General features: G+C 35.8%; 3 protein-coding genes across 4 annotated transcripts in view; 1 reads left to right on the top strand and 2 right to left on the bottom strand.

Annotated features, from left to right (window-relative positions):
• Nucleotides 1-44,938, bottom strand: part of Madm (MLF1-adaptor molecule) — a 57,503-nt gene extending 12,565 nt beyond the window's left edge. The window contains exons 1-11 of one of the 2 annotated variants that reach the window (XM_089233662.1): nt 44,455-44,938; nt 41,512-41,634; nt 37,036-37,227; nt 31,748-31,788; nt 29,085-29,179; nt 26,702-26,794; nt 25,821-25,876; nt 25,532-25,633; nt 15,590-15,722; nt 14,873-15,023; nt 11,072-11,258 (exon numbers count right to left, since the gene is read on the bottom strand). In XM_089233662.1, coding sequence (XP_089089788.1) covers nt 11,072-11,258; nt 14,873-15,023; nt 15,590-15,722; nt 25,532-25,633; nt 25,821-25,876; nt 26,702-26,794; nt 29,085-29,179; nt 31,748-31,788; nt 37,036-37,227; nt 41,512-41,634; nt 44,455-44,592 — 1,311 coding nt within the window. In that variant the 5' untranslated portion in view covers nt 44,593-44,938. The remainder of the gene's footprint in view (nt 1-11,071; nt 11,259-14,872; nt 15,024-15,589; nt 15,723-25,531; nt 25,634-25,820; nt 25,877-26,701; nt 26,795-29,084; nt 29,180-31,747; nt 31,789-37,035; nt 37,228-41,511; nt 41,635-44,454) is intronic. The other variant, XM_089233663.1, reaches the window with a different exon arrangement.
• A 23,293-nt stretch (nt 44,939-68,231) lies between these two features.
• Nucleotides 68,232-115,860, top strand: LOC149085563 (uncharacterized). The gene is made up of 9 exons (XM_089233660.1): nt 68,232-73,700; nt 84,637-84,842; nt 86,521-86,694; nt 89,809-89,900; nt 98,295-98,357; nt 101,018-101,159; nt 101,281-101,469; nt 105,940-106,080; nt 115,465-115,860. The coding sequence occupies exons 1-9, from the start codon at nt 68,837-68,839 to the stop codon at nt 115,612-115,614; spliced, it is 6,021 nt and encodes a 2,006-aa protein (XP_089089786.1). The 5' UTR covers nt 68,232-68,836; the 3' UTR covers nt 115,615-115,860.
• Nucleotides 115,861-115,876: 16 nt separating this feature from the next.
• LOC149085562 (F-actin-capping protein subunit alpha-like) lies at nt 115,877-138,097 on the bottom strand. Its single transcript, XM_089233661.1, has 9 exons — nt 137,937-138,097; nt 135,483-135,546; nt 133,097-133,148; nt 127,993-128,056; nt 127,555-127,841; nt 126,542-126,626; nt 126,158-126,229; nt 120,643-120,705; nt 115,877-118,012 (listed from the first exon to the last, which is right to left on the bottom strand). The coding sequence occupies exons 1-9, from the start codon at nt 137,976-137,978 to the stop codon at nt 117,869-117,871; spliced, it is 873 nt and encodes a 290-aa protein (XP_089089787.1). The 5' UTR covers nt 137,979-138,097; the 3' UTR covers nt 115,877-117,868.
• Between the last annotated feature and the right edge of the window lie 6,082 nt (nt 138,098-144,179).

Genomic DNA, 144,179 nt, shown 5'->3' with positions numbered 1-144,179 from the left:
GCAAAATTATTGCATAAGCTTTTAAAACATTCTAATCATCATAATTACTAAAAACTGAGTACGAGTTAAAATCATTATTTTTAAAATCGTAATAACTCCAACAAGAATTCTCAACACTATGTCTAATGCAAGGTATACTGGAAAAAGAGCAGATCAAAGCTGGCCAATGTTTATCTATAGACCTGAGTGGTAAATCATCTTTCATAACCTCAATTGAAAAAAAATGACTGGAAAATAGTACAAGATCAAGTACTCTGTAAAGTGATTAACAAGAAAATTACATTGCTTTAAATCAAACCAATGCAAAAAGATTGGAAACAGATCTAGAGTTAGAATCGTTAAGATTAGAGAATCAATTTCAGAGAGATTAAAGTCACCCACCACAAGATGATGATTATCACGGGTATCAGAAGCTACTAAGAGTACTTCTACTTTGGATTTAATTCTTACTGAATCCAAGGATCTTTTCGAACATGTTTTGGATGGAGACAACTTTTCTTCCAGTGACCATGGAGTGGTAAGCTTTGTTTGTAGCTTCTTTGCGGGTAAACCTAATAACAAAAGAATGATTCCCTGTATACAAATAACCAAATTAGAACTTTTGAGGGAAGGGGAGTTAGAGGTAACTTTCAAAGACCGGCTGGAATCAGTGGGTGCGGTAAGTAAATGGGAAGAATTTGGGACAAAACTATCTGATATTTTGCATGACCTCATTCCCTTTGTTTGTAAAAAGCATTTTTGTTCATACCACCACCTCTGGTTCACGGATAATGTGCATAATTTTTATACTGAAACGAAAAGGACATTCAGAGAATACAAAAGTGGAAGTAACGGGTGACCTATCATCATTTGCTGAAAAAAGAAGAGTGTTGAAGAAAGTGATAAGGGATAGTAAAAAAAGAAGCTGAATCTAGGTTGGCAGATAACTTTGACACTGACGAAAATCCCTTTTCAGATATGTTAATAAAGGATGTAAGGGGACAGTTGGCCCCCTCTGGATAGAAGGGTCTAGGGTAGAGAGCAATGTAAGCATGTGTAGAGCATTCACTGACTTTTTGCATCAGTTTTTATTGGCGAAGGTGATATTCAAAGTACCGCTATACCATGGGGTGATAAAGTTCTCAACGATATTCAAGTGGAAAATGTGGAAGTAATAAAACTTCTTAAAACATATGTTCTAACAAAACATCAGGACCAGATGTTGTTTATCCTTGAGTCCTTAGAGAAATGTGATAATGAATTGTTGGTCCCAGTTTGCACAGATTTGCAGGAGTAGTGTTGCTGAGGGTATCGTCCCATGGGAAACTTAATGTGGTTCCGAAATTCAAAAAGGGTGGTAGAAAAACTACGTCCAATTATCATCCAGTGAGTTTGATTAGCTCCCTTTTGAAACTTTCGGAAATTATTATGAAAAGGCATCTGGTTAAGTGGATGGACAAGAATAATGTATTGATAGAAAACCTGCATAGGTTCAGGAAGGGAAAGTTACTGGATTTTAACCAATCTTCTTTCTTTCTGAGATCATGTGACTAAGGCCCTCCTCACACGGGGAAACTAAAGTTCGGCAACTGATAAGAGAAACAGTTTCCTGAAGACCAGCACATATATCGCTCTAGACGCCCTCACACGAGGAATTTTGCATATTGGCGATGAAACATCAAACGCAACTCAGTTACTTGGCGACTGATATGCTAATCGCCGCCAACTTTTGTTGAAGAAACTAGAAACTGCCTTTAGCATTCCTTCATATTTTCGTCATGAGAGTTTGGACCCAAATTGAAAAGCAATCCAGATATATATATATATATATTATCAGTTGAAAGGATATAATGAAATTTCTACAGAATTTCAGTTCACAGGTAAATACACGATTTCTTTATTTAAATTGATATTATTTTGAAATTATTATGAAATCAGGGGCGTCGGAATTGTTTCGGAACTGTGGGTGCTCGTCTCTTTAGCATTATATCGGAAAGTTTAATTTCTTAATCAATTCTGGGGTGCTCGGATCCATGCCACAAATTACCGTGGGTGCTTGAGCTTGCACCCCTGGCTTTTACGCCACTGAATGAAATGGTAAACCAGGACTGTCATTTCAACTTTTTTCGGGGGTGGGGGCACAAAGAACATATACTCACTGTATGTACATATATATACTATTTCTAGTGTATTTTTGAAAGCCGGGGGGGGGGGGGGTAATAGCCCCCTATTCCCCCCCCCCCAGATGACGAGTCTGTGGTAAACACATGGGCCCACCCGGGCACTCCCCGGGGGCGATTTAAAAATGAGATGGAGTGCCACGAAAATTAGATCTGGTTAAAAATTTCAGGAATAACCAAATGAATTTGCCAAGTAGGGTCCCAGAAAAAAAATACATGGCTGGAGGGGGGGGGGCATGATACTCTTAAGATGGCTCTGGATAAGAACCTCCAGAAAATTTCAAAATACTGCCTACTTTTACATGTGCATGAACAAGCACGTGTTCCATAGGGATGGTTCCTGATTTTCCCCCTTGCTTGGAATGTCTGTAATCTAGGTCACCTACACTCACATCTGTGTGTGGGAGTATTCGAGGAAAATCATTCCCTGAAACATAAACAACAATTCACGTGTTGTTTGTCTGTAGTTTTGCCTATAGTTTATTTTTTGCCTCTCGGAACCAGCTTTTGTCGTTTCAATCTCATGAAACTATTTAAAATTCTGCGTGACAATATTTTAACTAATAAACAATAAAAATATATTAAATCCAACATATATAGGCACTGAAAGGCACATTTATAGAGGAAAACCAGACATTTTATTGCGAATTTTTTTTTCCAAATGAAACATGAAATTATACTAAAAAATTATCTAATTTTTACCATTTTATTGTCTTTTCAAAATGATATCAACTTAAATAATGAAATTTTGTATTTACCTGCGAGCTGAAATTTTATAGCAATTTCACGTATGATAGAAATTATTTTTCTTATTTCTTTGTTTTGATTTTTCCTACGATAATAGTACCGGAAGATAAGAAGGAAAACTATAGACTGTGCTGTTTTTACTCAGTTCCCCAGGTTTTGAAATTTTTTTTTAGTAGCACCGTGTGAGGGAGAACGGACAACTCGACTCGTTGAAGCAAGCTCGATTTTAGTTCCCCTGTGTGAGGAGGGCCTAAGTCTTTGGAAAAGGCAAAACCATCAATGTTGTGTATCTTGATTTCCAGAAAGCATCCAAACGGGTCCAACATGGTAAATTCTAAAGCATTTACATAGGATCGCCATTGGAAGAAACTTGTTGAATTGGATAGAATTGTGATTGCAAGATGAATCACAGCGTGTTATGATCAGTAGGGAATTTTTTGACTGGACAGGTGTCACAAGTGGAGTTCCCTGAAGGGAGTGTGTCCTTGGTTCCATACTTTTTTCACTTTCTATTGATAAACTTTATCAGGGTATCAATGGGATTGTTAGCAAATTTGCAGATGATATGAAGCTAAGTGAGGGGGGGGGGAGTAGTCTGGAATCCAAGCGATAGGGAGCTGCTCCAGATCAACTTGAATATGATCACAGCATGGGCAAATGAATGGAGCATGAATTTTAGGATTAATAGTGCATTGGGCGCATATTTAAGATGTAATGTCGGATCACTGATTTGGAAACAATTCTCACTGATGAGCGGCTCAGGTTTTCTGAATATTGTTCAGCAGTTGGCCAAAAAAGCATACAGAATGCTCAGTTTCATTCTTAAAAAGTGTCTTCGCATTCTCCTAAACTGATCCTTCCACTTTTCAGGTGCTTAGTTTGTCCTGAAATAGAGTATACCATAAGGTTTTGGAGACCATACCTTCAGAGGGACATAGACTTGGTTTAGGGGTGCAGAGAAGAGCCATGTGCGCTCTTGTTGGTACACAAGGCTTGAGATATGAAGAGAGACTAGATTTTTTTAAATGTTTACATTGGAAGAATGCAGCATCACTCAAGGCATCATTTTTAAAATTTTCAGAGGAATGGATAGGATTGGACCATGAGTTATTGATACACAACCAATAAAGGGACACCAGCATCGATTATTAAAGGAGAACTCTAGGTTTGGGTGCTACAGGGAATGTCTCTATAACAGGGTTGTGAATATATACAGAATAGATTACCACCGGGAGTCGTGAATTCTATCACAATTGACATTTTTAAAAAAAAATACAATATCAGAGTGTCTACCAAATACCAAAAGCAAAATTTGGTGACCTTTTCTCATTCGCAAGGCTCCCATTCTAAAAATTATAAAAATTAGGATGGGAGGGGGTACCCCCTTAGACAACAATCATGGCATAATTAAAAAAAATCCCTATAATTATTTTTTTTTGAAAAATTTTAAAATTCGGTTTTTTTTTTTCATAGCACACTATTTCAGTATCCTGTAAGATTGGCTTAAGCAAAATGACAGAATTGTCATGGTTACAAAATTTTTCTTTTGGCCAAAATAGTCTTAGTAACCACAGATAATTCTTTTCAGCTCTCCTCACAATATACAGGGTGATTATAAAAAAACTATCCCGACATATGGGCCCCTAACTATCATACCATTCACAGAAACTGAATGAAATTTTGGCATAAGGTATTTTGATGTATGCGCTCAAGAATGATATGGAAAACAACAGTGTCACTCTAACAGTTACAGTTACAGTGAGAAAATTTCGAAAATATCAAATGGCAACACCAAGTTTTTTGTATTGGAATGTGATCTCCATTGTGAAAAACCCTAAATAGCGTTCGAACTGCAACTGTAGCATGAAAATCATCGGCGGTAGATAGGCTAAAAGTGAGGACAACCAATAAGGACAGAGAAGCAGCATAAAATAAAGCATTTTATTGTGTTTCACAAATTTTCCACATGACCTTGTGGAGGACTAATCAGGCTGGGATCTCAGCCGAAGAAATGGTGTGACGAATGAAACGAACATTAATGCTCTGGTGCACGGCAAAGTCCTTTTTACTTTTTCCTTGCCTAGCTCCGGGGATTTTCGTGTTACAGGTGCCATTCCAACGCTATTTAGTGTTTTTCAGTATGGAGATCACACTCCAATACAAAAAACTTGGTGTTGCCATTTGATATTTTCGAAATTTTCTCACTGTAACCGTAACTGTTAGAGTGACACTGTTGTTTTCCATATCATTCTTGAGAGCATACATCAAAATACCTTATGCCAAAATTTCATTCAGTTTCTGTGAATGGTATGATAGTTAGGGGCCCATATGTCGGGATAGTTTTTTTATAATCACCCTGTATATATTACATTCTTTTTTTTTTTGGAGTCTTCCACAGTCCAGCCTGTCAACTCTCTTCGACAATACACATGGCAAATTATGAAGATATGTAAGTTTTTTAAGAATGACGCTCTTTCAATACCACTTCCAAAAACAAAATGTGTAAATTACAAGGTCTGATATAAATAATTCAAGGTGGACTAGATGGTTTTACTGCATTGTCCATACCTTTAAAAAAAAGAATTAGTTTAAATTTTAGTGGTCAATACCAGTGTAATCGTTTTTGACAAATGAAGCATTTTCATTTCTAGCTCTTTACTTGAGCATTGCAAATATTGTTTGTGCCTCTGCATGCCCTAAAAATACAGAAGAAAATTGAATGCTATTAGGTATCATCAAAGTTACAAAACCTAGAATAGGTCTATGTACCCAACTGCTTTGTAATGCAAACTGTTGTTTCACCTATACACAAAATGTGCACCCTAATTTTAAACAATGGCAGAAGTTTTTATTGACTACTCTATTTGTAAAACCCTCAAACTAAGCAAATGAAAGATTACTAAACCACCAAATGGTCCACATACATCCTACCCACAAATAACCTTAAAAAATATAGAATTTCTGCTTTGGCAAAATCATTAATTGCAATCTACTACATTAGTATTATTTGGCATTATGTCCATGATTCCCTTCTCAATTAAAATCAATTATATGAATTTCGTTGACAGGATTTTGTTAAAAAAGTAAGACAAGTGGGAGCCCTGCATTCAACAAAATAAGCCATGCTGGACTGTTTTCTTACATCAATTGTTCCCAAACTATGAGTAGTGACCACCTAGGGGGGTTTGGGTTAATAAAATAAAGGGTCTTAATGAGAGAAGAATCATAAGTAAATTAACAAAAAACCACCTGAATTTTGTTAAAAATTTTTAAAAACTTTTAAATTTAAAGTTGATTTAAATACAATGCAACATAGAAATTGGATCCATTTTGGAGCAGCAAAATTCAGGATTTGGAGCAGCAAAATATGGGATTCGGAGCAGATATTTATAAATTGGAGCAGTGAAATTAACAAGAATATTTTCGTTAACCCTCAACCCTTTTCAAAATAAAACTGCACTGTCTTTTGTTATCAAACATCTTTTCGTCAGCTTGATTTTTGTTTTTGGTGTTTTAGGCTTTTGACACCTTGTTTGAAAGAACGGCTGTCATAAAATTTTTTGCACCAGTCTATTTAAGATGATTTTTGCTTACTGAGAGCACTATTTGCTGCCTTGAACAGCAGCACTTCAAATGAGCTAAAAAATTTGTATAAGTTTTAAATTTTTTTATACTTGGAAAGAAATTGTTGCAAAATGGGAGAGAATTTCGGAAGAATCAACTCGATGTTTGGCGATTCAGCACTCATTATCTAGCGAGATTGGCGATCCGATACTCGATATTTGGCGAGATTGACGATTTAACGCTCGTTATTTGGCGATATTGACGATTTACCGCTCGTTATTTGGCGATATTGACGATTTACCGCTCGTTATTCGGCAACATTGACGATTTAACGCTCGTTATTCGGCAAAGTTTCTAAACTAACATTCATAATTCGGCGAACATGTGCTTTTTACTCCCGGAATGAAAATTTTTTTCACGAAACATCGGGATTTAACACAATGACAATCGACTACAGTAATTTCTGCTGCTTCCAGTGACGACTTTTTTTTTAAACGGAAACACTCGAATTTGCACTTTAAAGCTGAAAGGCATTGCAAACCATCTTCAGTTCCACGATCACGGACAATATCGACGTTTCGCGATGGAAAGCCCGATCAGGGGCGATAGTTTAAGTATAATGGAATAAAACACACTCTTCTCGTAAAGAAACGTTTCGTGGCTAGCAGGAACAAAAATTTTTTGGCGTCCTTTCCGAAATTCCGGGCATACTGAAGCAAAATTCGCTATTTGGCGCAGAAAAATGCAAAAATACGCTATTGGAGCAGGATGGCGCAAGATATTAGTTTTGGCGCAGTGCGGCGCAATTGGCGCAGAGTTCCCACCCCTGTGTTAAAAAAGTAAGACAAGTGGGAGCCCTGCATTCAACAAAATAAGCCATGCTGGACTGTTTTCTTACATCAATTGTTCCCAAACTATGAGTAGTGACCACCTAGGGGGGTTTGGGTTAATAAAATAAAGGGTCTTAATGAGAGAAGAATCATAAGTAAATTAACAAAAAACCACCCAAATTTTGTTAAACATTTTTAAAAACTTTTAAATTTAAAGTTGATTTAAATACAATGCAACATAGAAATTGGACCCTAAGGGCTCAAGCCACATAAGCCTCCCCCCAGCAAAAGCATAAACGGATACAGGTTGTTTCCCTAACAAGGTGGGGGAAGGGCTAATGTCCACCTTTTGCTCTTCTGCCTACACCAATATTATTTTTTAATCGGGGGCGATCATCTTTATTGCCTCCTGTATCCCCACTCATGGCTTCAATGAACTTTGCAAAATCACCTAAGCCCTCAGGTTATGAATATTCAATGCAATCCATTCCTGCATACACCCTTGCAAGTCGTATATATGGACGTCTGGCAACCATAGACCCCCCCACCCCTAATCAATGTTTTTGTCGTATCAGAGTTTCTTTGCCACTTACGACAAAACTTTCAAAATCAAGCTCTGTGGGCGCACCCACGCTCGTTGAAAAAGCGTCCTGCGAATGAAAACTACTGAACACACTATTGATCGATATTAAGCTGCATGCACAGCAGCAGCATTGAACTGCAATACATAGCAATAGTGGGCTCAAAACAGAGCAAAAGACAAGAACGACATAAAATGGAGCAAGGTGTGATAGATTGAGCAGTTTGTTTAGTCGGTTTAACGATCGACGCGGCTGTTAAAATCGGCAGTTTGTTGTCGAAATCGACGTGCATCGCCAGACAGGGATGTGTATCAGAAGAAAACGCAGTCTTAATAGAATGTGCACGAATGAGCCCATTTCTTTACTGATTGCATTAACGCACACAGGCAAAACGTATTGGCGCAGGTAAAATAAAAAAAAAAAATAGAAGAAACGTTTCTTATATACGAGAGCTGAAACCATTGTTTAAGGGTACAAACACCGTCCAGCAAATTTTCGGAGGGAAGCACAGTAGAGGGCTGATCTCCAGCCCGGGGACTCTAAATGAGATAATTCTCGTTTTTGTTTCTGCACACTATAAATTCATTATATGGGGCCTGTGAAAAATTTGGCTTGAACCCGCCAAAGATCTCAGCTTAGAGGGCCCCACTGCAAGATTTGGGGCCACTAGACCAGTGTTTCTCAACCTTTGGAATCCTGCAGCATGGTTGATTTCTTTTTTTTGATTGGAAGGCTTGGGCATACACAAGATTAATGGGGAATAAATGGGTAAAACTGAAGCAATAAACCACTCGTGGCCCAGTTTGGCGGATGCCAGGGGCCGGCGGTTGAGGAACACTACACCAGGCCAACCAAGGGCCCTTTTGAGGGATGGATTTCACATATTACTTTTCCTATTCACATTTTTCGATGTCCAATATTAGATGCTCGCTATTTGCTCTATCGTCATGCTCAGGTGTCTGTCTAGATCAGACATCTTCAATCCGTTGCTAGCGAGCACCATGGTGCTCCCAGAAGCACCCAGTGTTCGATGCTTGTGTCTGATTTGGTGCTCACGAGCACTTGATCAGAGTTTCATTTAAACACCTTGTGCAAAATGTATTCAATTATTAAAATCACCCGTATTTCAAGCAATCGTATGTCAAACATGACGTAAGTGTACTCTTCTTTTGATGATGGGTACAGGCATTGCTCGCAACTGGAAAAAAGGTTAATGACCTCTGGTCTAGATCGCAAGCTTGTTACAGTATTCCAATGGTTCTCTTTTGTCAGCTGCCTCCATTGCGTAATTCATGGTTCATCGCAGGGACATCATTTCAACTTTTTCTGGGGGGGGGGGGGCAAAGAACATGTTCTTAATGTATTTATAATTATATATATATATAAATGGTGTGTGTATATATATATATATATATATATACACACCATTTTTAGTGTATTTTCAAAAGCTGGGGGGGGGGGCAACGGCCCCTCTGATCCCCACTGTATTTTCATGCTATATATTTACTACAGAGGCACCCCCCCCACCCTGAGTGGGGGGAGATCATGTCCTTTCTATGGAAAACCAATATTTGTTGGTTCCTACTGCCGTGGTCTATTATCCCCCCCCCCCCCAGGAATTATCACATGATCCTAAGAACACTGCTTTAGGGGGAATATTACAGATGTTAAAAGATCCAGACAAGCAAAGAAAGAAAAGTTCTTTTTTGTTCATTCAGTCTAAATAGCTTTTTTGCCCCACCCATATAATGTCTGTCTCCAATGTAGGGTGGCTACATATTGGCATTGTTCTTTTCTGTTGCTACTTACCCATCCATCCCTCTGGGGCAAAAAAAGAATGAATAGAACCTGAGAGAGAAGAAAGATATATTGAATGCCACAGCTTCTCGAAAGTCTAGATTTTAGGGAAACAAAATCGAAAAAAAAAAAAAAAAATCTCTGGAGAATCAAAAAAATCTGTGACCTTTACTCAAATTTTGTGACTTTTTTGGGACTTCAGTGATCTTTTTCTAATTCTATGACTTTTCCGGGACTTCTTGACTTTCCAGTGTTGGTAGACACCCCGAATATTTATGAGATGAATTGAGAAGCTATCCATGCTCTTGAATAAAATAACTATAATTTTTTATGGTCAGTGTATTTTATTTTATCATAATCATTAGTTTTTATTAGTTTTATTTTAGAGCATATTAGTTTTTCATGATGATTGATGTTATTTTGGGTTGCTGCATTTTAGTCATATTTGACATCCAATTTTTATGGGCATTTTTTTTCAGCCATCTTGTTGGCATTTTGCCTGTTGTGGCATTTATATTTAGTTGTTGTCATAGGTTCTTATGTTAAAAATTTGTAGTTTCACAATCTAGTGGCAAACTATTGAATCTGAGACTTGGTTAATTTTTTTTCTTTCAACAGTTTAGCACTTCTAGATTACATTTCTGGACTTAAGTCAGACTTTTTGAAATTTACAAGACTTTTACTTGACTTACACCACTCTGACTATAACCCTATGAAGTTTCACGCACTACACTGCATTACTTCAAAAATGTTCAAAATTTTCAAAATTGCTCTCGTCATTTTTTCTTTCATCTTACATACAAACAGTAGGATATCAGACTTATATATAGCTTTGTGTATTTTATTATTTTTGTACCAGACCTTTTAGAAAAAATCTTTTCTCATGTACATATGTGCATAATCATTTGAGAAAACCAGGTTATAGTATCCATTCTCAAGTACTAATACTTCAACAAAAACAGCTGAACAGCAAATCAGAGAATGACTTGATAAATGAGAAAATCGCAAACAGATTCTCAACTTCATTTAAGCCTAATATTTGACTTGATTAGACATGCTATAATTGTGTCTGCTGAACAACTCGTAAAATGTCAGGCGAGTCCTGATGGTGACTCAAGATCAGTGAGATCATATGAACAATTTTAATCATCCATTTCTTTCGAAATGGCACCCATTGTGAGCCAAAAATAAGTCAGGAATTTAAATTTTTATTTCCCTAAGATATTTTTTTTTGGTTGGCAATAAAATGTAGGTTTTAATAAGTAAGTATGTAGGAACTATAACTCTTTCCAAATATCTGAGACAGATCAAGTCAACATTTTCTTATATAACAACATAAGCTCAAAGAATAAAGTAACAACCAAAAGAGCTAACTCAGCCTCTAGACACACACCATCAAATTCTCACTTTCTTCAAGAGGCTTTATATTACACATAATGTTGATTATTCTCCTCGTTTCTGATTCTGGTAAATCAGGAGTTCCAGACTTGACTGATTCAGGCAATTCAGGTGAAGAAGCTCTGGGACGTACAATCGGAGTATGAGTAGTAGCAAAAGCTGTCAACGGATATATTCCATTTCTAAAAGTAAATCAAAGCTATTAAATATATATCACAGATAAAAGGTTAACTATTCAAAAATTTTTGAATAAAAATATTTCTGGGAATAAAATCATATCTTGAAATTCTCAAGTTAAAGTACTAAACAAATGAATATTGAACTATTTGAAATAGGCATACACAACCTCTGGTCCACCAAGGGACTCCATATGACTTGCGCACGGTGTCCCTGAAGAAAAGCATCAATACACCCAACATGTGATAGGTATAAAAAAATACAGGAGCTTATGACTCACACTGAAAATGTTATGCACGATTTAAAATAATAAATTTTGAACTAGGTAAAATCTTTTTGGGGAACCAAACAATTTCTTTCTGTTCCAGTTAGAAATATTTGAGAAAAAGTTTTACCATCATTTTTACAATGTGTGACAAGGCTGAGATTGATAGGCTTTATCCATCACTTAAATACATTTTTTTATATATCGAGAGTTTAAATCAAATTAATCCATAGAAGAGACAATCTCCTTCAAAAAGCAACCTTTCAACCCCTAATGGATAGCTTTTGATAATGCTGTTTGACAAACACTATGATCGCCTTAATAAGGTGTTTCTGCCTTTGTGTTCAATGCTCAAAAGGTAAATTTTAGAAAAGAGGAAAGCCAAGGAAAAAAAAATGTCACAACGGAAAAAAATGTTAGTTTGTAATGTGTTATTAATTTTAAATGTTAGTAAATGGGCTGAAAACTATAAGGGTATTGACACTCAAAAATCTGTCTCATTGATTGATCTGATCAGATTGAGTGTTGGGAGTAATAAACATGTGCCAGGCAAGCCTGTCGCTGAAAATGAGGGAAAGAATGGCATAAACCAATGGAAAAGTTCATTATGCTGTTCTTTCCACCTTTTTTTCAGTGATTTCTTGCAATCCAAATATCTCATCAAATATTGCACTTAAAAACTTGGACATATTTTTTGTTGGCATTGGAAGAGACAGGGCAACAATTATCTGACTGAGTTTTTTAAAATAGGGTGAGCAAATAAAAAGTTAATATTTTAATAACTATACGCACCTTGCAATATGAATGGCATATATACCTTAAATCTACATGTTAATTGGATACTTTTTCTAATATGGAATGTAATAATGGAATTATACCACCAGCAGGGGTGCAAGCGCTCCTCATCTATTTCGGAGCAGCAAATTTCATTTTTGGAGCAGAAATTTTGAAAATGGAGCAGAACTAAAAACAAACTATATCTGCAATATAAGGAGTAATTTTTCTGTGAAATGCCAAAAGTTTTGCCAAAAATGGTTGAAACAAATAATTCTAATGCCAAATTAAAATCCATTTAATTTTTTTCTTAATTATCTTATCTGTCACTATTAAAACATGCTTTACTGGAATGATGAATAAAAATTATTAGACTCTTTTCAAATTAAGCAACACGCATACTAAAAACCTAGGCAGCTAGAATTTCTGCTGCTTGAACCCCAAAATCTTATTCATCCTGATATAGCAAAAAGTGCATGCAGAATATAATAAGGGTTTCCGTGAAAAAAAAAAAAATTTGCTTCTCACAGAATTTAAAGGAATTATTAAATTTAAAAGCAAAATGCAAAAAACTAGAAAAATATAAATACCTTATTTGCTTAAACAATTTCTCATGCTAATAGATTAGCGAGTGAATAGAATCACGAGTTGCTTTCAGAAAGAGTTCAGCATCTGAATGACAATATTTTTTCAAATTTTTCATGCCCCTGAACATAAGATTTTGTGTCTTATTCCATTAAAGCATTGGATGGACAGATTTTTCAATGTTGGAACAGACTTTTATTTATTTGTTAACAATGAACTCTCTTTCACTGTCTGCGTTACGATGAGCTAAAGATAAAAAAACCTTCACCAAAACTGGCAAAATTTTGGGCTGCTTTCAAGGTTACAAAGTTTGAATATGTCTGCCCAATATCTATCCTCTGAACTGATTTCACTTCTTGTAATTCCTTGCATTGTAGTGCAACCTATTCATCACACATAATTGATAGTTCTGTTGGTGATACAATGCTAAGCAACATCCCAGCAATAAGTGAGGGAGCAATGTACCATCCCAGCAATATGTGAGGGAGCAATGTACCATCCCAGCAATGTACGAGAGGGAGTGCGAAAAACAAGAAAGGATGCAAATGTTTCATTCTCTCCAACAACATGTTTTGGAAAGGTAGGACATTAATATATAATAGGTATCTCACAGAAGTTATGTAAAATGAGCACATGCTCCTAGTACAAACTCCTTCCTTTGACTATTGTGAAGAGCATGCCCCTCCCCCACCAATGCAGTGGCGGACCGTGGGGCCATATTGGGTGCCGCTCTAGGAAAGGTGCCAAATAGAGTTGAAAGGGTGAAAAAAAAATATGTTGACCAAAAAAAACGGCATCAGTAGTGCCAAAAATAGATTCTGCATGGGTAGAAATTTTTTTCCTCGAGCCGCCCCTGTGTGTGTGTGCGTGTGTTCACCAAATCCGGATTTTTGCAATGTGAAATTGTCTCGATCGGCAACCGCAGACGATAACCACACGACCGCATAATGGCTAGATGACAAAACTATGAATATTTTAGCTGGAGTTTTTTTTACAGATCCCATTTTTTCTTAACGATCTTCAAATAATTTTGGTAATTTAAATGAGTAAACCAATCCCTTTTTCGATGTATGCCATCTTCGAACGCAGGTTAGCAGCCGCGAAATTACCATTATTTTCAGTATATAACCAGCAGGAGAAAAAACGGTCTCCGAAATCGGAAAATTCAGCATATTCATTCAGGGACTTTGATAGCCCGCCAGTTAACCAATAACAGTATAGGACTTTATACTTCAAGGTAGTAGAACTACTTTCCAAGGTCACGAGATAACGCTATTGTGGTAGATGGTGGGACGTGAAAAAAAAAGTTTCTCCCTCTCCGTATCTTTTTTCCGTGTCTCAGAAAGAACGCGTCCTGTGAACAAAATTTTCATGCTTCTTTTTCCTAAATTCCGGGTATTTGACGCACTCCAGTGCATTAGCGGTTCCTCCGCGAACCACAAACAAGAATTGGCACAAATGCGCAGGGATTCGGCGCACCATGTAGCAAGAGAACTGTTTCGGCGCAGTTTGGCACAGCTCTTGCACCCCTGCACCAGGATCAACAGTTTGTCAGTGATTTGTGGCCAAAGGAGTATATTCATGACAGACATGACCCTGTATATTCATGACAGTCTTGCACGTTAGTTTATTAAAATTTTATTAATATGTTTCAGCAATAAGTATTATTTTAAAAAAATTCATGAATATCTATGTATAATTTTCAAAATTTAGGATTGTTAGGTGGCAGCATTTAAGAAAATTTAATGTAGAACATCTTCCATTACACTATAACACAGCCACTACATGCATTCATTAGCTAATATTACAGAGAAAGAGTTAATTTAGTTTCATATCTGATGATGAAGTATGAGTATGAACCAGAAATCAACATTATTATAATTTTGATTCACTCCTATAATGCTTGAAGTTATGAAAAACTTCATACTCTTCAAGATGTGTCTTGATTTTCAATAAAAAATTAAAAAAAAAAAACAAAAAACAACAGTTATTTACCTAACATCATCTAAAAATTTTTCCAATTCTAATTTAGGAGCATCAGTCCTAGATATAGTAACTGGATTTTTTGAGGTTGTATATGCCAAGACATCACTTTGATTATATCTAGAACGTAAAGCTTCATCTGTGAGTTGTTCGGGTTGATAAGCTAAAAATTACAAAAAAATTACACGTTGGTCACTTTAATTTAACAAAATCATAATTTGATGATTAAACAGGCTTACAATTTTCATGTAATTCAAAACTTTGAATCTGAAATTCTAATGCCAATTTTTCATATGTTAATTTTTTCTGTAGGTACTAAATGCAGTTTAAAGAGAAAAACTTTAGATTTTCTGTGCCAAACTCTGAGATGCATAAAGTTATGAAAACTGATTGAGTAGAAATAACTTGAAAGTTAACTTTAATTAGTATGGATATAACAAAGAAAATTCCACAGATTTTCTTGTAAAAAAATTCAGGCCATCAATCTTTGCATGTGGTATAATAATGATTCTCCTACAAAAAAAATGTAAATGAAAAATTGGAATAAAATCTAACTACATAAATGATAGATGCTATATTAGATTGTTTTTTGAATTTTTAAATTCATCTGGAAATTATCAGGAAAATACGCATAAGTTATTATTTCAGCCCTGGTTCATGTGTGTGTGTAATTTGTGCAACTACAATAATTTTAACAGCTGTTACCCAAAACATTAGCTCAACACTTACAAGCAGTTTTGATAATTCCATGAGCAGAAAGAAGTTTCAAGGAGTGAACTTCAAATATCACAGGATGGAATAATAGCTCTTGTGCTGTAGGTCTTTCTGCAGGATTCTTCTTCAAACAACTCATAATGAAATCCTAGAAAAAAATTTCATAACTCAACAAGAAAGTAAAACAAACAAGGTCATTGTGCAATGGCCACATATCATAGTTTTCTGGTTATTAAAATGTGATAGAAAGTTTTACCTTTTGAGGTTTCATTCACTCAAGTGGTAAATATTTTCAAGACGAGAGGCAGGCTTTCACAGCTGGAGTTTATAATAAAGTTCATACCTTTTGGGCTGTTATGCCGTGTTTCAGGCTTCTTTGAAGCAGACATTTCAGCCACTATTACGGTGGACATTTTCAGTGCAGTTTTCAACAAGCGAGGAGACGAAACTACCTCCTAGGATGACCGTTATCCCCTGACGCTTCGCTGGAGACATGGAAGGACCAACCTAATTGTTGTGGAATTGATCAAGTAACGTGCTGATGTTGATGGGACATGATGGTTTCTAATTGGGTGGATGGGGATCTGAGTCTTCAAATTTGAATGGGGGAGGGGGTCGGAATTCAGAAGAGTTGATTTCGTGACTGCCCTGATCTTGGTATTTTGGATTGTTGGGTGCCATTTATCTTGCTCAAGTGAAATCCTTGATTCACCTTCTTCCTGATGAAATTATCTTTGTGCTTAACAATCTCAATAGCTTCATGGTTCAATCGGGGGTAGAAATTTGTTTCTGAAGATAGGATATCTGTGTCTTGGAAGTGGATGTCATGACCCTTAAGGAAGGCATGTTCAGTGGCAGCAGATTTTTCTGTTTGCGACAGTGGCATTTATGCTCAGTGAGGCGAGTTTTTATTGAGTGCAAAGTGATGCCAATATAGACAGATCTACATGAACGGGGGGGGGGGGGGATCCTATAAACTCCCACCAATGAGAAATAGTCGCGAGGGTATTTAGCCAATCAAAGAAGGGTACCTATTGTTTGAGTGGGTTTGTAGATTGTGGATATGTTGTGTTTCCGAAGTACAGAACAAATTCGATCAGTGACATTTTTCACATACAGGAGGTAAGCTGTGCTTGTCTGGAATATCCTGAATTTTTCGTTGGGTCTTCTGAGGTGGATAGCTCTATTAATCTTATGAGGTGTACATCTATTTGATTGCAAGGCTTGGTTTAAATGATCTAGTTTTTCGTTGAGGTTAGTTGGCTCGCAGATTTGTTTAGAACAGTGGACAAGTATTTTAGCAAGCATTAATATAATAATATAATACCCTATATAAATATTCATAGCATCACATATGGAATATCAACAGATAAATTAATAGACTGACATTTATCCAGTAAATACTAAATGTCCACAATGTGCCACACACAATAGAAATTTATTTCATATTGAGTAGCTAAGAAACTTTCGATTCAATTACTGTAATTTCCAGTAAAGAAGCTACAGGGAATAAGCCACATCTACAAAAATGAATGCAAAAAAAAGTTTTTGTGGAAATACCATGACTTTTTTTACATGTCAAAGCCTTGTGTAAGACGCACATAATTTCCATCAAAGAATTAAAAAAAAACTGAATAAAACTATTTCATAGTTTTCACTTGCGTTTTTTGTGGTTTCTTTAATAACTTTTTTTACAATTAATGTGAGAAATGACGTCACCTTCTGGAATTGAGCTGGCAAGTGTGTGCGTGGGGTGCGTGCGCCCAGAGAGTGGATGAGGAGAATGAGTGACGACACGGTGGATGAAAGACAGTATAAGAATAATGCCTGTAACTCTATATAAATATCAGTTATGATTAAATCTGACAAATTTGGGGATTTTCAAGACGACGACGGTTTCTTTTGAGTGATGATGGCATTTCAAGACGACGAGTTCAATTCTTTCCGATGAAGATGGTTCCCATTCAAAGACTTAGGAATTTTAATAGTTTTTGGTGCGAGCATGGCTCCGAGGACTACAAAAACTGACTGGCTCTAATTGTTGAGCAATGGAGTGAAACAGATCAGTTGCTTGTAGCAAATTTCCTTTGCCTTGACTGATGTAAGATGGGATCATCTGCAAGAAATTATTTTATCAGCTCTAATGGACTTGAATCAGAAACTTCAGGAATCTGACGATGAAGATGACACGAAGAAAAACCAGACAGCCAATGATGTATGACGACTTGGACTAGCGAACCAACCTCAGCATTACAACAGATATCAGAGACAGTGCTTCCGGTAAATGACGGCAACGAGTCAATAGTTCCAAGACCTGGTTCTGCTAATTCCCAGTGCTTCATGATGAACTTTACCATAAATCTAAAAGATGTCGAGAACTCTATACAGCCGTTTGATGGCACAAGCACCTATCCAGTCAAGAAAGTTGTCGAGGAGCTGGAAAACATGGCTCAGATTTTTAGGTGACGGAGTTGCATTTGTTTGTGTTTGTAGGAATGACTCAAAGGTCTCGCAAAGTTGTTCATCCAAGGTTTGAGCAAGATATCAGCTCATGGGCGATCTTGAAAGATGTGCTCCTGGCTGAATTTGGTTCAAAATTGAGCAGTGCTCAAATATACAAGATGTTGTCTGAAAGGAAACTGAAAAACACAAGACAGCTCGTGAATATTTCTTGCATATGAAAGAAATAATTCTAGCAGAGGCAATATCGAGTATGTCCTGCATGACATTATAGAGGACAAACACAAAATCTTGCTATACGGTGCGAGGTCTGTGAGAGAGTTCAAGGCGAAGTTGGTGGTGTATGATGACTTGAAAACTAGCAATAGTCGAGGGCACCGCTATCCAATACCTTTGACCGAGTGTCAACGTGACGGCGGAAACAAGCCAAGACTTTCTTACAAACAGATTTCAAGACCAGATGTGGTTCAAAAAGCTAGAATCAGATGTCAGAACTGTGGAGAAAGAAATCATCTCTCAAAAGACTAGAAATAAGTCGTGTGGAGTTAAATGCTTCCGGTGTAATAAGTTCAGCCACAAATATATTGATTGCATGCAAAAAGATGTGAATAAAACAGTCAGTGTCCCAGGTAAATGTAAAAGTAGTAATTGTCAAAAAATCGTGCAGATCATGGACAAAAAGAGTAGATGCATTACTTGATACAGGAAGTGACGTAACCATAATCAAACTTTTCAATTTGAATTAGGATCACCCAGTATGTTTTGATGATGTAACATTGATGAGTATAGATGGAGAAAATGTCTCTCCCTTAGGTTTTTTTACGCTGACATATTCATCAATAGACATGCTGTTTCCACGAAAGTGTATGTCCTAAAGAACCTCTGCAATCACATGGGCATGTAATGTTAATCCAATATTATATGTAAAATCAACATCTCCTTCACTGAGAGAGGTATAAAAGTTTGTGGTTTACTCGATGACTTCAGTAAACTATGCTCAAATTGTGTGTTTACAAGACGACCAGCCAATGCGAGTGAATAAGGGAAAAAATGCTCGGTTAACAGACGGCAATAAGACTGAAGCAGAATCGTCAACAAATTTGGTTCTACTGACAGCTGCCTGAGTGAAAATGAAGTTGACGTGGAACATATCATAAACAAGTACGTTAAAGAAAAATTAGAGGAGAAAAGGAAACATATTGAGCTGAAGGACAAGAGTGTCATTGAACACCTGAAACAAGAACTATACGAGATGACAAAAGGACACCAAATGTTGAAACTGGATGAAAAAGAGAAGGATCTGAAAGCTGCATTTGAATGAGAGAAAGAGGCTTTTCTGACAGAGCAGAAGAATCTCCTGCAAAAGGAGAAAGAGAAAGAGATGAAGGCATTGAAAGATTCGTTACACCAAGCCATTGACAGAACTGTATCACAGTGCATGAATGAAATGCAAATGAGAGTTGAAACACTCGAGCGAAGCTTTGATGCCTCGGGATGCGGGAAGAAAGGAACATCGGAGGGCATCTAAGAAACAGATTAATGAAGTGATAGACAAAAACAGGAAGACGTTCAATTCAAGATGGACGATTGCAGAAAAATGTTGTGTTGCTGATTGGATCGTGATCAAGGGATCTCGGTTTGAGGACTTGAAGACGCAGTCAGAGTTTCGAAAGCTCGACAGACTGATGAAAGTCAAGGTGAAAGATGCATACAACAAGATCAGTGATTATGACGTACCACAGAGAATCGTCAGCTGTGATGAGTGCATGATAAAGTGGGTGTTTTGGAAAAACAGATCTTCTGGGACAGAAGATTTGCAAGATGACGATTGTTAGAGAGATGGCGCCACTTTCCAGAATCGAGTTGGTGAGTATATGTGGGCACGCATGCGCAGAGTGGACAAGGAGAATGAGTGACGATGCAGTGGACAAAAGATGGTATAAGGATATATAATGTCTAACTCTCTCTTTATGTAAATATTATACTTATGATTAAATCTCACATGAATGACCAAAAAAAATAAGTAAACATTAAACGTTTTCCTGGAGTGAAAATTTATAAAATTCATTGGAATCTTTGAAGTTAGAATACTAAAAAACGTTATCAGACAGGCTGCGACTTTGGATCTACCATAAGAGCTAAAGATTTACTTTGAAAGTTATATTAGCCATGACTTTATTACAGAAAATTGCTGTAATTTTTTTGTTTCACAAATGAACTTTACTAGATATTTCCATGTGATGATACAATCTTGTATATAATTTCATTTTCAATCGAACTCTCTGTTGTGAATGTGAAAATGTTGATGATTGAAATTTTCATGTAATAATATTGATTTATATCTTAAGCCGATTAAAATAACAATATTTTTCTATGAATCCAAAAGAGAAAAAGAAATTCGTGAAAATGATAACTTCTATACTGATGGGGGAAACAGATTTCCTGGATTTCATAAACTTCTAAACACTCAGTGAAGCCATTGTGGTTAACCAACAATAGACCTATTCATGTCGTCAACTTACTGTTGTGGTGGGAGGATCTCTAATCACAGAAAATCCGGCTCCCTGCTGTTGAAAAGTGGGGGAAAGCATCATCTTTACTCACCGGTAAGGGGTCATTCTAATATTACGTCAGCATCGGGGGGGGGGGGGGGGGGTTTCGGATTTGCTGACTTTTGATGACAAGGGGGGAGGGGGGTTTGAAGGTTGCTTACGTCATCAACCACCCCCTTTTTGAAGATATGAAATATTCTAAGCTGCTGACGAAATTTTGCTGACAGGGGAGGGGGGTCAGTGTTTTGATGACTTTTGCTGACAAGGGGGGGGGGAAGGAAGAGGTCAAAAATGGCTGAAAATCTGCTTACATAATACTTGAATGGTCCCTAAATACAATCTATGTCTTTTCTATTGGTTTTAAGGGCCATTCAGTCAAAGCCTAAAACTGTTTGGACTTCTCATTACATTAATTCTCTAATAACATTAAACTGAAGATTTTCTTGTCGATGTTGGAATATGAGGTTTTATTTCATAGTGTACTCAAGACATAACTACTACCAACATCATATAAAGGGGAAAAAAATTAGAACCGAAATTAAAAAAACCTGATAAGGGCTCTTGCACATTCCTTCCCTGGCACTCGGTGTCGTCAATTGACTCCGTTCTCCATTCGACTATATTTTTGTTTATAGTTCACACTTTGAGAGATACCATCAGTGATAGAGAAAGAGAAAAAATTATCCAATCCAATAAACACCACACATAGAGCGCACTCATCCTTCTCTCTCCCACACATAGAATCTTCCAACCCGAAATTTCTCTCTCTGCATGTGGCAATTGTTGATACATACACATTGGCTATTGAACAGCTATATTATTTGAAACAGATGGCTGTACTCTCCGTATTCCCAAAAGCATGATGTCAGAAGCATGGCCCCCCTCATCTTATAACAGGACCCCTAGGCCAGGATCTTTGGTGGGCCCCCTAAGCCAGACTTTTCACGGGCCCCTTCTATAGTGAATTTATAGCATGAAAAAACAAAAAATCACAATTGTCTTTCAACCAAGGGCTGGAGTCCTTCCAGCCCCATTCTTGTGGGGGCCATGGTCGGAAGTGTTTTAGACCCAATTGGTGCTTAGCTTGAGTTTTGTGCAGGAGTAGGATATGATTATTATAATAAAATTAATTAATGCTAACAATTCTGGGGTGCTCTAATCCATGCCACACAATACAGTAGGTGCTCACACCCACGGCATCCTCGCTTTGACACAGGGCTGTCTTAAGACAATCATGGGGCCCCCCCAGGTCAAGTGATTGTTCTGAGGCCCGATCAAGTGAATTCTCTCTCAAAAATTTCAACCAGATCTAATTTTCATGAGGGCCCGGGCAGGCTCATGCCTTAAAACAGCACTGCTTTGATGCCATTGGCCAAAATCACGTACAATTCCACCAAAGTTCAATGAATGGATACTTTTAACACATGTAGCTATAATATGTAAGTACAAACTTTGAAATGCCTCCTATTATATATGATAAAATAACATGTTTAAATCAAAATAATATTTCATTTGTGGAAAAATAGGTGAATAAACAAGCTCATATTTTTAAGTTAAACTATCATTCCCATTTTAGGGGTTTTACAGAAAAAAATCTTCCACATGCAATTTAGTAACATGTTATGGAACATATAATTTTAGACTTGAGGCCAGTCCACTGGAAGCTACAAGGAGCAAAAACAAGTCCTGTATATACACGCAACACTACTATACAGCCATTAACAAATAAATGGAATTGAAAAAAAAAGACAAAATACAGATCAAATCATAACAGCAATTTTGGCAATGTAACTTTTGAAGATGAAGAGCCAAATGTGGACACAGTTGCTATGGATTATTCATGATGGCAACTGATATTTTTTCCTAATTTATTGGTTTTAAATAGTATGTTTTCTGTATTTTCTCCAAAATCATAAATCACACTGAAAACTTCTCTGTATATATGCTTCTCAACAACCCGAGATATGCAGGAACTATATTCTGTGGAGCAAGAATACATTCTCTACCCTTCCCTTCACTGCAAAGTTAACCACGAACAGACTATAGTGTCTTTGTGGATGAACGGACACTTTCTGCCTGAGGTCGTATATTTAAATATACATGGTGGGAAAAAACCCTCATCATACCAATTGCTTTACTCAATTTTTTAGTATTTAAGAAAGTATATCTTTCAGTGTTATTTCAGTACAAAATATGGCTATATAAGTAAAATACTTTTTTTAAGAAAGAGTTGATTCCTTGTTATGTCATTTTTTTAGAGCTGCTGAAATTTTACATGTTCAGAAATTCTTAAAATTGCACCAAATTTAAGGAATTGAAAATAAAACTTAAGGAAACTACTATTCAATTTTGATAAGCAAGATTATAGCAAGCTTATCTATTTATAGATAACAGAATATTTCGCTGTATTTTTCAAAATATATAAAGAAAACTGCATATTTCACTCTTAATTAGCCATTTTAGCTAATGAAAAAACTCACTCTAATTAATTGAAATGTTGTGCTGATGTATTGCTTCAATTAGAAATATGCTAACTGTACAAGTTTACATTTGTTTCTGTAAAAAAAAATTCTCAATACGTTTTTAGGGGGGGGGGGCGGACAATAGAGGATTAAGAACTTTGAAAAAGTGAAGCTTATTGATAATATTTATGTAGTAATTTGCATAACTATTGCATCGCTTTTCATTTTATAGCAATATATTTCATACATCAAAATGGGCTAATTTTAAATCAGAGAAACAAAATCACTCTCTACTGTCCATAAAAAAATGAAAGAACGGGTACTAAATGGAGATGAAAATAAAGTTTGGAAAAAAAATTCATATGCCTTTGTATGGAATCAACCAATGCCTCCCTCCCTGTAGTCCAAGCGAGTACTCTACCATGAAGCTACAGAAGAACTAACATTTTCCCACCCTTAGAACATATACGAATGCTGAATGGGACCGTGCATGGGTAGCCTCCAAACTCGGCTGATTACTCTTAGCGACAATATCCCCAGATGATGACATATAAAGAAAATACCTGTTAATATATAATTATTTTTACTTTCACATTTACACTTGTACCTTCACTTAAATAGTTCACACAAAATAATGATGTAGCTTCCATTAACCATTCTGATGTTACTGTGTGTCAATATTATTGTATTATCACTCAGATTATAATTCAAGTGATAATTAATACATATTTATACTAGATTTTTGATGCATTGTCATTTCACAGTAATAGTTTTGCAAGTGTCATATATTTATTAATGAACTCTGACGAGTGGGATTTGAGCACTTCATCCTTATTTGTCTCATCTACATCCCTAAAACTAACAGATTTTATTTTAATTATGTCATATTTTCAATATTCAAGCTCCTTTTCAGGATTGAAATAACTCCAATCTAAATTTCACAGGTTGAGAATTTTTTATATCAACTTTTCAAAATAATGATATAGTCAAACAATGTTTGTTCCAGACTCTGCCACGAAGCTGAGCCGGAAGAGATCTCAGTAATGTGATAAGTCTGGTGGTAGAGTTCCAACGTTCATTCGTTCAGCCAAACAATGTAAAGTGAAAGATACCTGTATTGCAATTTTTTTTATTGGACTAAACACAACACATAAAACATACAATCAAACTCAGAAAAACACAAAACAATAAACTCTACAAAAAGTAACATTACAATGATACAGATACCCTGTGACCTCAAGGGACCGATAGTCCTTCCAGTGGGTCAATATACGTTAAATTAGAGAGTTAACTGAATTATGCAACAGTCTTGTTACAGTACTAATTGGTTATTATTTTATAATGTCATATAGATATTTTTAATCTGAACAAAGAAAATATACATATATATGTATATAATTAGATCCAAACATATAAAATCGGTTAGTTGACGAACACAGAATTCACGTACAGTATGTATTCACTTGTATTTTTAAATTGAATACAGGAATGGTTATATTATTGATGTTTTTAGAATGAATTATTTTAATTTTGTTGTTTTATGATCCATTATTGTTGTAGTATGGATTCTAAACTATTGTTTATTGAGAATATAAATATATTGTGATTGGATATTATGTTATTATTTGCGTGATTAGTTGCATGGTATTGGTTCATTATTTTCGGGGCAGTATATCCATAACTCCTTTGGAATAGTGTTTTATTTGTTTTTGGCACTTGATATAAGTTGTTCAATCTAGATGAGGTTCTATTTTGTTTAGTTTCTAACCATTTATTGTTTAAGAATGTAAATTTTATTAATCTATAAATATAGTTTTGTCTCATAGTTAGTTTGTGACATTCTGTTATATAACTGTTTTTTGTAATGTTTGTTATTTGGGATCTTATTCTATTATATATATTATCCAGTTTTTGTATATTTGTTTGATAAGCTCCTCCCCAATCAGTGATTCCATATGTTACTATTGAGTATATTCCAAGAATAAAATAAATCTTTTAGAAAGTTATTGTCGATTGTGTTTTTTAATCTATATGAAATGGCGGCATATGTTCTTAGTTTCTTTATCATTTTTTCACATTTAAAGTTTCATTTTAGATCTTGTATTATTATTCCTAGGTAGTTGTATTCATGAACTCTATCAATTTCATTGTGAAATATTTTGACATGGGCAGTGATCATGGATTTTGATTTTTACGTTAGTTAAATTATTTCAATTTCATCATTTTTTATCGTTGCACAGAAAAAGATTTTTTTTACAATAATAAATATAATGATATAATTCATAGAGTTTGAACCTACATGAAACGGAATGTCAAGAGACTGAAATAATAAATTTCAGAGCGGTTTCTGTTTTATAAAAATCCACATCAAACTACTATATCTTGTTTCAGTTTAAGACAGGTAATATCAAAATCTGAAAGAATTTTTATTGCTTAAATTACATCTACCTTCACATACATTTTATCAAAATGGTAATACTTACTTTCTGCAGTGGATTATCGAGTGATTCAAGAGTCTTATTTACAACTTCTTCTGTGATCTGATTACCACTTTCACCATTACCAGGTATTTCTAAAGCAGCCATCTGTGAAAGTCAAACACTGTCGTCAGCCAAAATTAATGAAAAAACATAATTCATAATAAAAAAGAAGCAGCTTTGTAAACATATTGATTTCAGAAAAGATTGAGATTCAAAACATGTAAAAAGTCAGGAGAGTAAGCCTAGTTATCTGTATAAGAATGGTTAGAAGAAGAAAAAAAATTAAACATACCTCTAAAGCACACATACCAAAAGCATATATGTCCACTGCAGGTGTTACCAAAGAAACTAAATAAAAATAGAGAGAAATGAAGATAAAAGCAAATAAAATCAATACGCATAGTTTTTGAATATCATAAAAATGAAATTTTCTTCAATACAAATCATCTTTAATCTTTTTTCCTTTAATACAAATTTTAAATTTCCAATAAAGCTTCACAAAATTTTGCATGTATGTTAAACAGGGCAGAACTTAAACAATAGGCTACTTTAAGGAAAGTCATTATTCGTATTTCATATGCACAATCTAGGCCCATCACCTTAAACGGCTATAAATGGACTAAATCAATAGGATTTGTGCCATAGCGATTGAAAGAAGCAAGCAATCCAGAATTCCAGGTATTATAGAATAAAGGGATGAATTTTACCATTGCTGCATAAAACAGAAAGTACCCCATTTACATGTGCTGGTTACTCCTACATTTTTGATGTTAGCCAGTATGTGTATTCAAGTTGCAAAAAAAAAAAAAACCTATAAAATGTATTAATAATACTTTTATTACTTTTTTATGATTACTATGATTTTCAAAAATAAATTTTTACAATTTCACTGGTCCATATCTATGTTCCCTCCTAGTTGCATAAATCGACTAAATAGACTCAATCCTTATATATATATGCAAATCATCAATCATATAAGGCAACTGGTCTGTTACAATTAGAAATCCTTTAACATGGAAAAAATTAACCGTAAAAAACTTTGGGGATAAATAAATTAAAAATTGGAGTCTAAAGTCATTATTAACATTAAAACTAGATTTTATTTTAGTGCTTTAATTGATATCCACATTCGTGTGAAAGTTGGTTAATAGAATTAATATCAAAATATCTTACACGTTTTGCTTCCATACTCAGGTGCTATGAAATGTACATTGATAATATCATCTCTGCATGTCTTAACATGATGGTGAATTGCATCAGGTGCCACTATAAAAAGACATTTGTGGAATATAAGAAAAAACCCTGAAAAGTGCACTGGGACCAGAAAGTAATATACTCTTAAAAAAAAAAGCACCATGAAGAAAGTGACAGTTTTTATTGAAATTAAATGTGTGTAAAGCTCATACACAGATAATAAAATGATTAAATAAAAATTCAAAACTGTAGGACCCATCAATGGCTAGCAATTACACACTGAATGTTCAAATCAGTAATTGGTCAAACCCCCCAGCAGCGATGCACGCTTGTATACGCTGATGTAAGGAGTGATAAAGATTCCTAATCTCATCTTGCGATACATTCTGCCTCTAGCAGGATCATTGGAATAACCAGGTAAATAATAAGCTACATTCCATTAAGCCCACAGTTGGCTATTGGAGTTCGAGCTGCAGAACTAACTGAAAGGAGGAAGTTCTGCTTGCCTGGTTACGCATAGGACACAGTCGTCTCACGCAATCGTATTTGTTATTACGGGAGAGTCAACAAGAGTGCCCTCATTGTCAAAGTTCATTGACCATTGCTCATGCTTTTAGTTGTTCACATCATCGTCATCATTTTACGACCACTTTTGGTCAGAATCATTTTTTGCTTTTTGACATTTTATTTGATCATTGCGATGCATCTCACATTTTTAAATTCATCAAGGCCATTAGTTTATATGACAAATTATAGTTTTTACAATGCATGTCATTATGTTATGTTTCACATTGCTTTTTATCATGCACAGTTTTAGTTTTTTGACATGACCAAAGGACAATTTGTTAATTTTATATAGTCATTTGTTCTGGCGCAGTTTGACCAAATTGGTCCTTGCGCCAACAAATTTAAAATCCAATCCAATCCGATACCTTCTGCCAGGCATTCATCAACTGACACTCCAGATTTGTGACACTTTGGGGTGCCCAAATCTGGTGGCCTACCATGCCCCATACATGTTCAATTGGCAAAAGCTCCGGTGACCTTGCTGGTCAAGAAAGAATATCAACAGCACGGAAGCAGTCCAGAGATATGCGAGCCATATGGGGCCTTGCATTACCTTGTAGGAAAATGGCCCCAGGATGATGTGCCATGAAGGGTAATGCGACCGGGTTGCAGGATGTCATCAGCATATTGTTGAACTGTTAAAGCAGGATGATTAGAGGAGACCTGCTGTCATAAGAGATAGTACCCCATATCAGGAGTAATGTCTGTATGCCTTGGCTGTAACAGGCTGATTGGGACAGCTGGCCCCAGCAATTCCACAGATGGGTCTGATGGTTATAATCTGCTCCAAGACTGAAGCAGGATTCGCTGAACACTATGTGATGCCAATCTGCTGGCAGCCATGATGATCGGTAATGCCACAACTCTAGATGACTCTACCGATGTTGTGGGGTTAAAGGTTGACGTCTTAAAGAACACTGAGCATAACCCTGCCTCAGCCAAGTGCCATGAAATGGTTGAAGATATCACAGGTAACATGGAAGAGGCTGTAGTACGTTGGATAGTGGACAATGATGTCATTGGGAAGTTCGGGGTCTGTTGCACAATCATACGATCTTGCCTCTCATTCGTGCACCTTGGCCTTCCAGAGCCTTCATTCCATTGACAAGTTCTTTGCAGCAACAATTGCTGCCAGTACCTTTGCACAGCTGTGTCTGTACTGTGCAGATGGCGGCCCATAGCTTGGTATGATCAGCAAGCTTCACACATCCCAACTATGCGACCACGTTCAAATTCGCCCGATTGGCTATAAGGTCTTTGACAATGTCGTAACAAGACATTATTGGTTGTCTCTCCAGGGAACTGCAATGGCACGCGGGATGAGGAAAGATAAACCATCTGCAATTGTTACGCACACGTTTTATACATTGCTAGTTTCGTGGTAGAAACACGCCATATGACCAAAGTTAACATTCATTGGCCTTGAAAATGTAATCATTTGCATACTTGGTATAAAGGAATTTGCATGCAAAATTTCGAGATGATTATTTTCTAGGGGGTACTTCATCTTTTTAGCAAAGGATATTTATATATTTTAGGTTATATAGGCAGTTGTTATTATAGAGAGTATTGTGTTATGTAGGATTTTCACTGTATTTTCTCCTTTCAACACATATACACATCAATGCTTTAATCACAACAGAATTTTTTTGCTTCATTTATGTAATTTTTATATTCTGTGAAATTTATGTAATTAAGGATATATTTCTAAAATGCATAAATAAAAAGATATTTTCTGATCACTGCACATACACAAAAATACAAATAAATAATTTAAATTACAACAAATACATACCTGATCCAATCTTAATCAGTCCATTATGTTGAATAAATATTGTATCACAGGTAAGGTTACCATGGATAATAGGAGGTGAGCAAGAATGAAGATAGCTATTGAAAGTTTAAAAAAAAAATCAGCATCAGTTTTAACAATGGATTTTCATTACTTATCTTGATATAAATACAAGTACAGGGTGATTCTTATAGAACCGACCCCATAAATTTGCTAATTCAGTAGTGAATGCATGTAAAAGCTAAACATTGAGATATATTAATCTGTGGGCTTTTGTCGAGTCGAATCAAAGAATAACTTTTGAATGGAGAGTCTTGTGCAATACCTCAAAAGCCCTCAAAGAAAGCAAGGATTCATCCATACAAGTTTTTAGGAAGTGACTGCCATTGGTAAAGGAACTAATGATACTCTAATGTACAGCACACAATCCAAGACACATGATTATAAGTATGGTATCTTTTGTAATACATTCCATTTTGTGAAGCCGGTTCTATATGAATCACACTGTATATATAAAGTTAAACTCACTTAACACTAGAGTACTAACTCTACGTCTCAGAGACATAGAGGTATAGGCAGTTAACACGCAGTTTTGATCAGCATTTTTTTTAGTTAGTATTCTAGGGTTAATACAAGGATTGTAAATGAAGTAGTGGCAACATAGGTGGTGCAGAAGTTTAATTGAATGCACAAAAGTTTAATTGAACATACAAAAGTGAAATTTGATTACATCCCTTCAATGTAATCACCAGTAAAGACCTATACCTTTATCCAAATGTATATGAGTCATCAGATGCAATCAGCACAGTAGTGGTTTCTGTTGATTACAGCAGCAGAGCATCTTATTACGGGATGAGGGACCTTAGTCTCATTTCCGACTTGCATGAAATGCCCTTACCCATTGTGCAACCGTCCAGTACAGTAACATCACTGTAAGCATTACATGATCTTTAAAAGCATTGCTGAATATATTTGCCATGGGTCATGTTAATTTTAAGCCCAGATTGCTGTTCAACTTTAACATGCTTTAGAGCAGTCAAGGCAGCATTTAAAAATCCCTAACAGTTTCTTTTTCTTTTTTCTGAGTGCACAGACAGCTTTTCACACTCCACACATTGATATTGTATATATACACATATATATCACCCTAATGTGACATATATATTAACAACCCTCGCACAAGCATGATTGATACCAACATTTTTAAAACCATATGTATGCATATATGATTAATTGAAATCTTAACTCTTTATAAGTACTCAAATATACGTTTTAGCTTATACAGAGATACCCTGGTTTATGAATTTTTCGGTTAACACATTTTTGTTGATATAAATACATTCACTAATAAAACACAGCCTCTTTGTGAGCTGAATCTTTACAGCAATCATCATTGAATTTGCCAATCGAACAAAATAAATTTATGTCAGCCTCAGGAATCACTTCTCAGATATAGCCTACCTCTATTTCTTTTTCAGAAAACTTTTGAGCTATTTCATGTTAAATGAAAGATCAAGAAAAAATTCATTTAAAAAAAGGAGCCTGGACTTGAATGCTTTCAGTCCAGGCTCAAGAAACAGCTCCAGAATGCTCAAAAGACACTTAGCAAACTGAATGGCCTTAGACATTTTTTGAGCTTATCTTTTTCATCTACATGTGAGACAGAAATGAGCTGACTACATAACATGGGGGACATCTATGAACTCGAATGGGTTATGTAGAAAGTGTAAAATAAAAAGACCTTCAGTTTCTCATATTCTTTTAAATTCTCCTTGATCTATTTGTAGAGCCATTTCAGCCTCCTGTCAGTTTTGTTTTTTCATAGTTTTATAAAACTCACCTTTAAATATTAATCAGTACCTGAAATAAATTAAATGATTTTCCATAGAGATCTATGAGAAATTATGTTTCTGCTATAATAAATGTAATTCTGGAGCAAATTATCTTTGTTAGTAGAGGTATCACTGTACATGGAAATTTTTTAGGCTATTTGTGATTAAATTTAGTGATATTTAATAATCAGTGATGATTTTTTTCAAAAGCTGTAAACATCTTATTTGTGTTAAGGAAGGATAAATTTGTTAATTTATAATTTTACATGTTTTATATACTGTAACACATCATACAATGTTTAGCACAAATATGCTTATATTTTTTAACCATACATCTAGAGCATAGTCTCCCAAACTTTTTGTTCCATTGTCCCCTTCATCAGAAATTTTTTCCTCTCATCGCCCCCCAAACTCAAGTAAACCCATAGGATCCAATGTTAAATTAGTAGGTTCTATTGCCCCCTTGGACCATTCCATCGCCCACCAGTGGGCGATATTGCCCACTTTTGGAAACACTGATCTAGAGGCTCACAGCACCAAACAACGCCATTGCAACCCACCACCTGGTATTTGTCAAGCCTTGCTCTAGTATATTTGTCACAAAAAACACAAATGACATCTATGAGCTAGTACAACAAGCATGAATATAGAGCAGTGCAGTATTGTGAGTCGAGCTTCTCCTTTTGATTTTTATGCCAGAAATTGTGATGAAAGCTTGTCAAATATGAACGGGTTAGTAAGCCATATAGCATAAACTTAATTTAAAAAATTATAATATTAAAATAATATAACAAACTATTTGATAAGTTTTTTTTAGACCAAAAGCTATTTTACCTGAGAGCAGACAATATCTGTGTACACCACCTTTTCCATGCCTGAAATCCATGAGATGCAATGAGCTCATTTGATATTTAAAACTAGAAAAAATTTGCAATATTTATGGTATATTAAGAGCGTCTTGATTTGTGAGTAATCCTAGTTAAAAGCAAATAATATTTGCTAAAAATTGTGTGTTTCAACTTGCAAACACATATTTCACTAACAAGCTTGAAATGTAAAAGAAAACATTCATTTGATGCATGAAAAAACTCAAGTGTTTTAAAAAATCAAAGCAGATAAAAATTACCATATTGCAGAAGCCAAAAACATGGGGGAAGGGGGGGGGGGAAGACAAAAGTCAACAGTTAACCCACATAGAAAATGCAAGGATTACGAAAACCTATTTTTATTTTTTTGATTATTCCTATTTAAAAAGATGGGAGAAACTTAGTATTATTTATAAAAAAACTCGGATCCTTGTTGTAGTTTTCACAAATATGGCATTAAATCATGTCAGAGAAAAAAAGTATTTGAAAAAAGAAAAGAAAAAGAGGGTAATATGAAACAGTTGAGTTAGAAAAAGGGGGGGGGGGTTCAAAATTGAAAAAAAAAACCAAATGAAAATTAATAAAAAAAATTTAATGTGTCTACGACAATAAAAAATGCATAGTTTTTAGTCAGCCCCCCCCCCCAGTGTTTTCCTCATGTCGGTGCCTCTGCAAAGATCATTCAATCCATTGCAATGCTTAAACTTAAGCTCTGCACCCACCACTTTTTTTTTTTGCAAAAAAATTAACAAAATCCATCTCCAAGTATGTTTGACCTTTGATATTGGAGAATTCAGGATAATCTGCATATAATGGCACTATTTTGTTTACATTCATTCAACATGACTGTCTCAGATAATCACAACATAATATCTTTGGACTATAAATTGAATGCTTTGGAAAGTTAACCATAAGTATGTAAGTTTGCATATGTATTATGAATATTTAAATTTCATTATTTTTTTCTTCTAATTTGATACAAATCATTGCAACAACATTATAACAAAATATAATTTTTAGTTTTTGTCAGAATATAAAAATTTCACAACATTTACTTCCGTGGAATGCAGAGGGTTAAATTATTTGGGGTACACAGCCCCATTCACAAAATTATTGGGGGAGGGAGGTCAAGTACCCTGACCCACCAGGTTTTATGCTTATACTTATGCTGTATTGTACATATTGTAAGCAAAACTAATTTTGTTTGGCTGCATGGCTGTAATCCGGCAATGTCAATAATCAGGCACAACCTGGCCTAACATGTACCGGATTAGCAGGAGCAGTCTGCTAATTTGGCAGCCAGATTAGCAGACTGTGTTAACATAATTGAAAGTAGAGAATACTGTAGTTTCAATTAAGTTAACACAATAATACCCTAACTTGTGAGCTGCTCCTCTTCCTTTGTTTGAAAATCATGTTTATTTTTCAACTGATGAAAACATCAAATCTGATGACTACTGGACAACTGTTAGCATATAGTAAATAACCTGGAAAAAATTCACTAAAATTCTTGTAGGCCACTGATTTTGAAATCACACAAGATCCCATATTTAAAGAAATATAACAATTCAACATTTGTTTATATCTATTGCAGACTGTGCCTCATTGATGGAGAAATATTTATTCTTTTCAGAATGTGACCAAATCACAGAGAACCTCCACCGAATTGCAAAGCTATGAAAGAAACAAGCTCTTTTCATTGAGGGTGGCGATGAATGGCCAAATAAATCCTACTATCTACAGTCAATGTCTTAAGTACCATGAACAGACGAGGTAAAATCATGAACAACTCAAAAATAACTACTGTCAGAAATTATGAAATATTATATACCTACACTATGTGTACTGTAAATGTTTCCAATAAAGTGAATTGCCTGCACACAACACTATCTGCATCAAACAGCTGTCTTAGATATATACTTGACAATGTTTAGGATTTTGTGTATGCGATCACATCAAAAATTTCTCAATGTATTATACTTCAAACCTTGTGTGTCAGTGGACTACCAAGTAAAAATTACCCAAGGACTCACAATAGCTTGAAAAATGGCGCACAACCAAAACTTCTTTTGGGATAACAGAATAAGATCTGCATTTATCATGCAACAATAAATTTTGTCCGAAATTACAAAAAATAGTGCATGAAAAAGGGTTTTCATTACAAAAATATGTTGAAGAAACTGAATAGATGCTGTTTTAAGAAATTTCAGTGAAGGAAAATATGTTGAATTTTGTGTTGTAGTAAAAATAGGCAATTTTCTCCATTCTAAGTAGTTTGAAATTCTCACAGTTCTAGTGTCAATAAATTAATTTGTGTTTGTGTCTACAGCAATGGAAATTGATTTTTTGTCAATCTTGGCATTCTAGTTCTATGACAACAGTTTTTGTCCTAAAAATCTGTTGTAACAAATTTTTGTAAAAACTATTTCTTTATAAATTATTTGGTGATCATAATGAAGTGATCAGGTTTTCTGAACATTGTTCAGCGGTGGTAAAAAAAAAGCAAATAGAATTCTTGGTTTCATTCTTAAATAGGTCTCTTCTTCACGTTTTCCTAAAGTCATTTTTCCGCTTTTCCGAGACTTAGTTCGTTCTAAACTGGGGTATTCTGTAAGGTTTTGGAGACTATACCTACAGAGGGATATGGACTAGGTTGAGGGGGTGCAGAGAAGAGCTACGCATGCTCTCGTTGGAACACAAGGCTTGAGCTATGAAGAAATACTTGATTTCTTGAGTATGTTTACATTGGAGGAATGCAGGTGTCAGGGGGATATGATCAAAGTATTTAAAATTTTCAATGGGAAGGATAGAATGGACCGCACATTATTAATACACCGTCATCAACTGCTTCGACAAAGAGACACCGATATCATTTAGTAAGGGACAATTCCAGGTTGTGGTGTCACAGGCAGTTTTTCCCTAATAGGGCTGTCAATAAATGGAATAGCTTACCTCTAGGGGTTGTGAATTCTAACACAATTGACACATTTAAAAAGATGTACGATAAACATATTAGGATAAATTAAAAAGTTATCCATACTTATAATAAGACAACCATAATCTTTTTCATGGGCAATGTAGGCCTATCATAGGCGTACGCAGAATTTTCCCAGGCTGGGGGGGGGAGTTCAATTTTATTTTTTCCTGAAAGGGATTTTTTAAGTTTTTCCCTACAAAATAACACTGAAATATCGGCTTTGGGGGTAACCCCCAAGACCCCCCCCTTTGCATATTTCAATGAGGCCTATTATAGTATTAACCCTAGAATACTAATTGTACGTCTCAGAGATGTAGAGGTATAGGCAGTTAACATGTAGTTTTTATCAGCTGTTTTTTTAGTTAGTATTCTAGGGTTAATTATTAGTTTTTTCTTTTGTGATACACACATGCTTTTATATTAGGTAGCTTTATTTTGGTTTTATTTGACATCCTTATTTTTACGGGACTTTTTTTTCATTGGGCTTTTTACCTGCTACGGCCTTTGTGTTTGTATAAGAATTTTAATACAGATATAGGTGGAAAATTATAAAGAAAACCAGTTCAAAATTTATATGCATTAAATGAAGAACAACGGTAGAGCAAAAAATATAGCATGGGCAAATTAGAAAGAATAGGATCTATTTACTACAATCAAAGCTTGCGCTAACATAAAAATGGAAGGACCAAGGAAATAATTTTCCACTGGATAAAATTTAAAAAAAACTGACTGAGACTTGGCCAGACAAAAAACATGTTTGATGTTAACAAGGGTTAACTGTATTATTACATAATTTTTTTTTCTTCAAACAGAATCTCCCTTGGCTATGAGGCAGACATCCCATCATTTTAACCCTTCAATGTTGAGTGTCCAACTGTATATCTTAATTTTTTAATCCATTATATTATTTCACTATCTCTGCTTGTTTGGTAACATTTGAAAGAGGAATAATGTGGCTTTGTATAATTCTAACTATTAAATTATTTTCATTTATCATATTTTATTGTGAGTGATGAACATTTGCTGCTTAACTGTAGAAATCCGAGATATTATTCTAAAGAGTTAATTCAACTGTTTTAGCCCATTGAGCTGAAAAAAAAACGCCCCGTATAATTATCATCGGTAAGAGCATGTTTTAGCAGGTCGAGCTGCTGAAACCACCCTGTATAATCGAGTTAGTAGTTCTTTGTTGCAGGCATGGGGCTGAGTAATAAATTTGATTTTTGGCAGCTATAGAAGAGAAAAAAGCATTTTACCAAAGAAATGTATGAATTTTTAGGTAATACAAGTGATACTATACAATATTATAGTCAAGACATTATTTTATAAATGAAAAAAATTTCAAATTAATTCAATGATTAGTTTAAGTTATACTTTTTTTACTAAACATCTGCAAAAGCCGGCGATTAAATTTAAATCTCCTCCAGGCTTGAAGGGTTAATAGACTATAAATATACCATAATGTGAGAAAAAGTGCTGTAGTTGCTTAAACCAACCTCTAACCACAGCCTTCATGGCCCAATAGACTAGAATCATTGTGCTTCTACTGCATACCTGCAGGCTTTCTTTGCGACTGAAATCTGTGACACCATTTCATCTCTTGCAATTACACATCCAGGAATTCTTCGCCCTCATCATTTCACCACATCAAATGCTACAAATCGGGAACTATTTGCCTCCTGGTGTTCAGTCAACATGGGGATATCCATTAGCATTACACTTCCAGGTCATTAAAAACAGAGACAATGTTGCATACATTGCCAACCAAAATCATCAGCAATGGCCAAAAATAAACAATATGTCTCAAACTTTCATGATGGATGTTGTAAATCCCAGATTTGCCCATGACAATGGTACAACATTTTGACCATTCAGTAATGATCATCGACTGACAATTCTCTCCATACACAGCCACCATGGTTCAGTGAATCTCTACTAGCCTGCATCTCCTCAGCCATTGCAAATTTTATTATTGCTATCTGGTCCTGTTTGACCAGGCTTGAAACCACACCAGCCATTCTCAGAGTATTAGCCTACCATGCTTCAACTGATGTGGAAAATTCCAGGCACAGTGCAAGTGGGACACACACAGCTTTCTTTTTTTTTTTTTACATAAGTGTCTACAGTCAACTTGTCAATCTTTTTGCATGATGTTCCAAACAGGTTTCATTTGAACGTTCTTACAATGAATTTGCATAAAGGCTAAAGAACTTGTATAACATTAGGTTGCACAGACTCAGTTACTTACAAGAGATTTGCATAATACAAGACATCCATACCTGAACTGGTAGTTTTATGACATTTCTTTTAGTCTTTTTCAAAAAATGTTTCAAAGAGCCACTGGACATATATTCTGTGATGAAAATTACTCTTGGTTTCTCCGACTCTTTGTCAATCCAATATTTATGTAATTTCACAATATTTGGATGATCAAGGAGTGTTAGACTGTCAAAAACATCTCTAATTTTACCCTATTAAAAAGAATATAAAAAATTATCACAAAGTATTTTTTTATGAATTTTTTCAGCAATTAATAGAAAAAAAATTACACATACAGTTAATTCCTTTTGGGAGAAAAGTCAGATTTATTTTGAATTATACACTTAAAAGTATTTTGTAATTACACATTTATAAACCAGGGAATATATACAACTATAACAGGGCTTGACATAAAATTTTCTGTATGTGTGATTGCTAAATTAGTGTGACCAATTTGTCCTAAGTGTGACAAAAAATGTTCTAATTTCAAGACAATGTGTCCCTTAACATAAAAAAAATGCAAGGATGATGTCACTCTCCGCTACCATGTGAAGGTTTTTTAACAACTGGCTGTTGCGAAGAGAGAATTCAACTGCCTTTGCGGGGAATAGAACCTACGTCCTTTCACTTTCTGGGTAAACACACTAGACTACAAAGGTAACGAATCTCTCAATCTTTCCTTGGAGCTCGTGTGCACTGAACGGGACCATACATGGATGGCTGGACCTGACTCAGGCCAAGCCATGTATGTACACGCAGGTTGTTGAAGATTGAAGATATTTAGTTGTTTCCCCTTAATGAGGGGCCATGTACAGAATTTTCAAAGAGAATTTCAGAGTTTCTATTCCCCTGTGGATTTTCTCCCTCCTGTTACATATTGGAAATTACGGTACTTTTGGGACTATCTGCCGCATTCAAAGACAGCGGTCTATGGCGTAAACATATGGCGTAAATTTGTCTCATTCTTACAAGATTGCGAATGCACATTTTTTGAAAATTCGTAAAGAATTTGGAACGCCTGTTCAGAGACGAAAAAGTTTTCAGAGATAGTTCAGAGAAAAAAAAAACATGTGAATCTGTAAGAACTCTACCTTGAATATTCAGTTTTGTCATCTAGCTGCTATGGGGCCGTTCAAGTATTACGTAAGCAAATTTTTAGCAATTTTTGACCCCCCCCCCCTTGTCAGCAAAATTTCGTCATCAGCTCTGCCCCTCTGAATCCAAATCATATTTTCATGAAGAGTGGTTGATGATGTAAGCATTATCCAAACCCCCCCCCTTGTCATCAAAAGTCAGCAAATCGGAACCCCCCCCCCCCATAGATGAAGTAATACTTGAACGGCCCCTATATGGTAGTCACCGCATCTCATCGCAAAAATCACTGATGTGTATGCAGAATCAGCTTTTGGAGGGGTAGAAGGATTTCTTACACAAAAATTGTGGGTCACTAACGCTCTAAAAGAATTTTAAATTAACGTAGTATAAGACTGTATTTTCTCCAATATTTTAATTTTCTACAAAAATATTTTTAATTTTCTTGGGGCGATTTTGGCTTTAATAAAAATCCGGATTTGGAACACGTGATTGCGGTGGTTTTTTAATCGGCTAAAAATACAATTTCCTAAGGTTTTCCAATTTTGAGAGTTGGCTATTTTTTTGAAAGAAGCTCTAGTTGCCACAACAGTCACACAAACGTACTACACAAATATGTATACATCAAATTTCAAATCCACGTATTACCAATTTGAAGGATAGATGCAGGGCCACAACTAGGGTTGGGGGGTAAAGCAGATGGGGTCTAGTGTCCCCCCGGATCTGGACTAGAGGTGGTGCAGAATTCACCCTTTATAACTGCTTCCTCTACATTACACGGGGTGCCAAAATGTGTGCTTGCCCGTTTAAGAAAGCATCTAGTTGCAGCTCTAGATAGATGGAACCATCTACTGAACACAAAACATGCTTTATGCTGGGCGCACACACATACAAGCACACTTAACTTTCACCAACACAAATCTGAAATAGTTCCAATATTAAGGTGTGAAAATATGTGGCAGTTAAATGGTGACAGATCAGAGCGTTGGACCATCAGGGAGGGAAAATAAAATAATTCTACCAGGAAATCGCTTCACAAGGATTTATATGAAATCCTTGCTCCTGTGGATAGGGAAGATAAGTGTCTGAGAGAAGATCCTGCTTATAACGTTTTTCAAAAAAACTTTAATAAAATGTTGTAAACAAGAAAACACTTCAAACGGAAAATCTTAATAAGTACTTAGAGTTGGGACTATGAAAATCAGTTGTACTAAGTGAAAAAACTTTCTAAATGGGAACGTTATAAGCGGGATCAACTGTATACTTGGTTTAGATTTGTTATATGTGCTACATTCTATATGTTAAATTCTCATTGTTAATGAGCTTCTTTGCAAGCTTTTCCTACTAGAGTAGACAATGAAAGTAAATGCACCTTTGAATAGAACATGTTTTTATAAATGAATTATTCGATTCATAGAGATACCTCCTCCTCCTACCCAGAACATGGCCCACCGCTGTGTCTCAAGGAAGAGATACGAGCAGGTGATCAAAGACCTGGGGCATGCTGGAAAAAAATTCATAGAGATACCAGTGAATTATGGGGGAAGGGGCATACTTTTTTTCAAGATAATTTTTTTCGAGAGGGACTCACTTTCACTCAAAAGGGACCCAGATTTTTTGAATACCCTGGGTTCCGGGACCCAGGTAAATTAAAGTATAGCAGCATCTCTGCATATGTATTTTATATCGAACCTATTAGGTAAATCATAGATAAATATTATAAAACATAAATACAGATAAAAATCTATGCATATAAATTAAAATTGAATATGGGGAGATCTTGTTTCATATAGCTAATATGGATTTACTTGATACTGTACTAATTCCTCTCTTTCTATACTTACTATAGTAACATCACTTACAACATTGGTGCACAAACTGAAGGACCAATTCAGAAGAATTTCGGGCTTATTCCAGAATTTTATCAGATTAAAACAATTACAAAAACAATTTTTTACACTTAAATGTAATATGAAATAAGAAGTTGAATTGGATATATATATATAGGTTATATAAAATAGAATTATGCAAATTATGAATATCATTGTTTTTCCTTTACGTTTTTGGCTCTCACTAAATTTATCTTTTAATATAGCTGGAAAAGGTAATTGCAGGCTAAATATGACACGTAAACTGAAAAGTTTGTGCATTCATGACTTACAACATAAAGGAACAGGATCATTTAAGGCTGATCTAGGAAAATGTCTGGTGTGAAGAAGGCTCGATAAGAGGGTTTACTTCATTACACTTGATTACCAACTAACATTACACTGACATATTGTGATATGCAAAACTCTCCCCAAGGGTGGGTGCTAACAGGGCTTTGGCTTGGGGTTTGATCTTATTTAAATTTTTTTTTACACTTTGAATTTAACCTTCTGTCATGGAGAAAACTTTGAATTTTACATTTTTTACATTCATTTTTAATTGTGGTACTGCTTAAAATTAGTTTTTGCTGCCAGATAAGTATGAATGAGTTACTACCAAATGTTTACAATATCTGGAACTAATTTTGAGGTCTCTGTGAGCATTTCATTTAGTTAGGTAAAAATTTTTTAAAGTGCTGTTTAGTATCTCCTACAGCAACGAAGGGATCAAGGAGATTAAGGGGGCTCATACATTTTAACATGGTGAAAAATATGCTATAGTAGAAATATTAAAAATACTATTTAACCACTGATTTATTTCAAATTTTTTACACAAATTTTTGATTGTATATGCTATTCTATGCCAGTATCAAGTTTTACATATCTTTAATACTTAATTATTTCCAATTAAAAAACATCAAGAACTGCTTGTGCCCATGATAAAATAACATGACATGAATGTAATTGAATAAAAATTGATTCAAAATAAAGTCAGTTCATGAAATGAGGAAAAAGATTGCGATTTTGACTTAATTTTATTTAAAATAAAATTAAAAAATTTTTGAATTTTAAAATTGAAATGAGATTGATTCAATGAAACCTCAACCTTTTGCCACATTTCATCATTCAAATGAATTTTCATTCAATTATCATGTGTGCAAGCTGCTTTTTATGCCTTTTTTTAAAATTTGCAAAAAATTAAGTATGTAAAACTTTATACCGGCATAGGGTAGCATATACAATCAAAAATATGTGTAAAAAATTTGAAATAAATCAATGGTTAAATATTGCTTTTAATGACATTTCTACTAGAGCACAGTTTTCACCATGTTAAATGGTACGAGATCAATTAATAGAAAATCACTATAGGTGGCCAGTTAAAAGTCCTGGTTCCAAGGGCAAGTGGTCTAACAAAAATCGTAGCCTATGGGCCCACTTCAGGATGCGAGGTGACTAGAAATATAACTGGAGTTGGGATAGTCAAGAAAGAAAGATTTTGAGAATTAAATATCACAAGGAAAACGACTGTCTTCTTACTTCTTGATACTTGAAACTCTTTCTTTCAGAAAATTTAACTTCATTCCAGACAACTTCAACGCCTTCTTCTGTATCCATAGCTAAATAAGCAGCATCAATTCCAGGAATGTCACGCTGTTGAACCTATAAAAAAAAAACTGCATCACTTAATTTATTATTATATACTACACAAAAATTTACTGTTCATAAACCATGGAAATACAAAAATATAACACTACATTGATTTGACAAGGGGGAAAATTTTAAATTAACAAAGTTATTATTTATTGTCTTAAATGTTGCTTAAATATTAATTAGAATGTTGGATATCATTTTAAGAGTTCTATACAAGGATAAAAAAAATTGAGAAAAGAAAGGAAAAGGAAACATTTTCAGAATACTGAAAACTTGAACTATTAGAAAAACAATACGCAGTTTAAGTAAAGCAATGTCAGTTTTACTTTAGAAGAAAAAAAAATGAAAATTTAAAAAGACATGGACTTGAGTTGGCTACAAAAAGAAATTGAATTACTGTTTCATCAAATCAATGATTGTTAGATCGCAATAGATAGGGGCAGCAGTCTTTTAAGAAATGATTCTTTACATACTTTAATATTCACACGTGTATAGAAAAACAAAAAGGAACATGTTTTTAAACAATAAAACAGGGACTCAAGAAAAGAAACTGAAAAATTTTCAGCATGTTGAATTTTATGGAGCCTTGATCTTTTGAGCCTCTGCAGCATAAAACTGAAGCTGCTGTGTGATCTTATGGGTATCATGCGGGACTCTCACTGGGAGGATCCTGATCACAACCCGGTTGACAGTACAATGGTGGTTGGCTGAAATTAGTTTTCTGCAGTTTTCCAACTTTGAAATGAAAATATGAACCAGTCTAAAATTTAAAAAAAAAACTCTGCAGAAAGCAGGCCGACCACCATGATACTTGCATAACATGAAAATTAAGACATTTGCCATTTTTACTACAAAACACAGAAGATAGATGACAACACCAGTATAACGAAAGAACAACTCTGACAACATAAATATGTTAGGACCATGCATAAAACACACAACACGTTCCGCCATGTACCAATCCATTAGAAATTTTCCAGAGGAATGTTGACGAAGTGCATGTATGGTTGAGTAGTAATAGCAGCTAGGGCTGGACAAATCACAAAAAATCTAGGTGCCTGAAAAAATTTTTAGGTGCCAAAAATTTTTTTACACAGGTTCAAAATGTTTCTTTAAATTTTTCCAGGACATAGCAGCCCCATTCCATGTTGAGAGATACACTGATATGAATTCTAAAAATTTTATGTTGTCTTGACACCAATTTAATAACCACATAGATTATAAAAAAGACGAAATATGAAAGTATACTAGTCTTAAAATTATATATTATTGAAAACAAGAATCTATATATATTTTAATATAGAAAATTATCAAAAGTTTAAAAATGGGCTGGAGACAGCCAGGACGACATTCATAAGAAATGAAAATATGTTCAAGCGAATTTTAAAAACCTATTGATGAAAAAAATTATGAATAGAGTTCTGACACATCAGAGACTGCAATATAATAGGAAATGAGAAAAAAAGTTATACACCAAATATATTTAACGTAGATTGCTGGGACAGATAATTTAGGCCAACTTTATAAGAATGACCTATATAACAAGGCAAGATAGTCTGCTATAGCATACATCACGTCTCAAACTGTCACATTCATGTCCCTCACTCTACAAGGGCGGAGAAGCTGACATCTCAGAGGCAGGAATATAAATAGAAAGCGAGGGGAAAAAAGTTCTATGACAAATATCAATGGTTTAGTGCAAACATGTGGCAAGTGCATTTTTTACAAAAATAGAGCAAGTATGAGTTGGAAGCCATAGTTCCTGATATTGTAATGCACAAATGTGGAAAGCTGAGTTTCAACATTCACTGATGTGAATGTATTTTTATACTACACTAAACTTTAAAAACGCTCTCCTGAAAAATTGGCAGAATGTTACTTCCAACATATATGCATTAAGCCATCGATATATTAAACATAAATTACTACGGAGTACGGACACAACTTTGTGAGAACGACCTATATAACAAGCATCTTTTTCTCAGTCACCTTGTTGGGCATTTTGCCTGTTGCGGCGTTGTATTTGTATAAGACAAGATAGCCTGCTTTTGTACACATCATGCCCCTCACTCTACAAGGGTGGGAAGCCGAGAGTGACATCTTAGAGGCAAGAATATAAACATAAAGGGGGGGGGGGGAAGATATATGACTAATATATTCAACATAAATTGCTAGAGGCAATTTAGAGATATTTCATGAGAATAACCTATATAAACAAAGCCACATTGCCTGCTTTTATACACATCATGCCCATCACTCCACAAGGGTGGGGCTAACAGTGAAGTCAAAGGCAGGAATATAAATAGAAAGGGGAAAAAAATAACAAATATACTTAACGTAAATTGCTGGGGACACAATTTAGGCCAATTTCGTGAGAATGATCTATATAACAAGGCAAGATAGCTTGCTATTATACTCATCTCATGTGTATCAAACTGCCATATTCATACCTCTCACTCCACAAGAGTGGGGATGACAGGGCTCTCCCCTGGGATGATTCCCATTTTTATCCACACTATAGAGGAAAATCTGGCCTAGAGGCCCTGCTGCAGAACGTTGGGGAAACCACGGTTATATCACTACAGAAAAAAACAAACCAAAATAGTTTCAATATATTTTATTCAACTTCTTGATTTTTAGTTTTTACCATGAAAAATTGTTAGAAGATCATCAAACGAATTCGCCCAGTTCAACTGATCAAAAAATGCATAGGTGGCAGTAACTTTTGCTGGCCCAGTTGCAGGATTTGCCCATCTACAACACAACTTCCATCCAGTGAGAAGAGAGGGATATTATTGAAATTTCCAGCAGGGTTTGACACACACTTACCTCCTCTCTTCTCTTCAACCATCTCCCACAAGGACTTTCTTCTAAAACCTCGCTTTCGTCCTCAGAATCATCACCACTTTCTCTTTTTAATTTTTCGGACTCCTTTTCTATGTTTGCACAAACGCTGTTTGTTGCCATTTTATAGAAAAGTTCTCACTGGAAAGAATTTTATAAGTTTTACGAGTGTACGTGCCATTGTGTTCACAGCATTTCTTTAAACAGGTTGAAACAAAATTCACTAAATTTCCATCAAAGGGTACCTTTACCGAATTTAAAAACTGAAATGGTGCTATAAATCATCAGCTTGATGTAAATATTTCACGGATGGGAAATGATGTAAACATTTCCGCTGTTTACACAACATACCGATAGGAAAAAAAAAAGTCGAATTTTTTCTGTAAATCAGATAAATATGCGAAATGCGCTTATAAAGGATCTATCAAAAATATTAGACAGATAGAGCTTACGAATTTGCTGCCAACTCATTCAATAGAAACTCCTAAACATTTAGTGCAGTCAAGACCGAATGAACTGAAGAACAAATTCTGAGACGTCTGATTGAGCTGACCATACTTTATCCCAACAAATAAGGTAGAAATAAAGTGACTATACATCCCATATTTTTGAGGACAAACCCGTATTTTCACGTAATTTTGGCAGTCCCGACTTTCTTGCATATAGAAATGTCCTCTCCGTGGGAGCAGTGATGAATTTTCTTCCTTGTAATCTTCATCTCCACAAATAACCAGTTTCAATGAATCTTGTATTGACAAGTGGAGAGGACATTTCTATATGCATGTGGCCATCTGGTTGGCCTATGTCATTCACGAGCTATTAGTTGATTGTTGACGCCGCCCATGTACTACACTACCGGCCGTATTCACCAACACAGTTTAAACTACAATCGCAGGTTAAACGATCAGCGATCGACACGGATTGGTTAAAATCCTTAATTTAACCAATCCGTTTCGATCTTCAATCCTTTCACCTGCGATTGCAGTTGAAACTGTGTTGGTGAATACGGCCGTAAATATCTCACATATATATATTTGTGTCATATTGTTTTTAATTCACTGCAATTTGCAGTAGCACTTCATTTTCAGCGATTGGCAACTTCTCTGTTGTTTTAGCACGAGTTGGCAACTTCGCTCACTTTTGGCATCATTATTGGCGATAATTGGCAATGTCCCGTATTTTACCGTATTTTGTAGCCCAATATCCACTATTTTTCTTGAGTAAATATGGTCAGCCTATATATATTCGTATTTTCTTTGAGTATTATACGCATTGGCAATATTTGAGTTGTCAAAAGTGAGTTGGAGGGTTTTGAAATATTTAGTGAAAGGAGTGAGGCACTGTTAGCCATATTCCTGAACATAAACTATACAGAGTAGTATGCTTATTGACATTTTTTTTTTGTTAGAAGCCTGCTGCTTTTCACATTTGACAGGCAGCCGTGAACAAGTTAATTCAATTAATAGATTTCAATCCACATCTTATGCATTGAGAGAAACATTGATTTTTTAAACAAAACGTGGACATGCGTGTACATGGCCCCCGAATTTGTTTTTAATTACATACTGCATTTTTCAGAATAAATACATTCAGATCACAAAGTGAAACTAAACAAATATGTGAAAATATTCTGGCAGCAGTCTTTCTTTCACTTGAGGGAAAAGATTGAGAAAAAATAAATCTGAATGGTATATGATGAGAAAGAAATTATTCGGAATTCTTGAATCACCACCAAAGAACTTATTCTGAAAATATTTTCAAACTTGGGGATTGAAAACAGCTATTTGTGGTATTTCAGAGAATTTTGGTTAATTTTGTGCCATACTTGGGAATTTCTCAATAATTTGACGACTGTTTGGTGACAACGATACGGTGATGCCCCGTATTTTCTCGTATTTGTGCGAACCAAATTTCCCGTATTTTTCTGTAGAAAATATGGTCACCTTACAAGTAAGCCAACTTGAATTTTTATCCTCAATGAAAATCAAAAATTAAAATTCTCTTCCAAACTTATAAATCTTATTGGCATAACCACTTTACGATCAAGGACGTAATATTGCGTCCAAATTCCAGTGGAATAAATTCAAACACGTTCTCTCTGTTTTCTTTACTTTCTCTTCATCATCGCGAAGCTTTCTTGTAACCCTATATTTTTTCTATACCCTGATAGTGGTTTTTCTCACATATGATGCATCTTTCTACTATATACATATAAGAGTGAAAGAGAACAGATAGGGTCCAGGGTGAAAAGAGAAATATACTTTATACCTACTCTCTTATCTTGTTATTTATTACACTGTTTACACTTTCTTGTTTTCCCCCCTTCCTTTTCTCTTCTACTTTCTTTCCCTTCTTCTTTTCCCTTTTCTAACGTGCGGTTAGGCTAAGACGAGGTTACCATATTTATCAATGATTCGTCAGAGATCATCTGAATTTGTTGCCAATCGCCTGTAAGCGAAGGGATTAATATAATTACGGCTATAAATAAAAATAGTCATCTCACCTATTTGTCATGCTAAACATTTTATTTCGTAGAATTCATTTTAGTCCACTGCAATTTATAGTAATGCTTCATTTCTCGCCACAGGCGATTTTTTAGGGACTTTAACAATAGTTGGCAGTTTGTTCATTTTTGGCACTACTTTTTGCGCCAATTGGAGATGTCACGTATTTCCCCGTATTTGGATCCCCAGTTTTCCATATACAGTGAACCCTTGATTTACGAACTGCTTGGTTTGCGAACAGTTCGGTTCACGAACAACGAAAAATGATTCGGTTTACGAACACACAAAAAGGACTAATCTCAAGGGAAGTCCTATCTTAGAAGTCTTGGTGTCCCGTGGCTATTTTTTTTCTTTTATTTGAAAGGAGAGTTAGTTGAAGAATTTGATTTCATCTGAGTAATGCTCACGCCCCCAAATACGACTCCTATTACTACTATGTAATCCATGGATCAGCAAGTCATTTCAAACTTCGGGAAACTCTACATCAGAGAAGTTATTCTCTCAAAAATGTTTTAAAATAATTTTTGGCATAAAACTAACGCTCTCAATGACTTCTAAAAACATTATTTTACTATTCTAAATCATAGTTTCCCAACCTTTTTGTCCCATCGTCCCTTCTTCAGAAATTTTTTTCTCTCATCGCCCTCCAACGCAATCTAGCCCATAGGATCCTATGTTATACCACTACATCCTATGTATATAGGAGGTAGTGGTTATACCCGTAGCTTCTACCACCCCCCTGGAACTTTTCATCGCCCCCAAGGGGGCGTTAACGCCCACGTTGGGAATCACTGTTCTACATTGTAAATTACGTACTGAATTTTCTCTCGTTGACAAAACTTAGCAACAAATATTTTAAAAAATTATGAACTTGGCTTGGAGGATATCGTGGCCCAGATTGTATTGAGCGCAGAGATTTTGAGGGCTTTGACACTTTAGATGATATTAATAAAACCAGACATGGCCGTAGCATCGTTTTCATTTCGTTTCTTTCACACAGTGGTTATTTTTTCAGTGACTTATTTTGATGATTTTCATTGGTTTCCCCTTATGCACAGCTGCTGCAAAAATTCACTGTGAAAAACTTCGGGGTGCTAGGAATGGATTAATTCATTTTACATTGATTCTTATGGGAAAAATTGTTTTGGTTTACGAACAATTCGGCTCACGAACGGATTTCAGGAACGAATTAAGTTCGTAAACCGAGGGTTGACTGTATTTTCAAAGAAATGTGGTCAGTCTAGGTGAAAAATATTTTAAATGTCATAAATGCCTGCCATATTCCTTAAAGAAAAATACGGGAAACGGGGAATTGAAATTTTTTCTATAGTACAGTATATGCGGGAAAATACTGGAAATCACTAATTGTTGCGGCGAAAAGTGATGCCAAAGAAAAAGAAAAGTTGCTAATCATTGCTAAAAAATAAATATTGGTGCAATGAAGCACTACTGCAAATCTCAGTAGATTTAAATGAATTAACACGGTAACACTTCTTACGCAGGTGATTTTCCGCTGTAATGGTAAAAATTTTCTAAATAGTTTCTTATAATACAATGGCGTGATGTATTGCTATCATATCACCATGTTTCTTTTTTCCCCTCTCTCATTAGCAGATGAAAGGAAAGAGTTCGAATACCATTACTTTTTTTTACGCCGTTTTAAACAGGTGACAAAAGGTTCTAACTCGGAAACTTTCTGCAGCTAAAGAACGAATTTTAAATGCCGCTCAGACGAGGTTGGACTGAGATCTCAGTCCACTGCTTGCGATATATTAAAGAACATTAACATGACATATAAGTATTTGAGATGAATTATTCATATTTGTAGTTATAATCACCATCATAATGTAATTTATGAATTTGAAAAATCATTTAATCCTTGTGTGATTTCAGTAAGGAACAAAACTGAAGTAGGCTTCACAAAAATAAAGTAAGCAGCGGTGACCACTGCTTATTTTAAAAATAAGTTTTTTGAAAAAAACTTCAAAATGAGCACACTTGACAAAACGATCATTTTCACAAAAATGATGAGCTAGCCAAATACAGTGAAACCTCCATATAACGATGCTCTGTGGACCAAGAAAAATATCGTTCTAAAGGAGTTATCATTATATCGAGAGGTAGCATTAGCATCAGTCGCGCCACCAAATTTATCCTGTTGTTGGCATCTCTTCTGAATTGGCGTTTTTGGTATCCCCATAAAATGCATTGATAAGCATTTATTTACAACAAAAAAGTTATGATTAGTTAATTGATTAATAAAATTTAGTTATTTCTTTCTGTAAAGTGGTTTACCGCACAGCACTTTTGTGTACTACACAGAAAGTACCTTCACGGCAACTTCATTAACACTTTCGGAGGGTAGATAGTGCAAAATATTGGTGTTATTAAACACCTTCGAAAAAAGTATATCGAGTGTGATTTTGAGTGGAATATAGATAATATCGTTGCAGGGGTTTCGAAATATCGTCATAAAATATCGTTATAGAGGGTTTATCGTAGTAAAGGATATCGTTGCATCGAGAGGCGAATAACATTAGACTATAGGGCAATTCCAAACAAGATTTGAAAAATATCATTGTAGAAGGATGTATCGGAAAAATCGAGTATCGTTATAGCGAGGTTTCATGGTATTATTAAAAAAATTCTGTCTCGGAAAATACGAGACATATGGTCACCCCCAAAATAACAACATTTTATAAAATGTTCTATCAAGATCTAACCAAAATTACGTGAAAATACTGTGATGTGTGGTGAATCGCCGCAGAACGTCGAAAAACACACACCACCACTAGAGGCGTATTTAATTACATAGGGATTTAGTGCGTTATAACCCATGTCACCAAGTTCGGAGAGGCGACGAATTTGTGGAATAAGTGGTAAAGAAAATTGATGGAATGGGAAAAGGGCGTCAAAATTGTAATAGTCCACAGGTGGTAAAACCATAAATCCTCACCTGCGCAGAGAGTGGGGAACTAGGTCAGTGAGTGACCAAACAAGTGACCTAGAAAGTTTGCAAGCAAGTTGAGTGAACAAAAGCGTATGAAAGCATGGGAGTGATTGAAAAGTGACCAAGAGAGCAAGGGCGTCCAAAAGAGCGACCTAGAGATTGTGCAAGAACGTGATTGACCAAAAGTGTGACTTTTTTTCAGGTCAGTATAGGACAAGAAGAAGAGACCCAGAGCAGTGCCGTCTTAACGCATGGGCCCACCCGGTCACGGCCTGGGGGCCTAAAGAGTAAAAGGGCCTCAAGAAAATGAGATATAGTTAAAATTTTCTAGAATTTATCTGATAGGGTCTCAGAAAAACCACTTGGCCCGTGAGCCCATGATGCTTTTAAGACAGCCCTGACCCAGAGAGCAAAGGATCAGGCCAGTGAACAACCAAAAGAGTGACCTATAGAATGTGTAGGCATGGAGGTGGCCGAAAGAGTGACCAAGAAAGTGTGCCAGCATGTGAGCAACCAAGAGAGTGACATAGAGACAGAGGCGTATTTACGGGGGGAGGAGGGTTAAACGGACTATAGCCCAGGGCAGTGAATTTGATGAATGGGTGGTCAAGAAAATTTGACTAGAATGAGAGAAAGGCAATAAAACCATAATAAACCCGTCTCTAGCCACAACTTCACTATGCAAACACCAAACATGGCCCCCGCTCTGTCCCTTGTGGGATATAAGCAGGCTACCTTGCGGCTGGGCCATGCTGGACAACTTCACTATGAAGAGACACTTGATTTTTTGAATATGATTACACTGAAGAAACGCAGGTGTCGTGGGAATATGATCGAAGTGTTTGAAATTTTCAACGGGGTGGATAGGATGGACCATGAGTTATTAATGCACCGTCAATAACTGCTTCGACAAGGGGACACCAATATCGTTTAGTAAGGGAATTCCAGGTTGTGGTATCACATGGAGTTTTTCACTAATAGGGTTGTTAATACATGGAATAGCTAAACTCAGGGTCGTGAATTCTAACACAATTGATACGTTTAAAAAGAAATACTGCAGACATAGTGGGATAAATCAAGAAGCTATCCATACTTAGATACGATAGCCATAATGCCTTTTTATGGGCAGTGTATTATACAGGGCGATTCAGAAAAGATGGGAAAAAGGAGGTGGTAGTACACACCAATACAAGCAATTGTCATCAAAGAATGCATGGTCTAACATGAAACGCAAACGTGCTAGCGCGTTTCGAAACGCTCCGCAAACGTTGAAACGGTATTCCTGTTGAAATTTATTGGGAGAAAAAGAACATGAATTCAAATGTAACCTGGGGAAGAAGAAGAAACCGTATGCAAATCTGCGTCACAGTGAACAGAAGGAGCGGACGCCAGCCCTGTGAAGTTATTCCAGCGTGCAACCGCGCGTTCTAAGAGTTGTAACATACGGGAGGGCGTTCGCGCTTTTTACTCACTGTGACGCAGATTTGCATATGGTTTCTCCTTCTTCCCCAGGTTACATTTGCATGCATGGTGTTCTTTTTCTCCCGATAAATTTCAACAAGAATGCCGTTTTAAGGTTTGTGGAGCGGCCGTTTTGAAACGCGCTAGCACATTTGCGTTTCATGTTAGACCATGTATTCTCTGATGACAATTGTTTGTATTGGTGTGTACTATCACCTCTTAAAGTTCTTCCTATCTTTTCTGAATTAACCTGTACATATTATTAATTAGTATTATTTTTTTGGCGATATATGCTTTTATATTGGGTGTTTTGGTGATGTTTGACATCCATATTTTTTATGGCCAAAATTTTTCAGCCAATTCGTTGGACAATTTTCCTGTTGTGGCACATTTGTATTTTCACTCTGGGAACTGGTACGAAGTGGCTGCTGTACACATTTTGAAAATTTTTCAAACTAGATACATACCTCTACCACGAATGTTTGATGAGATAAAGGTCGAATTAGGACTTATAGGACACTCTGTATATAATCATCATCATCGACCATTTTTAATCCACTGCTGGATGAAGGTTTCCTCTAAATTTTTTCCATTTTACTCTGATGTTACTCTGACTCATCCAGTTGATTCCAGCCACTTTTCTGATCTCGTCGATCCATCTTGCGTGGGGACGTCATTTCGGACGTTTAGCATCACGGGGGTACCAATTCAGAATATTTGTGATCCATCTGTTGTCTTGCTTTCTTGCAATATATCAGACCATTTCTATTTCAAACGTTTGATTCTTTCCATGATATCATATAAGTGGCTTCTTATCCAGGTGATTCGCTTTCTGTCTCTCCTTGTGATGACTAACACACATCTTTCCATGCTTTTTTGTGTTGTCCGTAGCCTTTGTGTCTCTTTATCGTCTTGCTTGTGTGTCCATGTTTCAGCTCCATAATTTAGTGCTGGTAGCACACACTGGTTAAACACTTTTCTTTTCATGCATAATGATATATGGCTCTTCACGAAGAATTGCACAGTTTTTACCAAAAGTGCTCCATCTGATCTTGATTCTTCTGTTTATTTCATTAATGATTCCGTTGTTCATTGTAATTTCTTGTCCCAGGTATACATAGCTTTCTACCTCTTCTATTTCTGTGTTGTTGAGCAGGATCTTCTTCTTCAAAGCAAAGGAGTTGAACATAACTTGAGTCTTTTGCAGATTCATTTTCAAACCAACCAGAATACTTGTCTTCGCCAGTTCTTGTATCATTTCTTCTAGTTCGTCTTTATTACTGCTGATAATAACAATGTCGTCGGCAAAACACAAATGGTTGAGAAATTCTCCGATTATTTTAATTCTGTTCTCATACCAATTCAGTTTTCTGAATATACTTGTTCTAAAACAGCGGTAAAAAGTTTTGGTCAGATAGTATTACTCTGTCGGAATCCTTTCCCAAGTTTAATCTTTGCTTTTCCTTTATCCAAACGAATGGTTGCAGTTGCTTTGTCATGTATTTTGTTAATGATATTGATGTATATCTTCTCCACCCCAATTGCATCTCGAGCTTTAACAACAGCAGATGTGAAGACAGAGTCAAACGCTTTCTCAAAATCAATGAAGGCCATACACGATGGTAATTCGTATTTCTTGTGTCTCTCTATGAGTTCCTTGATTATTTCGATGTAATCCATTGTATTAAATCCACTTCGAAAACTTACTTGTTCTTTTGGTTGGACTTCGTCCATTGTGGATTCAAGCCTATATGTCAGCACTTCAGTGAAGATTTTATAAATTACTAAAATAAGACACTGATTGAACGATAATTCTTGATATCGTCTTTTTCATTCTTTTTGTAAAGAAGAACCATCATTGCGTTATTCCAATCTTTTAGCACATCCGATTTTGTGAGACAATTTGTCAACAAAGCAGATAGCATACTGGCAAATTCTTCTCCTGATTCTTTAACAATGTCTATTAAGTAACTATCAGATTCCTGAAAGTCACCAAATCTTATAATTTTCGTTCACATTTGAGTTTTTTATAATTACAAGAGACCCTTACTTTCACACTCTATATATACTTTCAATCAGCATTATTTTTCATTGCGTTAAAGCTTACTCAATGTTCTTAACTTGATGTTTTATAAAAAATGGGCAAATAAAGCGGAAAATGTCATAAATAATGCACCATATTACCATGCAATATCATGAATATAAAGACGAAAATATATTAATAATATATATTTATCTTTATATCATATTGTATGGTAATATAAAATCGATGTCCAATTATCATTGTAACAAGCTACTCGCCAGCTTGTTACATTAATTTGTAGAATTATTAATTAATAATTATATAATTCACCCTAATCACTTAATTTTAATGAAGTCCTTTAGAATATAATTTTATTTACGACGCCAGACAGTCTGGGAATTGGGTCGAACCTTCATTCAGAAATGAACAAATCCCTGTATAGAAATAGGTGAGGCACTTATATGCACAGGTGTTGCTTCCTACGCCTTGTGCAGATTCTCAGAATTGACTCTGCCCTTTAAGCAGTGGTATCTTGAGAAGGAGTGCCAGACGTAATTTATGAGGGGTATGTAGACATCGGGGCGGCAGAGAGATTCCAGTAGGGGATTCTAGACTGGGACCCAAAAGGGGAGATGTGACGTTTAGGAGACCAGAACCAACGAGAGGGAATAGGATGAAATAGGACGAGAAAAGTGATTTGAAGAGCGCAGAAGGAACTAGGTTTTAGTGAGAAGTGGTTGTCGGTTTTTTGGTGGAAAGTGAGAGGAAGATGACCAAAACTTGGGATAAGTCTAGACCGATTGCTTTCTCCATTCCTCTCTCGCTCAAGGAGTAGTATCATAAAATATATGTAGTAATTTATAAGTGTGGAATTTATATAAAATATCCTCAGATATACATTTTTATAGCTGTAAATAAATAATCCTTTACTCTGCCATGAGGACGTAAGGTTTGAATAATTGAGTGGTATTAATTGTGGTGTCAATAGTATATGATCAGCCCCAGGTGCTGAGAGCAGCTCTGGGAGATCATTTTGACTTCCGATTAGCCTTAATTTCTTTCAAACCGAGCATAACCCTACTCTATCGCATGTACAATTTACTATTGAGTGAGTTGTGCCGGAAGTGTGAGTGTACCTAACAATCTGAGCGCGTATACAGTGTCGTGTCTCTGATTTTTCAGTGCTGCCATCTATATTTCAGAAGCGAAATGAGTGAAGTGATTGAGTAAGTGATGATTGATTATTTGTACCGTTATGGGCCTGTTGCTCTGTGGCGAGACTTTTTAACGGGGAGATCGGCTCAGATTCACGCCTTAAGATTCACTCAGATTCACGCCGTTGGGAACCACAGAAAACCAACTTCAGGCGATCACCAATGTGGCGATGGTGGGGTTTGAACTCGGTTCCTCACGATACGAATCCGTCACTATGACCACTTGACTACCACTGTGGCTTCAGCCAGTAGAAATTCAAGTAAAAATTGTTATAACATGCGAATAATAAATTTGAAGAGGTAGTCGCATCTAATTTATTTTGTACTTTAAAATGGCGCATGAATGAGCAGCGAATTTTTATGTTTATGGAAGCTCAAAGATGTCCTCTTTAAGTTGACAAAAGAAATTATGCAAAAATGCTTCGTGTTTCAAAAAAAAGTCATGTTTAAAATTTCATAAAAATCCATCATCATATTCGAAATTCAGAATTCGGTAGATCAATTGAAAAGAATGCTAGATCAATGAACATTGACGTATTCGTGCATATATGCTTGGGGTTTTTCAATCACAACAAACTGGATGCTTTGTCCGGAAAATTCCGAAGAAAGGGCTAGTGATTGCGAGAACTGACGTGCACAATTTCTAATCACCTATTTCAGACCAACAGCACTAGCCAGAATATGCTTCCGTGTGGCCGAACCCCGACGGATTGGAGAAAACCAAGATTGCTAAAAAATGCACCATCTATTTAACTATACAAAAACACCTACATTTGGCTTGATATTTAGTTCAAATACCCCACGGTGCGGCGTTTTTTTCTTCCAACGCGCAACGCGGTCCGGTGCGATGATCGATAGTAGAGTGCGCTCCACATGGAACAAACTGCTCTACCACTGACTATATAGCCCTACTCACTCCTCGCTTCGTTCAACGTTGTTCTGCACTCTTCTGCTCTGTTTCGAGCCACTATTAGTTTTCTTCTCTCATCGGAGCGGCATAGCGCTACGATTGTATACCCGGCTTTAGTTAAGGGCCAAGTTCTCCACTCGTAGAGTCGTGCTTTCCCATAACTGAATGCACCAATTCTGTATGAATCCATAGAACATGCCAACGAAGGATATTTTTCAGATGTGACAGGGTTACGAGTTGTTGTCTGTAGATCTGCGAATAGAAAGCATCATCAAAAACAAAGGGTGACAAATTGAATATTTTTAAAATGTTTGTCTGGTAGTGGTACCACCTTACGGTGCTTTTTTTTCCACTATTTCTATTCAATAAAATGTGAGGGCATCATCTGGAGTGTTTGCTGTCCAAATTTGGCGTCATCTAAACCAGTAGAACGCCCTCCACAATCTTCTAAGTTGAGAAAATGTAGTTCCGATAATCCGGGATATGACCCAAGACACTTACTTGATGGACTCTACTTCTGTCCCCCCCACCCCCACCATCCAAAAACTCGCTTTTCTGCACAACACGTTGTGACTTATTCCTTATCTCGAATTTCACCAATTTAACAAAAATTTTCCCTGATCAAATTATCCATCCTTAACAATAAATTGGATAATAGGGACTAGACAAATATATTGAACTGAATTCGATATTACAGAGTATTATCTTCATTTGAAATCTGACACCATACCTGTCTATAGCGTTACTAGTTTAGTTTTTTAGTCGTACCAAAACTGTTATGAAGAACCGGTATAATTGAATGAAATAAACCATTAGAATGTCGCATGGGACTAATGCGAGTGTTTTTTCCGGGATTGCATATATATATATTTCCTTCTCACTCACCCTCCTCCTTTCTTCGTTTTTTCTCACCCACCATTCACTTAAAAAAGAAATTCCCACCCTATTTTCTCAGCAACAACGAACCCAATGGCTGTGCTTCATTCAAGTGAAGTTACTTCTTTTTCAGTGTCCTTTCACGTTATTTTTTTTTCTTAGTAGCCTAAACATAGCTCCTACTCTTGCGCCATAGTTATTCTTCTAGCGCCAAACTTTTTGGAGGTGATGTTGTCGGACGAGGAAGACGATTGTGCAAACGACGTAGTGTGAACATAGAAAGCGAAACACACTGCAACCGGTGAAAAATGCACCACTAAAGCGATGAAAGAAGGAAGTTTTTTTTTACAAACTCCTAATGTGAGAACTGAGTTCGAATCTTCTCTCTGCTTCCTCTTTTCTTCCTCTAGAAGTCAACAGCCCTTCTGGCACCAAATAGGAATGTTTTTCTCTTACACATAAAACAAAAACTACTGGAATTTCAGTCATCTCTCTCTCCTAGTGTGATGACACCCATATTAGCTGAAACATTTATAACATAAGTTATATAATTTTACCTTGTTATTAGCATTTGGATTACACTTTATTTGCACCGATGGTAACTTTTCAAATTATGGGAAATTTTTCATTAAAGCATTTATAATTACAGTGGAACCTCCCCTAACGGACAATCCCCGTTAACGGACACCTCCCGTTAGTGGACACTTTTCGGATCTCCGGTCCCACGGAATAGGACTTTAATGTGTATTTCACTCCCCGTTAGAGGACAGTAAAATCAGACTCTAATTTTTTTGAAAACTATAATTTGTTAATTTTTGTCCATTAATCGATAATTTATTGTATTCAACGGTGATTATATGAATAATCCCAAGTTCGTATTGGTAAATATCATAATGCGGCAATCAATTACTTGATTAACGGAACATAATTATGGTCAAGGATGGCGATTCCGATTGGTAATGTTTGTTTTCTTTGCAAATGTGAAGAAAGCCAACATTACAAGATTGATAATCCGAGGGGATGATGCCAATCTCCGCTACCATATGAAGGTTTTTTAACAACTGGCTGTTGCGAAGATGAATTTTTGGAAAGGCGGGTGAACGCCTTAGCCCACTAGACTACAGAGGCAACGAATTTCACGATCTTTCCTTGGTCGTGTGCACTGAACGGGACCGTACATGGACGGTCGAACTTAACTCAGGCCAAAGCTCACAATTGCCACCAGATGGCGCCTTTTCCGAGGATGATGTCACTATCCGCACGAACGTTTTTAACAGCTTGCTGATGCGAAGGTATATTTTGGAAAGAGAGAAAATTCAACTGCCCCTGCGGGGAATCGAACTCACATCCTTTCACTTACCAGGTGAACGCCCTAGACCACTAGACTACAGAAGCACACAAATTGATTTTTCTCTCTTTCCAAAATATCTCTTCGCATCAGCAAGCTGTCAAAAACCTTCGTAAAGATTGATAATGTTGTTATGAATGGTTTTACCTCCTTGAATTTTATTCAATTTTTATTGCAAAATATGTGTAATGCACGTATCATGTACAGGCAAAAATAATTAATTGGTTTGATGAAGAGAAGAAAGGTTATAAATTTTTCCATATTTATCACACTTTCCATATTTATTCGACAATTAGGTGGGATTACACTATAAAATTTTTAGAAAAGTTCTTTTATAAAATTTGAAAAATGTAACTAAGAAGCGAAGCAGTTACATTCGAGCGAATGTAACCAATAGGTTTATTGGTTGTTTTTTTTTCAAATTTTGTAAAAGAAATTTTAGGAAACTTTTATAGTGTAATTCCGGCCTTACGCATAATCGCAGGTGAAAGTAATAAATGTAGTGAAATTTCAAAATCAAGCTTCCTGTATTGGGACAATTGGGGATTATGCATAGCCACCGCACTGGTGTTCACTTTTACACACACACACACACACACACACACACACACAGTAACATATATATTTTAACATAAACATTTATAAGAACTAATTGCGAATGAAGACGAACGTCGCCGTCGTATGAATGTGAAAGTCGTATAAACGAGGTTAGTTCCCTCGAGGTTGGATCGCACCTCCCCACTAGCGGACAAAATTTTTGGTCTCATGGGTGTCCGTTATCGAGAGGTTATATTGTATAGTGTTTCAGAATAATCACATATTTTTTAGGAACGGAAATTCGTAAAAAAGAATTGAGTAGTGAAATTCTAGTGCACCAGACAGTTTTGTGATGAAAAACAGCCAGAGAGAAAGAGAGAGAGACCGAGAATGATCTTTTTTTTTTTGTGATGATTATTGCTTTATGCATATAATCATAAAAAGGGGGTTCATTTGCAGCTGCGAGCAGTTGTACATCGTCAGTAAAATTCAGTGGACAAGAAAATGTCAGGGTGAACGAAAAGTGGAGTATCTTGCGGTTTTGAGCTGCAACTTCTCACGCGGATTGGGTACCGATGATTGTGTTGAGAAGAAATGTCTTTTGTCTTTGAAAATGATTATTCATATCGTCGGGTCGTGATAATTTCAGAGATTTTAGGTAAGTAATTTTTCAGAGATTTTAGGTAAGTAATTTTTCAGAGATTTTAGGTAAGTAATTTTTCAGAGATTTTAGGTAAGTAATTTTTCAGAGATTTTAGGTAAGTAATTTTTCAGAGATTTTAGGTAAGTAATTTTTCAGAGATTTTAGATTATTAATTGCAGAGAGAAATTTTTTCAACTGAGAATCATTTTCGTTTGAGAAGACCCCGTTTGAGGGTCATTGAAAATAACATCGTCACTGTGTGAAATGAAATTTGGTAATGCAAAGCAGAGGTTTGACTTACAGACAGATAGAGGAGACTGTTGGAATTTTTCTATCAGCTGTGCATACCATTCTACAAAGACTACAAAACCATTCTCTACGTGAGAGAACTTTTTTCACTATAGAGAGTGTCCCATTCTTTCTCAGAGGAGCAGAAGGCACGTGGAATTAAACGGTGCCAAAAAATGCTGAAGAAGTTCAAAAACGGAATTGTTCAAAATTTGAACAGCATTGTTGTTCCAGCAAAGGGATAAAACAATAGACGTACGCATGTTATTCCATATATACCAGTCATTTTTTTAACATTTTTTTGGGTGGGGGGGGGGTATCCCTGTCCCCGCCATGGCTTTGGGATGATCCGTAGCTTTATTATTTCGATATTTTTCACAAACGCACAAAATAAAGTGTGAGTATTTGAAGATGAAGAGCAACACCAGTCACAGTTAGAAAATTAAGGTCTGTGAGAAGCAGAAGATGGCTGTATTTTTTACCAGAAGGGGTGTTGTATATATAGTGAAGTGTTCTAGACACACAGAATATAGTGATAGCAACGTGGGGGCAAATGACTTTCACTCATTTGTTTACCCATTGTGATTTGATCACTCGTAAATCGTTGCCTAAAGTTATGGCTTAGCACATACTTAACTCATGGAGTGAAAGCGTGTGCGAGAAATCAGAGCTTAATATTTTTTTGTCACATCAAGGTTTTGACTCAGTTCATCCACGAGACTCTGAGATAAAAATTCCATGCAAAAAACTTTTGAATTATTTTCCAATGATAAAATTCATTCAGTTTTCCTACGATAAAATTCATTCAATTTTCCCATGATAAAATTCATTCAATTTTCCCATGATAAAATTCATTCAATTTTCCCATGATAAAATTCATTCAATTTTCCCATGATAAAATTCATTCAATTTTCCCATGATAAAATTCATTCAATTTTCCCCATGATAAAAGGATTATAAAACGTTCATTACATTATTGCTTACGTAATCTGGGAATGACTCGATGTGAACAATAATTTTCTAGGGCGCGGGACATTTTTACGAAACAATCTTTCGTTGACGCTTAGGTAAAAAGTTATAGCGGAAAAATTGCATAATACTCTACTTTCATACACCCTGGCATCTTTTGAGTTTTACTGACAATAAAACTACTGCTCACAGCTGCATACCCCCCTAGTATTTATGATTATAGATAGCTGAAGTTCCGTCAAAATGAAAACTATCTCAGTAAAACTGTTATCTTGAGTCACAAAACTTTTTAGTGCCTAATATAGATACAAAGTTTTCTGTGACGGCATTGTAAGATGCGATAAAAGCAATAATGGCGAATGTGAAATACAAGTTCAACGTTTCGAAAGACACACTATAATTCTCAAACTGAGCCTATTCGGGTGTCTGGGCCCTTCCTTACATTTGTCCTTGCTGTCATACATAATAATTTTAGTTCTAAAAGGGAAACTATTGGAGCAAAAAAAACTTCCAACTATCTTGTTTTTGATTACGACGCACACACCGAAATGCCAGAACGTACGTCAAGTGCATTACTTTACCATTTTCTTTTCCATTCGAGCACGAAAATTTTCGGTTCATCGGCCATATGCGTTAAGACAGGGCCGTCTTAACGCATGTGGACCCACAAGAGCACAGGAGGTCTCGTAATGATGAAATTCGGTATTATTATTTTCAGGAGTAAAAATGTGAACAAGTAAGCAGGCACTTTCAGCAAAGCGGGGAGCCCTCAGAATTTCACTCAACCCGGGGACCCATGGTGCTGTTAAGACAGTTCAGACCAAAGATTATTGTATTTACTTATTTATTTAATATAAAAACCTGTGCAAGGCCAGTAGGCTCTCACTTCACAGGTGCACAATTCAAACAATCTGTAAAAGTGGATAAAAACAGCAGGGAATATCAGTGGATGCAAAGTAATTGTATATCAGTATATGCAAAGGAGGAAATGCATAAAAGATAACACTAATAAATAAGTTAAAAAAATCCCCGAAACCACATAACCAACAATAAAGTGAACATGTATAAACAAATAAAATTAAATTTATGAAAATATATAAATTAAAAATATATGTAAAAAATTTAAAAATATATGTAAAAAATTTAAAAATATATGTAAAAAATTTAAAAATATATGTAAAAAATTTAAAAATATATGTAAAAAATTTAAAAATATATGTAAAAAATTTAAAAATATATGTAAAAAATTTAAAAATATATGTAAAAAATTTAAAAATATATGTAAAAAATTTAAAAAATCATTGCCACTTCAAATTAAAATAATAAATAGAACTGATGAGAAAAAGCAGTAATATGAGTAAAACAATAAAAACGATTGCACACAATAAACGCAAACAAAGGGGGGAAAATAAATGAAAAGATGACACCTGTTAATAGGTTAAAAAAAATACGAACACAACATATACAATGAAATACTGTAAGCTTATATACACCAATAAAACCAATAACACCAATTTAGTTCATCAACATGATGAACTAAAATGTATAGCACGTAAAAAATAATGAGAGATCAGAAGCGCTGAGAGAGGGACAAAATCTCTGGTGGCAATCTGTTCCATACTCTTCCCACTCGGCATCGGAAGCTACAAAATTTAGCATTACCCCTGGCAGTTGGAATTTTAATTTGTAATGGATGTCTTTTCTCGGTGATGGTCTGGCAATGATTTAAAAAAATGGAGTTGACCGACCCGTATAGACTGAGTTGTGTACAAGTTTGAAACACAGCTTTAAGTTGGCTTCAAGGCGACGCCATTCTTATGAGTGGAACCCCAGCCTTTCTTCATATGAGTGGTAACGCAAACCACTGAGCTGCTTGGTAAATGATTTCTGGGCCTTTTCGATGAATTTTATGTCTTTCACTTTGTGCGGACACCATATTTGCGAACAATATTCCAGCATTGGGCGTTTAAAAATGGTAAATGCATGCATGAGTTGACTAGTGTATCATTTTTATAAGCCTTTAGTAGAACATAAGAAGCGCGTCTCGCTTTACATACCATATTCGAATAACGTAGGTCGAAACTTCCGGTATTGCAAGTTGGTGTAGTTAAGTGAACTTCTGATGTTCCTCGCCACCCATCGAGTAGTTTGAATTCATTCTGTCCCCCCAAGTGCATGATTCCACTTTTATTAACTTATATTGGAAGACGATTGACTACATTTTTTCCACAACTACACTTTACAGTCCAGTTGTGGAGACGTTGGCAGGCGAAATTTAGCTCTGTGTGTTCAGACGTGGAAAGAACAGTTTAGCATCATCAGCAAATTGTACTAGTGGAATTGGGTGAGTGTAAAAAGTAATATTATGCATGAATAGTACAAACAGTAGTGGACCCAACAGCGAGCCCTGAATCACCCCGCTAGACACGTATTTTTTCCCAGAAAAGTAATCTTCGACACGAACCTGGAAAGTTCTTGAGCCTAGATACGACTGCAGTATACAGCAAATTTTTTTCTGGCACACCCAAGTTCAATAAAAATTAAATTTTCTGACCAGAAGAGAATAGTCTATTTTATCGAATGCTTTGTGAAAATCGATAAACGGAATATCAGTTTCGTTGGTTTTCCTTCAGTAGCGTTCGTCCAATAGTCATAACATAATAGTTCTTGAATTAATAGAGATCGACCAGGAATAAAACCAAATTGATTAGGAATTATATACCCTAAATTGGTAGAAAATGTAAAAAGTCTCTGGACCAGACATCTTTCGAATATTTTAGAAGAAATATCGGTCAATGATACCGGGCGATAGTTTTGAGGATCAGAACATTTTGTCTTTATTTTTGAATATAGGACGAACTATGGCATTTCTGCAGGAATTAGGTCCACGATTATGGGTCCACTCTGCAGCCCTTATGAGAGCTAAATCGTGGACCGAGTGTAAATAAAAATCCCTGTTAACATTAATTAAAATACTGTATACTTTTTATTTATTAACGCAATGGTTTTTATGTATAATTTATAATTAATTCCTGTAGCCCTCATCGTTCCTCTGGGAGGGGGAGATATAACCCATTTTAGGGAACACTATTCTGAAGCTTTGTCTTTACTTGAAAAAAAATGCTTCTTTGAATAAAATTTCAATGTTCGTATTTGGAATGTCCAACAAAAATCGACCAGTAACATGTTCCATTTCTTAAGACACATCAAGTCAAAGATATAGGGGAGATCGAGGCTGGTTGGCGTAAAGGGTAGGTTGGCAATCACTTGTTTCCGTCAGGAACCTCTGATCGGAGCTAAAGTCGACTCACATGACCTTCATTACCAACCCGACCCTAGACAATTGATTTTAGTGTGATCCCAGCTGTGACGGTGAAACTATACCACAATTTCTGTTTTTCGATTTGGAAAGTATATTTTTCAAATTTCAATAATTTTTTTGTGACACACACACACACACACACACGGAGATATATTATTATTCCCATTAACACAGCCGAAACGTGTAACCAAGCGTTTGTTTTTCGTGTATTAGGTTCTACAATTTGAGATGCCTAATATAGATACAAAGTTTTCTGTGACGGAGTTGTAAGATGCGATAAAAGCAAAAATGGCGAATGTGAAATACAAGTTCAACGTTTCGAAAGACACACTATAATTCTCAAACTGAGACTATTCACGAGTCTGAATATTAATAATAACTAATAATCAATATATTAAGTTAATACTTATTTATACAGGGTGACTCAGAGAGAATCACCCGATTTCAAAATTTGAATACATGTATTTCTTAAAGATTAAAAACACACAATGTGATAAGTAATATATGTGAATATAAAGGAAAAAAATGGAGTCCGTGAGCGGGTGAGAGAGGGAGCGAGTGAGTCTTCGAGTGGAAGAGTGAGTGAGCGGGCGGGCTAGTGAGTGAGTTGGCGAGTGGATGAGTGGGCGAGTGAGTGAGTGAGTGAGTTCGTGGGCGAGTGAGTGAGTTCGTGGGCGAATGAGTGGGAGAGCGAGCTGCTGACTCCGTGAGCGGGTGAGTGAGTGGTGGAGTGGGTGGGTGAGCGAGAAACCCTTTAATTATAAATATGTAAGTGATGAAAATTATGTTGAAAATTCTTAATTAAGTACTGTATGTTTTGAATGAAAGTTATATATACCAATTAAACATATAATGAAAAGTTTATCGAAAATTATATCTCCTATAACATTACCCAAAAAGGAGTGCTGTTTTTTTATTTCGTTTTTTGAAGCTCTAGTTTCATGAGTCAGTTTTCGAAAATGTTTTTTGTCACCCAAGAGGTTTTATGTGCAAGAATTGAATGTTTAAAAGGAGATAACTTCACACACTTTTTGAACTCAAGTATGACTTTAAACAATAAGAAGCTCAGGCTACCTTTTATCTTTTACTCATCCGCTCATGGACTCAGTAGTTCGCTCCCCCGCTCATTCGCCCACAAACGCCTGTTCACTCGCTCAACGACTCGCTCACTTACCCACTCGCTCACTTACCCACTCGCTCATTTACCCGCTCAACGACTCGCTCACTTACCCAGTCGCTCATTTACCCGCTCACGGACTCAGTAGCTCGATCGCTCGCTCACTCATTCACACACCCACTCGCTGGTTCATTCGCTCACTTGTCCACTTCCTTGCTCACTCGCCCATATTCGCTCACTATTTTACTGGCTCGCCCACTCAATCACGGAAACACAACTCCGTAGCTCACTCGATCACTCCCTCACTCTTCCACACTCGGACTCAGTAGCTCGTTCGTTACTCATTCACTCACCACACCACTCACTCGCTCACTCACTCAGTCGCTTACTCACCTACTCGCTCACTCACTCTCTCGCTCACTTAGCCACTCGCCCACTCATTCACTCGCTAGCTTCATGACGAACTGTTGTCGATGAATTGTTGATCGGTGAATTGCTGGTTGGTGAATTTTCCTAGCAGTGAATTTTCCGTCGATGAATTGCTGGTCAGTGAATTTTCCTTGCGGTGAATTTTCTTAGCGGCAAATCGTTGGCGGTGAATTTTATGTAAACCGATGGAGAAAAGGGGGAAAGTACTTGGCTTGGCTCAAAAACAAAGATGAAGTTTTGGTATAAATTATAGATTATAGAACGTAGTCATTAAAGTTCCTCCGCTCAAGTTCTCGTGTTCATCTAACGGTGAGAACGAATACTATGAAATGTTCACTAAGTATTCGTGCTCTAATTAACAGTAGTCAGGTAATTGTGTGTTACCTTGTTCTTCTTAGTTACCTCATTCAACGCCATTTGTTCATAGCCTACCTACTAATGACTATATCCACCTAAGATTTTTTTCTTTAATTTGAAATATCTACGTTTGTGATCTTACATTAGAAGGTTAGAGTTGTAAAAAAAGAGAACAAATAATTTAGTTTAAAGAGAAAAAAATCAAGACAGGATTAGAGACACAATCAAAATTATCATAACTAAACCACACTTGCCCTGAAAAATAATAAACCACAAACTGTTGCCAACCAGCCTCAGTCTTCCCTACAATACAATACCATTTCTATCAGGTATATCGAAAGAAGTTGATGGGAAGAAAAGCAGCACTTCATTAGTTTGAATATGGTCATTCGAAGCTAATCATTTTTCATGTTGAAACTATTGCTTTTATTTTCTGTTTTCCTATCAATACGCCGACTGTTTACTTTTTATTTATTGGGTATAAATGAAAAAAGGTATTTTTCTTATTGGACGTACATATTGTACATTTTGAAAATCCACGTGCCCTCACGGCATCAAAAAATACTGTAGAGTGTAGATCACCAAAAACAATGCGCCGCCTAGCAGGCAAGTGGTTCAAAGTTCTTCTGCCTGAAGATTGACCGAGTAAAGTTAAAAGCTTCGGCACTTTCATGGGTTAGAAATAAGCTCGTCAGCTTTGTTAAAAGTGTCTTTTTGAAACTAGCATCTCTTTGGGGAAGACAGATATCGCTGAGATAGATGAGACTCTGTAAAAAAAAAAAAATTAAATTCTGGAATGTCTTCACACATGGCAGATGGGAGTAAATTACCCAATGTCGATAGACTAAGTTTGTTTATATGAGTTGAAAGAGAAAGCCAAACAGTGGTTATCAACCTCAACCTCCGGTTTAATCCCTTAATTTACAGGGGCTAATATATATGGAAGAAATACATTTCTTCCATATACTCTTCCATATTACATACTCTCCCTCCTCTCTCGAGACTTTTCATTGACAACCTTGTAAACGAAAAATGTTTCTTTTCCCTTTACCTCAGCTGTAACTATTTTCCTTTTTTCCCTCGCTACGGTTTGATGAGAAAAAAAAAATAGTATTACATAAATAGCATAAATATTATTAATAGTAGAGGGGGGGGGGAAGAATGGAAACCCCGTTCTTCTCATATTTTTTTCATTTCCTAGACCTATATGTTAACAATAATACCACTGTTTGAGATTTATATCTGCTAATTTAACTGCACATTGGCCAAATTTGATGCCAAAAGCCTGTATGTAAAGAAGTTAACTGTTTTTGTAAGGTTGAAAGTTTTTTTCTCGGGTGACGAAAAAATACGCGTAAGAGTAAATTATTTTTTGATTATTATTATTATTATTCTCGCCTCTCCGAAACATTTGACAAGCTTAATAAAGCCTTCTTAATTTTTTTAAACAATAAATCACGAGATATTCCTCGTTTTTGAACGAAATATTGTACGGTTTTAATATGCAAACGGTTTGCTCTTTTTTTATACAATACTCAAAACACTTAGGGAAAATATATTTTTTCATTCAATTGTGATTTTTAAACATTTTAATTGATAAAATATTAACAAAGGCATTCAAAAATAGCTGTGTCACAAAGTTAACAATCAACTAAATTTTAATGAATTTAAATAAATAAATTTATAAATTTAAATAAATGAATTTAATAAATTTAAATAAATGAACTTAATAAATTTAAATAAATGAATTTAATAAATTTAAATAAATGAATTTAATAAATTTAAATAAATTAATTTAATAAATTTAAATAAATGAATTTAATAAATAACATATCTTTCAATTAGGCATCACAAGGAGAAACAGAAAACGAATCACTAGGATAAGAAGCCACACAAAGGTATATGGTATCATGGAAAGAATCAAACGTTTAAAATGGAAATGGGCTAGACATATTGCAAGAAGACAGGACAACAGATGGATCACACGTATTCTAGATTGGTAGCCCCGTGGTGTTAAACGTCCGAGAAGACATCCCCACGCAAGATGGATTGACGAGATTCGAAAAGTGGCTGGATTCAACTGGATGGCAAAAGCATCAGACAGAGTAAAATGGGAAAAATTAGAGGAGATCTTCATCCAGCAGTGGATTGAAAATAGTTGATGATGATCCCTCCTAATTGTTTTGAGTGGTGTATTTGCATCAAAAGCTCATATTTTCTTCTCTCTTTTCATTTTAGTTCTTGTTTTAAAATGTATACTACCATCTTGATGTAGTGCTTTATTCACTTATTTCAACCAAAATTCATTTAATAACGTATTTCACTCAAATATTATATATAATTGATTCATATATTATTTAAATTACTCAGATAATAATTACAATGTTATATTCAAGCTAATTACAATGTTATATTCATGCTAATTACAATGTTATATTCATGCTAATTACAATATTATATTCAAGCTAATTACAATGTTATATTCATGCTAATTACAATGTTATATTCATGCTAATTACAATGTTATATTCAAGCTAATTACAATGTTATATTCATGCTAATTACAATATTATATTCAAGCTAATTACAATGTTATATTCATGCTAATTACAATATTATATTCAAGCTAATTACAATGTTATATTCAAGCTAATTAAAACACAGAGTGTCTGGTCGCAGCCGTCTTTCCAGTACGTCACATACTTCAGCCACCCCCACACACTACGCGGCAGTGCCAGGCTATGTCTTCGAGATGCTTGTGAAGGCAAGCTTCCAAAAATCCCATCGTTTCTGTGAGCAGAACTGAGCGAAGAGGCAAAATGACTTCACCGCTGACTGAGGAACGAGAATAGGTAAAAAAGAGAAGTGGGGAGGTTTGTTTTGGACTTCACTGTCATCTGCACTCATTTACCTTATAGCTCCCGCAGGTTACTGTCCACGAAAAGTTTTGACTGATCATTTGGAACGTGCAACAAGAATTTATGTGCCGGGTTCTGAATATGATTTAGAAATTATTGCGATAGGTTATATCACATCTCCGGTCTGAAACTTGTTGGATTTATCTCTCGCTCATCATTTCTCGAACTTTTGTGGAAACTTCATTCTTTTCGCTTACCAGGTATAATGCATTGTGAACAGAATTTTCACAGGACGTCAATATACGTAAGGTCTTTCAAGTTACTATTCTGTAAAAGAGATGATTCAATTTTTGTGCCTTGATTCGCTGTGGAACTATAAATTGCATATAAGAAAGTGAAATTTTGTTACTTGAAATTTGGTGATTCATTTGCAGTCAAAAATTTTTATCGACCACACGAACTAAGCTCCGTGAATATATTGTGTCTTCATAACTTTTTTCTTGAGCCTTTACTTTGAAATTAATATAATGGGTCATTAATACAAATTATTACTTGAGTAAAATGTCATTTGACACATCTTCACGATCTTATTATTCGAGTTCGTCACTCGGGAGAAGAACTATGCCTTCCAGTCATCGCTTTCGACCGATATCGAGTACAAATAGCAGCTTGCGTGGGAGATATAGTAAACCTGACCTATCCGCAACTACCATATATGATGCTGGTTCTTCTCCGTCATTGTCTTTATATTTGCCTCCTAAAACTGGGAGCCCGTCTCCATGTTCATCACCTTTTCAGTCTTCCCGTTGTAGCAGCGGCTCTCAGTATTATACTGCAGATCGTGTGTCACCTATGTCACCAGCTATGTCTAGAAGAGATAACATCATACGTACATTGGTACGTACATCAAACGATCTTAGCAAGCACCACTTCTTATCAACGGAGTCTATTTCGATGATGACAAGATCGAATGATGTGCATACTCAAAGTACTAGAGCTCACTTTCCTCTCAACAGTATAAACAAAACAACATCTCGGTCTATTACGATGAATGCACCCATGACATCAACAAAGGCAATATTGTCAGGTACTCCAAGAAGTCTCCTCAAAAGAGAAATATCGATTCCCAGTATATATCGTCCAGTTGTAATTGAAAGGCCATCTTTAACAAATTATCAACCACGGCCAAGAGAAGATAGACAGAGACTACAATATCGCCCAATAACAAGAGACCGTCCACTTATAAAATTCCTTGAACGGGAGGATTTAGATCCATCTAAAGTACGAAGTTTGCTGAACTCTTGGGCAAAGGGTGAGCCTCTTGACGACGAATTTTTTGACGATCGAGGAAGTCATAAACGAGACTCTGTGCGATCTAATGACTCAGGCATAGGAAGTTTCCGCGGATCTCGTCGTTCAAGACAAAAGTCAGGTGAAGCTTCAAATGACAACTTCATAAGTAATCATGGCAACAAAGAAAACGAAATTCCTCATTCAATCGACCAAGAACACTCCTATGATAACGATCGAGCACCATCTGTTGATGAAGGCGTCCACTTGGATAATGAGGACAGTACTGCAAATTTATCTGCCTATTTGAACGAGTTTGACAACGCAGTTCTGATGGCAGATAAAAAATCGTCTCAAACAGACGAAATACCATGCTGTGCTGATGAAGCTTCAATGACCAAACGGAGAGTTCGGATAAATTCCGACAAGTATGTTCTGCCGAGCGATAAAACAACTTCCAATGATGGAAAAACCGAAAAGACATGCAGTACGAATTCTGGTTTAAAATTAATATACATTGAAAAGCGAGTAAGAACTGTAAAAAAGGACCAATTGAACTCATCTTCACCCTTGTCAGAAAATATAGACGAAGACAAAAAGGTAACTGAACAAAAATCTAGTTCTAGCAGTATGCGTGAAAATATTTTAACTGAGGATTTGTTGGGCAAAAGAAAGGAAGCACTTGCTTGTGAGAGCAATTTTTCTCAAGAAACAAATAATCGAACATATTCGGACAAGGAACCTGACAGTCATTCTAATAAAAATACACTAAAAGAAATCATCAAAGCTGAAAATACTGTAAAATGTATTGAATGTTCTAATGGTGAAGAAGCCATCCGTATAGAAAAACAGAATGAAATAGGATGTGAACAACTGAGTACTCTGCAGGCACTTTCAAGTTTGATTTCTATCGGTACGTCTAGAGAGGATAGAGTGGAAACTCGGGACTACCTAGATCAAAGCAATCTAAAAAGTTATGTTTCTAACGAGCAGTTCCATGAAACAAATGTGATGCTTCAACATTCAGACACTAAAACAACTAATTTAATAGAAATGCCGGTTGAAGCTCATGAAATAGAAGAAAATTTGGAAAGTCATTCTCATAGAAATCATGTTGGAAATAAAAATGAAACCGTCTCGAAAAGCGATGTAGGAGAAAGTACCTTTAAAAGTAACATAAAAACACCTCCAACCGGAACTAAACCAAAAGTGAAGAGGAAAAAAATTACCACGGCAAAAAATGAGCTAGCACCATCACTAAAGGTTGAAAAACAAGCAGAAAAGGCAAAAACTGAATCAGTTTCAATGCTATCTTTACCAATTGAATCTATCCAAACTTCAGCACCAGAAAATAACTCAAATATGCTACAACAGGTCATTCAGGATGAGACAATAATTTCGGATTTGAAAAACAGTACTCAGACTAAGAAAATATCTATTAGTAATCAAATTGATCAAAATTCGATCTCTAGAAATACCAGTGAATTGAAAATTCCTTTCACAGAAATCCTATCTATTTCTCAACGAGATTCAAACTTGACCCATCAAGAAAATTCGAGCGCAAAATCAGTTACAGCAAGTAAAAGAGAACCAATGTCTGACTCTAATGCTAACACGAATACTCTATCAGCTTTTGACGAGTTAGTTGATGAAAAATGTTGCACCACGAAATTCAATAAAGTAGAAGTTATAGAAGCCTCAGCGATTACATGCAAAGAAACTACAGACAAAGAAAATGGAAAAATTTCAATTCAAAAGTCTCGAAGCTCTGATTTTAGTGGATTGCCAAAAGAAAGTCTTGATACTATGAAAGTTAAAAGATCTTCGTTTTCTGGTACAAGCAATTTAAACACTGGTGAAACGCAAACTGTAAAGACAGAAAAAATTTTAGACGGAAGTAGCAAAATTTGTTTGAAAAGTGCTTCAGATGAGAAAATTGAAAGTACAATAAATACATGTGAAGGAAATAAACTTAGAAGATCCACGACTACGTCCCTAGCTACGGCATGTCCGGAAAAATGTCATAAACTACAGAAATCATCTACTTTAGGCAATTTTGGAGCTGGCCCCAAACCTACTGACTCTAAGATTCGAAAACCACCTTTGCCATTCTCATCAGCACCAAAAACTATCAAAGCTAAAACTAGAGAAACAACTGCACTAGATATATCAAGTAAGCCAAATTCACAGAAAACGAACTGCATGGATTCTGAGTCATTGTCTTCTCATGTATTGAATGAGACTGACAAAATTTCAGTAGCCACAGAAACCAAATTCGATTCCCATCAAAAGGAAAATATCTGCAGAGAAGATAAAAACTATAATTCTGTGGTTAATGGGTCGGAAAATGCACCACATCAAAATTCAGAATCAGCTGATTTGCTAATCAAGGAGCCAATTTCTCAAACATCGAATGAGACACCATCGGAAAGCCACGATATATCTAAATCAAATTCTATGGACTCTGTTGACTTAACAAAAAAAAGTAAGCAAGTAAAAAAAAAATTGTCGTTACCAAATGAGCAAAGTGGCCAGAAAAAAGACAATAACCTCAAGGTTTATGAAGCAAAAAAGAAATATGAAGATAAACCAGAAGATCACAACACACGGAAGTTATTGGGGGATAGCTTAAAATCAGTGAAAGATTGTGGAAAAATTGAAAACTTGAAAACAAAAGAAAAATCAACGAAGGTCGCATCCCAATCATATGCTGCAGAAACTTTGGCTTCACGCAATGAGAATATAATAAAATTGGAGGAAAAAACAGAATTTAGGAAAAGCAAAGGGAATTTCGAAAAAATGGACGAGGATAAATTAAATATATGTTTGAGAGGTGCCTGCAGATCTGAACAAGATCCGCCAAATCCGTCATCAGAGTTAGAGAAAAGTCAAAATATTTTTGCTGAAAAAACTGATAAAAGCTCACCCTCCGCTATTGATGAAACAAAAGAAATTAATACTATTTCAGGAAATAAACCCACAAATATAACTACAGTGGAAACATTGCCCCAAAAAGAGTTAATAGGAGCAAAACCTCAATCGGACAAAGCTGTCCCTATTTTGAATGCCGAGTTGAAAACAAAAGAGAAAATAAATAAAAAGAAAACAACTCCTGAATTATTCCAAACAACCGTAAAAACTAGTAAAGAAGTCGTAGATCAACAAACGAATTCGTGTAAGATACCAGAATGTCTCGCAAAACTTACTAAGGATAAAGTTAACTCCCAAAGAAACGCCAAACATATTCACAATAAAATGATCCAAGATACACAGTGCCAGACTGTAACAACAAATGAAATACCTGCCAGTGGTTTGGAAAAAATGAAAGTAAGAGTAGATAAAAACAAAAAAACAGTCGATGAACAGAAACTCAGGAAAACCAACAAAAACGCTGTTGAAGAAATCGAAAATAGTAAAAATATAGAACATCGTCAAGATTTGAAGCAGTTTGAAAAGAATGACTGTAAAATTATTAATGATTCTGCAGAAAAAAGAAGAGAGATCAACGATCTCCCTTCAGCAGGAAAAAAGACTTCTACGATCGAACCAATTCAAAACATCAAATCGAACAACCAATTAAAAGAATTTGAAAGTACTCTAAATAGAAACCTTGAAATTTTGGGTGAAGAAAACGGAAATTCCGAAATATTAGGAGTTTCGAAAGAGACGACTTATGGTAAAGATGATTCCAAATCAGAGTTGACATCTGATAATGTTACCCGAAGTTTAAGGGGCGAGGCTTTAATTGGTGAAAATCAGTGTTTGCTGTCTACAAATGAAATTAGTACTAAAACAAAAAGAACTGTTGAAAAGCATGAAAATGAGATTAATGTTGTTAGGAACGTTATAAAAAGCAGTCTCGGAGACAGTTCTAAGACCGATACTCTAGAAGTAAAGTCTGACGTGAGTGCTCCAAGTGAGACAAAAGTAAAAAAGAAGAAGTCATTGTCTGAAGTTGAATGCGAAAAAATCAAAAAGAAAAAGAAACCTCCGACAGAAGGTGAGACGACTGATAAAGTGAAAAAGAAGAAAAGAAAAAAGGAGAAAGATGCGAATAATGAGCAAAGTATCTTATCCGATAAAAAAGAAACAGCACCGTCTACTACCGATAATATCGGAGTATCAAAACTAGAAGGTAAGCTGTCTTTTTTCTCATCTTTTACCTTTTATTTGTCATTCATATACATCAGCGACAGTGTTGCTAACTTTGGTTGTTTTACAACCAAATCTAATCTTTTCGCATTTTAGTTACAGTATCTCTTTTATTTAGTTGGAAAAATAGCCTCTGGAAGCTAATGAGAAATCATCTGTTTAAAAATTTTCCTGTGTAGTTGTGGTCTAGCTTTGTTTTCCCCAATGATATGGATCCTTTTCAAACATCTATGTAAATTCCTTCGAAAAAAGTACTTCGATAAATTTTCATTAAGGGGCCGTTCATGTATTACGTCATCATCGATGGTGGACGGAGGGGTTGCCGATTTGCTGACTTTTGATGACAAGGGGGGAGGGGTTTGGATAATGCTTACGTCATCAACCACCCTTTATGAAAATGTGAGTTAGGATTCAGAGGGGCAGAGCTGATGACGAAATTTTGCTGACAGGGGGGGGGGGGTCAAAAATGGCTAAAAATTTGCTTACGTAATACTTGAACGGCCCCTAAACTAATAAATGAAAAATTAAATGAAATTGAGAGTTAGGAAAGTCAAGGCTCCTGTAAATGTCCAGTTTGTATTGTCGAGGTCTTTCTTATTTGGTACTACGCAGAAGATCAGAATTTTTAGTCAGTCAATGTTATTAATAAAAAATCTATAAACAGAAATCGGTACAAAAATAGTGAATGCTATTTCACATTTCGTGCTGACCTATGCTAAAGAAATAAGTGCTGTCGTAATTTTGAACTTTTTTCGTTTTTCCGGAAAAGAAATTGGAATGACGGGCATGCAAAACGAAAACATTTCGGAATTCCAACGGCCCTATCAACTTCAGCTGTTAGAGAATGATATTGACAACTGAAGCCATTGGATATTGAAGACAACTTGCAAAACATTATATTTTGGGATTTGATCAATTATTTATAGTCACTTACACTATAATAATAGCTAAAATTAATTCTGGTTTTTAAGGAATGGTTTCTAAATGTGTGTTTTTGACGAAGAATCTAGTTGAAAAATACTTTGACTGTTAGAAACACTGAGCAGTGGTCAGCAACCGTTCAATAGTGGTCGTGGGACCATTTCTCTTCACGGATTTTCTTTGGAAATTTTTACCGTAAAAAATTATGAAAGCATAAATTATGAAAAAATTTGCAGTTTTACTTAAAAAAGGTAGGTATAATGTCTTAACTGTCGAGCCGCCCTTAGACTATGTGCGACAGGTGCAGCCACACCGCCCCCCCCCTATGCTCAAGAGTACCCCGCCCTCGTATTGATAGAATCGTAATAAACATCGATTACGTGTGTTTTTTATGTAACAATGTTCAAATAGTGTTAACGTGGCTGCCCTTAAATAATGAAAATGCTTATGAAAAGCTGTATAAAAAAGATGTTTCAAGTTACCCGTCCTTCTAACTGAGATACATAAACAATTTTAGTGTCCCGGGGCCCAAACATTTTTGGGGATCCCTTGAGATCGATTTTATATACTTCGGAGGGGGGAGCATCGCAAAAAAGCATACATTCTTACAGAATGTACAAGGCTGTTGAAAAAAATATCTATCAAAAAATATTACCTCATAATTAGATGCGATTCCACCATAAAAGTGTAAACTAACGCAAAAATTAACCCTCCATTATGTTTGTTCACAAACATAAAAACTTATCGAACTTTTTTTATTGCAAAAACGGATGCAAATTGGAGATGTTAGCATAGTTTCAGTTGAAACAATTCATCAACACAGCAATTTAATTATGTAGAGTGGATTTTTTAATTAGTTACAAAATGGAAAATTAAGGGTAAAATGTGCAGTTTGCTTTTACTTTTGATTGCTATCTATAAACAGATAAAATCTTGCTTTACAAAGTTGAATAGTTGTTACCTTGAATTCATGTGACTTAGTAAGAAAATGATATGTGTAAAGTTTCTATGACCTGAATTTTTCCCTTTTTGCTAATCATTTTTCTCATAGTTTATTTGAAATCTAGAATGAACCGCATTTCATTCCTTTCGGACGCAATATGCCTTCATAATTCTCATGAAATATCCGGTACATGTAACCATTGGCGTTCGCAAAGGGCGGGGGGGGGGGGGCAAGCCGAGATTACAGTGTTATTTTGCAGGAAAAATCGTTAAAACGCCTCCTTGAGAACAAAAAAAAATTTGAAAACTCCCCCTTGAGAAGAAAAAAAATTGAAACCCCCCTTGAGAAAATTCTGCGTACGCCTATGCATGTCACATTTGAACGTACTGCATATATACTGTATATTACAAAAGAGTGTATTGAACTTTTGGAAGATTTTGATTAGCAGTTAAGGTGAAAAGGGTTTTTTTTTTTTCCAAGAGAACTTTATATGGCTCCAACAAACACTCTGCCTGTCAATCTAAAACACTTCCTGTATTGGCAAGAAGCCATTTATTATTATTATTTTTTTTGCTTTTAGGCTTCTCGAAGCCTTACTGGAATTGATATGTCCGTAACCTATTTGAGGATGACGAGATAAAGACGCGAGGAATTGAGAGTGAACAACTTGAAGAGTTAGTGTTGGTCGTCGAGAATATTTACTGCTTCAAAACTGATTTCTAGAAAAATAAGTAGTAATTCCCCAGACAAGTTTTTATTTTTTATATGTGATTATACACAACAAATAATTTTGCCATGGATATTTCCTTGGATATACAGGGTGTCCTGATGGGTTCGAGCGCAGCGTCTGATTTCTGCAAAGGGAAAACTCAAAAAAATTTCTATAATCTATATAGTTTTTACTCCGCATGCTCGTCAATGATCTCGTCTAGGGATTAATGTTTCCCGGGTTTTTCTTCAATCCCGGGAAAGCGGAAATTAGAGTGCTCAATCCCGGGATTAGGTTACTGCTGACGTATAAGTAATTTAAGAAAATTTAAAGACATTTAATTACAGAAAAATTACCAGTACTTAAGTTATTGATACAGTGGAACCTCTATCATCCGGGCTAATGGGGGGGAAGGGGGAAGGTGAACATGGATAAACGAAGAACACGGTTAAACCACCGGGAGTAAAAAATAATTTAAAATTACAAAATTGGAAAAAAATATTTATGTATCGTATACCCATTTAAAATGACTATCCACTGCATATATTCATATTATCCGTGCAAAAAAATCTAATAACAAATAACGCCTATTGAAGGATAGTCACCCCTACTAATATACCTGGGTCCTATTGATGGCAGAAATGCAGAACCTCGATTATCTTTGCTTCTACGATCACGTGACTAAGGCTTTGGGTAAGAGCAAAAATGTCGACGTTGTTTGCCTTGATTTCCAGAAGGCATTCGATCGGGTCCAACATGGCAAACTCTTGAAGCGTTTACACGAGATTGGAATTGGGGGCAACTTGCTGCATTGGATTGAATCGTGGTTAAGAGATAGGTCGCAACGAGTTATGGTGAACGGAGAATTCTCTGGTTGGACAGACGTCACAAGTGGAGTTCCTCAGGGAAGTGTCCTTGGCCCCATACTTTTTTCACTTTTTATCGATGAACTCGATCAGGGTATCGATGGGATTACTAGCAAATTCGCAGATGATGTGAAGCTAATGGGGGTAATCGGGAATGAAAGCGATAGGGAGTTTCTCCAGACCAACTTAAACAGGATTGCAGCATGGGCAAATGAATGGAGCATGACGTATAGCGTTGATAAGTGCATGGTCGCTCATTTTGGTTCGAACAACCCACGGTTCTCTTACGAGTTGAATGGTGTCACTATCCCGGATGCGACTAGGGTCACCGATTTGGGAATTCTCCTTGACGAGCGACTTAGGTTTTCCGAACATTGTTCAGAGGTGGTCAAAAAAGCGAATAGAATGCTTGATCTCATTTTCAAAAAGGTCTCTTCTCGTTCTCCTAAAGTCATTCTTCCGCTTTTTCGAGGCTTAGTTCGTCCCGAACTGGAGTATGCTGTAAGGTTTTGGAGACCATACCTACAGAGGGACATAGACTTGGTTGAAGGGGTGCAGAGAAGAGCTACGCGTCTCCTTATTGGCACACAGGGCTTGAGTTATGAAGAGAGACTTCATTTTTTGAATATGTTTACATTGGATGAACGCAGGTGTCGAGGAGATAGGATCGAAGTGTTCAAAATTTTCAATGAGATGGATAGGATGGACCATGAACTTTTAGTACACCGCCAATCGACTGCTTTTACAAGGGGACACCAGTATCGATTGGTGAGGGACAATGCAAGGTTATGGTGTCGCAGGGAATTTTTCTCTAATAGGGTTGTTAATAAATGGAATAGCTTACCCCCGGAGGTAGTAAATTGTAACATAATTGACACGTTTAAAAAGAAATACGATAAACATGTTGGGGTAAATCGAGAAGCTATCCATTCTTAGAATAAGACAACCATAAGTATTCTTTATGGGCGTTGTATAATATTTTATCATGTGTATATATTGTTTATAATTTGTGTTAATTGCATTTTTATTAGGGTTACTGTATTTTTGAAATATATGACATCCATATTTTTATGGGCATCTTTTTATCAGCCACCTCGTTGGGCATTTTGCCTGTTGTGGCGTTGTATTTTGTATTTGTATTTATCTGGGCAAATGTTAGAGAAGGGGATCACTGATAACCGAAAATGCTGTTATTCTTTTCCTGTCACTGTCAGCCATTCTGCACAGTTATAAAATGTACTACGAACATGACACAAAAAAGGAATATCGCTAGTCCAGCAGATCAGCCACGCGGTCACGTGACCGCATCTGAAGTTACACCATTCTTGTGTGCAGGACAACGTCCGGTTCTTATGCGTACACGTGGGGGCTGCTGCCGTTTTAACGCGTTGACAGGTGAGTTCAAGCTCTTAAAATAGTGGGGGGGGGGGGTGTGGTTCGATAAAAGAATAAAGAAATCCAGTTCTACGAAATGTAAATGTTTGATGTCATCACAAAAAGCATGAAATTGCAATTTTCGGTGCACGATTAATCCTCTCACGGAAAATCGAGGTTGTACTGTTCATTAATTAATATCAATAATTATTCGTTTATTAATTTTTCATTAAAAAAGTAGGTGAATGACTACTAACATATTGATTTGTAGAAATAATTTATTCTCTTTTCACCAAAGCTTGACCAGTACATGTCAACGTGTCTAGGAAGGAGGGGAGGGCGAATGTATTGGTTCGGTTGCTTTTGGTTCATGGATAAGCCTAAAATGTTATTTAGTAATTGGTGCGGTTAATCAATTATCAAAATCAAACTAATACACTACTACTTATAAGAGGGCCGGTTCCAGAAATTTCGGTCGGAGGGGGACCGAAGGGATAGAACAATAGATTTTTTTTATTTAATAATAACGCGATCATCACGTATTCCCAAGAGATCTTTACGATCTGTCCAGGGAAATTGTTAGTGGGTTAGTAGACATTCATGCCCAAACCGGGATTCGAACCCAGACCTGCACAGTCAGAAGCTAGCTCCCTAACCACTGGACTGCCAGGCCATCTTTTCCCCCTTTTTTCGGTAATTTTCTCAAATTTCGGGGGAACCAGACCCCCAAGTCTCTCCCCCCCTCCACTACGGCCTTGTACTGTAATGTTCTTATTAATTAGATGAGTTATCGCAACGTAAACAATTCTGCAAATAATATAGTTTTATAAAAAGATTTCACTAGAAAAAATTAACTTAAACTACAGAAATTTTTTTTTGACGTGATTTTTAATATTTGTAGAACAAATGAACTGTCTTTCTTCAAACTTTAATAGGTAATAAATTCTTATTATTAACTCTTAATAAACTCTTTCTTTGAGCTGTAATAGGTAATTTTTATTTTTCAAAAAGCATTTCATTGAATTCCAGCTCCCCCAAAAGTGTATCCAAAACTTTCTAAATAGTATTGCTTCGTGACAAGGATTACTGTAATTGTGTTTACTCAGCCAGTTGGAAGGAATGACTCTCCCGTACTCGTACAATAAATGTTGCCGCTTCGAGGCACGAATGCGGGTCGGTTACCCATTTGGAAAAGTCTCTGCACGGAGAGCAGGTAGACCTTCAACACAATACTTCCATAACATGAAAATTCAGGCATTTTCACTTCAAAATATGTGAAAGATGGCAGCACCATTATAACACATAACAAACATAACTCTAACATCACAAATAAGTAACGTTAAAGCAACACGTTCCTGCATGTAACAACTCACTAGAAATTCCCTATAGGAATGTTTACGAGGTGCATGTACGGTTAAGTTGGTAATTAAAATGTTGTCATAACACAAGACTTTCCGTGAAATTGTGCATTTTATACACTGGGCGAATACAACAATAACATATCCACCTTATGTATCTATCAGTGTAAGTGAGAAATTGGTGACAGAAGTTTTAAAACTACTGTCTCGAATACTGGCGTGTACGCAAGGGTGCAAGAGAACGCAGAAGCGTACGCAGGGAAGAAGGGGATCACAGGGAACTAGCCCCCGCCCAAAGATGATCAAGCATTAAAAATATTTAAATTGTTTTATAATAATTATCATAAAGAAAACACCTTATATATATGCTATTTTAATCAATTTCTCTCTCTCTCTCTCTCTCTGTTAATTTAAACATATTTGACTACTCCCGGTTGAAATATTGAAATTAATCAAAAATTAATTTTTTCTTGAAAATTAATTATTAACCCTATTATTAAGCACCACAACAGAAAAATCACTAAAAATATCTCTAAAATGTTATATATTTTCTAATGAAGTAGAGGATTTTTTCCGATTTTCAGCAGGTGCAAACTACCTCCAACATGACATTAACATAACGAGAAAGTTCAATTATTTACCATCTTCGCTTCAAAATATGGAAGCCAGATGGCTGCACAGCAAGAACACGAAACAATCGCAACTCTCACAACATAAATACGTTAGGGCCACGCATACACTCAGAACGCACATTCCGACATGTACGATTCGTTAGAAATTCCTCAGAGGAATGTGTACGAGGTGCATGTATGGTTAAGTAGTAGTAGGTGTGCAAACTAAGGGGAGTAGACCTATAGAGAAAAGTGTTTCACTGAGAAATAAACTTTGCACAATGTCTGGGCTTGTCAATGCTAAAATAAGAAGAGCATTTAAAGAGGCGAGATATCTCGTTAATACCGCTTAAAGGATTAAATGTTCTGTGCGTAATTCATTAATTTAATAACTTATTTATACATATTAATAAGATTAATTTTATTAAAAACTTATCAATTGCAGCTTCTACAATGTAGGCTTCTAGTGATAAAAATTTCATAGAGGCGTGTCTCTAATTCAGTACAGAAATATGTGATCTGGTTCAACCTTATTCATTCGGGATCCTGGGAAAAAAGTTTGGATTCTTGGGAAATTTCCGGTAGCATTTTAAGTACGACATACCGGGAGAGGAAACCTAATCTCTTCATAAGTTTTTGTACACCTTTGATCAAGTGAACGCTGTAGGGCTTCCAAAACTGCACTGCATGTTCCAAGTAAGGCCTAACTAAATCTCGAATGGGGAGAGGGGGGGGGGGTAATGACAATTTTTGATGACCTTGAGTGAACTGTTCTTAACCCTTTTAGTACCGACGGTACTTTAAAGTATATATACCATCAACTTTTAACCCGAGTAACATCCCTTACATACTCTGTTGGTTGTTGGTGTTTCGAAGTATAAAAGGCTGTATACAATTACCAGATGACAGCACAGGTGTGGGACTAGTTTTTTGAATATGTTAATTAATTAAATTCAGTTAGGTGTTTTGTCCCCGTAAAGTGTTAACTGCATCATACTTTCGTGTAATGCAGTAAAATACTGCTTTTACAAAATGTATAGAACAAATTATGACATTTTTGTTGGTCAATAATAAATATTCATTATTATGTATTATTCAACATATTTGAATTGGTATTTTTTATTGTAAGCGTATAGTGCTGACGGAACTTTCAAGTACTAGGTTGATTAATTCGTTGTGTACTAAATAATTTTTTGAAAGAATTATTTTTTTGGTTTTTATGCAGAACTAAATGACCTAAAAATATTTTTTAATGATAATTATTTCATTTTTTCGTAATGTGGTACCGAAAGGGTAAAAGGATTCCCAACATATTTCTTAACTGTTTGATTTCTTGACTGCCGCTGAACAATGTTACGAGAATTGTAAACGCTTATCTTTTTTTTTATGCTTAATTACAATTATCCACGATGATCTTCAATCGATGACCCTCTAGGCAACTGGAATGTTTTCCCCACCCAAAAACGTAATATTAGCGTACTACTCTATCATAGTATTTACTATTCTAAGCGTAGTATTTACTCGTACACAAATTCTTCATGTCATTCATTCTTCTCATTCCTATTTTTTTAGGGTGAAAAGAACCTGTTTCCAACATATTCGGAAAACAATCCGATTCGAGAATGTCAATGAATGGGCTTGACATAAGCTAGTACACAATGATAAAACGGGACAAACACAGACTTAGGGATCCATTGAGTTGATTGAAGCAACAGAAGGCTCCAACGCGGGAACCGTTTAATTCTCTAATGCACTTCATCACGGAAATTGGCTTGGTTTCGCGCCAAATGCCAAAGAGCACTTGTTACGAAAACCTAATTGGATTGAAAAGTTGCGTTGGCATGGTTTAAGAGAAATAAATTTACCCCGCAGCTCTGTTCATTGTAAAAACACTTTCAACGTAAGGATTAATCATGTTTTACATTTCTAAAAATTTTCGTAAACGGGAAAGTAGTCTATTAAGAAAGCCTCCAATATGGAACATTGAGATGCTGATCAACTTTTTAAAAAAAAAAACAATAGAAGACTTGTATATTGAACATCATTTATTCGGAATGATGAAAATATTTTCACTGATGTTCTTACATGGCATCAATAAGAGCTCTGGATTTTCTTACTACTGTAGTTATGAAAGTTTTTATAATACAGAGCGTTATTTGTATTGAACTTACTTCTTTAATAACACTAGTCTACAAGGGTATTCCTAACATGGAAAAATTTAGCTGTTCTTAATCAATTTTTTTGAGTGCTGATTCCAGATCTGACCTTAAAAAATGGCCATCACGTTTAATTTTATTGTTATATAGTATTTAATTTTGAATATCTTTCAAAATGTACAATGTACATGAATCGGGTTGTAATTAGAGATAAAATCAGTGATGCTATTCCCCAAGTTTTAGATGGCAAAAAATGTAAGTATGATTTCTAGTATCATTTCACAGTACATAGCATTAAACATGATTTTATCTCTAATTGCAACCGGATTCTCCGTTTTTTTAATTGAAAGAGAAACACGCAGGTTTTATGTATATTTACAACTTTTTTAGTCAAAAAATGGGTCCAAGTCAATGTTGCAGATGCATTTAATGTTCCAAATAAATTTTGCTATATGCTTTGCTGCCACTTCTTCACATTAAATTGGGGCTGGTCAGAGGTGTACACAGGGGGCAAGGGGGCTTATGCCTCTCCCAAGACGACCAAAAATTAAAAACATTTTCAATATTTTTGTACAAAATAAAATATCGAAAGACTAAATAGGAAAGACTAATAAAATATCTTTATCAGCTATTTCAATGAATATCTGTAACCTGAATGTTTTTGAGTGTTAATAACTGTATAAAAACTTATGTGGAAGAAAATCCTCGTGGACCCCCTCCCAAACCATTTGCGACTCCTCCTAAGTCTATCCTGTGCACGACCCTGGGGCTGATGGAAAACATTATGAAGACTGGACAAATCTGGTCCAGGTTTCTCGCACATACAAGAAATTTTTCCGAAATTAAATGGGACAAAACTAAAAATGAGTAGCTGTAAGTCCTCAAATATATAAGGAAACTGTCGAGTGATTTTGTTTTCACATTGAATTCGCTGCATGGCAATCATTCACATCTGTAATGAAGGGTATTTTTAGGGAACACCAAGGAAGGTGATGACCTTCAATGATAAGTGATTACTGTTGTTTTTTGCAGAAAGAAATGAATTATTTTTATAAAATCCTGGAAAAATGACTATAAATTTCGTTTTGTGTATATGCATGTGCACTCTATGGATATTATATGTATGTGTATGAGAAAATTTTTTTTTTTGCTATTTCATATATAACGCTGCATGAATATGATAAAGTAATTATCGTAATAAATGTATTTACGTATATAGTAATAAATGTATTTACGTATATCGTAATAAATGTATTTACGTATATAGTAATAAATGTATTTACGTATATCGTAATAAATGTATTTACGTATATCGTAATAAATGTATTTACGTATATCGTAATAAATGTATTTACTGTTAAGAGAATATGCCAATTATTTATATTTTCAAGATGATCAAGTTTATCATTGTATATATGTATTTCAAAAAAATGACCATCAAACATATAGAAAAACTGTACGTGATGGAGATTTTTTACATTCAACACCCCAAAATTAGTCTAAAAAAACTTATTTCACTTATGTTATAAGAAAAAGTTAAAAATTATTGACTAGTGTAATTTTACAATCATCAACTAGAATAATAGTCAGCTGTAATTATGTAACAGGACTCGGTATTCTAAACAAATTATTAAAAGATTCTCTAAACCACACCAAAAATTGATACTATAAGAAAACTGGTATAGGAATGATAAAGTCCATATTTTTCAAAGTGAAATAACAAATGGCAGTGTCACTTGGTGGTGGGACTAAAAAGGAACGAATAAGTTAATGATTTTTTTAATGTATTTCTTCTACAAATTTTCACATAGCAGGTTGGTCTAAGATTATGAATAACTTTTGAAATGTATGATAATGAAATTACTTCTCCAGTGAATACCTGTAATTTAAAATTTTTAATTTTTCAGAGGTAGTTTTTTTTAATTAATAGACGACAGCAGATATTGGAAATTTTATACTCTATTTCATTGTTGAACATTAGATTCTCTCACGATATCCACGAAAACCGATGACGTAAATGGTAGTGTTTTCAAACAATCTTTGGATGATTTATGGGAAGATTACCAAAATTCTGCATCAAATTTGCAGCAAAGCATCATATGTTGTTCGTTAGACAAAAGCAGCAAAGATTATTCAATTGAAGACTTTCATCTTCTCAAAGTTCTCGGACGAGGTAGCTATGGCAAAGTAAGTGACATTTATACCATTATATATCTAGCCATTCTAATATTTCATGAATGTATATGATATGGATAATAACCAATTTTTTCAACCACAGATCAATTCAAGTAAATTTTTAATCACAATTTTCTAATTCGAGAAAAAAAATTGAAAACTAAATTTCTGGGGGAAAAAGGTACTTGGAAGGGCTTTTAAAAGTCCTCATATAAAAAAAAAGACTTCTTATTCTCTTGATATCTTTTGATAGGGAAGTTTAGTACAGTACAGAGAAAGAAAACGGTATAAGAGAATATTTACTCAGCCGAAAGTAATCAAAAATACCTTGAATTTTTTAAATAATAAAATTTTGAGAACGAGTTTAATTTCCTTGTGAGCATCGCTCTGATTCTAACGTAAATGTGTTGACAATAATTTTTTTGGCCTCAACGTGAGCAGTTTGAGTGAATGACAAGCATTAAAAAAGATGTGAAAAGGAATAAAAAATTTTCGGTTTGGTGAATAAGATGGATTAGGGAAAAACCTAATTAAAATAGGGTTTGTTTGTAAGATGAAAATAAAGAAAAGAGTAACATTTTTTTGGCAGACTTTACAGGTTTATAGGTTACTCTATGTTGAGAGTTTATGTACGAAACAGTTTTGAATCGTTCTCAAGTAGCAAATGCCATGAAAAAAGGTTTTGTTGCAATCGTCGAGCTAACAGCCCCAGTGGGCCCAAAGCCATGAAATGTTGTGACAAGTTCTTACTTTTGCATACTTTTCGGAACTATTCCAAGTGAGTTCAAGTATGCATCACAGTAGTTAAAATAAATACTCACCAAATTTTTTGCTTATTGCTTGATGAGAGAGGCCGTGTTTTGTGTTATTCATAAAAATAATTGGGTTGTAGCCTACTACAGCCAAACTTCGATATCTCGAAACGTTTCCAAACATTTTGATATTCGATTCATTTTCTAAATTGATATGTGCATTATTCTAGGCCATATTGCGTTTCGATTAGTTGTAAAGGAGATATGTGTTGTTTTTGGGCTTTTTTAAATGTAGGCATATTTATGCGCACGTATTATATTTTTCTCCGACATTTTTCCTCCTCTTAAAGGGGGCAATGGCCAAGATTAACAATTGTCGATAAAATTCGGACCGTACATGATATGAAAGAAAGTAATTGACATTGCTTCGAGTTATAGAACTTCGATTTATAGGAAATATATTGTGCTGGAGATTAAAATTACAAATATGTAGTTGTCCGACTTGTCGAAGTTCGACTGTATATTCTTAAAGTTATCAATAAACTTATATTAGAGTGGCTAGCAAGTTGGTGAGGTCTAGTGAAATTTTATAGAATATTAGCATAATATTGGCATGATTATGATTCCACGAAGTATGAGAAATATTGTATTCAGAATACGTTAGACTGGTGAAATGATGAAAGAACACTTAGTTGAAAAAAATTAGTACAATACAGCACATAAAAAAAAACCAGAAATTTTGAAATTCCTTGGGAGAGAGAATATAACACACACACATATATATATATATATATCGATTAATGCAGTAATATATTTAATTCATTTTCGATGTGCTTCTCACTTTTTGAGTTTGCAACTTAACCGAACGTCAACTGTGCTGATATTCACTTGTTTTGATTTCTACCATACTTATATAATTTTTTTTTCTCTCCATTGAGGTGATGTTGGCAGAACTCAAAGGGAAGAAGCAATACTTCGCAATTAAATGTCTTAAGAAAGATGTAGTTCAGGAAGACAACGATGTCGAATGCACATTGATTGAGAAAGAAGTTTTAGCAATGGGTTCTAGTCATCCCTACCTGTGCACTTTATTCTGTACATTCCAAAGTGAAGTAAGTTTTTTTTTTAGACTATGTGAAAGACTAGCTCAAATTCTGATATTGATCAACAGAAAATACGAAGTCAGTCTTACAGGTATATAGCCGCAGTATTAATAGAAACGTCAATGTGTAATGTTCGATAAATTTTACGAAAAGAGAAAAAATTGTACAGTATAAGCGTACCTAACATTAATCAAACAATACATTTAAAAACAATCACTTCAATTAATTCGTGAAAAATATTGGAAAATGAAAAGCTTCAAGTGAAGCTTTCGTAGTTTGATATGAGCGCCCTGTACCCAGTCGTGGCTTAGCAAAAGAAGCTCTTCTGTAGATTGACCTAGGACAGCATTTCTCAACCTATGGTTCGCGGACCACCTCTGGTGCACGACGATAGCATAGGTGGTCTGCAGGAAGACTTGATAATTCGATTCTAACTAAATGAAAAATTATTCATTTGTTGTAATTGATATTAATAATATCCATATGGGTTCAAATAAAAATTGTACATATGGCATGATGTCGCTCTCCACTTGTAAATGCAAGATATACAGAAAACTGGATGTTGCGAAGATATTTATTTTTTGAGATGTTGATTTTTTAAGGAAGCTTGTTTAGCGGTTTGAGGAAACTGGAACGCTGGAGGATCATGTAAGCGCCGGACGACCATGTTTTAGGAAGGCACGTTCGCCACGTGTTGCAGCCGAAATGGAAGCGGTAGCGTTCGAATCAGCTGCAGGGACCACCAGTGCTCGTAAAGCTGCCAGACGCTTGGGCTTACCACCATCCTCGATACGCAATATTCTTCATGAAATGCTTGATCTGTACCCATACAGATTGCAGTCGTGTCATGAACTTTTACCAGCGGATACTGTACAGAGGGAAGCATTTGCGAGTCGGACTTTCTCCAAAATTGAACAGAATCCCGTCTGGGTTTTTAACACCTTGTGGACAGATGAAGCTCACTTTTCGCTTCATGGCGATGCTAATATCCATAACTGTCGCATCTGGACGACGTCTAATCCACGTGAGTACACGCAGAAACCATTGCATTCCCCAAAAGTGACAGTGTGGTGTGGGTTCACAGGTTCGTTCATTATAGGACCCTTCTTCTTTGAAACGAGTGCCCAGTAAATGTGTGGAAAACGGCTACGGTGAATGCGCAGCGTTATTTAACGCTTCTGCGCGAGAAGGTTCTGCCATGTTTGCGTGAAAGAGATTCGCTTTCTACCGTCATGTTTATGCAAATGGAGCAACTAGTCACACTGATACTCCGGTCAAGGCATTCCTGATACAGACGTTCGGGGAAGACAAAATCATTAGCAGGAGTTGCAGGTTCCCATATCCTCCTCGCTCTCCAGATATGACACCGGCAGACTTCTGGTTATGGGATATTTGAAATCCCGGGTATATTGATCCGGTCCATCCAATCTGTCGGAACTGAAAGATGCGATCTGCCGAGAGGTGTCATATATACATCCGGAGCTGCTGCACTCTGCCATTGCTGGATTTGTGACTCGCCTGCAATGTGTTATCCCCTGTGGTGGTGGTCATGTGGAACACATACTGCTGTAATAAACGATTAGGAGGAGTTCCGTTCGTAATTTGCGTACCTTTCCTTTGACTTGTGTACGTCAGCGCCACCTATTGGCTGTTTTTTGAGCGCCCCCCCCCGTCTTAAAAATATTCCCATGACCTACGATGCTAACCCTGCAAACCGTTTTTTATTTCGGTTATTTTTCCAGTTTTTATGAAATGATTAAGTTTCTACGGACTTTTTGCCCACCCTGCATATATTATATATATACGAACGTATAATGTGTACCTCAAAGCTATGTTTTCCTAGGAGCAGGTTTCTATAGCGCGTGCAGCGTGAAAAACGCTGATTGGTCAAAAAACCCGAATTTGAGTTTTTCAACCAATCAGCGTTTTCACGCTGCACACGGCGCAGAAATTCTACTTCTAAGAAAACCCGGCTTAATATAATTTCGTATGAGTGAATATAGTCGACACTCGTTTTGTTTTTTTTTTCAGTTATTCTCCCTAAAAAAATTCAAAAAAACTCTTCAAAAAAACTTCATAATTTCAAAAAAAAATCCTTCATTTATATTCTTAACTCATCTGTTACAAATTTTTTGTTCTTCACTAACCCATCTCTAACGGCTAGGTTTTCCTAGCCTCTTTACTTCAAATTTTTCCATTTCAGCATTATCCACGCTATCTAGGACCGGATCCAGCCAATACCGAAGCTGCATTCGAGTTTGGACCAATCACCGCTGGTCATCATCTGCTCCGGCCTTCTTCACAAGCGACGATTCTCTTCTCATTTTCATCGTAATCGTAATCGTTTAAATTTCGTGACGACTTACTATATTCCAAATTCACAAATTTTTCCTTGGCCCATTCACTTAACGTACCAAATTCTTAACTTGTTTAAAAAAGCGGATTCTACCCGATTGTGACATGGCCTTTGAGATGTTCACATTTCATAGATTTTCAGCCTGCCAGACCTTCTGTAAGCCGCAGCAATCGCCCTGAGGGCAGAACTCGGCAAAAAATTCTCGCATTCCGCATGCTCGTTTTTACGGACTCGAATGGACTTGAACAATTCATTCGTGAAATTGAAAATTCCTAAATCAGAAAGACGTTCAAAAGAATGACATATTGTACGAGAAAAGAGGACTAGTTCGTAAAACTGAGCTGTCGACTATAAACGCTAAAAAATCCAATTTAATGTTTTCTGAAGGTCGATTGAACTGTGCCAGGAGCATTATTAAGCGTGAATAGACATAGAAATATATATATTTCTCATGAATTAGTTGATGTAAATCTTCTCCAATTTTTTAGTTTTTTTGCTGTCTTAAAGCATAGAAGAGAGGGATGTCTCTCATTCTATTTTCCACACAAATCATCTCTGCTATTTTCTGGGATCTTGAGTATGCACGAATATCTATTTTCAAGTCATCATCATTAGGTGCTGATGACGTTATTTGAGTGAGAAATAACGTAATAGTCGTACCGTTCCAGGTCGATTGAGTTTGTATATATCTTCCTATTCAAGAATTCTAATCAAAAATAGCACTCATTTTTACTTTTTTTTAAATTATTTTTGTTTTTGTTTTGCAGTCGCATCTCTTTTTCGTGATGGAGTACTTAAGTGGAGGAGATTTGATGTTTCACATACAACAGTGTGGCCGGTTCAACCAAGATCGCGCAAGGTAAGGCAACAAACAAGTATACGTCTAACATTAGAGTCTAGGCGTACTTGCCAAAACGACACTCAAAAGTTTTGGCGAACTTTCCACTTTCATCTCATTTAGCATTTCCCATCGAAATCCATTCGCTACCTGTGCAAGACAATCTCCGCATCAACTACCTGTAAGTAAAAGGACGGTGGTTGGCGCCAAAATGACAAGCTTCTATACTCCGAGCCAATTGTTGAACATTGAGCGATTACATCTTAGATATCTTTTTTTACAAAGGTGTGCATTGTGTGATATGTCTGAGTGTTTGTCGGAAGAAAAGCTTTTACTTAAGATACAGGAAAAGGGTTGCTCTATATTTGGATTACTGCTGGAAGTTCCAGTAATTACGGCGCGCTCAGATACTGTTTCCCAACTAACAGAAGTTCCAAGAAAACAAACAATTCCCTGAGAAAACTGAACATACATAGGTTTCCCTTCTTTCTAGAAAATCCTTAATAAACGGGATATTTCTTTGAATGATTTTTTATTGAAATAGTGAACTAGCTTCCCATTTATTCATCCCTTAAAAAGTGAATTTTTCAAATTCCACATGTTTTCGTTATTTGAGCAGATTTTTTTTTTTGCTGACACACTGTATTTAAAAATAAAAACTCGTCAACGGAAACTTCATTCCAAATAAGGTTATGTGCTCAGACAGACCGAATATCCGCACGCCCCCGCAAGCTATTCCTATCAGTATGTGTGACTTCCTTTCGACATTTGAGTTGAAACAAATACTTGACGGAAATTCTTATTGCGGCGTATCTAAGTGGTTTGGTTATTTATCGCCCTAACATCTACTCTTCACCAGAGATGCCAATAGTCTGCTAATAATTTGCCTGTGACATGTGCGGTCACTCTGGATCCCGCAGTCACGGTAAGAAATCAAAAAATACCAACTGCATATTTTTTTTTTTGTAATTTTTGTAATAACAAAACAAGATGATATAAAACTCTTGAAAGTTGGGGGAAAACAGCGTTAAATACGGAAAACCGTTTTACCCGCATTTAACGCTGTTTTTTTCCAACTTTCCTCCGTTTTCGAATCCGAATATCTCAGTGAATATTGCACTTAGAAACGTGGATTTTTTTTGTTCGCATCAGGAGATACAAGGTAACAACTTTGTAATTGGGTTCTTGAGTACATGGTATCAGTATCAAAAGTTAAAATTTTCATTTTAATAACTGCACAAAATCTTACAACATACATTAAATGACATACAATACGGTATTTGTATCCTTTTTCTTAAGCCTCTAGGACCAACGGTTCACCAGTAAAATGTCATACCCCTATTTGCTATGCACCCTGTATAAAGGCATGCCCTGACTTACTGATTCACTGATATCTCATCGCCGAGCCAAAACCGCTGAAGCTATAAATACGAAATTTGGTCAGTAGTTTTATTTCAAGAAGCAAAAACTCATCGAGAAGGGGGTTTTCGAAATTCGACCCCTACGGGGCTGACAAGCGGATTCAAATGTTACATAGAGAAATCACGCGGAGCCGAAACAGCTGAAGCTACAAATATGAACTTTGGGCAGTAGGTTCATTTCATGATGGATTTTTCAAAACGCAACCCCCCTGGGGGGTTAAAAGGTTGTATGGAGCAATCATCGCTGAAACTATGAATATGAAATTTGGTCAGTATTATATTTTATAATGTAGATACCCTATAAGATGGGATTTTTCCCTTGGGGTTGGCGTTCAAATATTATATGGGAGAATCCACACAAAGTGATTTTCCGATTACCAAATCCATGCGAGCGAAGCCGTGGGTAACAGCTAGTAAATTACAATTTCACAGCGCTAATTGTGCCATTCATGCAATGTTAATGAATGAAAATATGATATCGACCCCTTAAAAAGTATTCACGGATCTCCAGGGGTCGGTGGACCACTGGTTAGGAAGCACTGTTCTAGTGCTTCAAAGAGTAAAATTCTTAGCATGTGACGTAAAAATTTACGAAGATTTTTTTGAAACAATTTCGTTGAAATAAACATTAACATTCACGTTTGCTGTTAATGCTGAAATAATTTCCATTAGGAAATGAACCAGAAAGAAATTTCCGATCATGTTTTTATCCTAAAATGTTCAAATTTTCCACAAAAGTTTCACAATCGAGTTTTAAAACTTTTTTGTATACCTATACGTATATATAACTAGCAACTGATATATATTTGACTCAACTACACTCGCACTAAATCTTCGAAAGCACCCTTTCAACAAGAAGCGAGAAAATCTCCGGTATTTCAGTCGTACGTTAGCTGATACCGTGAATGACGTACCAACATTCAACATGTTAACAAGCGGGTGGCAATCTTACAATGCGTCAAAGAAAAAGATTAGGCTAGCGTTGTTCCCTTACCTAGAAAAGGTAGGATGCAGTGGCATAGTTTTGGTTTCAAGCACCCGTTTCAAATGACGCGTTGAGTTTTTTTTCTTGCGAAGTAGTGCGTTTAAAAAATGAAAAATAAACGAAGATAGTAAGAGAATTCGCGCCTCTGGTTTCCGAGCTTGAAAAAAATAAATAAATAAAAAGCTCTAAGAGCAATTCTTCCTGTCACTTTATTTGTTACGTTCGTGTAATAATGAATGCGACGAAGGGAACTTTCTCTAAATAGAAACCAAAGTTTAGAAAAATATTTTTGCTTCTTCTTTTCGTAAAACAGAGAGATATATTGTACGAGAGGGGCACTGAGATGTTCCATTGACCTGAATTTCACTCGCTAACTTCAACTACTTGCATTAATTTTTCCTATCTTCTCCGAAACAAATTAAAAATATTTATAAAAAAGTCTATATCGTTGCTCTAACATTGACTGGATGTTAATCAAAACTATGAACTTGACCATGAATCTATGCAGGAGAAGTCCTGAACATAATCACCAAACATCCCTCCACCCAGCCTAAAAAAACATGCGTCAAAATATGTACCTCAGATTTCATACCCCTCCCCCACCGATTCAGTCATAATGTATTCTAAAACTTTCTAATCAAGTCTAGAAGCCCCTGTCACGTGCCAGCAGTATATTAAACATAGGCCTACATTTCTAAAACGGTCAAACAATTCCAAGTATAGCTTCATTATAAAGCTTACAATTACTAATAGAAAAGTTGATATATTAATATAATAATATGGATTTAATAATGTGATAATCTGGATTTAATAATGTGATAATCTGGATTTAATAATGTGATAATCTGGATTTAATAATGTGATAATCTGGATTTAATAATGTGATAATCTGGATTTAATGATATAATAATCTGGATTTAATGATATAATAATCTGGATTAATACTTTTTTAATAATAATTAATGAGATAATTGATATAATAATCAGTATTTAATAATTTAATAATCAGGGTTTACTAACGCAATAATCAGGATTTAATGATATAATATCGAAAATATAACGAAGAATTTTGTGTAAAGTAAAATCTTAAAAAAATTAGGATTTCTAAAATTCTAGATATTAAAAAAACACCATTTAAATAATAGATATTATTAGGACTGGTAATCTATTAAAATTTTTAACTGTTTAAACAAAAATTTTACTCAAATTTTAATGAGATATTTTCAAATGCTAACCATTTACCCCCCCCTCCTCGTATAACAAACGCAATAATTGGTATATAACTACAGTATATAATATTAATTAATGCTATAAATTAGTTTTTGTCAATTAAAATAGATAAAAATCAGTAGTTTTTTATACTCATATATTCACACATTCATTTGATGGATGTGAACAGATACAGGAATAGATTTAAAAAAATTGAGGAGGGGAGGGCACTAGTTGAAGCAATGCAAAATGCTTAAAATATTTATCTAATTCTGGAATTTCTTCACTTGGGATCTTGTTTTTTTAGAAATCTGTAAATTTTAGGTTAGTCACTGTTTTTGGAAATTACGTTTAATTTTCATACTATTGCTTGTTCCTCATGTCAATTGTAGGAAAATATCTAAGAGATATTTTTGCTCCTAAATGATACTAACTAACTGCAGAGAGTCTCGCAATCGACGGAAGGGTTTTCAAAATGGGATAGCAAGAAACAGGCCCGTCATTTCCACTTTTTCCAGGAAGGAGGGGGGGGGGGGAGACAAAGAAAATATACACACTCAATGTATATATATATATATATACAATTTCTAGTATATTTTTTAAAGCCGCGGGGAGGAATCACTCAAAGCAAAAGAGCAGCGCCGAGGATGCCCAGCCACAAAAACTCTCCAACCACCAGCACCAACAGATCAGCCAATGTCTTGAGACCAAACCCGGACGGGAATTTGTAGTCTTAAAGAAAAATTTTATTGTATATACAGGGCATCCATAATTAAAAGATCCTATTTTAAAGTAGCCTACAGGCAAAACCAGTCGTCAGAAAAGTGTGAAATTTTGTGAAGGACTTCATGAAGTGATGGGAATTTGTTTCAGGGAGAAAACTAGTTGCATATGTCACCACCAGATGGCGTTTCACTCTGAATACCTGTAGTAAACATGTAAATTTATGTGATGTCACGCAGCATCTGTTATAAAACAGATTGAAACATTTGCGGAGATCTTGTTTCTTAATGTGTTGGCTGCTCACAATGACGATAAGTTTACGAGATCGCGCTTTCTTGGTCAAATTGTTCTACCAAAATAGCAATTCCGCAGTAACTGCTCTACGGAAATATCGGAGACTTGGAAGAGGATTCGAAAAGGTTCAATGAATATTAAAAACCTTCGAAGTATGATAACGAAATTTGAAATCACAGGATCGTTGCCTGTTCGTCCTGGAAGAGGAAGAAACCCCGTTTCTATAGACGCAGTACAGGAGGTTTTGCTTTAAGTGGAAGAGGACAGAGCTTCAAATTCTCGTAGTCGCACTTGTGTCTCTGGACAGAAGAAGCGCATTTTCACTTGGATGGTGCAGTCAATACTCACAACTGCCGAATTTGGGAACCAGAAAATCTGCACGTTATCTTAGAGGTTCCGTTGCATTCAACAAAAGTGACGGTATGATGTAGATTTACTGCATCATTTATTCTCGGTCCCTATTTCTTCGAGGAGTTACGTCTTACAGGTCTAGTGACATGTTCGATCACCGGGAAGCGATATGCATTGCTATTACAGAACGAAATTGTTCCGGCTCTGCAAGCACGTCACTGTCTTACAGACACTATCTTTATGCAAGACGGAACTCCTCCACACATTGCAGTGTGTGTTAAGAAAAAAAAAAGTTCTTAAAACACATTTTACAGAAGAACGTGTCATCAGCCGCCACTTCAAGGATCCCCGGACCTTAATCCATGCGACTTTTGGCTTTGGGGGCATTTGAAATATCTGGCAAGTCGCGATAGTCCAAGAACTTTACTTGACCTTAAAGGCAGCATTTCACGTCACGTGCAGAACATTTTTCCCGCACACACAGGGCCGCAACTAGGGTGGAGCCGGAGGGTCTCGTGTCCCGGGCGCTGGACCCAAGGGGGCGCAAATTTCATTCTGAAGCCTTCCCTTCAACATAACAACGGGGCGTCAAAATGCGTGATTGCCCCGGGTGACCAAGCATCTAGTTGCGGCCCTGCGCACACAATTCGGTCAGTTGTGAAACATGCTATCTTGTGATTTCACATGGTATCTGAAAATGATGGTCATGTGGAACATGTTTTGTTGCAGTAACAATTGCAAAAGTGTTTAACAATTGCTAAAATTATAAACATTTGCCTAAATGTGTCATTTCGTAATAAAATGCCATCTGGTGGCGACATCTGCAACCAATTTTTTTCCCCTTAAACAAATTCCCATTACTTCATGAAGTCCTCCACAAAGTTTCACAATTTTCTGATGACTGGTTTCGCCTGTAGGCTACTTTAAAATAAGATCTTTTAATTATGGACGCCCTGTACATACCATGATATATCGAAGATGTACATAATCATGTACGAATAGTGCATTACTACCCCCGGAAAAGTGTTATCATCCACAAAAACACTAGCAATGGAATGAGAGATTAAAACGCAAAAAAGACAAAAATAAAAATAAAAATAATTCTTTTCTCTCTCAACGAAAATTTTCGGTTAAAAAGAAATCCTAAACACTGAATAAATGAAAAAAAAAATCATAAATTTATTACAATTTGACCCTGAAAATCAGTTCATGAACTGAAAACACATGGGAAAAAGTGTTAACATTTTCGTGGGACATAAGTGTTCGAAGGTTTTTCAACAGCTGGCTGAAGCGAAGATGAATTAGGAAAGAGAAAAATTCAATTGCCTTTGCGGGGAATTGAACCTACGTCCTCTCATTTGCCGGGTGAGCACCTAGACTATAAAGGCAAAGAATTTAAATCTTTCCTTAGATTATTCTAAACCTTCGTATGGATAGTGGAGAGTGACATTATCCTCGGATAAGTCGCAATCTGATGGCATGTGTCAGCAATTGTGAGTTTTGCCCTGAGTTAGGTCCGACCGTCCATAAACGGTCCCGTTCAGTGCACACGAGCTCTAAGGAAAGATTGGCATTCGTTGCCTTTGTAGTGTAGTGGTCTAGAGAGCTCACTTGGCAAGTGAGAGGACGTGAGAGGACGCAAGGGCAGTTGAATTTTCTCTCTTAGACTAGCGGAGAGTGACATCATCCTCGGTGTTGATCACTGTTTTAAAAAAAAATATATTAGCTCGAAATAAATAAAATAATATTTATTTATTTGTTTCAGGGTAGCCGGACAATGTATACACAATGAGTGAGAGACGGGGTTTACATCATTATTACTTTTTATGAAGCACTGAGAGGCTTCAGAAAAACATACCTAAAAATGGATAGATAACTCAGAAAAATACAATAGATAGATAAATAAATGGCTTCCAGAAGATATCTTTCTGGTGTTCTCCAAAGCTGATAATTTCCATGTGTGAAGGCGGCGTTCCTAAAAAAAAATTGCAGATTGTTCAACTGTTCTCTAGGTACAACGTGCTACGTTTTGAAAAAATATCAGAGGACTGGCGGTGTTAAGAATTTGCCTCGGGCTCATCGCACACCTGGAATCACAAGGAGAGATAATAGAAAACTCGTTGCACTTATTAAGAAGAATCATCGTGCCACCCCGAAATAACTGAATGCAGAGTGAATTACATACAAGGTTCGTTTCTGCAACTGCACTTTTAGAAATCTTTCACGAGAAGAGAGATTTAGGTATTGCAAATAAAAAACAGATGAGGTCTCGATTGCAATGGTGTAAAAAATCACGTCATCACTTGAAAATAAAGGACTGGGAGATGCCTTATATTGTTGTTTAACTTTACAATGAAGACATAAGAACCAACTTGAAAACTGGAGATGGCTACGATAAATTTATATGGAGAAGAAAAGGAGATGAAATGAGTGCATTGATAAGGAAAAGAACAACACAATTTGTTTTGTCGTTCATTTAACTTTGGACATGAATGGCAGCCAATGGATTAGGAAAATTTGTATTGTGAAGCATACTGTGATCTCAAAAGTTCTACATGGACATTATAAAAAAAATTTGATTCCGAGTTTGTCCACGGAAAATGGTTTTGCGATTCAACCAACTTTACATTACTTAGACGACTTAGCATCTTGCAATCACGGCAAAAATATCGCCAGTCCTCTGACAATTTTTGCCAAAGATAAAACGTTAAACAATCTTGCAACTTCTCTTTGAGGAACTCCATCTTTGGAGATTATTAGATTCTGAGATCATCAGAAATATATCTTTTAGGGACCACCTTAGCGCTTCAGAAGAAGTTATAATGATGAAAATCCCATTGCATTCATTTTTTATGCATTGCCTGGTTACCATGCAACTAGGAAAACATTTTTTTATTTACATATTTTGATCCAATATTCAGGGTGTCCTGTAAGTGCAAGCACGGCCTTTATCTCATCAACCGTTCGTCGTAGAGGTATGATTCCAATTTAAAAAATGCTCAACAGCCGTTCAAAAATTACCCTGTACCAGTTTTGAGAGTGAAAATACAGTGTGTAACAAAATAAAAAAAAAATAAAAAATTTTATACGGTCCCCCCATGTGCTCTAACTTCTAGTTAGAAAGTTGTTGCCTTGTCTCTTCTAATGCCAAAACAAATTCATGTTTCCAAGTGAAATATTCACAGAGATATTCGAATTCGAAAATCGGAGGAAATTTGGGAAAGAACAGTTAAATGCGGGTAAAACAGTTTTTCCGTGTTTTCAAACATTTTACGCCTAATATTGGCAGAACTGTTCCCGAAAAAAGTACAAGCTTTTAGATGCTAAGTCAATATTACCAGATCTTGGTGTGTTCGAATCTTGTTTATTTATTTCTCTCTCTCTCTCTAAGATAAATATATATAATAATTTAAATTTTTTTTTGCATTTCAGGTTTTATTCAGCGGAAATCATTTGTGCCTTGAAATATTTGCATGCACATGGAATTATTTACAGGTGAATTTGAATGAAAATTCAAATGAATCATGATAAAAAAATATTTCGTGAAACATAATATCTTGTGATATATATCCAATGTTTCTCAAACTTTTTCCACTCGTGGCTCCCAAAGTGTGGATCACGACCCCCTTGGTGAAGCGGGGTGGGACCACCGTTATGAGCTGGTCGAGGTGGGTCATAAAATTTAATCCTCTTGATAATATTTTCATCTTTGCAGCACAGATAAAAATTCATCAAACCAATATAATTTCTTAATGTTTAACTGACGTATTAACGTCATTTATGTTCGTACAATATTATATAAATGTGTTCAAATTATACCTCTACAACAATCAATACGTATATTAAAAGGAAAATATTATCCAATAAAATATATATAAATAATATCATTAAGGAAAATAAGCATCCCTATTCTCCGAATTTAGGGAATACAAAAACAGTAACGTTTTTCAAAAAAATATACAGGGTGTTTCAGATAGGACTCCCTAACTTTGAAATGACATAACTTGGAAACAGCGATGAAGATGAAACAAGTAATTCGATTAATAGGCTAATATTTAGCACCTCACTCTCGGTACAATGCTTTTTTAAACAGTGGGTGTTCTTCGCACACAAACATAGGTCAAATCCTAATATGATAGTTTCAAAATGGTCGCCATGCTTGTAAATAACATGGCAGAAGTGAACAGTGGAGTTTGAAGCCACTCTCCTGTGCAAGTCTCTATTGCGATGCATGCGCGTGCTTCACTGTTATGAACTGTTAAAGCTGATGCAGCGTTTGAGGACTCTTGCTGTAAACAATGAAATTCGAATGACCCCATGGAAAGAAGTGGTGGAATAAAACGACTTTGGTGCTATATATAAGTTGAAATTTGCAATTGATTTTAAAACCGGTGCATTTAAAATTCCAGACCCGCGCATCAAACGTGCTACTCGTTTCATTTTTCTATCTGCACTGTTTCTGAGTTATGTCATTTCAAAGTTAGGGAGTCCTTTCTGAAACACACCGTATATTTACATATATTTAATATTTTTTAAAATAACCCTTTCAGACCTAAGCCATATTTTTTGGAATTTTCAAAATGTTTTTTGCATTTTCGATACTCAAAAATGCATTAAAAACACAAATATCAGCAAATCTTTACTTTTTCAAATTTTCATTTTTTTTGTGAAGGAATAATTCACATCTTTCAAATTTCAAATTTTTTCAGTCAAGATGATGCAAGGTATATATTCATCTACGCATACAATTTTTTTCCAGAATTTTATTGCTAAATTTTATGTAATAAATCACACTCTTCCTGGAGGCACTTTCTCCTGGAAGCCATCTTAAAAACCCCACTGAAAGTTCAACTTCAAGTCTTGCCCCCCTCCCCCAAACCTCACCGTATTTCTAACTCAAAATTTACATAATCCTTCAAGCCAGGGCTTAACTCTCTGAGGTAAAAAAAAAAATGTACATTGATAAAAAGCAACCCACACATTTGTGGCACCAGGGTCTGAAAGGGATAAGTATCGTCAAAAACCAAAATCACACTTGATAGTTAACAGTGAGGCACGCAACTTATCATTAAAAATTGTGCTGTATCAAGCTTCGCTAATTTCGTGAAGCAAACTACAATTTTGAAGCAAGTCACTGTTTTTTTTTTCAGACAATGGTTTTTAACCAGGGTTCCTTAGAGAGGCTCAGAGGGTCGTGAGCTCGGATGAGAAAAGAATCAATTCATCGTTTTTATAGCACTTTACACTGAATATTATTTTGTATAGGGGATTCGTGGCCTTAATTTCATTAGGGGGGGGGAGGGTCCGCGAACTCGATGTTACTGGCGCAAAGGGTCCGTGGAACACAAAAGGGGTCATGAACCACTGTTTTAAGGAATTTGATAACAGCGGGGAGGGGGGGGGATAATTTAATTTCTATAAAATTATTGTGAGAATGAGGGGGAGCTACTGATGAAAATCGGTGGAATTAGTGTCAACAAGGGGTCCCTCTTCAAAAAAGTTTGGGAATCACTGATATAGTGTCTCCTGAGCATTCCCAATGAAAAATATGGTGTAGATTTGTTAGGTTTTTCTTTATTTTAGTTGAAAAGTTACGACTACGTGCTTTTGCACATGAAAATAACTATGGGTGGAGATACGGGGGGGGGGCATGTATATATGAATTGACATCATCATCATCGTGCCCCCCAGCAATAATGACCGTGCCCCTCCCCCGAGACTTTCAAGTCTATTCCGCCTATGAAAATAATTCTGGAACAGTCATCTAAAAGAAAATGCGCTCTCTTGGCATTAATGACATTGCATAGCAGTTAACATCAATTATGTCAGACTTGAGGGGAGGCCCCCAGCGTCATATTTGTGTCATATCGTCCCCATCATGCCAGAAGCACGAATGTGAAAAATTTCCACCCTTTTTTTATTAACTCGTTGGATACCTTATTTTGGTATCTAAGTTTTACCTGAAACGCGAATGTGTATCCTTCTTGAAACGCATGTTAAAAAACATTTTAAGAAAATAACTTCCATAGTAATGGGTAGAGAACATTCAAACGTCATTTCCCACGTCCTTTTTTTCCCAAGGACATTGCACATTCGTGCTTCTGGCATGAAGGGGTACGATGTATACTTGTTTCTTCTTATGCCATTCGTTATAGGGATGCCAAGCTGGATAACATATGTATCGACTCAGATGGCCATGTTCGGCTGGTAGACTTCGGGTTCTGTAAATTGCGAATTTATCGAAAAGAATGTCTTCCCAGAAATCTTTGCGGAACTCCAGATTACATGGCTCCAGAGGTTTGTTACATAGCGCATGCGCTTCATTATACAAGATTTATCTTGTAATTCAGTCGTGAAACTATGTTTTTTTTTGTTTCGCTGAAATGTATCGTGTTTTTATTTTCTTACTTTGTTTCAGATATTAAAGGGTTACCATTATAATCATTCCGTCGATTGGTGGTCATTTGGCGTTTTACTGTATGAAATGCTTGTGGGATATTCTCCTTTCCATGGGGCTGATGAAGAAGAATTATTTTGGGCCGTATGCAATGAAGATGTAATTTATCCACGATTTTTATCGAAGGAAGCTATGCATATATTAGTTTTGGTGAGAAATACTATATCCTTGATACGGAAACTAAAAATCAGCAAGTTCTCTATATAATATACAATAAAGAAAAAAGTTCAAATATTCAATTACAGATTCAATTTTGACTATAGTACTCGATGTTAATGGTAGCGAAGTTCGCTAAATTTAATTATACTGTAATACTGTATATGAGACTCTAATGCTTGCACGTGTCCAAAATCAGAGTCAATTACTACCACTAAACAGCAGCTCGTAACATTCCTCTGTAAAATTTCTAAGGAATTGGTACATGCCAGAATGTGTTGTGTGTAGATGTCCGTGACTCCAACGTATTTATCATGATGTCAAGGTTATGCGGGGCTCATGGCCCCCACAAGAGTGTGGCTGACAGATCTCCAGCACTGGGGCCCGGGACGATTTTTTCATCATTTCTTGTTTTTTCACGCAATAAATTCATCATAAACGGACCTGTGAAAGTCTGGTCTGGGGGCCCGAAAATGATCTCAGCCTAGAGGCCCTGCTTCAGGATGTGGAGGCCATGGCGTGGCTCGTATTTGCGAAGTGCTGGCATCCGTCTTCTATACTAGAAGTAGCAGATGCCTGAATTTTCGTGTTGAAAAGCTGTACCTGCTCTCTGTGTAGAGACTTTTTTAAATGGGAGATCGGCAAAAAAAAAAAAAAAAAAAAAAAAAAAATAGAGTTGGATGGATGGATTTTGGAATTATTGGTGCAAGGACCAATTTGGTCAAACTGCGCCAAAACAAATGACTGTATAAAAATAAGAAAAAATTGTCCTTTTGTCATGTCAAGAAAGTAAAACTACACATGATAAAAAAGTGACATGCATTGTAAACTATAATTTGTTGTAAAAACCAATGGCTTCAATGAATTTAAAAATGCGAGATGCCTCGCTATGGTCATTTAAAATGTCACGAAGTGAAAGATGACTTCGACCAAAAGCGGTCGTAAAATGATGACGATGGTGTGAACAAGTAAAAGCATGAGCAATGGTCAATGGGCTTTGACAATGTGGCCACTCAGGTTGACTCTCTCGTAATAATAAATAAGATTGCGTGAGGCGACTGTGCCCTATGCGCAACCGGGCAAACAGAACTTCCTCTTTTCGGTTAGTCCTGCAGCTCGAACGCCAATGGCCGATAGTGGGCTCGATGGCATGTAATTTGTTATTTATTTGATTGTTCCAATGATGCTGCCAGCGGCGATGCATCACTTCCCGGAGGATTGAAAAGTGGTCACTGGCAGGTACCAAAAGGCTATTATCAATGTTGGTTGTTGCTTGAGCTGCAGTGCCTGCTTTTTCGTTGCCCGGTATTCCTACATGACCTGTTACCCAGTAAAATTTGTACCGTGATGGATGAGGTGATGCAGTTCATGAAAAATGGCATGAATAAATGGATGTGTGTGAAAAGTGAAGGAAGACAGTGCTTGCAATGCGCTCAGAGAGTCGCTAAAAAAAAGTTAGAGCCTGTAAGATAATATGAAGAAGACACAAATGTAAGCTGCTGTCGCAATATATTGATATAGAAAAAAGTGCGAGGATTATGAAATAACATTTTTAAATTTTCTAGTATTTTATTTGAAGGATGATTAGAATCTCAAATCTGCATTTATATCAAATATTGATTCTTGTTGCATTGAAAAATGTTTGGTATTTAAGAATGAATATCATGTCTGAGAAAAATGGGTAGTGGTTACCGCTTGTAACGTTTTCAAAAAAGCGTTGTGAGCGAGGAAACGCTTTAAACTGAAAATCTTGAAGAGTACTAGTAAGAGTTTGGACCACGTAAATGAATCTAAGTAAATGAATGACTAAGCAAGAAAACGTTCTAAGTGGGAATACTGGAGCGGGATCCACTATATTTAAAAAAGAAAGTTTTTAGGAAGGTAATATGAAACATAGCTGGATAATACAGGGCGATCAGCGAATAAGCCCTTATTTCAAAATTAAATATCTCTACAACAAAGATCAATAGAATTATGCGGTAAACGGTACGTTTATTAGCAAAACTGTAAGAATGTTGTACAGAAATTTCAAAAATTTAGTTATTTTTTAAATTTTTTAAAATTTAAAAAAAGAAAAAAAACTGGAGATTTTGGGGTTCCGAAAATCCTCATTTGTGTGAAGAGAAACCACTGCATTCTCCTAAAGTTACTGCATGGGCTGCGGTATGCGCCATGTGTGCTGACAAATTGTACGTAACGTTCAGTAGTAATCGTTTCTCGCACGAAGAAGGGGCCGATAATGCCTCTGGCGCATATCGCAGCCCATGCAGTAACTTTAGGCGAATGCAGTGGTTTCTCTTCACACAAATGAGGATTTTCGGAACCCCAAAATCTCCAGTTTTTTTTTTCTTTTTTTTAATTTTGAAAAATTAAAAAAAAAACTAAACTTTCGAAATTTCTGTACAACATTCTTACAGTTTTGCTAATAAACGTACCGTTTACCGCATAATTCTATTGATCTTTGTTGTAGAGATATTTAATTTTGAAATAAGGGCTTATTCGCTGATCACCCTGTATATGGAACTGTGGGTTCAAATGGGAAAAAAGTCAACTTGACTGATTAAAAACAAGATTTTAGCGAGCCTGTGACTATAAAAAAAAACAAACAAATATAGTTTAGTTTAATAGTTAATGATGGTGGTCGGGTTATGAGCGATTGCCGTCTCCTCGAACGTGGGGGGGGGGGGGGGGTGAATCACCGGGATCTAGAAATTTCGCCTCGACATTTTGCTTTTCTTAAAGTGAATGTGTGAGTGACCGTATGATTGAATAACTGTACGAATAAGTGAGTGTGAGTGACTGTATGGGTGAGTGAATGATCATAGGAGTGACCAAGTGAGTGACCGTATGAGTGAGCGATTGTAAGAATAAGTGAGTGGGAGTGACTGTATGGGTGAGTGAGTGACCGTATGAGTGAGCGATTGTAAGAATAAGTGAATGTGAGTGACCGTATGAGTGAGCGATTGTAAGAATAAGTGAATGTGAGTGACCGTATGAGTGAGCGATTGTAAGAATAAGTGAGTGGGAGTGACTGTATGGATGAGTGAGCGATTGTAAGAATAAGTGAATGTGAGTGACCGTATGAGTGAGCGATTGTAAGAATAAGTGAATGTGAGTGACCGTATGAGTGAGCGATTGTAAGAATAAGTGAGTATGAGTGACTGTATGGGTGAGTGAATGATCATATGAGTGACCAAGTGAGTAACCGCATGAGTGGGTGGGAGAAACTCTATGGTTGAATGATCAAGTGAGTGACTGTATGAGTGACAGTTTGAGTGACTGTATGAGTGACAGTTTGAGTAACTGTATGAGTGACTAGGTGCCTGGCCATATTTAGCGATCAAGTTAGTAACCGTAGGACTGACCACACTCACTTGGTCTGTCATACGGTTACATATTGTTACTCACTCGTACGGTCACCCACCCACTCACTTTTTCACTCAAACGGTTACTCGCCCCTTCACTTGGTCACTCATATATATGAATATATATATATATACGTATATGTGTGTATGAATATATACTCAATCATTCATTTTGTCACTCGCACAGTCACTCAATCATTCACTTGGTCACTTACTTGGTCACTCACACGGTCAGGGAAGGCGAAATGTCGGAGGTGAAATTTCAATAAACCGAATCACCGAGGGTGTGTATACTCTGTTTCATTACCTCGTCCCGTCTAATAGGACATGCGACCATCTCCGATGATCAGACGCCGCGACAGCCGTCCTGTTCAGTATTTATTTTTTCTATGAGTGTTATTAGAGTCCCAATCGTAATTATTACGCCTTTATTGTTTAGAGGGTGTGTATAAACGGGGTAGGGGGGTGGGTGGCCTTCTTGTTATATGTTAATGATAGCGGGAATTCCAAACTGAAAACCCGTACTCCTATATCATTCCTGAAATAGTCGAGCGTTAATATAAAATAAGTTAAAAATACAGTTATTTTTTTTTATTTAAAACAAATCCCCCTTGCACTATATCGTTGAAAAAATCGTGGCTAGCGTGAGGGGAACGGTTATAGAACGAATCATTTGAGTTTTCAGTATTTCCTACGGGGGAAATTTGATTCTATATATATATATATATATATATATATATATATATACGAGTGGTTCGAATTACTAGCACATTCACGGAACGAATGATGCCCGTAAACCAAAGCTCCACTGTATTTTACTTCAACTTTGAAGGTATCGCGTAGAATTTTTCTAATTTTCAAACATTCTTCGTGAAACACCTGGTATAACAAAAAGTATTTACAAAAATATTGTATGCAAATTGTAATCTGATAGAGATGCATAAGATGCAACTTGGCATGTAAGCCTATGTATTAGTTTGACTATTTTTTTCTATTATATTTTTTTCATGTATTGCATATAAACGCAAAAATAATATAGAGCGTTGAAAGAATTTTACCCCCTAACTGACTGTTTTCTTTTTACTGATTTTGACTTTAGCTATTGAATAGAGATCCGGAGAAACGGCTTGGAATGCCTGGTTGCGTTGCTGGAGACATATATTGTCAACCGTTTTTCCGACCGATCGACTGGTTAAAAGCTGAACGCAGACAGCTGGAACCACCGTTCAAACCGAAATTAGTAAATATTTGATCATAATTACATGAGTATAAGTGCAATATTAAGTGTATGTGTTTTATACCCCCTTGTGCTCTAAACCTCAGATATTTTGGATTACGTATTATTTCTATAGGTTACGGTCCATGTCGGCATTCTAGCTTCTTCGCGAGATGGTCAGCGTCTGAAGTCTGGACAATGTGTGAAATCAAGGGCGTAGCGAGGGAGGGGGACTTGGGGTCTGCCCCCCCCCCCGAAATGAGAGTGGTCCCCTCCGAACGAAATTTCTGGCTATGCCCCTGTGTGAAATGGCTGGCCACTTCACCGGACTTGAACCGTAACATATATATCACTAACCTACTAAATAGCATCTATACCTCATCAAAATTATCCGCCTAGCAGTCGAGTAGTTAGCATATATATAGGGGTTACTAATCTCCAGTAAGAACAGTTCGAGGTTTGAAACTAAGTAGTATAATGGACATCAAAAGTTATTATGTCGCAGCTGAATTGTAAATTTTCAAAGCTCTTACCTTTTTTACGAAGCAGGGATGTGTTATAATAAAGCTGACTGACGTTCAGCTGCACTGTCGCAACATCTCATTTTACAATTACACTGGCCATGTTTAGCCGCACAAGATTTCAGAATTTTCGTAAAGGATCCTCTACGTAGGAATTGTTCAGGGTTACCACAATCAGTATATTATCGCTTGCAAGTTGAGTTGCCTGAATACTGAGTCTTCTGGCATCTAGCCAACAACGATATAGGCCTACTTGTGAGGAGGACCCAAGCGGTAAAAAAAAAGGAAATAGCAATCTTTTCCTGCGTATTCTTGATGTGGTTTACACGACATTTCGTAGCCATCAAAGCGAAGAAGAACCAACTTCGTTTGCTCACCATCCACTTGATATCAGTACTGGGTTGGGTATGCATATGTGATGGTCACCGCTGTGGTGGTCGAGTGGTTATAGTGACGGACTTGCGATGCGAGGATCCGGGTTCGAACCCCACAGTGATGGTCGGCTGAAGTTGGTTTTCAACTTCAAGGCGCAAATGCGAGCCGATCTCCCCGTTAAAAAGTCTCGCCACAGAGAGCAACAGTCCTACAACGATAAATCATTCAATCATAACACTTCATTCATAGTTACAAAAACTGGTGGCAGATGGCAGCACTACACATAACAAGCATTACAGAGAAACAAAAAACTTCAGGTTTCACTACACGTACACGCACATTCCCGCATGTACCGATTTGTTGGGGGTTCCGCAGGGGGGGAGGGGGTATGTGTCGTGTAGCAGTAGTAGGTAGGGCCTCCAAAAAATGGCTCGGGGATCCATGATGTTCTTAAGTCAGCCACCTCGTTGGGCAATTTGCCTGTTGTGGCGTTTTATTGTATTGTATTGTATTGTGAATGAAACAGTGCCGTATATAGATTGCCTGTAAAGGAGAACAAATTCGTCGTCCATCTTTGAGCAAAGAACAGATTTTCCGGTTTTTGTGACGTCTTGGAATCGTTAAAAAAAAGCAGGATAGAGAACAGTGATTGACTATGGCGATAACAATGATGTCATAATTTCGCTCAAAGATGACGGATGAGTCACCCTGGTATTTCAAGCAGCTCCAGATTGAGAAAACCACATTTAAAATAAGTGACACCTAAAAAAAAATTCCTCGACAAGGAAAATGAAGATCAAAGTGAAAAAACTTTTATAGTGTAATCCCGGCCTTTAAAAGATGCTCATTCAGAACACGCGTTTAACACAGTTTCCCAAACCTCTCGTTTCAACGCCCACTCCTTTAAAAAATATTTCTTCCATCGCCCTCCAACTCAAGTCAACCTATAGGATCCTTGTACTAAACCTTAAACTTCTACCTCCCCCCTGGGGCGATATTGCCCACTTTGGGAAACATTGGTTTAACAGAAAGTTATAGGATACTGAAGATTGCTATCAACACTAATATGAAGCCGCAACACCTACTATGTTAGCACAGATCTGTCAAGCTATTGATTAACAGAAGCTTTAGAGTCTCTAGATCCGAAACTTGACAAGTTGAAACACACAATTCTTTTTTGTTGAGCAATTAAGCTGATGTGTTGACCAAACGACTGCAAAACGATGATTATAATAATTATTCACAGTCGACACTCATTTTTACGGACTTAAATAATAAATTTATAAAGGGAGAGGTTTTCAAGACATGGCATATTGTTTTTTACCAAAGGATTATTCGTGAAAACTTATCGGTTTGTAAAATCGAGCGGCAGCTGTAGCTACTATAAATTTTAATTTTAGAAAATCTTCTATCTCCCAAACAATTATTTACTTATTTACACACTCATCATAATGTGCATGGAACAAATGTAGGCAACAGAGCTGCTGTCCTTAACATCTTGCAAAAGAAATCATAAAAATAACGTTCTTGAAAAAAAAAAGTTGATATAGTGGATCCCCTTTATATAATGGTGTCACTTAGATCGTTTTCCCGCTTAGTACAACTCGTGGACACAACTCTTAAATACACTGCTGGCCACCCAAATTGCAACACCAAGAAAGACAAGAGATATCGCAACAATATTTATTTTGTAGATAACATGTTGACCAAGCATCAAATGATTAAATTTATAGACTTCTGTGAAGTGTGGTTCCTGCCAAAATCAGTAGCCAGAGTAGCTGCCATTGCTGGAGATCACCGCTGCCACACGCCTCGGCATTGATTCAAAGAGACTTTGGATGCGTTCTTGGGGTACAGCAGACCAAGCAGCTTCCACGCGTTGCCAAAGTTGATCTGGTGTGGCAGCTGGGGATGTAATCTGGGCCAATCGTTGAGCAACCATGGACCACATGTTTTCTATCGGCGAAAGATCCGGAGAGCGAGCTGGCCAGGGAAGCAATTCAATCTGGCGATTGACGAAGAACCTTTGGACAATGCGTGCCACGTGTGGTCGCGCATTATCCTGTTGAAATATGGCTGTGGGCAAGCCTTGAAGGTAAGGAAGGACAACTGGCTCCCACACCTCGGAGATGTAGCGCTGGCTTTTTAAAGTACCGGCAATGCGTACTAGAGGAGTGCGAGAGTGATATCCAATACCGCCCCATACCATAATACCCGGTGCAGGACCAGTATGGCGGTGCATAACGCAGCTGTTCAGCATCCTCTCTCCACGGTGTCTCCAGACTCGAATCCGACCATCGTGGTGTTGCAGACAGAAGCGTGAGTCGTCAGTAAAGACAATTTCATTCCATTGTGCCGTCCACATCCTTCTTTCATCGCACCATTGGCGGCGGAGACGTCTGTGGTTCTGCGTCAAGGGTAGACGAAGCAATGGACGTCTTGCGGACAGACCACTCTGCTGTAAACGGCGTCGAATGGTACGCGCAGACACTGGATGATGCGGTACAGACTGAATGTGCTGTGCTATGGTTCGTGATGTGGCTGAGCGATCCGTCACTGCCATACGCACAATACGCCTGTCATCACGTGAAGTGGTGCACTGAGGTGGATGCGATCGAACACGTCGGTCCGTCGTACCCTCCTGCATCCAACGATCACATATCCGCATTACAGTTGTTTGGTTTCGTCCAACACGACTACCGATTTCCCTGAAAGATAATCCACAATCTCGGTAGGTCACTGTCCTTCCTCTGTCGAACTCGGATACTTGATCAAAAGATGGTCGCTGTTTTCTACGAGGCATAATTGATCGTTTTTTTGAAAAAACCACAAGAAAAACACAATTGCCGTACTTCAAATCGTCGAAATCTCCAAGCCTTAAATAGCGCTTTGAAGTGGCGCTACAGGCGCGCGTGATGTGCGTCTGCGCTGAAATTCTAATCATTTGCATATCTCACCTCCGCTAATGCATGTTGTAAATTTCATATTATTTGCATGCTTCCTTCAGGGTGTTGCATTTACGGTGGCCAGCAGTGTACTCAGAGATTTCCCGTTTAGGGCATTTTCTCATTTATAGGAGTGGAAAATGTGTGAAAAATTGATTTTCGCAGCAGGAAAAATTATTTTCGTAGTAGCAAAAATGTTATTTTTGTAGCAGCATTTATCAGTTTCGTAGTATTTTAAAATTTTGGCAGTATCGTTTTGGTATCACTGTTTTTAGAAGATTTTTCGGGGTTAGGTGTGATGTGTTTTTTACTACAAAAACACCATTATCTCAGTTCAGAAGGGAGAGGGGTTGTCTCCATACAATGCACAAAAATACATAGAAAATTCCTCTAGAAGAAATTGCAATTAAAAAAAAATTTTAGATCATTTTTTAAGACTTCTTGATATTTATATTTTACATTCTCTACAGTATCAACAAATGAGAGGAAAAATAATTTTAAAAAAATGAGAGTGTGTTAGATTTGGCGCTGGTAAAGATTCGGTAATCACTAATTTCAAAAAAGTTATTTCAAATCAAAAATTAGAATAAAAAAAATTTCTGCAAATTTCAAACTATCACTGTATTGGATAGAATCCTTTGCAGAAAACACTGTTTATAATTTCTGATTCACTTCAACTAGCTGGAACACAACTCATGTAGTATACAGTAAATATGTACCGCGGATCCCGCTTATAACGTTTTTCAAAAGCCGTCACAAAAAAAAATTGTAAGCGGAAAACGCTTTTAACTGAAAATCTTAATAAGAATTTGATAGAGATTTGAGACCACGAAAAAAAATCGTAATAAACCGGAAAACGTTCCAAGCGGGAACGTTATAAGCAAGATCGACTGTTTAAGTTTATAAAGTAGGTGAATATAAAGTCCAGGATAAGATTTTTAATGAATAAAAATTGCCTGTGTTATCTTTATATCTTACCATATTACTCATGGCGTATACGTATTCGAAAAACGGAAGAAATTTCGGAAAAACAGCGTTAAATGCGAGTAAAACGGTTTTCCCGCATTAAGAGCTGTTTTTTCCCAACTTTCCTCCATCTCAGTGAATATTGCAATTAGGAACGTGGAATTTTTTGTTGACATCAGGAAAGACAGGGCAACAACTTTCTAATTGGGTCTTCTGTTTATGATTTTCTTCCATAATTGAGAGGTTAGCTCTCAAACTACTCAGTGGGGCTGACAGGGCTCTAGCCCTGGGGCCTGGGACAGTTCTCATCATTTTTTGCTTTTTCACGCTATAAATTAATTACAGAAGGGGCCCGTTAAAAATCTGACCGAGGGGCTTGCAAATGATCCCAGTCAAGGGGCCCCGCTACAGGATGTGGGGGCCATGGGGAGGATCCAGTTGAAGTAGTCATGTGTTTGTACAATCACGGCACTACTTTTTTTTTTCATGAGTAGAAGTTTTTACTCTAGTCAAAAAGATTTTAACAAGGAGAGTAAGAAAGGTTTCGAAAACATAAAATTTCTAAATGTTCTTATGATACATCAGGCAGTGCTGAGGAGGTGCTGTCATTGATGCTTCTAATCTGTCATTGATGCTTCTAGTGAAAAATAATAATGTTAATATATTTGCGATAAATATTCTTCTAATTTTGTAGGCATGATGCCTGCGGGATTCTTGTTAGTTTTTCAATTTGGCTGCTCAGAAATTGCTACATAATGGGAAAAAAGGTTTGATGAAAAGCTGCAATGTTTGTCGTCTTATCACTCATAATTTGGCGATATTGGTGATTTAACAATCGTTGTTTGGCGAGATTAGCAATTTGACACTCATTATTTGGTGACGTCATTGTCGATTTAAAACTCGGTAATTCGCGACATTGGCGATTTATCGTTCAGCTATATTTTGGTGATTTATCATCATCGAGCTTATATTACTGGAGGGAGCATCGAGTCGCCGCTACGGCAGCAACATCGAATGCAAGGAAATCACGTGACACGTTAAATAATGCTGTTCATGCCTAGCAATTTCCCCATTGAAATGTACAATTCAGTTTCTAAATATTGCAATTAATTGTCTTGTAAAGATTAAAAAAAAAGGATAGATAACACTCTTGTAAAAAGACAGAAATATATTAAATTATTTCTTTCATTAGTTATAGAATTTCTTTCATTAATGCTGGAATAATTTATTTCATTAGTTCTCCAAGCATATCTTTCATTAATGTTGGAATTTCCTTTCATTAATTCTAGAATTATTTCTTTCATTACTTCTGGAATAATTTCCTTTCATTAATTCTAGGATTATTTCTTTCATTACTTCTGGAATAATTTCTTTCATTACTTCTGGAATAATTTCTTTCATCAATTCTGGATTTGTTTCTTTCATTAATGCTGAAATGATTTATTTTATCATTGTTGGAATTATTTCTTTCATTGATTCTCGAATTATGTTTGATTTATTCTGAAATTATTTCCTTCATTATAATTTTGGATATATTAATACCCTAACAGCCCTTCCATTGTAGTGCTACAAATATTGTAAACTCGTGTACAAAATTAAGAGAATTTACATATTTGTGTCTATTTTCACAAAAAGTACTGACCCAAAGGTACTACTAATGCCACTAAAGAAATATGCAAATATTCCGTGTCGAATACGTAAGCGTACACGTGCGTGTGGGCGGAGCTGTGACCACGGAGGCAGGGGATGATAAGGGCACGAGGCGTTTTCCACGATTCGTGTGCTCGTACTCCTCGGCGACATTCGCTGTGGTTTCTCGCAAGAGTTTGGTAAATTTTATAAGCTATCAGGTAAAAAGGGTAGCCACAAACGTATGGATAACGGAAAGAAATGAAGAATCATCGGTAGATTGGAGGCAGGGCAATCACAAGTGCAGGTGGCTACGGAGCTCGATGTTACGCCCAGTGTCGTCTGCAATTTGAGGAAATAGTTTCAGGACACTGGATCCATATCGAGAAGACCTGGAATTAGAGAACCAAATTTCATTAAAATCTGTCCTCTAGTTTTTCAGAAATTGAACATAACGTACTAATTCTTTTAATTTTGCACACGAGTGTAGACATAGTACCCGCATTTTACAGCAGGGTTCCTAGCATAGGCACTAGAACTTATGGGCTGATTCTATTTCAGCTCCCCTCAAGGATCGGAAAAAGTCGTTTCGGAGGGCCGCAAAGCTGTTTTCGCACCGGGCTGCAAAATTGCTCCTCGCATTTCCGCTTTAACCTTCCAGCCACACGGGCGGTTTTAAATTTTTAGTATATAATTACGGGGTATTTTTATCTACTATTTATATAGAACGTGATAATACGATAATAGCGTTCCCCGCGAAATTTTATGGAATATGTGAAAAGCGATATTCGCGGATGGAGGGTTAAATAAAGTTGGAAAATTCATTTGCAGCCGACCACCACTGCACGATTGCGGGTATCTAGGAAAACCCGATAAGAGACAATCACTTTCTAGGATAAAATCGAGCAGGGTGACTTGCCGGTAAAATACGAAAATCGGTTCGCAAAAAATCCGTGACCTTTTATTTCGTGATTTTTTTTTTCCAATGTCATTACTTTTCCATGATGGACACCCTGAATTTATCGACTGGTCTTTGCGTGTGTATGCGTCGAAATTCCTGATGACGAAAGGTAGACGATTCGATCATTGACATTTTTCCAGTGTGATACGTTCTTTCTCGAACTTTTATCTTGTGTTGAAGCAGCGTTTTTCAACCTTTCTCTCTCTCTCTCTGAACCCAAGGACCAGTAGAATGCATGAAACAATATGAGGGATCATTTGTGCCTTCCCCCCACCCCAAAATTAAAGGAATGTCCCGGGGAAATTCCTTTAATTTTGGTTGTACCGATTTTTTTCATATAATAAATATTGGATTTGTAATATTTACTAAGGTCATAAATACAGTGTTTTCATATATAAATTATATTATGACGATAAATATTCCTCTCACATATTTTTTTCAAGTTCGTTTTTTCCCGCAATTTCAATAACAATTGGTGATTGTGCTTACTTCTGGCAACGTTTTTGATAACAATTGTCGATGTCCCGTATTTTATATACCCCATTTAAGATCCTAAGTTTATTAAGTTTAACGTATTTTTATCAATGCCATCTCATTATTTGACTAATTTTCCCCCGTGAAATACATTTGTTTACTGCGATTTGTAGCAGTCCTTCATCCCCCCCCCCCCCCGCGAGGCAATTAGAAACTTGCATTTGAGGCAATGAATTGCATTTTTTGACTAAATTTAGTGATATCTCGTATTTATTGTATCCCGTATAGCAGGCATCTTCAACCCGTTGCTCGCGAGCACGACGGTGCTCCCTGAAGCACCCATAGTGCTCGATGCTAATGTCCGCTTTTGTGCTTGCGAGCATTTGATCAACGTTTTAATTGAACAAGTACAAGTTGCATTGAAGGATTGTATCTCAAACTTGCCGTAAGGGCAAGTTTTTTATAAGCACTGCCTGTACCAATCTTCTTTTGATGATGGGTACAGGCAGTGCTCACGACTAGAAAAAGGTTGAAGACCTCTGCTGTATAGGACCGCAATTCCTGACAATTTCCACGGGGATGCATGTTGAACCCAAGTACAAAGGTATAATTGTTATTTGAACCCAACATGGAAGAAACTGACATCAATTGCAGAGGTTGAATAATTTTTCATTCTGTGTGTGTTAGTTTCATTAGAATTAATTGTATCAAGTCTGCTTGCAGAACACCCGTGGTCCGCGAACCATAGGTTGAGAAACTGTTAAAGGATACGTGAATTTTTCGTTGCGCACAGCGTCCGCGAAGAAATGGATGAGATTTGAAAAATAAAAAAAAAGGAACTCGTCAAAAGCCAACTTTTTTTCGGGAAAAAAATAGCTGGAAACACACACAGCGATTAAAGGGTATTTCTTGTAGTTCCGCGGTTGCACTGTTCGATCCCATTTAATGTCATCCGAACCCTAGGCGCAAAATCCTGGGGGCCCGTGCTATCTTAATGCATGACACCACGTCAAGAGAAAAGGGGCCCTCACAAAAAAGATCTGGTTGAAATTTTCGCGAGTAAGCATGTAAATTTGCGAGGTTGGGCCTCACTTGGCCGGGGGGACGACCCCACGACGGTTTTTTGAAAAACGTTAAAAGCGAGATCGACCGTACATGTTTATAAGATAGGGATTACATAATAAAAATTTAATAAAAGATCTTTTACAAAACTCGAAAAAAAAATCAATGAGCCTATTATTGATGCATTTCTCAAGTTTTATCAAACTTTTATAGCAGCAGTTCTTCGCGGAGCCCCGTGGTGCTCCACGGCCACTCGATGAAAATTTAAAAAAAAAAAAAAAACAGTAAATTTGAAAAAAAGTAATATTTTTAAATAAAAATAAATCAGTCACTTTGAATAAATAAAAAATAGACCTACAGGGTTCCGCGAGTCAAAAAAGTTGAGAACGGCCGTTTTATAGTGTAATCCGTCTAACAAATATTTTATGTTGGAGAAAAATATAGAACTGAGATATTCAATGTTTTTTTATTATAGAATTCTGAAACTGATGTCAGTAACTTTGACAGTGATTTTACAATGGAAAGAGCAGCATTAACCCCAACTTCCAAAGAAGTGGTTAATTCAATTGACCAGGAAGCATTTTTCGGATTCACTTATATAAATCCATTAATGCTGATGGATTAATGAAAATTTACAGAAAAATATTTGAGAAGCAGCTTTCAGCAAGAAAAGTATAATTTATCTGAATGTAAATTTTTTTTATCTTCTTAAGTACATGTTATGTATAAAATCATTTGTACATATTCTCATATATAAATCTTGATTGTAAATATTTAAATACACAAGAAAATCCCATTGCAAAAATGTGAAATTGCACAGATAGAAAACTGATTAAAAATGTAAATTATTTTAATAAAAATTACTACCTTCAAACAAGACTCAAAAGTGAAAAGAAATACAGTTTTATTCTCATTGGTTCATACAATTGTATTGTCAGTCCATTGTTACACTACTATGAGCTAGCATGTCATCAAAATGAAATTATAGCTAATTCTCGAGGGGAAAAAATATTTAATAAGAGAAAAACCAAAATCAGCTTCTACAAAAAAAAAAAGCAAACAGCACAATGAAAGTACGAAGTAGGCACTTAAAAACCAACTAATTGCACCACATTAGAAACTCACGAAAGGCACAAAAAGAAAGTTTTAATTGTTTGTATCTTGGAGGTCTCAGAACATATAGACAATCATTTTTTTCCATATTACAAAAACCTGATAATTTGTGGTGCTGTTTACACTTTCTATTATAAGTAATACAAAAAAAGAGCATATCAAATGTTATTCACATGCCCTCACACATGAAAATGGGTCAAGAATTGTCCACATACAGCTGGAGTAGAACTTATAGAAGAAAAAACAATGACACTAGGATCTTAACATAACAAAAATTTAAATGAATTATACAAAGACAGATGTTGAGTTGAAAAATTAAATCAAAATTCTAAATGTTCCATTTTCCATCATAGCACTGTGAGAGCTTCAAAATATTTTCCCATTTGCAGAGCTCAAAATTAGCATTGAAGTATTACTTAGTTCATACTTTCACATTATTTTTCTGCGAACTCAAATGCTTTGATTATTGAAATATAAGTTTAATCAAATAATGAAGTCAACCTTGATAGAACCAACCATAATAAAATGTAAAAATTATAAATGTTTTGAAAAGTTACTCAAACCGAATGGAACACTTTTTTTTTTCCATCTTTAATAATTCAAGCTTAATCTTTTTGTATTTTAGAGATTAAAAAAAAAAGGAAAATATTCTATTAAACATCAAATTAACAAAATTTTTAATTTGATTAGATAAATGATAAAAGCAGTGAAGCTGAGACTAGGGCTGACGACTACTTTGTATATAGATCATCCAGACAGTTAAAAAATCATATTACACAGAAGCATTTTTTACAACTAACTGATGAGTGAATAACTTCAGTTGAAATTTATAATTTTATTCCTTTGAAATTCAGACTATGTTAACATAAACATGATAATGTAAATGTAGTTGTATAGGGAATTTTTATTTTTTTTTCAGTTGAGAATCAACAAATTCTGATAAAAAATGTCTTACCGGAGAAAAAAATGAAAATGGGTGAAAACATTACTAATGCAAAGGATTAAAAAGTGATATTTTTAAAATCCAAATTAATATAACTGCTCCATAAAAAAGATTAGACTAATAGTAGATAAGAATATGAATAGACATTTTTTAGCATTTTTTCCCACATCATAATAGTTGGTTATAAACCATAAATATAAACCTTCAATACTCCTATGTTACCAGCAAAATATAAATAATATACAAACATATCAACTTGATACATTGAAAACCAAAACAGCAATACATGTGGATTTCTCTACTTAAAATATATATTTCAACTTTTTTCCATTGAAAATTAACATCGGCCTAATTTTTCGAATTTCCAACATTGGTTTCATTTCCCATCCCAATAATTGATAAACAATTTTTTTTTGCTTCACTGACTGCACAATATATTACCTTTGCAGAAAAAAATAAGAAAAGAAGTACAATGTCAGATGTCATTCATTCAAAAATGTTTCACAAAAAATATAGACTTGCAGCAACAAATTCAAATAAACTGCATAAGATAAAAATGAATGAGAACTATAAATTACAAAAACTCAAGTTTACAATATGGATAACAAAAATTTACACAAAACCTATAGTTAAATTTCTCAACCATAACAGACTTTGAATGGTGACAATACGATGGCAAATATCAGTCTAACATTCATTAATATAATTCACATTTTTAACAGAACAACTTGTGACTGTACAAATAATGTTCATAAAGCATTTTGAACCCATATGACTTACCCATGAAACCATTTTTTTTATAACAAGTGTACAAACATTTCTATCAGTGGTATTTTAATTCTGCTCCAAGTTTATAACTAACACCAATTTTCCCCCAATCAATTTTTGTTCGGGTTACAGGAAGCAAACGTCGCAAGGCCTTGAATGTTGTATCAGACATGGTCTGATAGTTCTCGCACAAAGCAGTCTAAAGAAATATATACATACAAAATTAAACAAGAATTGTAATAATAAAAAGAAACTTCCCTCATAAAAAAAGTTATAATTTAATTTGCGGTGCAAAAGAAAATTATTGATGTAATTATAAATTCATAAATGTCTAAATATTTACTACAAATATATTCAACATGCTATATATGTTTGAGCATAAAGATTATAAAATTTTTATTTAATCTTTCACTCTTTTAATGTTTTTTCCCCCCAAGAAAAATTACCCAAAATAATTATTTATTTATTCAATATTGTTTGGCCGAGGCCTATACAAGAGGATGCGGAAGTTATGTATGATGAAAATGAAGGTTGATGGTACATGAAAATTCGGAAATCATAGTACAATTTACAATATTTGATGGTAGGTTGTTCCAGTCGATAATAGTTCTTGGGAAGAAGCTAAATTTGTGAAAATCTGAAGAGGCGAAGATGGGCTGTAATTTTTGGGAGTGATCAAGTCTAACAGAGAAATTAGAGGGTTTAATTAAATGTTGGAGGTGTCGATATTGAAAAACCCCTTGGAGGATTTTGAAAACGAAAGGTAAATGAGAAATAAGTCTAAGGGAGGAGAGCGGTTGGATATTGAGTTGGCGCTTGAGTTCCAATATGGACACAGATGAAGACCAACAGTTAAAAATGAAGTGAGTGGACTTATTTTGGATAGATTCTAATTTGTCTATGTTGGTTTGGGTATGTGGGTCCCAGGTTTCACAGGCATAAGAGAACAGGGAGAATATATGTCTGGTAGCATAGGTGACGGACATGACAGAGTTTTTCAGATTACAACAAATGAAAAAGAGTTTTTGGAGACATTTATTAAAAATATAATCAACATGACGATTCCAGCAGAGATCAGAAGAGATTATTATGCCCAGGTATTTATAATGGGAAACCTCAGAGATCAAAGAATTGTTTATCGAGTAAGGGAAATCGTGGAAAAATTTTTTTCGGGTAACTTTCATGAAAACTTTTTGAGGAGTTGAGGGGCAAATTCACATTGAGCACCATTCGGAAATAATGTTAAGGTTGTGTTGGAGAGATTCTTGGTCAGAAGGATTGGACACTGTTTTGTAGACGAGACAATCATCAACGAAGAGTCTGATACGGCAGTTTAAGGAGTCGGGTAGATCGTTTATGTAAATTAGAAATAGTAATGGCCAGAGGACCGAACCCTGGGGTGTACCAGACTTGACATGAAGAAATAGGGAGTTCTGGCCCTTGAATGAGACAAACTGGCTATGGTTAATGAAGGCCTCCACCCGTTTAAGCAGTTGAACATTTAGACCAAGATTTGATAGTTTTAGAAGTTTATTGTGGGGCACCCTGTCAAATGCTTTAGAAAAATGATATCGGATTGAAGGTGTCTGTCAATCGTGTCTGATAAGTCATGTATGAAAAGTGTTAACAGGGTAGATACAGATAACGATCTAAATCCATGTTGATTAGGTAAGAAAAAGTTAATAGAGTCGAAGTGGGTATGGATTTTCTTGGCAATTATGTGTTCAAAGAGCTTGCAGCAAGAGGAGATGATTGCGATAGGTAAAAAATTAAGAGGGTGGGACAGTGAACCTGATTTATGGATGGGGATTATCTTATTAATTTTCCAGTCAGAGGGAAGTTTAGATGTGTTCAGTGAGACATTGAAAATAATGAGAAGATAGTTACTAATTTCATCTGCGCAGAATTTGAGGATATGATTTGGGGGGGGGGGGGATGACATCGGGGCCAGTAGAGTGGGGTTTTAGTTTTTTTAGAAGATTCAGGAGACCAGTTTTAGAGAAAGAGATGGAACTAGCATTGTGAAGTGAATCAGAAAAGCATTGGGGGGAAGGGGAGGAGTGGGATTGAAGGAAAAAACAGAAGAGAAGGCTCGGTTAAATTTGGAGGTAATGTCAAGGGGAGAAGTCAAGTCCGACTTTGAAGTTTCGAGTGAGGAGGTGCCAGCTGTTTTGGGGCGGCGGAAATTCCAGAATTTTGAAGGATTTGTTTTAAGATAGGTAAGCAGTTGGATCAATCATTTGATCATTAGATCAACAATCATTTGTTTCCATCAATGTTTTTAAGAAACTGACTAGTATTCTATTCTGTTCTTAAACAAAAGCCTCATTTCATAGAATGACTGGTCTAAACAAGCATTTGCTTAAGTTTAGCATTATTATGAGTAGCTCTTTCATTTTATTGTGAAAGGTATGTAAAATGAACTTCAGTGAGTTGCAGAGAAATGACAGGAGGTATCTATCAAATTTCTTTTGTAATACATTTTAATTTTCTTGTAATGGATGGGAGCTACCATGTTAAAAGAGCCTGGCATGCATCAAAAAGACAGACAATTTAAGAATTTATTGGGCAGTATTATTAAGGCAGTTGAGTGGTTAGGGAACTAGCTTCTCACTGTGCAGGTCTGGGTTCGAATCCCGGTTCGGGCATGGATGTCTACTAACCTAACACTAACAAATTCCCTGGACGAAGGTGGTATAATGAAAACAAGAAATATTTGAGATTCAAAGAATAGAGTAGCATCAACTTAAAAAAACTGAGCATTTTGAACGTTTTTATAACAATGAGAATATCTCTCATCTGATTACTAATTATTAAACCAATGCATACCTGATATTCAGATTCAGCATCTTCAACTATTTGGACAAATTCTGTAGCAACTTGCTGCTCACTCTATGGAAATTGATCATGATTATATTGCAGTATGAACATATAAAAAAAAAAAAAAAAAAAAAAAAAAAAATTTCAAAATAACCTGGCAGTCAATGCTTACTGTCTATAAAGTAAGGTTCTCCAGAAGTAATATGCTATTCATTATATCATTCCAAATGCTTAGAAAGCAAGAGTTTAAATAGTATTGTTATTCTGGCAATTTCATTGCAAAAAAGAAAATGAAGATTCTTGAAGAGCAAAGGATATGCATGCAATTTTGCAGCCACCAGTACCACAACATGCACCTCATCAACATGAATGTCATTGCTCGATGGTGATGACTGCTTAGGTTTTGTATCACCATCAATGGATGTTCTGCCTCTTTGAACCCCTGATACTTCTCAAGCAAACATTGAATCATTGACAGACTATTTTGAGAATTGTTTCTTTTTGGACAGACTTCACATAGTGTGTGTAGGACTATATATATAATTTAAGTACAATGAATACTGCATCTATTAAGATGAATATATACATAAAAAAGCCAAGCAAGCGAAATATCAATAAAAACTATAGAACTGCATTCTAAGACATTTTATTTTCAAACAACTAACTCATGCAAGCAGCATCAAAATGCAAAACAGGAATGCATAATAGGAAATTATGAAAATAAAAAAATGGATATCATACAAAAACCAGTCTCTAATTTTAAATCAATTACCACAATCAAAGCATACTCTCAAAAATTATGTAAAACACTTTTTTGTAATTCCAAAATGTAAATTGACAACCATGGACACCTTACTACGAGTTATTCTTGCATTTAGCTGACTCGCATAAACTAAGACAGAATATAAAAAGTTGTTTCAATACATCTCAATTTAGATTATAGAGAGCCTGTGAAAATATATTGTTTTTTATATTCCAGAATATTTTTTTGTGTCTACTGGTATGATTGGTATTAACATAAAATATAAAACTCTAGATTGAAAAACCTATATAAAATTTTATAAATTAAAACAAAGGAAAAACCCAAACACATAGATAGGCAACCCCTAATTTGAGAATTTAAGTTATGAAGAAAGTTTCAAATTGAAATTTTTTCAGCATTAGCAAATTTATTAGTGTTATTAATATGGAAAAATCAGGATATGCAACAAGACACAAAACACTATCTTCTTCAATCACTGCTGAATTCATGTGGGGACAGCACTTGTGGTGCAATAATACTTCCGAGGCCATCTTATATATAAAAGTGAAAGTATGTATGTTTCTTTCTTTTTACAAATCCACACAGTTGATCGCATCACTCCAAATAATATTTTTATAAAAAAAAAATTTATTGTAGAAATTTCTCAAAAAAAAAAAAAACCTTTTTTCCATAATTTTTTCAGTGTTTTCAATCAGATGCAACAATTTTTTCCCAAATTTTTTCATGGGTTTTTAATGGGTTTTCAATTGCAATTTGAATTTTAAAAATCGGTTAACAAATAATGGAGTCAAATAGGTTTTTGTTCCACACCAAATCTTAATTTATGAGTACAAATGTTGCTTTGATCAATGTATTTTTTTTGGGTGTGTGTAGAAGTGTTGCTGCAATCTGTGTATTTTTATGCTTACAAAATAATTAATAAAAATAAATCAATTTTTGATTGTTAAAATTATTAAATCTTATTGTCTCTCTTTTAACATTATTGAATCACTTTCTTTCAGATGAACCTGGAAAATACTATCTAATTGAGGTATGTGTTACGGTAAAAGCCAGATGACTGGTAAAACCTAGGATTTACTGGTAAGATCTAGGATTTACTGGTAAGACCTAGGTTTTACCAAGGCAAGTTGGTAAAATTACAATTGTAAACGTTTTCAGACTTTCTCACCAAGTCAAACCTCTTTCTAAATGCATTAATTAACCTTCAGTTACTGCCATTTATTAATTGATCAATGATTATATTTATTAATTATAATAAATGACAAATAAATTAACTCACCCATATGAACTTATTAATTCCATGATAATTAATAAAACTTAATTTACTCCGAACAGTAAAAGCCCATTTTTAATTAATCAAAAGTAAACTTTTTGTCATGCACCACATTATTAAACTAATTTAATTAAACTATTAGTAATTATCCATTATAATCAATTAGTCAACCATTAATTATAACAATTGAATAACTATAATTGTTAATTAATAAACACCAGGAAATAATAAATTAATGATGGTCGTAATCGATTCATTGAAAAAATGGGCTTTTTAATTTACTCCGAAAACTATGAACTTAAATCAATTAATTCATAAATTTATATGATAAACTAACATAAAGAACTAATAAGTTTATGTTGGATAATTAATCAATTTGTTAATTATTAATTGTAATTATTAATTAATAAGTGTTAGGAACTAATAAGTTGATGATGTTCAACTGATTCATTAAAAACAGTCTTTGACTTGAAGTTTGAAATGAAAACGTTTGCAAGTGTATTTTAGGCTTTTGCCAACTTGCCTTGGTAAAACCTAGGTCTTACCAGTAAATCCTAGGTTTTACCAGTATTCGGGTTTTTACTTTAACATATACAGGGGTTGGACAAAATAATATGACCACCTGTGAAATGAGACAAAATCTTTATTAATAGGCTGTTGGCCCTCCTTTTTCATTAATTACAGCTTGTATCCGTCATGGGATGGACAAATACAAGTCATGCACAACAGTCACAGGGATACGTAGCCACTCCTCCTGCAAAAAGGTCACTAATTCAGAACGTGTCTTTGGAGGTGGAAACCTACTGCACAGTTTGGCCTCCAAAATACTCCACAAAGGTTCAATTATATTAAGATCAGGGGACTGAGCGGGCCACATGAAGTGTTGAGGTTCATCATCATGTTCATCAAGCCAGTTTCCGACAATTCCAGCAGTGTGAACGGGCGAATTATCTGCTAGGAACACAGGTTGAGAATCAGGGAACAAATATTGCACCATTGGATGAAGATGGTCGGCCAGAATACTGACATAAACAGAAGCATTAACCCGCCCATCTAGGACAACAAGTGGGCCAAGACCACGGTTAGACATCGTGCCCCACAGCATCACTGATCCCCCTCCATGCTTAACACAGTAGGAAGGAGACAGTCAACATTAGAGGCTTGTGCTGGTGTTCTCCAAACGTAAACACATCCGTTAGTGTGGAATAATGTGAACGATGATTCGTCTGACCAGATGACATTCTCCCATTGTTGTTGTGTACAATTCTTATATTTGTGACACCATGTTCGTTTCGAGGCATTGCATGGCGTCACCAATGATTTTGGAATAGCCACTCTACCTTGTATGTTTGCTGCATGTAGTTCACGGCAGATAGTTTTTGTCGATACACCTTCCTGCAGATGTGTGTTCATCTCAGATGTTATCTGGGACGCTGTTGTGTTGTGCTCTCTCTCTCTGGCCACAATCCGCTTCAAAACCCTTCTGTCTCTATCAGTCATCTTCGATTTTCGGCCACTGTTGTACTTGGCAGATGTCTTTCCCTGTTTGCTATAGGCTGTCATTACCATCGACACAGTACTTCTCCCGACACCAACAAGGGTGGCCGTTTTCATTACTGTGGCCCAGGCGAGACGGGATCCAACAATCATGCCTTTTTTGAAATCTGTGGGGTCAGCCATAACGAAGTTTTAACGCCCCAATACACATTGCATCTGAACGCTATCACTGCTATGACTAGACTGATGTGTGCACATTCTCGCCCAATAAGTGGCACTCTTGTACACTAGAGGGCAGGAGTATATGAAAGGTTCCCTCGAGTGTTTTTTTCACAGGTGTTCATATTATTTTGTCCAACCCCTGTACATATATACATTTTTTATGGGGTGGCAACATCGCCAGGTATCAGCTAGTATATAATAACACTTATCATAAAATTATGTGTTCATTCAATTCTTTCAGCGGCAAGCCCGAAATATCTAGTCAAACTTGATCCGCTCCATTTCAGCCACCTATATCTTGTCTTCTAAACATGTTAAAGTTATTTTTACTGTAAAACATGCTTTCCATTCCCCCCCTCCAATCAACCAACTGCCAGTGGGCGGAGCCAGCTCTTAGCCTTTATCAAGGTTAGATAAGAGAAGGAGCGAGAAAAAGAGGAGAAAAATATGCTCAGTAAAAATACGAGAGAGTTTTTTTAATTTCCAAAAAAAAGTATTTCTCTTCCTAGAAAACAACACATGCCATGACAGGTGTCTTTGTATCATAGTGAGGGAAATGAAAGCGATGGGTGGAGTCAATTTTCTTATTGGAAGATGGGAAAGTTATCAGCTTGCAATCAGGAAAAAAAAAAAAAAAAAAATTGTTCTTGAAAATAGATAGCAAGTTCAAATATGGCAGTTATAATGCAGATCAGGAAAATTTTACAAGCACTTAAAGAATAAACATGTAAATTTTATTCTTAGTATCATGCATGGAATATATAAGGTGATTCAAATTATAATATTCCTATTCCGATCTTTGAGGACAGGGAACCAGTAAGTGAAACAGCACCAAACTCGGATGGTCTCTCAGGGGCGTACGCAGGATCAACCTTTGAAGAGGGCACAAAAATTTTCTTATAAAAAAATAACGTAATCACCCTTCAAAAAACATTTAAATCAACAGAAATTGGTTAAAGTAGCGTATAAAAGGTGTTTTCTTTATGTATATATTCTAATTTTTTTTTACTGAAATATTAAACTTTTTTTTTCAATTTTTGATCGGCTAAGGGAGAGGGCACGGGTGTCTTATGCCCCCCTTCCTGCATATGTCTCTGGATGGCCTTATTGGTATTTCAGAGCATGAGAAAACATTTGTTGAAAAATAAAATTGTTCTAAATGACCACCAATTGCTAGACAAGTACTGTGTTTCACAAGCAAAACTATTTTTACTCCAAATAAAACACACTATACCCCATGGCAATTAGTTTTTATAAAATTTTTAATACTGTGAACATAAAGAAAAAACTGAGGACACTAAAACATTACTAAAAACATTTTAAACAGAGCCTATTCCTCAGAAGTTTCGGCCCTTGGGCAAGTATGAACTTTAGGGCACTTTATATATACACACCAGCCAATCCTTCAGAAGGTAAAAATACTGTAATTTTCTTACAAAAATCCAGCAAACATACTTTGCTTACAAAAAAATTTTTTATGGTCATTATAAGAAACAACAAAAAGCGATACATAAGGTGACCATGTTACCAATATTTTGTGGGACATTCCAATATTTTTTCATCATTTGCTATCCAACTATTTTCAAGAAATGACCATTTTTTTCTTTGAAAAGGCTTCTTTGAATTTTATATATTTACTGAACATTTTTCTTTGTTAAATTTTTTTATCGTGAAATCATTCTAATTAACCAATACTTATACAAGCCATCAATTTCCCCTCCAATATTTCCCCGCAACAAATTAGGAATTACTTCAAATATGATACTCACTGATATTCGCAAGGATTCTTTTACTTCTTTTGAGCTGACCAGTTGCACATTTCCATCTTCATAGTAGTGAACCTGCATCATTTATAAAACTACTCTTTAGCATTTGGTTTTCAGGGACTATCAAAGTTATGAAAATGCACCTACTTGTAACTGATACATATACTTTGGGATTAAAAAAATTCAGATGGTTTCCTTCAATTGAAAAGCAGAATTTTCAGTACTGATTTTATTTTTTGCACATAATACAATCATTGAGGATTAAAAATGACCATTATCACCCACACTTTTCAATAAGTATAGATATACTTATAAATATTTTGTATATTATTCACAAATTAAGATATTCAAAATACAAAGGTCATATTAGGAACAAAAAACATTTACCTGAACTTTCAGAACTCCAGAGACTTCAACAGTACTTGAATCAGGTGAGAATGAAGCAGTCCATATTGAGCGCCAACGACCATTCCTAGAGATAAATTTTAAACACATTAAAACTAAGTTTAGAATTATATAACAAATATGCTTAAATTTTTTCAGTAAGATGAAATTGAAAACTATGCAAGTACTCATTACACACACACAAAAAAATTAAGAATATTTGTTTAAAAAAATTATGGGGGGTATCCATCTGATTCACTAATGTACATAGATCTTACTTTGAAAAAAAAAAAATCCCCCTTAGTGCAATCACAACTAAATTTTACTCCTTTATGACATTACATTTTGGAGTTGATTTCATTGTCATCTGGAAAGATGCAATGTTTGACATAAATAAAATTTATGTTTTAATTAAATTAAATTAAATTAATTAAAATTTCCAATTCTAATAGTTTTTAGACCACTAATAATAAAATTGCAAATGCATCTTATTGACTTTTTTGGATTACCTGTACAACATGAATCTTCTTTCAAGTTTCCTTAAAGTTATTTCCCCTTCTCAAGATGAAAAAAATATACATATTGTCCCTCCCTAAGTAAACCCATAGGTTTCTTAATTATACCTATAGCTATTCAGACCCTTCCTGGTCCACTACAGTATCCAGTTTGAGAAATAATTCACTTGTTATTTGCCTTTTGCTGACTATAATGTTAATGTGACGAGTCTTCCATCACACCCAAAATTTACTAAGGCATAAGATAAGAACAGATCATTTGATTATTGTGAAAGACTACCAATTTGAAGTGTTCTCCATTCATCACAATGGCACTAAAAGTGGATAAATGCTATTGCATCAAGTTTTGTTACATAATTAGGGACATTAAATTACTCAACAAAACATATACAGTATCCCAGAATATATTGGATTATCTAATCAGAAATTGATGAAGTAGCTTTCCATCATTGCGACAGAAAAATACAACATGTACAGGTTAAGATGCTCATAACTATATACCAGAAATTCTTTGGCTGAAACTGATGATCTTCTATACAAGCAGTTAAAGTAATTACACCATCTTCAGTGCTGCCAAACACACAACAGATGCCATGTTTATAGTGATCTTGAGTATACAAAGTGCAAGTTTCCTCCAAAGCCCGGCGATATGGTTCAGCAGTTTGATCTGGTTCCCATGTTTTGAATCCAAATGCTTCTTTGCGCAAATGATCATACTTGAATGATTGTTGACTTCGAGGATCATAGAATCTATCATCTCCAAGATCATTGAAATCAGTGATTAAAGCCTGAAAAAAGTGTTTAAAAACAAGAAGTTATCATGCTTTACTTCAATTAAAGTATTTTAAAGATTAAAAGAAAGAAATAACCGGGAGAAAAATGACACGAAATATTTTAACACAATTACAAGTATTAAACATTTAATGATAATCAACTCACAGGAAAGTTTGAGCCATCAATTTTGACAGGTGTAAGTTGATCCTTGTTATACTGTGCAAATGCCCTAAAATGATCCACACATCAATATATATATATATATATATATATATATATATATATATATATAATACTGCATATTAAACATGGTTGGTATAAAAAAAAAAAAAAAAAAAAAAATCGGTTTTTTGGTTTAAACACCATTAACATTAAAAACAATAGAATTTCTAAAAAAATCATTCTAACTTCTAATAATTAAAATAAATGTTTATTAATGTAATTAACACTATTTCCATATTAATTTATCAATAAATATCTTACATTTTAACAAAAATCCACTTCTGCAATTTAGTTATTTTTTTGCTTAACTCAAGGAATTACTTTGTGTTTAAAAATTCTTAATGTTATTATTAACCATATGATGTATAAAGGTTTTTCTCCAGTTACTTTCAGTATGTTTAATTAAGAAGATATTTTGCAAAAACTGCTATAAAAATTAGGTGAATAAAACGTATTTAATGAAGCATAAATAATACAGATTAATTAGCGATGATTTACAATATACTGGGTGATTATAACTAAGTTCTGATTTCAAAACACACTAAAAAAAAGAACCATCGTCAGAATAACTTTAAAATTTACATGAATATTCCTGAAGCAATGGAATTGTATATGGCAAAGGGGAAAAATATACTTAAAATGTAAATTTTATGACACTGTACTAATCGAACACATGGGAAATTTGCTCACAGAATGGACAAGATAGCCAGTCAGGGCAAAACGATAACTTAATTAGCATTGCACGATTTCATAGTTCATGGAAACATCACAAAAAATGAAGTAATTGAACAAATAACTACAACTTACTCAAGAAATGCTAAATATGTTATCCACTGTGTTCTGGTTATGAGGTTGAAAGCACAAAAATTCTTGTTCAACAACAGATCAGAGTATGCCATAGTCATGATGTGGATGTGCTTGCAATTCAGCTTTATTAAACCAAACGCGCCCCCACAATTCCAGAGGAACTTCTAACATATAGGGGATGTGCTGGAGATTGCAATTCACCAAAGTTTGCAATTCATCCATTGTTCATAGCATTTTGAGGTACCCCCCACAGCCAGAAGTTGCAAGGGTTAAGGTCAGGTGAACTGGCTGCCGGCCATGTGTTATGTCATCCTGTTATTGTCAAAATAGTTCTCAGCAGCTGCTTTGTTAATATTACAATATGCATCTTGATCAAAGTTGTTCTATCCACACAATGATGCTGTTGAAGTGCCAAAATGATGTGGTTGCACAAAATAGATTATACTGCTGGCCAAATACAGCATCATCTACTTGCACATTTTGCACTACTTGAATTTTTTTTCTTTTGCCAAAGAAATTTTCATTGCTTCAGGAATATCCATGCAAATTTTCGTCATTCTGACCAGTACTTATTGTATAGTTTTGGAATCAAAACTTTAATTATAATCACCCTGTATATAGCTAATTATTTTTCGTAAATCTGTTACTACTATACAGTAGAACCTTGATTAACTGGGCTTAATGGTGAAAGTATAAAAAAAAATGATTGAATATTAAGGCTGGGTAATATTATAGGCGGAAATAGACTAGGAAGTCTGGGGCCACGATGATGTCAATTCATGTATACATATATACATTAGATCAGTCGACTCCACCTTTGACACTGGGGGGGGGGGGGGCAATGTCCCCCGTCCCCACGCCCATAGGTGATATACAGTATGATATATGCTACTTCTTATGGGAAAGAAAATGAAAATATCTGTGGGGTAATGTAACTACTAGTACACTGGTCTTTGTCCTTTAGGGACAGCTGGCGTCTTTATTGAATTATAGGACCACCTGCCCCCAGCATGATGGTGTCACTACTGTTGCTGCTTCTTTGTGAAAGAAAAAAAGCAAAGCAAAAAACAAACCCCCTCTGTGAGATAATACACCACTACATTTGCTAAAGATAGAGCATCAGAATTTAGCCAAAGATTAGAAAATGTGGTAAGAATGAGACTGATGATTTTGGCTTCTGTATATAACTTTAAATAACAAAGATACTTCATATGAAAATATATATATATATATATTCAGGCCACTTTTATGAGACTTTTGGGAAAAAACCACTTATATCAACTAAAGATATACCACCTGAATGTACCCCAAAAATATAAAATATGGCAAGAATGAAAAATTTTGGCTAGTAATTGAACCAATATATTTTCCAAGGAAAAAAATTATATTTAGGTCACTTTTATTTGGTTTTAAAAAAAAAACCACTTGGTTTAAACCAAACAACCCTGATATTAAATTTTAGAGAGTCATTACAATTATCATATTTTTTTATAAATAAGTTGCAGGCAATGAAATAAATATTTTTAGAACAATTATGATCAACACACATGAAGAGGAAGCATAAATTAAAATTTTATTTTATTATTTATAACAAAGTAGTTTTTGCTATTTTAATTTATAACTCCTGTTTTTCTGCGAAAAGAGCTTCCCCATCCATGATTTATATAATCAGTAAAAAATATTGGAGCATATCCAGAATAGACATTGGTTCAAAGTGAGTTCTAAAAATTTCTGAGAATTATAGAAATGTTTATTTTTCGAGCCAACGTGCTGTCCTTATCTATTTTAGTGCCATTTTCAAAGCATTGTTGTTATCGCCAGCACCTTAAGCTATTGTTCTTATTCCTCATCATGCACCCTCAGCTTGTTAATTTTTCAATTTTTTTCGTGGATCATTCTAGAGTCAGAATAAAAAACTCTTCAGTTTCTCACTGAAGTGAGAGTGATACCAGCGAAAGAAGCAAGCATTTCTTGTTCAAAATGTGCAGAGAGTATAATATCCAACAGCAGTGATCACAGCCAGAAATTCAGTTGGCGTTGGGTATGCACAACCGGGTTTTGTCGAAAATGGACAAAAACACCACCATTAACGATTTGGAAAATCAAAATAAATTATTAAAAATGGTATGCTCTAGAACTCTTTACACCATTTTATGGCGGTATATTTTTATCAACAGAACATGATTAGATCGCCTTAAAACTGAGTGAAAAAGTTGAAGTGTTTTTGTAGGACATAAAATCAGTGTATCCCGGTTACGGGAAAAACCAGTAAAAAATCTGTTCGCCAGATATGGAGTGGGAGAGTATCTAACACTTTACGCCCATAAAACATGTACTGGCTAAAAAAAAAAATCATGATTCTGCTGATGCCGTATTTGATGACTGCCATGAATGTAATTGGTGTCATTTTACGTAATGTTTTTACGCATTTTTCTCATTTATTCGTATCAATTTATTTTCCTGTAATTTTTCTTTAATTTGAGTTTTTTTTGTGTAAACATATATTCTCTTGATTGATATTTGTTTGTTTTCTTCTTGAGAGGGAGAGATTTTGTGTTCATTTGAATGCCACACTTTTTTCCTGGCGGCCATCTTGGAAATCAAAATAGCCACCTCTAAAGATTCTGAGTCGCCAAGGGACAAATGCCCTGGTGACAAAAGAACATCACCAAATTTGCAGCAACCCGGTTTATGGAATCTTAGCCATTTGTAAAGTTTGAAAAAAAATGTGCATTCTTGACTGAAATTTTTTTTAGGATGCCAATGGTGTCATCTATCATGCTCTGTAACATGGGAAAGAATAACTAAGGCCTATCACTAATACTAAAAAACTACAAGATTCCCATCTGCAGTTAAATAATCCTCCACAATAATACCAGACTTTTTTTGTTAGCATTTCTCCAAAACAAAAACCTTTCAAGATTGAAAAAACAATGTTTGGTAATTGGAACATTTTCACTGCTTCCAGGGCATTTGTGAACACTGCAAATGCCTCATTAGAAGTAATTCTCACTTTTCCTAACAGTTCTTTGAGTCACTTGCCATAAACTCCACACAATATGCTTACATGCTTGTTTAATGCTAACCAACTTTAAGCATTTTTTTATCGGTGTAGATCTTTAATTTCAAAGTTTATACTTTACTTCAACAATAAGACACCTATAATCATTGGGTGTCACACAGGGCTGAACTCAAGTCTAAAAAAAAGAATATCTATAGTGAGAAAAAGAAACACCACCCAACCCCTCCTCCTGTTTGTATATACAGGGTCTAAAAAGGCTAAGAATGGTTGTAAACGTTGATTTCACACTTAGTAATGTCAATACATCAATAGACTGACAAAGAGCATAAGGGGGAAAAAGGATACAACCCAACATACTGTAGTTTAAGTGCTGAATCTCATGCTCAATAGCTTTGCAATGATTAGACTGATGTTTTTCTTTTGATAAAATTGTGTACAGAGATTTATTGTAGTAAAAGATATTATTGAATTGATTTCTACTCTCACTATTTTCAGATATATCATAATTTTCAAAGTATACAGGATGCATAGGTAACAGGGTGTATGACATTTTACTGGCGAACCGTTGATCTTAGAGGCATACTTCCAATTAGAAAAAAGTATCCAAATAACGTGTAGTACTCAGATATGTCATTTATATCGTAAGAGGTTGTGCGTGTGTGTGTAGTTATTAAAATAAAAATGTTAGCTTTTTATACGGACACCCTATGCATAAAACCCAATTAGAAAGTTGTTGTCCCGTCTCTCCTGATGCCAACAAAAAAAAATTCTATGCTTTGAAGTTTAATATTCACTGAGATATTTGAATTCAAAATCAGAGGAGAGTTGGAAAAAAAAAACAGTGTTAAATACGGTTATACTGTTTTACCCAAATTTAATGCTGTTTTCAACTTTCCTCCATTTTTCTAATTCAAATATCTCATTGAATATTGCACTTAGAAACGTAATTTTTTTTGTTGGCATCAAGAGAAACAGGGTAACAACTTTGTAATTAGGTTCTTCAGCACAGTGTCCATATAAAAAGTTAGCATTTTTATTTTAATAACTTTATGACCCCTTGCAACATGAATGACACATCTGAGTACCACAAATTATTTAGATACTTTTATTAATTGGAAGTATGCCTCTAGGATCAACGGTTCGCCAGTAAAATACAATAAGCCCTGTTACCTATGCACCCTGTATAGTCACCTAATGGAAAAATTTATATAGACTTACCGAAAAGCTCCTTCTTTCAAGAGCATGTCATTATTTACAAGCACTCGAACATCTGAAATATTGATATATGAAGTTCGTACTAATGCTCATTGCTATTTTACCTATAGTTTACATAGACAGTTGAGCTCAGATGCAGAAACTAAACAGTGAAAAATATTCATTATGACCAAAATACAATAAAAATTTAAGTTCAATGAAAACAATACACTTGAAATAAATTAAACCTGAAATATATACAGGGCCTTTCAGAAATCAAATATTTTAGAAATTCCTTGCTATGTTTCAGACTATTCAAGCAGCTAGAGATACATGCTGCAAGGTCCCCAACATTTTTAACACTGTTATAACCATACACTAATTCTATGACGTAACACGAGTAAAGGGCTAGACCAGCGGTTCTCAACTGGGGCTCTGCGGCCGCTCGAGGAAAATAAAAAAAAACAGTAAAATATAAAAAAAATTATAAATATTTTTAAATAGTAAAAATAAATCAGTAACTTTGATGAATAATTAAAAAGTTGGCCCACGGGACTCCGCGAGTCCAAAAGGGTTGAGAACCGCTGGGCTAGACAAATCTTAGATGCCAGATCACCATGGCAACTAGAAAATCAGTATCTGCGCCTAAAATTTTATATTCATCACGGCTAAACTAAAATATAAGTACAACACAAAATTCTTTGATTTTATAATAATGTTTATTCCAACATGGGAAGGTGTGATTAAGTCCCGGAAAAGTAAAAAAAAAAAAAAAAACCATTATTTAGGACTTTCTTGGGGAAAAACACGTTTGGCTTCTAAGAAATTTGGCTGTCACCTAATTTTTTTTTGAATTGTTCAGCCTTGCACCAGTCAATGTATCAAGCCAGCATTCAATCAGGTACTATTCCTAGCACAGTCCCACAGCAGCTTGTCTGCTGCTCAGTAACCAAGTTGCATACCAGCCCCCTCTGCTTTATTAGCTCAGTTATTTTGCAACTTCAGAGCAAAGTTTAAAAATCTACACAATGTAAATTTTATGCATCCTACCTTTCCCGGAAGTTTGTACATGTATTTCTGGAATAAAACTGTACATCTAAAAATTGTGGATTAAAAAAATTGGTCAAGCAAGAAAATTTTAATGTGTGGCACCACCTAAAGCAGTGATTCCCAACTTAGGCGTTAACGCTCCCTTAGGGGCAATGGAATGTTCCAGGGGGGCAGTAGAAGCTAAGGGTATAACATAAGATCCTATGAGTCAGATTGCGTTGGGGGCAATGGGAGAAAACAATTTCTGAAGGGGGCAATGGGACAAAAAAGGTTGGGAAACTATGACCTAGAGCAATGGAAGAGTCTTGAAAAAAAGAATACACTTGCGTTAATACAAGAGGTTCAACGTAAAAACAATTTTCTTCCAACTATTTTATGCAACAGAACAAAATGGCAATAAATAATATTTTTTTATGGATTACCTTTACTGTGAAGTAGTTTATTTGAAACAAGTTATGTGTATAACAGGGCATGACAAATACCAGGCACAAGATCATGTATGAAATCATGAAGGCTCAAAGAGTAAAAAATATACATCAATCTAAGTTTATGGCTCATTTTAATAAGGTATGTAAATAAAATTGAGAGAATTGAAAAAGAAAAAATTCAAATGTATTGCATATAATGCGATTGAACATTAATAAAGTTTCCATTGTGATTGCTGATTGGAATCTAGGGATGGCATAAACTATTCTGATTTCATGACAATGTCTTTCTACACAGAAAAGGGTCTACCAGAAAATTCCAAAGAAAAAAAAATTATTAAGCATGGTTGAAAAAAAGCCATCCTACCTAATTTTTGGTTTTGATTTATCAAGCCCTCTTTCTCTCTGGTCTATAGCAAACATCAAATTCTATAAAAATTTATTTTGTCTGCTAAAAATTTTTCAGAACTTGGCTAAATTTTTATTGTTTATCATTTATAAAATACTAAAAACCTCAAGCACAAAAAAAAAGAAAAAAGTAACAGTGAAGTCACAATGCTCTATAATGAGTAGAATACCTAAACTTTTAAAAAAGGTTTTAAAATTTCAGTCACATATCCCACTGCATAATCAGTAAGGACTGATTTTTCTACAACATGGGTTCCTGAAAAACCTAGGCGAGTTAGAATAGGGGCGATTAATAAGTTGAAAACCTGGAAACATTATTCCTTCAACATTGACACTGGAAATGATTAACAAAAACCATGTCATTTGCATTATGTATTTTGTGTAGCATCCGAAACCATTTTTATGAAATGTGCTGCATTTGACTGTTTAAACAATCGAAATTTCATATCATCCAAAAAACGCAGTTCGTAATCTAGAAACTACTGAATTTATAAGTAATAAAAATTAAGAAAATATGTGAAATGTACCATTGAAAACTTCATTGAATTCACCAGGTGGAGAATGCAAAATGAAATCAGATGATATTCTGATCTGAAAATATAATGTGGTCAGACACAACAGAGAAATAAAATTGAAAAAAAAAATAAAAAAATGAACTAAAAAAAAACAGAAGTTTAAAAGTACTTAAAAAATTCATTATTTTTTAAAAACAAAATATCAAGAACTTACACAACAAATTTTAAGCATAGTATAAACTTTATTCTATGAAAAAAAATTCACTAAATCTTCAAAAATATCCATAACTTTCTTTCAGACCCTGTCTAGTGCCTACAACTATTGACCTATCTCCATTAAGCAATTGAATGCGGTGATTGAGGAATTCAGGACATAACGATTATGCAGACTTCACCAACATAAACTAATTACAAAAAATTTATAAACATAACTTAACGCAAGGATGATTATTGCACGTGTTCTTTCTGCGATGTGGCGAATGGAAGTGTTGAGGTTTCTTACCAAACATTGGAGGCTTGGTGGCATACACTATAGAGTATCCCCCCCCCCAACGACTTTGTCGTGATAAACAATGCATGATGCAATATAAATACAGTATCAGATATAGTATGCAATATGGAAATTATACAATACAATAGAAAAAATTTTGAGATCAGGTGCAAACAATATTGCATAATAACATCAGTAACATTTGAAAATAAATTTGCAAATCAATAGATGAGCGAAAAAAAAATTATGGATGCAAATAATTATTCAAATTAACACTGCATTATGGACACTTCGCATTAGCAATTAAATATACTGGTACGATACAAATTGCTTTGGAAAATGTACTTTCCTAATATATATCTAGTCCTTCCATATCTAGTGGCCAGTTTTTCCGTCGTTTATTGAAGAATTGTCATCTGGAAGACTAGGGATTGCTGGGGGTTGAATACGGTCATCAATTATGTCTGAGTGGCTGGTGGTAAGATGCTCGTTTACCACTGTGAAGGTTGCAGTCACGGTACCGGGAACCTCCCTCAAACTCGAGGGAGGATATAGATATTTCCCCTAATGAACTTGAGGCGACCACCAATAGACAGCACCTTAATTTCCAACCCATCTCATTAATGGCAGCAAATTGTATTATATTAATATTTTGATATGTATTATATTAATATTTTTGTTGTGTCTTTGCACAACTTGATATGGTCCGGTATATGGTATACTTAGTGATGGACAGATTTTGTCTACACGTAAATAAACATGGGCACAAGATTGCAAAGTGGGGTGAACATAAATTTTGCATTTTTTGTTATATGATAGAGAAGCAGGCGACAGATTTCTCATAAGAAAACACAATTTTGGAAGGCTAATTTTCATCTGGTGTTGATTTAAACACTTCAGAAAGGAGGTCAGATGGTATCCAGCAGTCAAAAATGGCAAGAATTTGTTTAGTTACCTTATATTTCAAGTTAAGATCACATTGAGTCTTCGGAATATAAATGTAGGCTGAAATGTATTATGAAAGTTTCCAACAGCTGGCTAATGTGAAGGAAAGAAAATTCAACTACCCTTGCGGGAAATCAAACCCATGTCCTCTCATTTGCTGAGTGAGTACCCTAGACTACAAAATTAACAAATCTCAATTTTTCCTTAGAGCTCACGTGCACTGAAGGGGACCATACTCGGACAGTCTGACCTATTTTCTTTCTTTCCTGAATTCATCTTTGCCAGCTACTGGAAGCCTTCGTATGGATAGCAGAAAGTAACATTCTTGGATATAGTGTATTATACAATTAAAGATATATTCAAGCTATGATTAGAGCTTCAACATAAAACTGCAAAGAAACATTCAAGTTCATCTTGCACAGTTGAAAATAATCATGATTGCATTGGAAAATCAAGCAACCACCTGCACAGACATCAAATTTTTGGTTCTGTACATAAAAAAATCGCAATATCCAACTTTCTTTTCTCACTACACTTTCACTTCAGATTTTTCTGAACCTTGCAATTTTTTCACATCACATTTGATAATTTTTGTCGCACCACGGTCATTTTCTGTACACGAGGGCTAATTAGACCGGGATCTACAATTTATTTCCGATTCCGAACGGCAGGATTGTTTTTTATATTCATCGAGAGGTTTTCACATCACAAGAAATTGATTAAATTGCAAGGAAACCTGTATCAGCTAGAACAATATACCTACTATGGACTTGCTCATTTGCCATGCATGTAAGAGCGTGATAGATCAAAAGCAAGAATTATTTTATATGAAATTTACTGCGAAAAGAAATATTCAAAAATCAATTTCATTCTCTTCTAGTTTAAACTTTTTAACATTGATTTGACACCATCTATATGCTCGAACAAAAAAACACGTTATATACACTCAATCATGGTAAACCACAAATATTTTCGCGAAGCATGGCTTATATAGTTCAAAATGATTGACAATTGCAAAATCATGTGTCTACCTTTTCTTGATCACTTATCGGTTCTTCTGTATCGGACGCCATTTCAGATTACTGCCAGAATATGTTTTATAAGCATATAAAACAACACGCCTTCCGTCCGTCGCAAGATGACAGAGGGAGTATTACCGATTGAGCGAAAATAACTACTACGGTCTTTTTACCGTTTTTACAGATTTAATGAAATATTATGATCGTACTAGATTCGTTGACGTCATCATCCAAGGCACTTTTTTTTTCCTGGATTTTCAAATTACTTATGTTATTGAAACATTTTTGAAATAAAATAAGTTCATAACAAGTTTAACCAAATTTACAACCAAAGTATGTGACACTCATATTAATAGGTGAATGGTTTATTGTTACAGTATTTTCAAAGAGTCTATGTTAGTTGAGTAGTAATATCTAGATGACCATATTTTTTTTCGAGAAAATTACGGGTCGAATGCCATTAATGTTAATCTCCGCCAAAAGTAAGAACAGTGATCAATCATCACTTAAATCGCTGAAAAATAGTCAATAAAGGAGAAGTGAAGCACTTCTGCAATTTTCAGTGATTAAAACGCATTTTAAGAAAACAATGTTGAACCAATTACCTAACTAGAGATAGTGGGTACCCCAGGCATTGGCGTACGCAAGGGGGGGGGGAGAGGTTATAACCCCACTTGAGCCAAGATTATAGTGTTATTTTACTGGAAAAAATGTAAACCCCCCCCCAGAAGGAAAAAAAAAATCTGAGACCCCCCCCCCCCTCGAGAAAATTCTGCGTACTCCTATGCCGCCAGGGCCGCAACTAGAAGCTTGGTCACCCGGGGCAAGTGTGCATTTTGGCACCTCCTTGTAATGTTGAAGGAGAGGTTTGAGAATCAAATTTGCGCCTCCTCTGGTCCAGCGCCCGGGGCACGAGAACCGCCTGCTCTCCCCTAGTTGCGGCCCTGGGTACGCCCCTCCTCCTTGCGTAGGCTGATGATCATGACATGGGTTGATCGCATAATTCAAAAATAACTACTCTATTTTATAGAAGGTAAGCCATAGATCACATTGTTTAAGACTTTTAAAGCCCTGTACACTTACAATTTTCCAGATGTGACGTCATGTCGGAGCAATAAACTGTTTTTAAGTGAAAAGAAAATACTTTTGTGTGTTGAAACGAATATGCAGCACAGTTACTGAACCAAGAGCAAGAAAAGTATGAAGCAATAAGTATAATGCGATGGCACGAACTGCCCAAAACCGTAATAGAGGTAATCAACGCATAAGTGGACACAGCGTCATCTGCACAAAACTACATACACAACACATTGGTTAATGAGTATTTAGCTAATTTGGCATTCAGCAGTCGCCATGGCCAGTCGAAAAACTATGTCACTGCACGTTCAACCGAACTGACGAAACCGAGGAAAAACTGACAGGGCCCCATTCACTTTCAGTTTTGTTCATCGCCAGTTTTATAACTTACTTATTCAGCGCGTTCAACAATGCAGATAAAATCAAGAGTTTTTAGGACCCTTTAGATTTTGGCCCTTTCGAAATACGTGATGGTGTGGCCAAGGCTGGATTCACACTTAGGGTAGCCTGGACCAGTTAAAGCTCCCCACCCCTGAAGGAAAATCCATTCAACCCAAAAGAAATTAAAACGGGGGGGGGGAGTGTTAATCATTAGCGTAATTTTCCTTCTTTCAAACCGAGCACAACTCAGGTCTATGCGCCATAGGTAATTTACTATCTAGCGGGTTGTGCCGGAAGTGTAATTGTATGTACCTAACAGTCTGAGTGCGTACGCGCCGACGCATGCGCCATCTTTACCATTTTTTGTAGTATATTCAATAGCTATAGGTGAGATGGCCTTCTTCAGTGATATCACGAGCTTCGTGTGGGGCCTTCTCCTATACATGGTGTTGATCAAGCCCTTCATCATATGAGTAAAACTGCCTGTTGAAATGGAGTGAGACATATGGCGTGAGCTTGACAAAGGCTGCAAAATGAACAATTTCCTCTTTTGAACACGTTACTGAAATCACAGGGGTAAGCAATGATCAATTTCTCAGCTTCAGCTCTGACCTCTCTCTCAGATAGATTGCATAAATCAACTATGACTTTGAACCTGTCATACACTGACTGCGTATTTGGGCTCCGCTAGCCGACCGGTAGTTATATCTGAAACCATAGCCGAAGGATTATCTGTGGCGTCGGTGCGCCCATTTTGTGCTTTCTTTGTGTTTCTCTTGGTTCTCGTGAGTTTTATATGTGTTTATATTTTGGATCAAACACTGCTGTGTTTTCTTAATTTTTCTAGATTGTGAGTTTATTTTCTTTAGTTTGATTTTGTCACTGAATTTTTAAGACTTCCATTGCTGAATTTGCGAGATAAGTGTTTTTTCTTACTGCTCTCAAATTTTTTAATTTTCGTTGTGTATTTTCGGTCGACTTAAATTTTATTTTCTCGCTCTCATTTCATTTTCATTGTACTTTCGCCAGGTTTGTGAATGTTGCTTTTTTGTCGATAATAAGCTTCTTTGCCCACGTGTTCGTATGGGAGGGAATAATTAGTTCTTTGTTTCCCTCATTTTTCGTGTTTTTTTCGTTTCTTTGATATAATTTCGTGAGTTTTTTGGGCATTAGTGTTAACAAATTTTTTCCAGGGTATTCTGAGTAATTTTATTTTTTTCATTTTCGGTCCTATTGTTTCAGTGTCAGTGAATAGATAGTTTGCTAATACTAATAAGTATAAATTTTTCTTTGTATCTTAATACTTTTTAGAGATGTGTTTCATTCTTTATATACATGCATATTTCTTCCTCGTGATTTATTGTTGAGCATTTTATTTTACTTAATTTTTTCGTACAATCTTTTACGTATATTTTACATTGTAATGTAATTTACATTATTTTAATTTCCTGTTAACGTTTCTTATTTTCCTATTTTTTAAGTGTTATTATATAGTTTTTATCAATACTGTTAGTATGCCCCGACCTCAATTAGTGCTGTGTAGGGCTTGCGACGGGAAGTTTCCCTGATCTAGGGGGATAGTAGCTGATAGCTTCAATTGTAAGGGGTGTTTGGATAGGGCAAGATTGGAAGTCGAGGTCGAAGCGTTACAGGGGAGAGTTAGGGTTTTAGAGGGCCCGGTTATTACGGAGCCACCTGACGATGAAGAACCAATCTCCACGAACAACGACAGTTTAGAGGGTGAATTGTTGGTCGTGAATGAGGTAGAGGGGAGATAGTGATAGGGGTTTAATCATCGGCGAATCTATGGTTAGGGAACTGGGGAACAGAGTGTGTAGGGATTTTCTGGGCTTCGAGCGCTGTTGTCTTCCTGGGGGGAAGATTAGCAACGTTCGAGACTTTTTTCACCTGCCCTTGCGGGTAATCATGTGGAAGGGAACGAATCAGGTAGGAGCGGATATTAGTGAGTCTCATAGTACCGGGATTTACTATTATCCGCTAGGGAGGGGGAGCTCAGATATGGCAATGGCTTCTCGAGTGACACTAAATCACAGGGCAAATTAAAATGTGTGCTAATAAATGCCAGGAGCTTGGGTAATAAGAAAGGTCTTTTAGAAACTATGATAGCTGTGAAGGGCCTGGATCTTATAGCCATTACAGAACCTTGGGCAAAAGATGGAGATGAATCTTTCTTACACATCTCAGGATACGATACTTTTTTAAGAAACAGATCGGATAGGAAAGGGGGTGGAATGTTGATATACGTGAAATCATGTTTGAATGCTGGAGAATGTAACGTGTAGAGAAGTGATGAAACTATATGGGTTTTGAGCTTGAAAACAAAAGACGTCATAAACTTATTGTTGGGGTTTGTTACAATCCACCGGATAGGTATCCAAACTATATTACCAAACTTCATGATGAAATTTCCTACATGTGTAAGCATAAGAGGGTTGCCATATTAGGGGATTTCAATTACCCGGGTATAGACTAGGAGAATCTTTCAGCTAGAGAATTGGGAATTTCATTGGGAGAGTCTTTCGGTTGATGAAAGGGACTTTCTTAAGTTGGTGATCGATACTTTTTTTGGAACAGCATGCATCAGAAGCCACTAGAGGTACTCATATTTTTGATTTAGTTCTCACTAGTTCCGAGGATCTTGTTGAACATGTTTCGGTGGGGGACGAGTTTTCTTAAAGTAAGGTTGATAACAAAAGACTGGTTCTTTGTTTTCGGAGAACTAACTTTGATGTTTTCAGAGAACGGTTAGCAGAAGTTTTCAAAGATCGGTTGGAATCAGTCGGGGCGGTAAGTCAATGGGAAGAATTTAGTACAAAGCTATCTTCAGTTTTGCACGACGTTATTCCCTTTGTTCGAAAAAAGCATGTATGTACATTGTGCCTCCTATGGTTCACGGATACCGTGCGTAACCTTTATCTAGAAAAGAAAAGAGCATTCGGAGAATATAAAAGTGGACGAGGTGTTCTGTCATCGTTTACGGATAAAAGAAAGGCATTGGAGAAAGCGATAAGGGATAGTAAAAACGAAGTTGAGTCTAAGTTGGCAGCAGGGCCGTCTTATGAGTATCATGGGCCACCGGGCAAACTGATCTTTCTGAGGCTCTACCAAACAAATTTTCTAAAATTCTAGCCAGATATAATTTTTGTGAAGCCCCTGTTCGCTTGAGGCCCCCGGGCTGTGCCCGGTTGGGCCCATGCCTTAAGACGGCACTGGTTGGCAGACAACATTGGCTGCGACCCAAAATCATTTTTTAGATACGCGAATAATGGATGTAAGGGAACAGTTGGCCCCCCTCTCGATAGAAGGGTCTATGGTAGAGAGCAATGTAGGTATGTGAAGTGCTTTCAATGACTTTTTCACGTCGGTTTTTAATAGAGAATACGATATTCAATGTACGGGTGTTGCATGGAGTAATAAAATCCTCAACAATATTCAAGTGGAAGATGTGGAGGTCCTAAATCTTCTAAAAAATATATGTGCGTGCAAAGTACCTGGACCAGATGATATCTATCCTAGGGTGCTCAGAGAATTTGCTAATGAATTGTTGGGGCCAGTCGCGCAGAATTACAGGAGTAGTGTTGCTGAGGGTATCGTCCCAAAAGATTGGAAACTTGCTAATGTTGTTCCGATATTTAAAAAGGGTAGTAGAGAGGCTTTGTCCAATTATCGCCCAGTAAGTTTGACGAGCTCCCTCTCGAAAATTTTGGAAATTATTATCAAAAAGCAATTGGTTAAGTGGCTAGACGATAATAGCGTACTGTCGGATAATCAGCATGGGTTCAGGAAGGGGAAGTTATGTGTAACTAACCTCTTTTGCGTCCAAAATTTGTATAGCCCACAGGCGGCAAAAACGTAAATACAGCCATGGTTGTCCCTCCCTCCAGGAAGTCACGTGGTTAGCGTAAAAACGTTTGTCTGTGCAGGATATAAGTTTTAATTTCAGCTTGGGCGCAGTTGCTTTCGTGTTGTCATTTAGAATCAGCAAAGATGCTTTGAAAGGGGAGCATACTCATCGTCCTTCATCTTTGGCCGAATCACCGGTGCTCCAGGAGCTCCATGTGCACTTCCCAGGGACTCCGCGACCGCTCGAGGAAAATAAAATAAATCAGTAAATTTTTTAAATAAATAAATAAAAGAGGTCTACGGGGCTCCATCACAGAAATTATATAATAAAAGGGCTCCGCGAGTCCAAAAAAGGTTGAGAATCGCTGATCTACAGCGATACGGGACCATTCAAGTATTACGTCAGCACGCAGGGGAGAAGGAGTTGGGGGTTTCGCATTTGCTGATTTTTGATGACAAGGCGGGGAAGGGGTTACTATGATGATTACGCAAGCAATAGGGTATGAAAATATGAAATGGGAAATGATCTACGACTTCCGAAAGTACAGAAAGACCAGACACACCTCCATGTTAATATTCTGTTGAACTTCTAACGTTTCCGAAAGTACAGTTGGTAGGTAAATTGGAAAGCCTTACTTACCCTTCTGGTAGACTACTTAGAATCAGGCAGAGTGGGGTCACAGAACATCACTTGGCCTGGGGGGGTCTCCATGGTTTTTTTGGTCAATTTTTTGGTCCTTCAACAGTCCTGTGCCCCCTTTAGTTTTACAGACATGGGTTATAGCAATATTGGGGGCTAGATGGGTGCAATGAAGGTTACATGTCGTGGTGGCAATCTTGAGGATACGGCAAATTTTAGGGGGCGGGGTTGTTTTAAAGTTTTTCTTTGAGAGGCCACAGTAGTGGGTTGAAGGGGCTCAGGGTAAATCTTCT

Source organism: Pholcus phalangioides, unplaced genomic scaffold (genome assembly GCF_987345545.1).
Source record: "Pholcus phalangioides strain wild (caught in Gottingen) unplaced genomic scaffold, Ppha-v1.0 ptg000007l_1, whole genome shotgun sequence".
In the NCBI taxonomy this organism is placed as follows: domain Eukaryota; kingdom Metazoa; phylum Arthropoda; class Arachnida; order Araneae; family Pholcidae; genus Pholcus; species Pholcus phalangioides.
Note: the sequence above shows the minus strand (reverse complement) of the source record. Positions and strands in the feature narration are given on the sequence as shown.

Bases quoted from the DNA above. Each gene is read 5' to 3' on its own strand.
- LOC149085563 (XM_089233660.1), top strand. From the start codon at position 68,837: ATGTCATTTGACACATCTTCACGATCTTATTATTCGAGTTCGTCACTC. The intron at 73,701-84,636 runs GTAAGCTGTCTT...GTTGAACATTAG, and splicing joins CGGAGTATCAAAACTAGAAG to ATTCTCTCACGATATCCACG. The intron at 101,470-105,939 runs GTGAGAAATACT...TTTTGACTTTAG, and splicing joins CTATGCATATATTAGTTTTG to CTATTGAATAGAGATCCGGA.
- LOC149085562 (XM_089233661.1), bottom strand. From the start codon at position 137,978: ATGGCGTCCGATACAGAAGAACCGATAAGTGATCAAGAAAAG. The intron at 120,706-126,157 runs GTGAGTATCATA...CAATTTCCATAG, and splicing joins AAGAATCCTTGCGAATATCA to AGTGAGCAGCAAGTTGCTAC. The intron at 118,013-120,642 runs GTATGCATTGGT...ATATTTCTTTAG, and splicing joins ATGCTGAATCTGAATATCAG to ACTGCTTTGTGCGAGAACTA.